Source organism: Salmo trutta, chromosome 24 (genome assembly GCF_901001165.1).
Source record: "Salmo trutta chromosome 24, fSalTru1.1, whole genome shotgun sequence".
Lineage (NCBI taxonomy): Eukaryota > Metazoa > Chordata > Actinopteri > Salmoniformes > Salmonidae > Salmo > Salmo trutta.
Genome location: NC_042980.1, coordinates 14,056,099 through 14,181,553, shown reverse-complemented (window position 1 = coordinate 14,181,553; position 125,455 = coordinate 14,056,099). Strand labels below are relative to the sequence as shown.

Below are 125,455 nucleotides of genomic sequence, written 5' to 3'. Positions count from 1 at the left end.
CGCTCCCCATCAATCTCCGTAGTTGGTTGCATTTCCTAAAGCCTAATTCACTTTTACTTGATATGATATAGCATTTTTTTTTTTTACTTTGGTGTTGTTTTTTTTAAGCATTTGGACGGGAGATGAGTGCAATGGTGTATAGCTGCTGTGTCTGATATCAAATCAAATTTTATTGGTCACATACACATGGTTAGCAGATGTTATTGCGAATGTAGCGAAATGCTTGTGCAAACTTTCCTAAGGACGGACAACTCGCACAGCTTCCCCACATATGGCTCTGGATCAAGGCTGACCTCATCGAAGTGGAGATGTATGTAGCCTGTAATGTTTTTGAAAAGGGAAATATTTTAAATGGGTAGTGAATTTAATTTCCTTTTGTTTACTGTTCTTAGTTATGATGCTATCACATTTGTTGATGTAGTGATCTACTTATTTTACAATGTGTTTTTTATGTACTCAATTCGAAATATGCAATATTTGGTTGTGCACCGTTTTGCACCGAAACTTTCCAATGTTAAATTGGAATTTGTGTGCCTGATATAAATAACTATGACCTACAGTATAATCACCGCCTTCACCCTGATATGTCCATATCACCAGTGACGAAAACCCCCAAAACGAAACTAATGCTGCACGGATCTCACATCCCATTCAATCCTGGCAGATTATCAGTCTTCACACAATCTGCCAATGTGAGATTAAACAACCTGCAACTGGACAGACATTTAAAATACACTTTTTTCCCAATCGAGGACAAAGAAAGTAAGACCCAGGATAGTAGAAATATATACAGCGCATTCAGAAAGTATTTAGGCCCCTTGACTTTTTCCACATTTTGTTACATTAGCCTTATTCTAAAACACACACCCTGTAATGACAAAGCAAAAACAGGTAGACATTTTTGCAAATTTATACAAAATAATAAACAGAAATATCTTATTTACTTCAGTATTCAGATTCTTTGCTATGAGACTTGAAATTTAGCTCAGGTGCACCCTGTTTCCATTGATCATTCTTGAGATGTTTCTACTTGATTGGAATCCACCTGTGGTCAATTCAATTGATTGGACATGATTTGGAGGCATACGCCTGTCAGAGCAAAAACCAAGCCATGAGGTCGAAGGAATTGTCCGTAGACAGGATTGTGACGAGACAGATCTGGGGAAGGGTACCAAAAAATGGCTGCAGCATTGAAGGTTCCCAAGAACAGTCTTAAATGGAAGAAGTTTGGAACCACCAAGGTTCTTCCTAGAGCTGGCCACCCGGCCAAACTGAACAATCGGGGGAGAAGGGCCTTGGTCAGGAAAGTGACCAAGAACCCGATGGTTACCCTGACAGAGCTCCTCTGTGGAAATGGGAGAACCTTCCAGAAGGACAACCATCTAGGCAGCACTTCACCAATCAGGCCTTTATGGTAGTAGAGTGGCCAGACGGAAGCCACTCCTCAGTAAAAGGCAAGATAGCCCGCTTGGAGTTTGCCAAAAAGGCACCTAAAGGACTTTGACCATGAGAAACAAGAGTCTATGGTCTGATGAAACCAAAATGGAACTCTGGCCTGAATGCCAAGCGTCATATCTGGAGGAAACCTGGCACTGTCCCTACTGGGAAGCATGTTAGTGGCAGCATCATGCTGTGGGGTTGTTTTTCAGCGGCAGCGACTGTGAGACTAGTCAGGATTAAGGGAAAGATGAACGGCACAAAGTACAGAGATCTTTGATGAAATCTTGCTCCAAAGCGCTCAGGACCTCAGACTGGGGCACACCTTCCAAGAATAGTTTACCTTTGTTGTACCACAATTATAGAATATTCTATTTGTTTATACAAAATGCATAATAGGCCTGTAAAAAGCACTTATGATAACTTGGTTTTCGTAACTAAACGTAATTTTTTTGTACCAACGACCCTAAGCACACAGCCAAGACAACGCAGGAGTGGCTTCGGGACAAGTCTCTGAATGTCCTTGAGTGGCCTAGCCAGAGCCCGGACTTGAACCTGATCGAACATCTCTGGAGATATCTGAAAATAGCTCTGCAGCGTCACTCCTCATCCAACCTGACAGAGCTTGAGGATCTGCACAGAAGAATGGGAGTAACTCCCCAAATCCAGGTGTGCTAAGCTTGTTGCATCATAACCAAGACTCGAGGCTGGCTGTAATCACTGCCAAAGGTGCTTCAACAAACTACTGAGTAAAGGGTCTGAATACTTATGTAAATGTAATATTTAGGTTTTTCATTTGTAATACATTTGCCTGTTTTTTGTCATTATGGGGTAGTGTGTAGATTGAGGGGGGAAAAAACAATTGAATCCATTTAAATAAGGCGGTAACAAAATGTGGAAAAAGGGGTCTGAATACTTTCCGAATCCACTGTATGGCAGCGTTTTCCCATGAGCCAAGCTGTAACGTCAACTTCAGAGGCATCCATATCGGCATTACGTTTAGATCTGCCAAAACATCCACTACTGGCTCTTCCCAATTCATTGGCATTCCAATTCTTAGATTGGAATTTTGTTGGAATTGAAATTGCTTTGTCTAACTTTAGAGTAATTTACATTTCTCCTATAAGCATGTACACCCGTTCTACCAGTCACAATTCTGTTAAATGTCCCCAAAACACACATCCCTGGGTCACTCATTTCAGTTCGCTGCAGCTAGCGGCTGGAACGAGCTGCAACAAACACTCAAACTGGCAGCTCTCAATCTCTTCATTCAAAGACTCAATCATGGACACTTACTGACAGTTGTGGCTGCTTTGTGTGATGCATTGCTTCCTTCTTCTTGACCTTTGTGCTGTTGACTGCCCAATAATGTTTGTACCATGTTATGTTGTATTGCTACCATGCTGTGTGTCATGTGTTGCTGCCTTGCTATGCTGTCGTCTTAGGTCTCTTTATGTAGTGTTGTCTCTCGTTGTGATGTGTGTTTTGTCCTGTATTTATATATTTTTTCATCCCAGGACCCCGTCCCCGCAGGAGGCCTTTTGCCAGGCCGTCATTGTAAATAAGAATTTCTTCTTAACTGACTTGCCTAGTTAAATAAAATATGCTTTATACAATCCACAACATCAAAGGCAAATTGGTTGCAGATTTGGGATGCTGAGTTCTTAACATTCGTGCAGCAATGCTTGATGCAGGGTAAGAAAATAAAGCTGAAGAAAAGTTATACTGGAGTATTATCTAACTACTTGCCTTGTTCTTACAGTTTGTGTGTTGGGTTTGACATTAACGATTACACTGGAGATATTCTAAAGACCTGATCCAGTGTAACATGCGTTTCCTGAGAGCCCATGGATATGCCAAGGAATATAATGCTGTGATAATGAATCCCCCGTTTGGTACCAAACACAAGGCAAGTTCTCACTTCAAATTAAACAGTTGAGAAACCTTGATTCCTCCCCCCCCCCCCCCCAAAAAAAAGTATGGACATGCAGTTTGAGAACCGCTTTTACTATGGCAATGACAGTGTTTTCCTGTCACAAAACATCAACACGAGATGTACGTTTTCAGAACACTCAATCGTGGTGTATTACTCCAACTTCTGTCATAAGTGCTTGTCCAATTTCTCTTTTTGCCAAATTTCAGCACATACAGAAGCAAGCGACTGAGGAGAAAAACTTGGAAGTAATAGCAGGTAACAAATGCCGAACAAGTACACAAATCAATCCTGTCCGTGTTTCTCTCCTTGACAGAGCTAAGATATGACTTGCCAGCATCCTACAAGTTCCACAAAAATCTAAATTGTTAAGGGGCAATGTTGACAAAAGTCTAAATTAGTCTTGACGCCAAGTGCTTTGAAAATACTCTCCTGAGAATCAAACTTTTAAAAATCTAATTTTATTGGCTATTCACAAAAGTAAATTAGGAAGCAACAAGATCTGGGCTTTAGGATTCAACAGTATACACGATTAAAATAATTGAGGAAATATTTAATGGCACTGATTAACAACTTTCTATTGACATGCACGTCTTCGTATGGAGGCGACTAACAAGCATAATACGCTCCTGTTGAAATGAAATTACATGTTCAGACGCAGTCAACAAATTAAATAAGACAAACCCATCAAAAAAAAAATATGTTCAGGGTAGAAATTTACCGTTTCCAGTCTTGCATTTATAAATTGTTTTCTAGGTTGACATCAAGGTGGACTTTCTACAGTTCTCATGAAGCCTCCACTGGAATGGAATAATGTTGTTCTGTTTTCAGTTAGTTTCTTTTCAAATACAATATTTCATTGAGATGTGCAGTACATCTCATTTCTAAGAACCATTCTGAGTTTTGACAACCTTTGCAGCTGGAGCATCAGCATCTTTGCCCGCACCTTCCAGTGCTCGCTTCTTTGGACTAGGAGGTGCTATTGGAGAAATGGAAGTTAAAAGGAAAATATTACATATTCAATTGTCCCAATGTTTACTTTCTCATTGAAGATTGGTAGAGACATTTGTCTCACCAGAATCCTATGATACTGCATGATTAACATAACTGCTCTTACCGTCATCATTATCACCATCATCAAATTTGGTCTTTCTGCCTTGGTAGTGTGATTTGCCATCACGTCCACCCCTGTCCCTTCGTCCTCCTCTCCCCCCTCTCCCACCTGATTTTCGGCCACCTGTAAAGAGCGAAAGGAAATGTTCCATCAGATAAGACAGGAAATATTACACCCCCCCCCTTGAAATCACAGTTACCTCTGCCTCTTTGTTTGTTGAGAGATTCCTGTTGGTCTTCAATGATCTTTTTCAGAGTTTCCCGCTCAGCATCTCCCTCCACCACCTCCCACGTAACATCTTTGTCTTTAATTTTCAAGTTTCCTCCATTTGCTTCTTTGGCCTTATCAAAAGCTTCCTTAGCACTCACTCTGAAGAGGATGGTACCCTTTAAAATAATAATTGATGATTATTTCCTATGCCGATTTAATTTGTGTAATTGAAGGGTGGTTCAAATAGTTTATTACATTGCAATTCTTGCCTCTTTGGCACCCCTGATGAAATCAATCCATTTGATTTGACCATGACCTGAGAACACCTCGTGAAAGTCCTCTCTTGAAACACTGTCAAGATTGCCTGAGAACTTCAGCAGGCATCCGGTCTGCTCGTCCAGAGATTTCTACAATGTAAAATAAAGCAGAGCACCACTAGTGAGCAACTTTAAACCTCCCTGTTTTGGGAAGGGTCCTGTTCAATAGGAACAAACAGGAGAAAAATCATCTTGAATTGGAGGGGGTACTACACAAACTAGCCCAATAAGAACAGACGCCAGTTTCAAAATGTTTAGTCCTAATGAAGACGACCCCCTTCAAAACATACAATGATTTAGTATAGCACTTCGAGATCTTACCATTTCCTCTTCCTCTGCATGTTTTTGTTTTTCGTCCTTGTCTCTATAAAAACAGTTAATTTTGCACAATTTACTTCACCATAAGACAAAAAGAACATTATTAAGTATCAGTAATGTGCTCACTGTTTAGCTTTAGCCTTTGCCTCCGCTTTGAACTGTTTTCTATCCTCTGCTTTCTTTGCATGGTAGTCCTCTCTGAAAACAAGAGCAGAGTTAATATATATTTTTCACCAGTATCAATAGGTCATCTTAGAGACTTGGCAATGGTAGCTAAGCCTCCACATACCTTGACAGTACAATCATTTCATTTTCTTTGAACGATTTGGTGTCTGTGCGTCCAAGGAACTGCTTTGATACTTCTTCAGTGTCGAAAGTCAGGAACACTGAGCCCTGAAAATGGATGGAGATGCTGTGTGTTTTTATTACAAACAGTTAAATCTTAACAGGAAAAAAATATCTCCTGCCACATTACCTTGAAGTTCTTTTGCAAGTTTCGTCTCATCTGAATGTTTTCTATGTCGCCTTTCCCTTTCAGCCACCCCTCAATTTCATCAAGCGTTGTCTCCAATGGAAAACCTTTCTGGGAGATCATAGAACATGTTTAACAGACACAGGGCTCCAAAACAGCTGTAAGATCTCAATCAGGTGCATCTCAAATATTGGAAAATCCAACTTACAATGTACACAGATTTGTGTTTGAGGGCATCTTTGTACTCATCGTTCAGTTCTGGTAAAGGCTTGCTTGAAATTCTCCTGATTTTTGTCTTATCCTCACTCATTTCCAAAAGGCCAGTCTTGGATTTTTTCAGAGACTCAACAATTACGTTGGGATCGGTTGTCAAGCATTTCAGTCTGAAAATAGCAGGGAGAGTTAGTAATCATGTTATAAGCAAGCAACTCATCTAAAAAAACAATGTAGGCTGAATCAAGTCCCAAATTCCAATTGAGCAAATAAAAGTAAATTGCACAAACCTGTTAAACTTTAGCATGGTCTCCAGGGTCACCCAGCCATCATCGAGCTGCAACTGTTCCTTGAGGAACTTGTCTCTTGGAAGGTTGTGATCACCAAAGTAGTACTTTGAAGATAAAGAAAAACATGTCAATCAGGGCTGACCAGCATTATCCAGGTTAGCTGTCAGTATAATACCACCATCTTTGGTTATACAGCTACAGTAGAATACATTTTGCTATGACAAAATACCTCAATCTGTCGTGCCACCTTCTTCTCAACTTCAGACATTGCTTGATTTTCTGCCATGATGCGTCTGAAAAAAACAAGTCAAAGACAATTATTAGAGCCAAATGTGACAAATCAATAAGCAACACTAACCAAATGGGAAATGCTTTAGATACAAGTACTAGTCGTGTCAGCTAATTACACAACGGACATGCATGCGCAAGACGTATGCATTGACAAAAGCTTTTGCTTAAGCTTCAAACACACCGGCTGTTTATTTGCGAGAAATAGTACGCAGCATCATCTTGATATGCATTTTTATTCAACTAGGCCAGTCAGTTATGTACGCAACAAAAGGTCAACAATTCACCTTCTACTACCATTTCTGTCAAGCCGTCTATGCATACAGTTTGACGCATACGTTCGATAAATCCAACATATGCCCAACGCACTGCAACGCAAACGCAGCGTTTCATTGGAAATTAATGTAATTCTGGTGTACCAAAATGCAACGTCACTGTCGGTGTGATCGAAGCGTTACCCACGTTTTCACTCCTGGCTAAAGACAGTCATGTTACCCAGCGTACCAAGCACTATATAATGCACATACTGTATGAAGTCTTTTCGTTTACTAGTAGTTACAGTAACAGCCTCTAAATTCAAACAAGTACATGACCTAAAAGAGCAGTTTACACGATGATGCAGTTTAGTGAGGCCAACGCTTACTTACATCAAAGATATTATGTTATATTGACAAGATAGTCGCGTGACAATTCAAACAATGGAAATACATGTCCTCAAATATGGAAGGAAGGCAGGCGGCGAGATCAGCTGGGTAGTTTCTAGCCAACGAGGGCAGATAGTTCACACTCCTCCGATATAAAGTCGTTTTTCAAAGTTGCCGAAATGCCACGTGCGACCACTTAGATCATTGGATTATTAACAACCTAACCACTACGAAACTTATATTTGATCAAATATGCCTCGCGTAGTAAATTAGAAATTCAATTTACAACGAATTCCTCAATTCGTTGTCTTATTTTCGTGGACCGATTTTGGGCGGAGTAAATTATCTCGCTTCGCCTCTTCCTCTCTGGCTACATGAACTGTGTGCTAACTCGTTAGCTTACTAGCGATCAACTGCTTATTTTCTCCACGGGCCTCAAAAATACAATAGGACTGTTCTTTCCAAAATAAAACGCATTGTATATGAATATCTACCGCTGTTAAATTGTAACAGATTTACTTACTGTGATAAATTCACCTGCTACCTGCAGAGATGCTGATTCTTCAGAAGACTTTCTACCACACTCAGCTAAATCACGTTGGCAAGCAAGCACGTTCTACGGAGCACATTGAGGGCCAAAACAAATTGCTTTCTGCACTGCACCCGGGACTACAGCGCCACCTGACTGCTGCGGAAGTACCTTACGGTCAAAGGTTTTGGTAAATATTGTATTTCTATTTACACGTGTTAATTGATTTGTTAGAAAATATTTGGGCAGTAGGCAGAATTCACACATCACACTCTACGAAATCAATGAACATACAACCACCACATCTATGAGCATCATCTTGTAGATGGACGTTACATTTATCAAGTAAAATCAGGTGCATGAACCACATCAATCAGCCACAGGACAGTTGTTTTAGTAAAAAAAAAAACATTTACATTCAGAATCCGAGGTCTCCACAAAGGAAAACTGATTAATTGTGCATATCCCAAACCCTAAGATTCAGATGTAAGGTTGATACCCTCCTGGTGACATTTGTGCTTCAAGTGTAGAGATTTGTTTAAAAACTGTGCATTTGTGCATATCAGTGCTTTATCAGGTTAACCAGTATAAAAGTACACAAATGGTAGTGTTAAAGTGCATGAGAACCAGTGTGTTAGAAGCCATTCAATGTAAGTGGATTGAAAATGATGTGCTCTTTTTGTAATATTAAACCAGCAGCAGTCATTTGTCATTGAACATTTGTTTTTGGCCAAATGGTTATAAAGATGCTCTGAATAATGTAACTTTTTGTATAAAGATTCTTAGCACCTGTCACACATGATCAGTATGGCACAAAGGACTTGCATCTATGGGATTTAGTTGAGGTTTGTTGTAAAAGTACATTGAAAGACACAACACACTATGAATCCAAATGCAGCCGTGTGTGCTTGCTGGGCTGCGGAGGTTTCCCACAACTTCCCAGGTGTCCAGCTCAGGGTCATACTTCTCAATGCTCTGCAGATACATCTCCTTTGAATAGGAATATCCCCCGGTCACATAGATGTAGCCATTGATCACTACAGCACCACACTCCATCCTCTCCATCATTGACAACTGCCTCCACTCATCTCTCTCTGGATCTCATCCTAGTCTGTCCTCCCAAGTACAGCTTGTTGTTCAGAGAACAGGCCATACTCTGAAAGCATAAAGACAGAATGATTTCCTGACTAAATATATTCCATACAAATGAAAATATATGTCCACTTCCTTTGAAATGTGTCATACCTGGATGAGGAGTTTTGTGACAATGATCCACTCATTGATGTCCGGCTTGTAGGCCTGAATTTTTTCATAGGTGCTGCCTCCTCTGGATCCATAGTGGCCCCCAGTCACAAATATTGTGCCATTTATGACACAACAAGTGGTATTTCCTACACCTTTGAAAGAAGAAGCCTTTTATCAAGAAGAGTGAACAGCGGAATGACAAAACAATAATGATTTCATTAGTACTCTGTGAAATATTTGACATGTTATTTGAATGTGCAGAATAACTTAAATCATTATTTACAGGTCATTGGCTGAGAATCAGTGGCCCAGACAACCATGTATAACGGACAAATTCAAGACACAATGACAGTGCAATAGAGCGACACAGGCTTACATGTTTGCCTAGGAGTCTTCTCATTGTAACAAACTCCTTTCTGTATAGTTGTTCTATTTATGTTTTCATACTTTGAATCATGTTGGCTGTAGGGAATCATTTATTTTTTATAAGGGGTCATAGAATTCAGTCTCAAGTTGTATAGCTCCCACTCTGTACCCTCCTATAGCGTAGATACAGCCATGTCAAACCACAGAACAGTGGTAGTATCTGGCAGTGATCATGGGGCATCCCACTGTCCACTCATCGAAATCACCATTATAAATCCAAACTGTGTCGAGGACTTCAATAGTCTGTTTTATAAACCCCAGTCACAAATATAGCTCTCATCTGGTCAGTCATATATTTTCCTTGCACCCATATGTTGCTTATTGGATCCCATATGTGGACTTCAGAGTGGATGCCAATAGTTCCCTCCAATAACATACATGCTTGACAGTTTTTTTCCTGCTTGTTGAAGTCTCTTTGCAGTTGGTCTTCAAAGCGTGGACAATAAATGACCTTACTTTTCCCTCATTGCCCAGTAAGCATGGTCTCTGTACATCCAGGGCAGTCTTGAAGTGCATCTCATCCAACTCAAGATGGATACAACAAAGTAGGTTCTGAATGTGATCAACACGGTTAAGAAAGTCATGGGTGAGCCATTTGACCACAGCATCCAGGAGAACTTCGTCGTTCCATACGTTGACTGAACTCAACTTGTCGTAGTTCACCTCTAAGAACTCCTCCTGTTGTTGTATGGGCATTACCCTTCGTGCCTCCAGCTCAGGGCAGAGGTGCAGCACAGCAAAAGAGTGCATTCCAGGGCAGTTGTCCACATCCAGGATGCGTATAAGGAAGTCCTTGCAAGCAGTCTTCACCGAGTTTAACTGTAGGTCTGCTGCCTCCAGCAGGCTCTGTACATTTGTCTCAGTGATGCTCACCCTGGAAGTGTATATGTAGTTCACCAAAGCACTCAGAAGTTCATAATCAATCCCAGTCAGTTTGAAGAGGTTGTTTGACCGTGCCTTCATGTCAGCTGTGAACATGACTTTAAAATAAGAGCGGTGAGCTGACAAAACTGCCTTGTGACAGTGAAAGACTTGTCCTGTGGCACATTGTAGGGTGATATGTGTGAATGTCACCTATGTCGAATTTTTTCACCCCATCCAATAGCTCATTCGGCTGGGGATGCCGCAAGTCATAAATGTAGCTTTATTTTCCTCTGTCAGACATGATGGCTAGAAAATGAAGAGAATGTCTAGCATTTACCTTTGGAGTGTTTATTTCTGGTGTCCCATTAATTCAACAAGCCTGAGGAGAACATTTGAAAATTAAAACTAAAGTCTTACAGCATTAAGGTTAAACCGCATATATATATATATATAGGCGTTCATCTGTACAGTCACACTATTACAAACATAGGCTAAAACATTATGGCTATTTATATCTATCCACGCATGAGTCCGCTACGATGACGGGAAATTAAGTATCTCGTGTCATAATCAGCAGCACACAACTTCCCATTCCTAAATCACTTGATTCCAATCATTACGCTTCAACGCAACAGTCCCTCGTTCACGCTTACCTTTCCACCATATAACGGCACGTTCTGTACTAAACCGGCGCTCGCAGTGCTTTTGTTTGAGCGCTCTGACAAGGCCTCGCAATTACCTTAAATTAGCTCAGGACCGTGGCTGCACACCTGTCCGATTTTTTCCTCTCCTTGTGTAGTTAGTCGCTGTCTGTTATCCTGCTCCATATTACTCCAGTCAGCTTCCCAGATAATAAAGCCAAGCAGACGGCTTTAGTTTATTAGCATTCCAGTTATTTCCTGGACACGCATTCTCCTACCACGGAGAATGAGCCTAGACAGCATCGATGCGCACAAGGAGACTCCAATACCACAAGTGAACCAAAAAACGATATGGTTGGCCGCCTATTTCAATTAAATTGAGCAATTCCCCCACTGCGAAGAACCACTTCGCATCCAGTCTCTTTCGTTGCAAAGGCAGTTTTAGCCGAATATGGATTTAGATTGCATAGTCTAACACGAGATTGTAGTGTGGTGCCATGAACAAGCTCGACGTCAAACCTTGACTAACACCGATTGCGGTTTACAACCTCACTGCAACGTAGAATCATCTAAGTGATGGAAATTTGACTTCCACCGTCACGGTTTAAAATTTATTAAATGTTTTTTAAAATCTAAATTACTAAGAGGCTGGTAGTCTATAACATAGCAGATGTTATTTTTATTGCACCCAAGGGAATACCAAATACTAGTAATAGACTAGTCACCATAGAAACCTAGGATGCACAGCAAACGCATTAGAGTTGATTGACAGGTTGAGAGGAGTTGTTTTTTGTTCACCCATTTCAGCTACCCTCCTCCTGGTGTGTTTACATTGAGAACATTTACCAAACACAAGCAAATAGAGAATACAACAAAAATAAACAAGTGTAATGATGTAACAATTTTATTAAACGCTACATAAGGCCAGCATCACTACAATAGAAATAACAGAGGTGCATTTTTAGTAACTTCTACGTGCTTGTGTTGTAAACCAAGTATTGCAATGTTAAAATGCCAAGAAACCATTGAGATTATTTAAGTAATCAGTGGTTAGATTTTTAGACATTGGAATGCTCTACTGGTCCCTCAGCATTGTAACAATGCTCTCACTGCCATTTACACAGAGAGCTGTGCTGCTTCTTTCACTAAAGGTTTTAAAGCACCAAGGTCCCCCAAGAGAGAGGATAACCCCACACAATACCACTGATCTCCATTACGAGCTGCAGGGGCACTGAATGACTCCATTTCCACTCCTGCCGTGGCCAGCAAACCTGAGGAAAGAGTGGGAGACAGCCAGTTTAAAATAAAGTTATTCTGGTCATCTGACATTTACAGCTAGAGAGAAGCTTGCTGTCAAGTGCTAGTTCAGTGTAAACACATCCTGATGTGAAGAGGCAGAAAAAGTATGGGTTAAGACTGCATACTTAAAAAATGTATTATTCAAGTAGCGAAAAAGGGCTATACCTGGCGCTGCATAGAGGGATTATAGCTCCTACGATCTCGATAAGTCAATCGTGATGTTACAACGTCAAATTCATTTCTCACCGGTTACGGAGGGCAGGAGCTGAGGAGAAGCCGCGGCCTTTAAGAACAGCAGGTTGCCAGTGAGAGACACAGGCTGTCGGAACACGCTACGGTTCAGCTCCAACAAGACTAGTGCGCCTCCCTGGACTGAACCAGTAGCTCTGTAGCTGGAGCCGTTGACAGAGATCTCAACTTCACATGCGCCTTGAGTCAGACCCTCACTGTGGTTTCTGGTTACCTGAGATTTAAAAACAGTCAATCTGATAAATAATCAAGACAACGTTAATAAATTACACAAGTTAACAGAATATGACCTTTAGCCAAGTGTCAATGGGGGCCATTTTACCATGATTCCAGATTCCTTGGCCAGGCTCAGTGAATTGACCAGGTTGGGGCAACTCTTGGAAACATCAGTAAGTAATCCAACCATTACTGCTGAAGTCATATAACCAGAGGAACCTTTCAAGCAGTCTCCTAGTTTGTGATAACAAAAAAGAAACCATGTTCAGTTTGAAATACAAGATTATACCACAAGGGGGAGACAAACCAAAGGGCACAACACCACCTGCCCCTAATACCTGTATGCCAGAACGGCATCCAACGTCTCCTTTCCCTGCCAATCAGTGATCTGAGAAGACTGGTTATGAAATGGTTATGAAATGTTGACAGGCTTTCCTGCAAAATCTTTTAATCCATCAAGCCTGTTCAGCAGTTTCAGAAAAAAATAAAGGAATTGAAGAATATAAGGACAGTCTAAGGCCTTGCAGTGCTTACCTTGAGTTGTGATTTGGACTTGGCTGAAGGGCTGTTTAGAGGTGGTGCATGATCTCAGCACAACTCCTATGGCCTCTCCTAGTTTGATCCACTGGTGAGACCCAGGGGAGAATGTGCTTGCCAAAACCTGGGCATTCACCTGCGCGCACACACACACCACATGTAATGTGACCAATCAAATGTGGTTGTGCTTCATTTTGGAAAGATAAGATCTATTGTATTGAGCTGCATTGTTTTTTCCCATGAAATTTCACAATTAAAGCAACTGGTTTCACAACACTTCATGTGGAAAACTAATTGTGTTTCCAAGTATGATTCAATATTGAATATACATCCTTGCAATGAAACCATCAGAATAGTTTGAACATTTTGAGGGTTACATTGTTTAAGGTCTGAGAGCAGTTTTTTTAACTATTGCAACAGTGAAACCATCAAAGAAAGAACCCATTAGAATCGGTCACCAATAGTCATTTGCTTGACCGCAATAGAAAAGTGTAGAACTATCTGTTTCACCCGTCTGTGATTGTCTGCACCCAACTCTAGGTGTCAACCGTTTTCCCCATTAGTCCCTGGGTATTTATTCGGATGTTCCCTGTTCATCTTGTCAAGCAGTGTGTTTTTCCATGCTCCTTCGATTCGCTCTTTTGCTAGTCCTCCTGGTTTTTACCCTTGCCTGCCTCAACTGTGAACCCGCCTGCCTGACCATACTGCCTGCCCTGACCTCGAGCCTGCCTGCCACTCTGTACCTCCTGGACTCTGACCTTATGATCTTTTACCTGTCCACGACCGTTCTCTTGCCTGCCCCTTAGATTATAATAAATATCAGAGACTCTAACCATCTGCCTCCCGTGTCTGCATCTGGGTCTCGCTCTGTGCCCTTATACTCACTGCTCCAACCAGGCCCTTGCCCATCACCATGTCCACAATCTGCAGAGCGATGTCCTGTCCACAGCGTGCCTGGGCCTCCTTTGTACTGGCACCCAGATGAGGACAGCTAATCACATTGGGATGGTTCACCAGGGCACGGTTCTTTGGGGGTTCCTGGGAAAGAACGGAATACCATGATGTTAGTGAATGTCAATACAGGGGGTAGACAATTAATACCAAAATGGAACTTAATGTTTAGGTGATTTAAGTGATGATATTCTTGCCTCAACAAAAACATCGAGGCCAGCCCCTCCACACTGTCCAGACTCCAAAGCTCTGAGGAGAGCATCCTCATCGATGATGCCCCCGCGTGCACAGTTCACGACCTTCACACCTTTCTTGCACTTAGCAAATGAGGTGTCGTTCAGTAGTCCTAGGAGAAACAACTTTACCTCAAGTGGAAAAGTGCTTTTCACCCTCCAGTACCACAACCATGACATTTATGTAAAACTCACCAGCTGTAGAAGGCATGAGGGGCGTGTGGACGGTGATGTAATCACACTGGGGCCACAGCTGTTCCAGGGACATCTGCTCCACCCCCCAGGTAGCAGTCACCTCAGGAGGAGTGATTGGATCATAGCCGATGGTCTGCCGAAAGCAGATTCAAATAGTATTGTCTAAATACTACAGTAGGCAGCTTTGAAAGATTGTGAAAAGCAGAAACAGGATTTTGAACTGACCTTCATGCCAAAGGACTGCATTCTGGTGGCAACTTCCTTTCCAATTCTTCCAAGTCCAACTATTCCAAGTATTTTGCCGTACATCTCTGCACCCATGAACTGCGAAATCATTAACACAACTTTGATCCAGTTCCCTGAGGAGAGTGAGACTCCACAGATTTAAAGATCAGATTTGATTACTGATGACTGGCTGAACACTGGGGTAGACCACGCGACAGTAATTGCTTTGTGTGTCAAAATGAAACTCCTAATGAGGGAAGCCAAAATACTCTACCTTTTTACGATCCCAGTTCCCTGCCTTCATGGACATGGCTGCTTGTGGCACATGTCTAGGAAGATAATGATTTTGAATCGAGTTAATCAAACTTTTCTGTAAAAGTTTGAGAAGGACAATGCATTCGGAAAGTATTCAGACCTCTTGACTTCTTCCACATTGTTACGTTACAGCTTTATTCTTGCATGGATAGAAACAAATAATCCCTCAATCTACACACAATACTCCATATTGACAAAGCAAAAACTAGTTTTTAGAAATGTTAACAAATTTGTTAAATTTAAACTTAAATATCACATTTAAATAAGTATTCAGACCCTTTACACAGTACTTTGTTGAAGCAACTTTGGCAGCGATTACAGCCTTGAGTCTTGGTTATGATGCAACAAGCTTGGCACATCTGTATTTGGAGAGTTTCTCCCATTCTTCTCTGCAGATCCTCTCAAACTCTGTCAGGTTGGATGAGGAGCGTCGCTGCACAGCCATTTTTCAGGTCTCGCCAGAGATTTTAGATTGGGTTCAGGTCCGGGCTCTGGCTGGGCCACTTGTCCCAAAGCCACTCCTGCGTTGTCTTGGCTGTGTGCTTAGGGTCATTGTCCTGTTGGAAGGTGAATCTTCACCCCAGTCTGAGGTCCTGAGCAGGTTTTCATCAAGGAACTCTGTACTTTGCACCGCTCATCTTTCCCTTGAACCGGACTAGTCTCCTAGTCCCTGCCACTGAAAAACATCCCCACAGCATGATGCTGCCACCACCGTGCTTCACCATAGGGATGGTGCCAGGTTTCCTCCAAACGAGACGCTTGGCATTCAGGCAAAATAGTTCAATCTTGGTTATATCAGACCAGAGAATCTTGTTTCTCGTGGTCAGAGTCTTCAGGTGCCTTTTGGCAAATTCCAAGCAGGCTGTCATTTTCCTTCTGAGGAGTGCCTTCCATCTGGCCACTCTACCGTAAAGGCCTGATTGGTGGAGTGCTGCAGAGATGGTTGTCCTTCTGGAAGGTTCTCCCATCTTCACAGAGGAACTCTAGAGCGCTGTCAGAGTGACCATCAGGTACTTGGTCAGCTCCCTGACCAAGGCCCTTCTCCCCCAATTGTTCAGTTTGGCCAGGCAGTCAGCTCTAGGAAGAGTCTTGGTGGTTCTAAACTTCTTCCATTTAAGAATGGAGGCCACTGTTCTTGGGGACCTTCAATGCTGCATCCATTGTTTGGTACCCTTACCCAGATGTGTGCCACGACACAGGTCTCGGAGCTTTACAGACAATTCCTTTGACCTTATGGCTTGGTTTTTGCTCTGACATGCGCTGTCAACTGTGGGACTTCATATAGACAGTTGTGTGCCTTTCCAAATCATGTCCAATCAATAGAATTTACCACAGGTGGACTCCAATCAAGTTGAAGAAACATCAAGGATTTTCAATGGAAGCAGGATGCACCTGAGCTCAATTAAGTCTCATAGCAAAGGGTCTGAATACTTATGTTTTTTTTTATTAGCAAAAATGTCAACCTGTTTTCACTGTCATTTTGGGGTATTGTGTGTAGATAAAAATGCTCCATTTTAGAATAAGGCTGTAATGTAAATGTGGAAGAAGTCAAGGGGTCAGGATACTTTCTGTATTGTGCAAAGCAATGAAATATGCAGAGGTATTCTGTTTTAGTGTCTTACCTTGAGAGGCTCATCAAAAGGGTGCATGTCAGCTCTGCAGCACTGATAGTGTTGCCACTTGGTGTGCTAGAAAATATAATTTACACGATAGTCTAATGTTTAGGGAAAAGCCAGATCTGTGGAGATTTGATTTAAAACAGAACTGCCTTGAAACTATACACCGATGCATAAACTCATAACTTATTTCGAATTACACTTACTTCATAACAATGATGCCCTTTTTAGTGGCAGCATCTACATCCACGTTGTCAACGCCAGTCCCAGCTCTTCCAATGATTTGGAGGTTACCAGTAGCATTGATGACATCAGCTGTCACCTTTGTTGCAGATCTAACGACAAGGCCATCATAGTCCTGGAGAGGGAATGAACAGACAAAATGACTTGCATAGTGACATTGCATGATAATTATCTGTTATTCATTGGAGTAGTTTGAAGAAGTTAAGAATGATCTTATAGTTGTAATTTGTGCATGCGTCAAACTCATTGAAATGATTGATTTGGACATAACATGGTGTCATTAGATTAGCAGCCTTTGGGCTGGTGTAATTGATGTATAGTCCAAGGTAGAGAAGATAAAAAGCCCCGGTCTAAATGTGATCCTGGTGTTTCCATCGGCCAAACAAGGGAAATCAGTAAATCTCTGGCGCAGTTGCATCAGATTCACAAGAAGGCGGTACTAACAATCGACACCAGATGATAGGAACGCACAAGCAATACCTTGCTTTTATCATCTAAACTGCAACTGATTTTAAATAATATACTGTTTTCTGAAACGCAGAAATCGTTGCGTGTTACTTCAGAGACACGCGGTTATTCAACCAATAACCAAACGCGATATACTTTTTCCGTATTATAAGTTTGATACCAATGGTGAAATGCTTTTGTTGCACATTTTAGATAGACATCGTGCAACAAAAATGTAATGGATGCAAAATTAGGAAAATATGTAAACCCCTACCTTGATCTCTGCAATCAAATCATCCTTACTCATGTTTTGCTTCTCCGTAACTTGGATTCCATTTTCTTGCAGGATCTTCTTACAACAAGGATCAACACTTTCACTGATTAAAATGCGTTTAATAGATACTGGGGCCATTTTGCTGTTCTCAACAGCTGCGGACAGTTTCACAGATGGATGAGTGAGCCTTTACGTAAGCTGCTGGTGGACAGACACTGAAAAGTTCTCAATTCAGTTGGTTTTGAATGAACATTTCGGATAAGGACTGCCCCATTCAAAGTAAACCCGCCTCTTCTCATCTCCAGTTTCTGACGTGGATGCTGAAACAACAAGGAGAGGCCATAGATAGAGAAGCATAGATAGGCTACAACAATGGTGGATAAATTAAGATGTCCCACTCAGGCCGTTTACCTTTGAATTTTTTTTGTCACAGTTCCTGTCTGTTTAAGGGGTGGCACCAATGCATTAGCAGCTGGGTCTGGTCTGCTTAGTTTATTTATATGAACCCGATTTAAACAGCGAGTGAAATGTCTCGCTTCATCTTCGGTCTTTGCTATAACCACAGAAATGACTTTGAATATAACTTGTTGGACCATAAATACGATACAGTCATCACCTGGCAATGTTGTACAGTAGTGATACAATTCTGCTGACTGAGTTTAAAATGAAAATGTTATTCAAAACTGAAGAACAATTTTAATTTCTGTGCGAGCCTCCCCTTCCTAAACGTGATATAATCGTAGCTGATATCTCAAGAATATGAGTTCGAATTTAGTGAGGCAGCTTTCAAAGTCTGTGCTAGTCTAATTGGAGTGTTTGAATGTGTTAAGCCTATCACATGACAGGCCCTTCTCTGTTCATTACCGTGAATAAAGCTCTAGTGTGAAACACAACGCCTACTTTTACCCAGTCTTTCTCTGGCTATGCACTTAGCCGAAATGATTTATCTCGTGGTCTGTGTATTGTATTGAATACATATCTAGGTATTTGAATTGTCTATACATGTAGGCAATCATATGAAATACAATGTAACCATCAACAGAAAAAAAGAATAATACATCTACAGAAATGTGTGAAACGTAAAACAAATGTAATTACATGTAGGAATTTCACAAGCCACATTTCTCCATTAAGAAAAACATTTGCTGCAACAGCCAAGAAATAATAATCAAACGGAATAACATTACACCAAATAACATCTGAGTAGGCTACAATTCAGAATCCAAAGCCATTCATATTACATCTGTATAGCGTCCAGACAATCTTTGCTTTATTTTCCCGCGTAGAAATGCCACTATCTGGTGGGAGACAATGGATTTCTTTTACTTGACCTTGGTTCTTCGATCGCTCGTATTCTGATTGGTCTCTGTGTGTTCCCGGGTCTCCGCAACTGGTCTCGGGCCTCAAAGCGTTGCTAGGATACATTGCAACAAACGTGTCCATCGTTACTGGATACAGTCCTACAGAAAACATTCCGTCAAAGGCACATTTTTACACAACGACGTTGTAAAACTGTCTAGAGACAACAAGAAAAGTGCCATGCAACTTTCTGTGAGCTCTGAATGCTGTTTTTTAGATTCATACGATTGAAACCAAAATACATTCAGACCCAAATGGCAACTGCGTCTGTTGTCCGGTATGGTCGAAGGAGTGGGTCCAGCAAAACAAGTGTGTTTGACTACTTGCATAGCCTATTCGTTTACGTTTGACGCATGTATGGGTTTGTAACGTTACTGTAGTGTAGCTAATATTGCATATTTTGCTCGGTGTAAAAATGTTTAAGCAAGATCTATGCATAGCCTACCACAGCCTAACAACATTGTTATACCATAAACATGTTTTTTTTCTTCATTTCATTTCTCCTATTATCAGCGCTAGCAGTTGAGGAAAAAAAAATTATGCAACCACCAGATCTTCGACAAGTCACTGTTTTGCCCAAAGCCGAATGGCTCCGAATTCAAGGTAGTTTGAATCAAGGGTATAAATTCAACGAGAGTCTAAAGGAAGCAACCAAACAACGAGAAGCTATGCACCTGAGGTCCAAGGAGGTGGTGAAATTCTGGTCAAACACAATAGCTGTAAGTATCTTTGTTAGTTTGTTTTTACCATAATGCGTAATGGTAGCTATTATACATGTCTTACTCTGTGCATGTGCCCACAGGCAGCCTCAGGATCACAGTCTCATACAACACATCAGGCTAAAAAAATTATAAAAGGAAAGGGGATACCTAGACAGTTGTACAACTGAAAGCGTTCAACTGAAATGTGTCTTCTGCATTTAACCCAATTCCTCTGCACAACCTACTTGAGTAAAATGTGCCATTCACTTCATAGGGACAAAGACAAAAGAAACTGGAGGCAAAGAGGATTCGGGAGGAACTTGAAGAAGAGGAGAAGAAGCAGATGGATATTGAGGAGGCTAAATATCAGGCGCAAAAGAGGAAAGAAGCTATTGAAAAGGCCAAAACTCAACAGTACTACGAGACTGATCGTGTGAAAGGATTTCATGTTTGTATTTCTTATAAGTTAAAATGGTCTTCTGCAATTATTCTTTTTCATCTGAAGACGTGCTGTGTTCTTTATAATGTGCATTTCTGAGTTAAATTGAATAAATGCAATATTGTTATTTCTTCCAGAGTGCACTCTTGCTGACAGAGGTCCTGAAGGAAAGGGAGGCCCAGATAGAACTGAAGCAGAGAAAGCAGGATACCTCCAAAGATGTGGACAAGGAAATCATGGCTATCATTAAGCGTAGAGAGGATGAAGCTTTGCAAAAGGAGCAGCAGAAAGCTTTGCAGAGGAAGCTTGACAGCCAGGCCACAGCAGAAGACTTAAAACAGCAGTAAGTCTCACTGAAACCTAACAACCTGGCAGCAGTTAACAAATTGAATATCTATATACTCTACCATGGAGTCAAATGAATTTAAATGTAGTCCAAATAGAATAGACTGAATGCTCTCAATGGTTTAGTATGATGAATGGTCTCTTCCCCCTATTAGGGCAAAGGAACATGAGATGAATAGAGAACTGGAGAAACTGGAAAACAAGAAAGAGGCAGAGGAACTCCAGCGACTAAAAGAGCTTTTTCTGTGGGAGCAATGCATGCAGGAACAAAAGAAAGAGGAGCAGAAGAGAAATACCATGAAAGCTCACATGGTAAGATATTTGGATGTTATCAATGTTCAAATGTCTCACTCATTAGAGCAATATTACACAAGATTCATGGGGGTGTGTTAATTAATCCCGCATTTGTATTTAAAGGAGCATCTCTCTAACAGAGATATCATTAGAGCAATAGAGGCACAAAAGCAAGAGATGGAGGAGCAGCGCAGGAGGCTTTTTGCAAATGCAAAACAGAAAATGGTGAAGTTGAGGAAAGACAAAGAGGAAGAGATGTTCAGGTAAGTAGACATATTAGGAGAAAGTAAACAGTTTGAGAAAACATTTGAAGTCCCACAATAAGAAATGAGTATAGCTGTGGCATCACTAGTCAACAGTAGTCTTACAATTCTGGAAGTCTCATGGACATAGATTTTCTAAGCCTTTTTTCCCTCCTAAGAGAGGTCCAAATGCACAGGGAGGGGATCATGAATAAACTGGCTGCAAAACAGCAGGAGCAGACGGATAATGAGGAACTCATCGCCAAGGCTATTGCTCAACGGGATGCCAGACAGGCACAGCAGCAGAAGGAGAAAGATGACAAGAGGACGGCTATGCTGAACTCAATTGCCTCACACAGAGAAGCCATGGTATGGCATGTGCACCCTGCCACAAGCAAGGGGTCAATCGGGAGCTCAAAATATTCTCACAAAATTAAACTCAGAATTAATATTTATCAATGAATATGCCGGCCTATATGTTACAAAAAACGTCTTATCACAATGACACTGGCTTGGTTTTTTTCCCAGAAAGAAGAACAGGAGCAGAAGGAAAGAGAACACAAAGAGAGAGCCATTGACATGCTTTATGCCAAGAAAGAAGCCGACAGAATATTTATTGAAAAACAACACCTGAAGGCACAGAAAATAAAAGAGGACGGAAGAACTTTACAAGACATCTACATTCATCAAATGGTGAGCTTGGATTTGATTTGCACTTTGCCTTTCCATGATTACAATTCTTGATCATTTTTGGTATGTCAACTATTTTGACACGTAGTGGAATGTGTCAGCAACATTTCTAATGAAGCAACATAAGATTTCATTTAACATTTGAAATTTTGCTGTTTAGGCTGAAAAACGTGCCAAGGAACAGCACATAAGAAAACAACAACAGGACTTTGAGACCAAAAATGCAGAGCTCATTGCTGTGGAGGAGAAGCAGTTCCAGCAGTATGCAAAGAATGTGATCGATACAGCCACCGAGGCCATGAGAAATATTCACCCACTCCGCAAAGCTGCCAGGGAGGGAATTGGAGGTGGTCTTGGCCCCATCTTTGGAGGAGTGAGACCAAGTTACTTGGTTCAAGATGACACTGGTGTCCAGATGCCCAATTATGTCGGCAGTAGATCTCAGGACGTCAAAGAGCTGAATGAGACATGTGATATTCAGCAATCCAAGAAAAGACTTGGATTCACATGGTAAACATCTGTTGAAAAGAGTAACATGGTCAGGTGAAGCATGATTAGAAAAACAATAAACCAATGGAATTTAGCACTTCCTAAGCATTTATGATATACCCCCATTTTGTAATTTATTTCACACTCAAAAAACCCACACTTGATAGGCAAGTTCTTGACTGACCTAGCGGGATGATTGCGGTCTTTTCAGAGCTCAAAGATGATTCATCTCAGAAATATGGAAATGTAGAGATGGTGTATAACTAATGTCTCTGAAATTAGATTTTGTTTAGTTTTGTTATTTTACATAATATACATACACACAATTCAATTAAAACTAGTGCACAAATTGGGAAACAGTGCTGATAATTCCTAGCCTGGTCCTAGATCTGTACCTACATGACAAAGATAGTCAAGAGTTGGCTAAAGCACAGATCTGGGACCAGGATATATAGTTCAACGGTTTCATTTTAATACATATGATTCACCCAGATTAAAATGTGACGTGTCAATGTTATCTTTATATCAATTGTATCAGTTGTCACTCTTCTGTGAAACATTATAATAAACAATCTATAGGCAACATTTTAACCATATCCTTTTATTTTAAAACATGGTTCATTGGGGAATATTGAATTTGGCCCGTTTTTACAAAGCCAGTGGTTTTCATTTATAGTTTAAAGGAAAGTCATGCCCAGGAATAACACCTAGTATGAACTAACATAGAACATTTTGAAAGATGTAATGGGTGAAAATCTGAACATAAAATACTAACAAAAATGGATACAATTATACAAAACTAATTTGAGACTGAGGTCAAGAAAAAAAGTTCTGGTTCCCTGAAACAGGTAAAAAAAATAACTAAATGGTATACGCATCTAACACCCCAATCATTTCAGAAAATGTCTGCACTCTTACCTGCCTTTCAAGTCAAATTGAGCCTTCTCTGACATCTCCACTTAAATATCAGTGAAAATACTAAAAAGGAAAGGTATTTTCTTTTACAAAACCATTTTATATGTTGCACTTACAGTATGTTCTGTCACAATGAGACTGTTGGTAATTTAAACAATCAAAATGTTGAAAATAACCATATGATTAGTCATACATGTAGTATTACTTGAGTCAGGCATATAGCCCAGAAAGACAAACTCATCCCTTCCATTATAATTATCACAACGGAATCACGTCCCCTCGGTACGAGACTGAAAGAGAACATTTTTAATAAAACCTGACAAAAATGTTCCTTCCAGCACTCACTCACCTGTTCAGTCACTTCCTTACTCAACCATTAATAAACATTACATTCCCAACATTTGTCAAATTAGGCGGACAGTGAAAAAAAATAACTAAAACATAAAATGGCTTTTAGCCGCTGTCAAATCTTATGAAATCTTAATTTGTACAAATATTCCAGAATTGGATCTGTTGTGATATCTAACAAGTGTCTAAAATAGGTCTACAGCAGAACCTCACACATTATTAGGCATCAGCTCATTGATTTGTATGTTCAAGGATGGACAGGAATGAACATTTAGTGGACTAATCACTGTCATCAGAACTTGAGCTGGAGCTGTACTTCTTTTTCTTGCTGTGGTTTTTATCCTTCTCTTGGCTCTTTGACTTTTGATTCCGCTCAGGGTTTTTCCCTGCATCTTTGGACTTGTGAGAGGACTCCTTTTCTGGGCTGCCATCCCTTTTCTTCTTGGAGATGGGGCTCTTTCTACTTCTGTCCTTCCCTTTATTCTCTGAGTTGCTACTCTTGGACCGCCTTCGTCTGAGAGTGTCTTCACTGTCTTTGTTCTTCCTCTGATGAGATGAACCGTCTTTGCTATGGTCTCTATTGTTGCTCTTACTCCTGGAGCGCCTGCCTCTACGCGAGTCCCTGCTCTTATTCTTGTCTGGACTCCTTGTCCGTTCTCTGCTCTTGGATCTACCTCTCCTCTTGTCCTCCCTCTCTCTGTGGTGCTGTCTTTCCATGCTCTTACTGCGCTCCCTACCTCGCTCTCTGTCCCGTCCTTGCTCTTTGTCTCGTGATGAGGCACGTCTCCCCCTGTCCCTGCTTCTGCTGTTAGATCGGTTTCGGTTCTTTCCAGAGTTCCTCTCCTTGCTTCTAGACTTTGTCTTCAGCTTCTCACCATTTCTTCCTTTTGTCTCCTTTCTGTTCTTAATGTCAGCCTCAGTGGGTTTAGCACGTTCTTTACTTCTATCACAGTCTTGAGTTCCAGACTCTGTGGCTCTCTCTTTATTTAGGTTTCTGTCCTTGCTTCTTGAGCGGCCCCTCTTATCATCACCTTTGCCATGTTTCTGATCCCTCTCTCTGCTTTTGGACCTACAACTTTTCTCTTTGCTCCTACTGCGGCTTCGAGATTTGGCCTTCTTTGCCTTGTGTTTGTTATGCTTGTCTTCAGTTTTATTAGGGTCCTTTTCTTTGCTCTTGGATCTATGAGAGCGACCTTTCTTCTCCTTCTCTCTGTTTTGACTGGGGTTTTCAGCAGTGTTTTCATGCTTGGTTTCAGAAGTCTTCCTCCCTCTTCCTCTTGGAGCTTTGCCACTCTCATTCCTGCCCTCTGTCATGTCACCCCTACAACAAAAATACAGAGAAAAGTCACCCCCACAGCAAACACAGAATCCAAGTTAACTCTTTGAATAAAACTTAAATAACTGGCCCTTGGCTGATGATCCCTTTTGACAATAGGAGAAATTAGGAAATACTTCAGAAGCTATGTAATTAGATCAGGCTGTTAAAGGTAAAATCAGCTTATCAGTCCAGCAGACAGTTCAAATATTAACAATAAAAAAAGTAAGACTTACTTGTCACCCTTGATCCAGCGGTCTCCACTGGATGCTCTTGGTGCCCTTTGTACACGCTGCATCTCCTGGCGCCAGTGTGGAGGAGTCTCGCTGCGTCGGAAACGATCCCTTGACCTTGACCTGGAGTGTGACGGAGTTCGGTACCGCTGCAAGTAAAAGATTAAATTGACATTCACTTTCTAGATCCTTGTTTTGCAGAAATGGTATGATAGTACCGTACTTGTTTGATAGTGGACTTACTCTTGGACCTCTGCCTTTAATCGTCCTGCCTGATCTTGTCATCAGAAGTCTCCTCTTATATGCTGACTGACAATTAAACATTCTGCAACAAAACAAAAATGTATCTAAATGAATATAGCTCCCAGTTGTAAAGGTTCAGAATGAAATGTTGTTCTGTCTTGTCCTTGAACTCACCTCTCCCTAGGCTTTTCCCTCTCCTTTCCAGCCTCAGCCTCTTCTTTTTGCTGCTGAGGACTTCTCCTCATAAGGAACTTATTTTCTGGGATAGGAGGGATTTCCTCTGGTCGTACCGTAGACGTAACCTCTTCCTCTTTCTCATCACCACTGCCGGGCTCAGACCTACAGACATTACAGACCAGACTTCAAACCTATGCTTTAATGAAGGTGGTTGTGGGAGTTATCATGCTATAAAGCACATTAAAACAGTTTTCAGTACAAACCCTTTCTTATCTTTCTTCTTCTGTTTCTTGTCCTTCTTCTTGGACTCTTTCTTGTGCTTCTTCTTCCGTTTCTTGGATTCTTTATCAGAGTCACTCGCAGATTCAGAAGAGACGTCAGAACTGTCAGAGTCACTTGAGCTGTCACTGCCACTGGAGATGGCCTTTTGTCTTCTCTTCTCTTCTTTTTTTGCTGTAAATAGTAGAGGACACTTAACGAGCGCTAAGGATACCTTTAAAAGCTTTGATCCTGACGATAAGACAGTCCAAGACCTACAATCTAAAGCAATAAAAAGCTTAAAACAACGTGCCAAATTTTTTGAATCCTACAAACCTTTCGATTTTGGAATGAGCTCGCCACAGTTCATAACTTTCACCTCAGAGTATGGTCTACTGCCGGCATCTGTCTTTTGACTCTCCATTGTCTGAACGACCTCTTGTCCAGAGATCACTTGGCCAAAAACCACATGGACACTAGAATAAAATAAGCAAGTTATGACAGGTGATAATAATGAAGAACAGATCACCATTTATATAACATGCTCTTATTATCAAAAGAGAATTCAAGCAGATACAAATGGTCAACTAAGTTGCAATACTTGTCCAAATGTTATACTTACCCATCCAAGTGTGGTGTGGGTTTTGTTGTTCTGTAGACCAATATAAAAAAATGGAGCAGAAGATTAGAATGAGAGTAAAACCTATTTTTGTAAGTTAGGTTCACTGAAGATGCTAGATTCATGAATGAATGACCAACTGATTCTAGCAAGGCCAATTAAAAATTCAAACATTGATAGACTTACATGAAAAACTGTGATCCATTGGTATCTTTGCCCCTGTTTGCCATTGACAGGAGGTACTCCTTGTTATGTTTGACAGAGAAGCTTTCATCTGAGAAACAGACATGACATTAGTTCTTGAGGATGGTTTTGATTAGAATATTTAACAAAATTATCTGTAAAATAGTCCTACCTTCAAAGAATCCTCCATAGATAGATTCCCCTCCCTTTCCATTGCCTGATTTACAGAAGGAATATAGATATTAGAATATCATCAACAACCAAAACATTTCCACTGTTGTCTTTGGTTAAGGCTAAGGCATATTTCATATACCTTCACTGAAGTCTCCTCCTTGAATCATGAAGTCCTTCACAATTCTGTGGAATAGGCATCCTTTGTAATGCAGAGGTTTTTGAGTACCTTTTCCAATTCCTTTCTCGCCTACACAGAAAGCAATGTTTAAGTCAAAACAGAGATGACAATATGTCCAGAATCTAAAGACGGTACACTGTCAGACCAAGGCAAGAAAAAGTCAAATTACCTGTGCAGAGGCATCGAAAGTTCTCACATGTTTTGGGACAGACATCAGAAAACAATTCTACCACAACTCTGCCAACTGCAAAATAAACCATTTTCATGTCAGTGCATATTTTAGTAAAGCGTCTCAAACTACATTTCAGAGATATGATAAACGGGACGGTAAGACCAAATGAAAACCTAAGCTTTCTTACCCAGCACGTTACTGATGCCAATGTCAAAGAAGCAGCGTGGACGCTGAACCTTGATTCCCATGATCAAACTTCTATAGCTGAAACAAGTTTTTTTGCAGTTAGTTAGCTAGTTAGCGTAGGCCACTAGTTGTTTACAAATACAACCATAGTACCCATCTCCACAGGCTAATATAGCGTATTAGCCAATTAATTGGCAGAAAAACCAGGCTGCGCTAAATCTGGGCAAGATAAAGGAAATAAAAACTAGCTAGCTTTATCAACATGAATAAATAACGTTAATATTTAGTTAGAGTAAACACAATGCAAACTGAAACGTCCACGCTAACTAGCAAGCTTGCTAGGTAATGACTTGTGCTCATGCGGATTGTGGCCTGCTAGCTAACGTTATTAACTGTTTGATACATTTCAGTCTTCCCTTTCATTCAACGTTATTTAAAATTTACACAATTTACAATAGCGTAGACATTATAGAGTTGACCTACACAAATTAGCTCAATTGGCCAATATCTCACGGCAGTTATTCTCAACAAGGTGAAATCGAGTTTCATTTAGCTACCGCTTCTTCCACAATGTTTTCTAAAGATGGCGCGACGGGAAACGTCAAAGCATTTTGGGTAAAAAGATGCGCAGAAGACGACATTTCACACCTGCGGACAGTCTACTGGTACATCTGGCTGGTTTTGGGAGTTATGATGATTGCTTATAACACTAAAAACTAATATTTTTCTTCAGTTAATGTTTACCTGCTGCTTGTGTAGAGTACATACAATATAGACTACTTGGGGAGAAAATGATTACATGTTATTTATATGAGGGACTTGATCATGGATTACGGTAAAAGGTAGTCACAGACACAACAATGAGACAGATATTTCACCGGATGCAGTGGCTTCAATTTGATGTTACTTTGTAACTATAACATTGATAAGATTCCTACAAAATGATCTGCTTTTCATAGACAAGTATTCTTAGCGTGGTCGTTAATATATAAACATAATTTTCCCCCACATAGGTATTTCATTTGGAACAATAAGGATATTTTGTATAGAAACAAGTCTTTATTTTTTAAGAACTAACTGGTTCAATAATCATATCCTGCTGGCGAGTTAACTTTTTAATGCAGAATGATTGTTACTCAATTATGAGGAATGTTTATCTCGTTACAATATCCCTGTTACCAGTAGAGTTCGCCATAGTCTTTGATGCTTAGTCCACTCTGTTCTTAACAGATTCTAGTTTTGGGAACAGAAAACTGTACTGAGATCAAAGGTTTCGCCGATGAGAAAATTTGCAGAATTTAGGCCAAAACCATCTCATTCCAGCTTCTCTCACTGGGCTTCCCACTACCCCTCTCACTACCATGTGGTAATGAGTGGAAACACCAAACGAAAGCTTCACATTTATGCATCCGGTGAATTTTTAAAATTTGATTTAATTTATTTTATTGCAGAAAAAACAGTATACGCACAAGAAGTATACAAACAAACAATGATAACATATGCTAGGGGGTACAACAAATTACAGATTATACAAAGACTTAAAAGAAACACACATATTGATTGTTTTAACAGCTTTCTTATTCGAAGAATGTAGAATGGTCTTAATGTACTGCTCGAAATCCTTATAGAAAACACGGAAGAGTGTTTTTTTATTATTGTATTTACATTGATGAATATGACATTTTGCCATAAACACAATTAGATTCATGAGGTATTATTTTTTTTCCTTATTATAGTTAGGAAACCGAGCAGCACATTCTTCCATAAAAAACAAAAATCTATCAAGAATATTAACAATTATAAAACTATGAATATCTTTCCATCATTTCTTTACATGTAGACAATGCTAAAATAAATGCTAAACTGTTTCTGGATGCTCAACACAAAAAGTACAGTTAATGTTAATGTATTTTTTTAGTTTCTTCAGGTAATGATTCTCAGGGTAATACTTATGGATCTTTCTGAAAGAGACCTCTTTGACCCTGTTAACAAGCAGGTATATGTGTGGTAATAACCAGATTTTCCCAACAGATGTTATTGACAAATGTATTCCAGTAAGTTGTGACAAAAGGAATGGATACAATATCCCTTTGAAATAAAGCACCTTATATATCTGTTGTTCTGAGGGAGCAAGGAGAAACACATTTTTCCTATTTGAGAGTCAACTGGATTAAGTGAGGGTAGGTCAAGGTGAGGTCTGGTCACACCTCTAAACAACATGAGAGTTCCAGATGGAATATCATCGCAGTCTTTACTCTTTGCCAAAAATTGCGTTGATTAGGAGTGCAAAGGCGAATTTAGTTATTGCACACATGCATTTCACAGAGTAGGTGTTCCCCAATGAAACTATGCAAATGTGTGCTAATTCACAATTTGATCAAACGGAACCGAAAATAGATTTACACCAGTCAACACTTTGAACACACCGACATTGCTTTTTGGTACACCATAATTACTTTAATTTCCAATGAAACGCTGCGTTTGCCTTGCAGCATTGCGTTGCAGTTCGTTCGGTGTGAAACTGTATGTGTAAACGGCTTGACAGAAATGGTAGCAGAAGGTGAATGTTGAACTTTTGTTGCATACATTTCCAGATGATGCTGCATACTATTTTGCGCAATGACGCTGTCGGTGTGTTCGAAACGTAAGCGAACGGCGAGATGTTTTCGTAACAGGACGGACGTTGACATTGTCCTGTCCTCACGTGAATAGCACGACACGCTTTTTTAATTGTCACTGCTAAGGCTAGCCGACTAAACTCAACTCTATGATTTACGATGAAGTTGGGCAGCGAATAGTGTGGGGGAATTGGAGCTCCGACGTCATATTAAATTACGTGTTTATATATATTTTAAAAATCTAATGTTTTCAGCACCGAAAGAATAGCCCGCAAGTAGATAGAACAATGTCGTGTGTAATTTCGGGCTATTCTTTGGGTGCTGAAATCAGTAGGTTTTGATAAAAACGTAATTTGATGTGACGTCGGAGCTCTAGTTCGCCCACACGAATCGCTTCTCAACTCTATCGTAAATCGTGTCGTTGCGTTTAATCGGCTGTAAGTCAAAACCCTGATTTTCCAATGATGAGGGATAAGAATTTGCCAAGAATATTATTTTGTAATATTATAATTATACTGTATAGGCATGATGGTTAGATATAAATAAGGACACCATCACTGTCAATCAGCTGTGTTTGTGACATTGTTGTTGGTTGCATGAATGAATGGTTTAGGTATGTTCTTAATTTCACATTATTTGTTATTTATGGAGATATGTACACTGCTGAAAAAAATAAAGGGAACACTTAAACAACACATCCTAGATCTGAATGAAAGAAATAATCTTATGAAATACTTTTTTCTTTACATAGTTGAATGTGCTGACAACAAAATCACACAAAAATAATCAATGGAAATCCAATTTATCAACCCATGGAGGTCTGGATTTGGAGTCACACTCAAAATTAAAGTGGAAAACCACACTACAGGCTGATCCAACTTTGATGTAATGTCCTTAAAACAAGTCAAAATGAGGCTCAGTAGTGTGTGTGGCCTCCACGTGCCTGTATGACCTCCCTACAACGCCTGGGCATGCTCCTGATGAGGTGGCGGATGGTCTCCTGAGGGATCTCCTCCCAGACCTGGACTAAAGCATCCGCCAACTCCTGGACAGTCTGTGGTGCAACGTGGCGTTGGTGGATGGAGCGAGACATGATGTCCCAGATGTGCTCAATTGGATTCAGGTCTGGGGAACGGGCGGGCCAGTCCATAGCATCAATGCCTTCCTCTTGCAGGAACTGCTGACCCACTCCAGCCACATGAGGTCTAGTATTGTCTTGCATTAGGAGGAACCCAGGGCCAACCGCACCAGCATATGGTCTCACAAGTGGTCTGAGGATCTCATCTCGGTACCTAATGGCAGCCAGGGCATTGAAAATGGGTCATGGATGGGTATTCCAGTATGACAATGACCCAAAACACACAGCCAAGGCAACAAAGGAGTGGCTCAAGAAGAAGCACATTAAGGTCCTGAGTGGCCTAGCCAGTCTCCAGACCTTAATCCCATAGAAAATCTGTGGAGGGAGCTGAAGGTTCGAGTTGCCAAATGTCAGCCTCGAAACCTTAATGACTTGGAGAAGATCTGCAAAGAGGAGTGGGACAAAATCCCTCCTGAGATGTGTGCAAACCTGGTGGCCAACTACAAGAAACGTCTGACCTCTGTGATTGCCAACAAGGTTTTGGCAGCAAGTACTAAGTCAAGTTTTGCAGAGGGGTCAAATACTTATTTCCCTCATTAAAATGCAAATCATTTTATAACATTTTAGACATGCGTTTTTCAGGATTTTTTTGTTGTTATTCTGTCTCTCACTGTTCAAATAAACCTACCATTAAAATTATAGACTGATCATTTCTTTGTCAGTGGGCCAACGTACAAAATCAGCAGGGGACCAAATACTTTTTTCCCTCACTGTATGAAATCCCCTTCAATGTGTTTACCCATGATAACAGAACATCAGCAACACTTTTTCAACCAAAAGTTCTGAAATCAACCAATCAAGTTTCCTACCGTTGTGCCCCTGGAGGGACCTCACTCCTCTCCTTCCATACAGAGTCAGAACCCCAGCGGACCTTCACATCGTCAGATATCTGCAGCTGGCTTTGCTCATTGTAGGTCACTGCCTGGTGGTGTCTGTCCAGAACACATTCAAAGTCTAGGGAGATAAGAAGAAATACAGCTCACAACTAGAACAGGTGACACATTTGATTACCTTTTGAGTTTAACACCAATCCGCTCTGAACACTCCAGCCACACAGCCCGATTCAGCTCCATGAGACGCAGGTGGATCCGCATGTTTTGGGCGTCAGGCAGGGCTACCACATAACAGAGAGGTTATCTTATCCCATCAGCTTTATCTGAAAATGCCGTTTTCAGATAGTAGGGGATACAGGATGTTGGCTTTGTCTTCATTTGGATATTTCTAATATAATTATATAACAAACTTTCTAACTGGGAATCCAGCTTGGCAAGGAAATCCACATTGACGATTTCTCGAATCAAGTCCTCCGGGGGACAAAATCAGCCACAGGCAGCAGATGGGATCAAGTACCAGCAGATGGGAGTCAAAGAGACCTGGAGGGAGAGGATCAATTAATTTGTCTGGTCCTTCTGATGAGTTCCAAATACAAAAATGTAACATAAGCCACAATCACTTACTGATATGAGGTATGAAGTGCTGAATGCAGATGTCAAACAGCTCATCCACCCTCGGTGGATCATAATTCAGTACAGCAAAGGGCAGCAATGTGGCATAAGTTGCTGAGTAGTGAATAGAAAAAATGTGTTCTGTTATGGACTCACATTCTATCCGTCTCTACATACATACAGGCAAAAGAACAGTATTCCCTGATGTGAAATAAAATGTCATGTCTCAAAGTACCTTGTTGATGTGCTCCATGGTCACGCTAGCTATGCGGTCCATTAATGGCGTACAGAGGTGACTAGTCATGGTCAGAAAAAGGGCCATCTCAGGCACATTGGTCCAGGATATCTGGTTCTCCAGCCTCTGGAGCGTAACCATGGTCTCCTCCAGTGAATCTCCTCAAACCATTCCCCTGACATGTACTTGAGCTCCTCCAACACCAAGTCCAGGCGCTCATGTACGCAGCGGTTCAGTGTCTGCAGCAGACGCACATACTTGCTGGGCGTGTTGTGTCGGTAGGACGGGTCATTGCGCACCCACTAAAGCGACGGCCATTGCAAAGGTTCATTCAGATTACACTGGAGCAGCACTGCCTCCACCCATGAAATTACACCTTTGTCGAGTCCAGGTGAAGGTAGCATGGTCACTTCATATGGGTAGACACTGTCCTGCAAGTAGCTGTGAGAAAAAAGTGTATTAGCATACTTTGTATAGTATGCAATAAGATTGACCTGTCATACAGGATCATAGTGGGCAGAGATACATCTTTAGAATAACCACTCACTGAACTAGGATGTTCCTTAATTTAGTGAAGAGCTCTGGACTCTGGTTATGCAGCAGGATCAGGGTTTGTGTGATCCTGGATATCTCAATGGGCTTGAAAACATGTAGGTTCTTGTGGACTACTGACACAATCCTGTAGAGAGATAACTTGCTTTAGTTGTATTGTCTAAATGCAACTTACAGACAAGGCTGTAACAGAGAATGAACTTACTTTGGATCAGATGCAGGTTTCTACACTGAATCTCCTCCAGTGTCTCTGCCACAGCCAGGGCCTGCTGGCATTAAACTCCTCTGCCTAAAGCAGTGTTGTACTCTCCAGCCTGAAAGAGAATTACTTATCAATGAGTTAGTGTTCTGCCCTGCCAAAGGGCCAAGAGAAACAAACAGCTTGGTGAAGGAGAAAGGGTCTGTGCTTGAGTTCACTAGTTCCATTAGCCTCTGTTTTGCAGCAAGTCTAAGTCACAGTTGTTGAAATGGAGTGACTGGTAGAGGATCCTGCAGAGACATGTCCAGAATTATTTTTATGTAATATCAAGGACTTATAGATTACTGGAAGTGATCTTTTTTGTGTACCTCGCATCATCAATTGTGGAGAGTTTTTGATTCAAAATGTCAGTGATCTGACCCATGCAGAGGACTGTTCTGCAGATGTTGATCACTTAGGCAGACAGCAAACTTGGACAGTGACAGCATCAAAAATCTGCAAAACAGCTCACCCCCCCATGTTAACAGATAATGGTTCTGCTGTATTTAATGGCAAAATATATAGAAAGAAAATATTTACCTGTATAATCTAAGCCAAGCCTCTGAGACCAAATGATGAACAAGAGAATCATATGGTTCCACATTGAGCCTTCAAAGATACAAGGTTGATTTGAAAACGTTTTTAAAAAACATTTCAGGACTGAGATATATACATTTACCCACCTAGCCAACAACTGTACCTGAGAACATTGTAGAGCATGTCCACCAATGTGAAATCATCCATGAGCTCAATTTTGTTCTCAGCCAGCACCTGGAGAGTCAGGAACTCAGGGTGGCTTTTGAAGAACTCAACCGTTCTCAGCATCTGTGGCTTCTCTCTCTGGAACTGCCAGAGCATGCCCATGGCACAGCCAACATGGTTCACAGTCAGCTTGGCCTTGTTCTTGCCCACCACCTCCAACACTTGGTCTTCACCTTAGCAGATGCAAAGTTGCTCTAGAACCTGGTCCCGGTTCACTGCACCCCCCATGCAGAAACCTGCAAAAGTAGAAGCTCCCAGTCACAGCTTGGAGCTGAAACAAGGCCATGGAAGCCTAGTTCAAGTGAGAATGGAATGCCACATCTTCAGAAGGTAACTCCTGCCAAGATCAGGCCCACATAACTTAGAATCCACAAGGAAGGAGAGATGCCTGCATATTCCTTTGGTTCCTTTGGTGAAACATCTGTAGAAAGAGAGCATCATGCAAAATATAGCAAAGATAAATATACTGCTCAAAAAAATAAAGGGAACACTTAAACAACACAATGTAACTCCAAGTCAATCACACTTCTGTGAAATCAAACTGTCCACTTAGGAAGCAACACTGATTGACAATAAATGTCACATGCTGTTTTGCAAATGGAATAGACAACAGGTGGAAATTATAGGCAATAAGCACGACACCCCCAATACAGGAGTGGTTCAGCAGGTGAAGACCACAGACCACTTCTCAGTTCCTATGCTTCCTGGCTGATGTTTTGGTCACTTTTGAATGCTGGCGGTGCTTTCACTCTAGTGGTAGCATGAGACGGAGTCTACAACCCACACAAGTGGCTCAGGTAGTGCAGCTCATCCAGGATGGCACATCAATGCGAGCTGTGGCAAGAAAGTTTGCTGTGTCTGTCAGCGTAGTGTCCAGAGCATGGAGGCGCTACCAGGAGACAAGCCAGTACATCAGGAGACGTGGAGGAGGCCGTAGGAGGGCAACAACCCAGCAGCAGGACCGCTACCTCCGCCTTTGTGCAAGGAGGAGCAGGAGGAGCATTGCCAGAGCCCTGCAAAATGACCTCCAGCAGGCCACAAATGTGCATGTGTCTGCTCAAACGGTCAGAAACAGACTCCATGAGGGTGGTATGAGGGCCCGACGTCCACAGGTGGGGGTTGTGCTTACAGCCCAACACCGTGCAGGACGTTTGGCATTTGCCAGAGAACACCAAGATTGGCAAATTCGCCACTGGCGCCCTGTGCTCTTCACAGATGAAAGCAGGTTCACACTGAGCACGTGTGACAGACGTGACAGAGTCTGGAGACGCCGTGGAGAACGTTCTGCTGCCTGCAACATCCTCCAGCATGACCGGTTTGGCGGTGGGTCAGTCATGGTGTGGGGTGGCATTTCTTTGGGGGGCCGCACAGCCCTCCATGTGCTCGCCAGAGGTAGCCTGACTGAGGGAAGGATGTTCTCACCCAAGATTTGACGGTACATGGCCCCGTCCATCGTCCCTTTGATGCGGTGAAGTTGTCCTGTCCCCTTAGCAGGAAAAACACCCCCAAATCATAATGTTTCCACCTCCATGTTTGACGGTGGGAATGGTGTTCTTGGGGTCATAGGCAGCATTCCTCCTCCTCCAAACACGGCAAGTTGAGTTGATGCCAAAGAGCTCCATTTTGGTCTCATCTGACCACAACACTTTCACCCAGTTGTCCTCTGAATAATTCAGATGTTCATTGGTAAACTTCAGATGGGCATGTATATGTGCTTTCTTGAGCAGGGGGACCTTGCAGGTGCTGCAGGATTTCAGTCCTTCATGGCGTAGTGTGTTACCAATTGTTTTCTTGGTGACTATGGTCCCAGCTGCCTTGAGATCATTGACAAGCTCCTCCCGTGTAGTTCTGGGCTGATTCCTCACTGTTCTCATGATCATTGCAACTCCACGAGTTGAGATCTTGCATGGAGCCCCAGGCTGAGGGAGATTGACAGTTCTTTAGTGTTTCTTCCATTTGCGAATAATCACACCAACTGTTGTCACCTTCTCACCAAGCTGCTGGGCGATGGTCTTGTAGCCCATTCCAGCCTTGTGTAGACCTACACATCTTGTCCCTGACATCCTTTGAGAGCTCTTTGGTCTTGGCCATGGTGGAGAGTTTGGAATCTGATTGATTGATTGCTTCTGTGGACAGGTGTCTTTTATACAGGTAACAAGCTGAGATTAAAAGTGTGCTCTCATCTCAGCTCGTTACCTGTATAAAAGACACCTGGGAGCCAGACATCTTTCTGAGTGAGAGGGGGTCAAATACTTATTTCCCTCATTAAAATGCAAATCAATTTCTAAAATTTTTGACATGCGTTTTTCAGGATTTTTTTGTTCTGTCTCTCACTGTTCAAATAAACCTACCATTAAAATTATAGAATGATCATTTATTAGTCAGTGGGCGTACAAAATCAGCAGGGGATCAAATACTTTTTTCCCCCACTGTAGGTGCTGAACAAGGTCTTTTTTCCTTTTTCACTTACTCAGTGTTGCTGTGGACTTCTTGGATTCCAAATCATTCTACAAACCGTCTCGTCACATGAAAGGGGAAACCATGATGAGAAAGAGACATCTGGAGATTCTGGGATACCATGTTGTCCAGGTATGTGTGTGAAATGTCTGTCCTCAAAAGTGGTATTAATCTATATAACATTCTACATCACTGATTAATGGTAATGTCATTTAAACAGATCCCTCATTTTGAATGGAACTCTATAGAGCTCTCTACACAGGATGCATGGAAGGAATACCTTAGGAAGAAGATAGTTACTGAGCTTTCCTGAAGCACCTAGATGTTGAATCAATGACACGTGTTTTATTGCTTTTGCTACTGATGTGAGAGGAAAAGTCTGCCTTTGGAAATGTATATTTGCAGGCAGATCATTGACAATTGATGTTAAGCATCAGATTTTTATCAAGTGCTCCTTATTGCCTACTCCAAATCCTAGAGTGGACATGGAGTTATGTCACCTCCTGCCAAGAGATTGTATCATATGAAGTATAACATTTGTCAAACAATAGTAAATGTTTGTAATAAGAAATAGCATTGTTTTTGTGGGTTTGATACATCCAAATAATCTGTTTCACATAAATAAAATACAAAAAAGCTGTAGGGTGCAAACATTTTCTTTACAAAGACAGGCAGGTTTAAAAGATTTCACTGAGTTAGTTCATATAAATTCATTAGGTTTTCACATGACTTGGAATACACAAAACTGCACATTATAGTGTGGCCTTTTATTGTCCCCAGCACAAAGTGCACCTGTGTAATGATCATGCTGTTTAATCAGCTTCTTGATATGCCACACCTGTCAGGTGGATGGATTATCTTTGCAAAGGAGAAATGCTCACTAACAGGGATGTAAACAAATTTGTGCACAACATTTGAGAAATAAGCTTTTTGTGCAAATGGAACATTTCTGGGATTTTTTATTTCAGCTCATGAAACATGGGACCAACACTTTACATGTTGCGTTTTATGTTTATGTTCAGTATATTATGGTGCGTTCCAATCATGAAGGATCCGGATGAATGTCAATCTAAATACATTGTTTTTGCAGTCCTCCATGTTACATCTAGACGGTGCAGTACTTATTGTGTTCTTGTTCACAATTTGGGCATTTTGGCTGCATTGAGACGCATAGACACACAGGAGGCCCCTGAGGCATAACGCATCGCTTTGAGCATCCCGGTCCACTCTTTCTTATCCTCTTCATACCTGCCACAGGAGAAAAGAGAAGTTTTACGTTAGGCCTTTGGCACAGAACAATAGTGTCAGTGGCACCATTTCACCATTAGACATTATCAAGGAGCTTTTAATATAGACCAGTCTCTAAAGACGGCAGCAGGGTACATGGGATTGGATTCAATTTGGGTACTAGTTTACTTACTGCCAGATGTCAATGATTTCCGTTGGGGCAACTTTCTCGTCCTCCGTCGCCACAATGGTAAAGCCTCCAACTGCATACAGCAATCCTCCACTGCTGACCAGGTTTACTGAGCTCCTCTCCTGGGGGAAATCTGTGAAGGGCTCCCACCTGGAATGGGGATCATTGTTAATTGAATGGTTTTGTTACATTGTTGCTAATCATACAGACTTCAACGTCAAGGCACATACTTGTTGGTTCCAAAGTCATATGCTTCAGATGCAGCGGTGAGACCATCTTCATTGACCCCTCCAGTCACCACAATTTTCCCATTGTGAACGACTGCCCCAAACATGGATCTTGCCATTTTCATTGCAGCCACCTCTTTCCACTCTGATTTCTTGTGGTTGTACGCAAACATCTTATTGATGGCTTTGCTTTGATAAAAACAAGGATGGAACATCACAATGAGAATTGTAAAATGACACATTTATTTTACATCATGCATCTACTATTGCATGCCTTTCCTGTATAAGTATCAAACAATTAGAAATGACAAGGTGTGTTTTGTCTAAAGAGCAAGCTTACTTGTCATCCGTCTTCCCTCCGATACAGTACACCAACCCATTCTGGGAAACAACACTATGACCATGGATTTTCAGAGGTAGCTTTTTGGTCTCAGCCCATTTCATCTTCCTAGGGAATGGATAGAAAGGATCAAATGTGTTTCGGGCTCCTTAGTCATGTAGTGACAGGAAATAAGCATAGGAATATGAACTCATCCAACTTACTCAACATCATAGCACATTACGGAGTCAAGAGATTCGTTGGACTGTAGATCTTTACCAGCTACAGCAAAGATGAGATTGTCAAATTCTCCCATACTGAACAGACATCTGGGAGAGGGCATAGGGGGCAGAGCTATCCAATCAGCAGCAAGGATGTCCAGCTGAAAAAAATACCCAGATATTAGAAGGTTACAGTAATCAAGCTATTTCTGATGACAGAAAAGTTTGGTGGTTAAAGATCATCCCTTGCTAGGTCATGGTGTTACAAATGGTGTTGATTTAAAGTTTGATCAGCTGCGGCGAATGAAAACACAAAGCTTATTACCTGATAGAAGTAGCATTGTAATGGAGCTTCTTTATCCTCTTCATCGACAAACAATCCTCCCAGGATGAAGAGATCATTTTTCTTTGATGTCAGGCTGACATGGTTGCGTGGAATCTGCTCAGTCATTGCAGCAAGGAAGCATTCGTTCTCAACGCCATCATAGGCCACTGCAGCAGTGTCGTTGATCATCAAGACGAGATCTTTGGCATACATACCAATTCTCTTGATATCATTCAGGTAACCAGGTAACCTGTTATCCTCTCCTTCTTTACTGTTGACTGCATCCTTCCCTGACTCTCCTGTTTTATTCTCAGGGAGTTTCCCAGCAAAAGCATCTTTGATCACTTTGGTTTTTTTGAGGAGCTCAGGGTCAGCCTTGATGATGTCATCCTTTTCCACTTTCTCATTGAAGTACTTCTCTGGGAGTAAACGGAAACGGATGCAGTCAAAGGCCTCTTCTAGCGTCTTGACACGGTTCTCCTTGTCTTTTCGAATCCATTTCATCAGGGATTCAAACACCACCTCCTCCTTTTCTACATTGAGAGAGTCCGCTCCGATGACAGCAAAAAGCTCATGAGAGGCAAGCTCTAAGAAGTCTTCCTCCTTGGCCAGGGTTTCAAAACGATCTGCAATGTAGTCTCGACTTGCCAATGCCAGTCTGGGGCAGTTGAGCACCAGTGCCATTCTGAATATGGCCATACAGTTAACCGGGGACAGCCTCTTCTGTAGGAAATTCGCACACACTGTGAACACTGAGGGGATCTGAAAACGGTTTGCCACAGCAAAGATATCCTGCACATTGTCATCTGTGATGTCAATCTCTGCTGAATACATGTAATTCACAATCATCTCCATGATTGTGGGGTCCAAATTCTCCAGAACAACCTCCTTATCCATTTCTTTAGCATCGCCTGAGAAGTAAAACTCTCGGAAATAAGGACTACAGGCTGCCAAAATAAGTCTATGGCAGGGCAAGCTTCTGTCTCCCACTTTCAGAATGCAGTCAATAAACTTGTTCTCGTTCAGTAGCTCTTTCAGGCCATCCTGGAGCAGGGTGCTCTGAAACAGGCGCAAATCTTCCCTTACAGCTTTCGGATCCATGCTGAAAGAAACGTGACTTGACAAAGAACGTGGAGGATGCAGCTCTCAGCACTCTGTCCCGACTGGACTGAGCAGTATAGAGACCCAGGTCTGAAGACCCTACAATATAACTATGGCCCTCTAAATATAGCCACTCACTCCATTGAGGAAGAATTCAGGTTGGCCGTATCACACAGCTGTCACAGAGTGAAAGAAACAACTGTGGACCCTTGTCAGTGGTAGTTGGCAAACAATTATTGTTATATGACTACTTCACACACACTGCATTTGTAAGTGACTGGTGCAATTCTGTGTCGTGAGGAGCATACAAACTCAATTACAAGTGCAACATCCTGTATGAATCATTAGGATTTTCCCCTTTATCACTTGCAAAATGATTTATGTTTTACCAGTGATTGTCATGATTAGAGTAAAATAGTATATAAGGCTTCAAATAAAGATAGTGAACTTCAGAGTACCCTGAAGCTGTTATTATACCTTTATATCAATTACTATGATCCTTTTTAGTCCTGAAAATCTTTGGTGATTTATTTGTGTGCGACTCATGTTTTATTATTAAATGTGAGTATATTTCCGAAGGACTGACCTTCCTCATAGGCAGGGTCAATGAGCAGCTGCAGATACAACAGTCTGTCCTCATGAACCATTTGTAAAATACTTGAGCTCTTCTGGCACGTTTGTAAATAGCCTTTAGATCATTGTCCAAAGAACAAATGACTCAGTTTTCCCCACATGCCACTGGATTATGAATGTTCAACTCATTCTCAGTCTTCAACTCATTTAAAAAACCCAGTTAAGACATTCTCAAAACTAAGGAAGGTCAGACAATTGCCTACTATACTTAAATAGTTTCATTATTACATCTAAACAACAACACAATTCAACTATTTTCTTTTACAATTTCTATTTAATTGAACAAGTAAACGTTTACAATTTTTTAATTTATGGCACACTATTTTTTCTTACAGGTTGCCCATACATGCATCAGACCTATGAGTAAATATACAAAATATTTTGTACTTTTACAAATGCTTATATACAACCGTCTGGCTAAAACCAGCACTTTTACTGAAACGTTGATTTATGTGCACTGTCCCTGTAAAAAATAAAACTCAAACTTAAACTGTAGTGTGTCAATTGTGTCATTTAAAAGAAAGGGTGGATTTGAGGAACTATGTTCACCTAACTCGCCTATCAACGTTCATGCTTCAGCCCATAACTTCCCACAGTCCTTGAAGTGTGAACCCCTCCTTCAACTTCTCAACTGCAATTCCCAGCTCCTCGGAAAACATAGGTTCCCGGTCTTGTTGCTTATTACCATGAGAAAAGTAAGCCTTAGAGGCAAACAACAGTAATCAGTAATGACAATGCCATTAATAGGAGGTTATGTGTTCAAACCATTTGACAAAGTACACCTCAGTCTGTATAAACACGATAGGTACTAGGCAACATAAAGCCATGTTTGCGGTATGTTGTGTAACATGACTTAGCAACCTGCTATTTTCAGAGTGTGAAAACAAATAGCGGATTCCCAGAGGAGGGATGACAGTCTAAGCACACTCGCGGTGAAAGCATCAGTCTGCTCATCGGGCTCAATTTCCACATCATCAGGGAGCTGGTCCACCGTCAGCTCCAGCAGTGGCTGAGGCTGGAATTATTGTTGGGAGAGAGAAAAAAGTTGAAGGAGAATCACGCCACACAAATTCAGAATTCAATGTCTTGTTAAAACATGGCAAAGCCATAAAGCATTGAACTGTTTTTGTGATAAGAAAAAGTGTGGTACAGTATAATATAGAATGACCTTTTTCTCCATCTCATAGTCCACTCCAAAGATGGAGTGAGTTGATCTCTTTAACTGCATCTTGAAGCGTATACCATTGGGTCGATCTTAAATCAAAGCACATATCCTCCACTCTCCAAACAAAGAAATAAAAGATGTACTCAGGAGTATGCCACAACAGTAAATGGCATGCAAAAGCCAAGTTATTTTCTCTGTGTTTTCTGTCATCTTTTAAAGCTGATACTACATAAATATACTATATATGCTTTTAAACTACTAGTTCTACATGTAATTCTATGGTACACAGTAAGTAAAATGCTACCGGTTACGTTTGAAATGATCCCAATTACCTGCTGAGAGCTTTGTATCACTAAAGCTAGACCAAACTTTGAGTCTCTTATTCTGATGGAAAGCTACAGGGAAGAGAGGTGACAATAAGGAAAATAGTTGATCATTTTCAATACCTCAAAAGGTCATTTGTTAGACTGGACATGTCAGCTGGTTTTTCGATTACTTCATTTGTTTACTACACTTACAATTTGAAGATAGGGAATGCTGATGTTAAAGCTCTCGTTCATATTGGCATGCCAAACAATCTGAACATTAGCGAGGAAGAAGGTCCCCAGATTACCCTACAAGATACAATTCAGGACAGTTAGTTTCCTTGTAAACGCATGACACACTTTTTTAACTTCAAATACTTCCTGAAGGATTAACTAGCTAGTGTAATTGATTTGTACCTGGTCACTGGATAAATTCCACACCCCGTTGATTTTGTCATACACTTCCTCTCGAGGAAAAAACCTCAGTTGTTTATTTTGAATGAGAGCTCCTCCCAGCTTCAGGTCACGGTACATTTTAGAGGTCTCATAAGCCCTACAGCAGAGGGATATGGACAATTAGTTGACGAGACATTCAATTAAACTCAGCAATGACTTGACTGAATCATATATCATGACATAATCTGGAAAAGTGTCACAAGTGTAATTTCTCGTTTTCTAGGTATAAATATCTGTGAGCAGCAATGACCGATGTAAATAGTCTTAGACTCCCTGGATCCACATTGGTGAAAATGGACTCAAATCTAATATTGTTAGACTTTGTCAAGATATACAGTGTTTCAGTCTGGCCTCTCAATTTCTGAAAAATTCAATTGTTAGTAATGGTGGTGACATCTGTCTACCTATATAATAAATTGATAGACAGACCAATATACTTACAGAGTTAGCTGTCCTTGTTGTAATGTCAATGATGGAATAGTATCCAACTGCTATGAAACATAAAGAACATCAATGTAACTCAGTGTTGTTTGATTTTTTAAAAATTGGGGAAACAATACTTGCTATTACTTATGATTATCTTTGTGGTCCACTGTGGTACCATCAAAATCCAAAAGAGGGCAGTATTCATTGAGATGAGAATAATAAGGTTATCCCTTTGCAGAGTGGATTCCTCTCCAGCCATGTCAAGGAAAGAGAAATAGATGTATATAGGTAGCTAGGTCTAGGTGTACTCACACAAATTGACTCTTGGCAGAGCCAAAGAATGACAGATGATCCTCAGATTTGTTACCAGGAGCCTCCCTGCAAGTAAGGGATCCTGAGTGGCGCAGCGGTCTAAGGCACTGCATCATAGTGTTAGAGGTGTCGCTACAGATCCGGGTTCGATCATGGGCTGTATTACAACTGGCTGTGATCGGGAGCCCCATAGGGCGGCGCACAATTGGCCCAGCGTTGTCAGGGTTAGGGGAGGGTTTGGCCAGGGTAGGACATCATTGTAAATAAGAATTTGTTCTTAACTGACTTGCCTAGTTAAATAAAATGTTTAAAAAGGAGTAAGTACTGTATATTAGTGCAGAGGCGGGCCCATAACCACACGTTCGCTGGTTCAAGTCCCACCTAGTCCGGCTGTTTACCTTTGAGGCCTCAATTGCTACATTGATGTCAACCCACATAAAAAAATACTACAGTACTTACTATATAATTCTGTAGTATGCTGTATAATACTATACTACACACTATAGTATCCCTCAATCATGTGTAGTACTTATTATATAATGCTGTAGTATACTATAGTAAATACTATTGTAATGGCCGCAAAAACACTCGTTTTTACTACAGTATTCAATTAGCATATAACCTGCCCATTCCCCTCCCCCATATCCCAATTTGTGCCACCCATAAGTGAGAAACCTACATTACTGTTTCATTGAGATTCAATGGCAAGGTACATAAAGATGTAGGAATTCAGATATAAAGTCATTATTTTTAGCACTATCTACAGTGTTCTTAAACTATGCCGTTTGGTGAGACGCAGACCTGGTGGCGAGCAGGTGGGTAACTACACATCCGCCACGCTGATCCTCAACACAGGGGCCCCTTATGGGGTGTGTGCGCAGTCCCCTCCTGTACTCCCTGTTCACTCATGACTGCACGGCCAGGCACGACTCCAACACCATCGTTAAGTTTCCTGAAGACACAACAGTGGTAGGTCTGATCACCGACAACGACGAGACAGCTTATAGGAAGGAGGTTATAGAGACCTGGTCAAGTGCTGCCAGGACAACAACCTCTCCCTCAACGTGATCAAGACAAAGGAGATGATTGTGGATTACAGGAAAAGGAGGACCAAGCACGCCCCCATTCTCATCAAGTGGGCTGTAGTGGAGCAGGTTGAGAGCTTCAAGTTCCTTGGGGTCCACGTCACCAACAAAGTAACATGGTCCAAGCACACCAAGACAGTTGTGAAGAGGGAACGACAAAACCTATTCTCCCTCAGGAGACTGAAAAGATTTGGCATGGGTCCTCAGATCCTCAAAAGGTTCTACAGCTGCACCATCGAGAGCATCCTGACTGGTTGCATCACTGCCTGGTATGGCAACTGCTCGGCCTCTGACCGCAAGGCACTACAGAGGGTAGTGCGTACAGCCCAGTATATCACTGGGGCCAAGCTTCTTGCCATGCAGGACCTCTATACCAGGCGGTGTCAGAGGAAGGCCCTAAAAATTGTCAAAGACTCCAGCCACCTTAGTCATAGACTGTTCTCTCTGCTACCGCACGGCAAGCGGTACCGGAGCGCCAAGTCTAGGTCCAAGAGGCTTCTTAACAGCTTCTAACCCCAAGCCATAAGACTCCTGAACGTCTAATCAAATGGCTACCCAGACTATTTGCATTGTCCACCCCCCACCCCCTCTTTCACGCCGCTGATACTCTCTGTTATTATCTATGCATAGTCACTTTAGTAACTCTACTTATATGTACATATTACCTCCATTACCTCGACTAACCGGTGCCCCCGCACATTGACTCTGTACCGGTACTGTCACGTCACGCACTCCTTCCATCTCTTACGCACGCCTGCCTTCCCTCATCACGCGCACACCTGTTGAACACCTGTGACTAATACAATTTGATTTGATTTGAGCGCCAGACTACGGAGACCCAGTTTATCCTTTTGATATTGAGTGTTTGCCTGACAAAGTCATGCTAGGATATATGAATTATCCTGTGAGAGCGTCTGTTCCAAACCCACTACGATGTTTCAGGTGCCAAGGTTATGGTCATGTAGCAGCAGTGTGTAAGATGAAGATGCAGAGGTATGAGAAGTGTGCAGGAGGGCATGAGACAAAGAAGTGTGTAGTTTTAGAGGAAAAAGTAGTGCTTCAAATTTGGTGGAGCCTATGTTGCTGGGGATCAGAAATGTCCTGTGTGACTGAGACAAGATGAGGTTGCCAGGGTCGAGCAGTGCAGAAAGTGTCTTAAGCTGAGGCAGTGAGGAAAGTAGAGGATGATGGGCCAAAGGTGAGGGATCATGAGAGGAGACCAGTAAGTAGTAGGCCAGGACTGAGTGACCCGAACAGTTTGTTTTTTAGCAAGGTTGGTTGCTTGGTGTTCATTGCTATGGTAATTACCTGTACAGCAAAGATGGAAAGGAAGTCCCAGGAGCTAAAAGTAGTAGTTCCAGCAGCAGAAAAGTTATTGGGAGTGAAATATTTTACTGCAGAAGAGTTACAGGTGTTGAAGGAAGGAGTGCCATACTCCCAGGCCGGTGGCCAGGTGTAGGTGGGATAAGGGGGGTGGGATAAGGGGGGTGTTTTGGTATTATGGTTGCATGGTTATGGGTGGTGTAATTTTAACATTTTCCTATTCCCTTTTCACTTTAGTTTTGTCACAATGTGGCAGCGCTGCCAACTCTCGCGCAACGGCCATGAGACACGCATTTTACCCCCTTATATCTCACGCATTGAAAAGTACTGCTTTTATTTTTCGAATTAGTCAGTGCGTTAACTATTCAACTGTGCTCCAAGTCGTTTTGAAATCGGAGCATCTGTGCCTGCAATTTAACATCAGGAGCAGAACATCTATCATTGTCCTGTTTTACCACACAGCACTGTGAACCGCGGCACATTGAAGCATATGATTGGTCTAGTTATGTAAAGGACCAAGGGGATTGGATGCATGTTTTAAAGAAACGCCCATCAAGATGAGAGTGGAGCTGAATGGAGAGATGTTCTCCGCTGAGTTTCTAAAACTGTAAAAAAAGAGCAGCACTGTAGACCTGTTTTATGTACAATGTTGTCAACAGAATTAGGTTGCTGTTACTCCTGTCCCTATTGCAGAATGCAGCCTTTTTACAGCATGTACTAATCCACACTTGCCCCTCGTCTGGTGATTGGCATTTAGGCTGTGACATCGAAAAGGCAGAAGACAGACAGACCTGCACTACACAGTTTTAGCAGGGAAGTTTGGTAGGGTGACGTGATTTGTAACTATGAAAAATAATTTGGTCAAACAGATTGTGAACCCAAAAGTGTAAATTCGATTCTAGAGGAGGGACAATACATATAAAATAATTTGGGTAGAGTGTAGGGGCAGATTTATGTCATGAAGTCTTCAGGAGATTTTATTAGCTATTTACTTTATTTGGTCTGATCAGTGGAACAATTCTCATTCTTAACAATGGGCTAAAATATATGGTAATTACTGTGCTTGTCAGCAAGAACAATACTGTTATTCCCCACACTATATTATTCTACTTCTTCCCAATTTGAAATCAGATATTGACCCTGCTGGTCATCTATGAACATTTGAACATCTTGGCCATGTTCTGTTATAATCTCCACCCGGCACAGAGAGAAGAGGACTGGCCACCCCTCATAGCCTGGTTCCTCTCTAGGTTTCTTCCTAGGTTCTGGCCTTTCTAGGGAGTTTTTCCTAGCCACCGTGCTTCTACACCTGCATTGCTTGCTGTTTGGGGTTTTAGGCTGGGTTTCTGTACAGCACTTTGTGACATTAGCTGGTGGAAGAAGGGCTTTATAAATACATTTCATTGATAGGCTATGTATTTTTGCAGCCATTCACAGACAGTTTTGAATAAGTCATACAAATAAGCGTTGGATATTAAATGCTCCAGGAATCAAATATAATTGTTGACATTTTAGGTGAGGGACTCACAACTCATAAACACGTCATATTTTGTCTGTGTAGAGTACGATGATGGCAAGCATATTCAACTAGTAGACACAAACACCCTGAATATTGATATTCTTTAGATTTTTCTTGAAATGTAAGGTGATTTTGAGAAATCAATTGTTATAACAAGAACATTTTCAAACACCCAGAACTTGGGAAACATAGATCAGGGGTGGCCAACCCTCCTGGAGAACTAGCAGGATTTTATTCTAGCTCTATTTTAAAAAGATAGAAAATGCTTGTGTCCTTACCTTGAAAGCAATTTATGGACAAGCAGACTGCAATCTATGATTTGATTTCCGACTGCCATCAACCATTAATATTACAATTTGGTGTAGTGGTAACACTCCCTGGCACGTGTCGCATACAACTTTCCACCTGAGAACAGAGATCAATCCCTGCTTCCAACCTTCCCACTGTTTCCAGCATTTGCCTGTCTCCCTATCTCATTTCATTACTGTCTGAATAAAGTGTCATACTTCCTAAAAAAATATGTTTAAAAAAATATTATCATACTTTACATTTCATCCCCCAAAATCTCATAGTAATAACGTAGTCAAATTTTGAGTGTTCATTTAATATTCAAAGCATCCTGAATGCACCTCCTTTTTTACCCCGGTCATAGGCCTTAAGCCAAGTCAAAATATGAAGAATTGCAGGAAATTAGCTTTAAAACAGTAAAATCTTCCTAGGGGTGGATCCCCAGTCCCCTGTCTAGGGTTTGTGCCAGGGGGCAATGAAATTCACATAGCAAATCTCACGCCAAGCTTTTTTCAAAAGTTGGCAGCCCTGATGTGGAATGCACATTCCGAACTGAGAATGGCATCAACACGCCAAAAGCATAGACGGAAATTCACAGGTAGAATAGGCAACATTGCCAAGCAATTGCTGGCAAAGGAGTGTGGTGAGACACTAGAGCAATGAGCACATGGACATGAATAATAGATTTCATATGCAGCATATATTAACTTAACTCAATTCACCCATTTATTTACTCATCTCCTATAGCTTGTTGTTGCCTGTTGACTGCCACGTCTGTACTGGAATTTATTAGCTAACAAAGACAGTGAATGTTCCTGAGTGGCCGAAGTACAGTTTTGTCTTAATGATGCGCTATGCTGAAATCTCTCCGCCATTTCCGGGTTGTTAAAATTCGAATAGTTGGGCTAATTTTAGTTTATGTGACGAAACAAGCAAGTACAGCCTTGACTCATTAAACTACTCGTCATGTGTAAAGGCAGAGTGCATTTACGATCGCACCGAAGATGGAGCTGCCGATTAAGATTCCCTATATAATAAAAATGTGCTCATTTTCAATGTAAAATGGTTGCAGCAACCATTGCTGACAACATTGCCTCTTAAAATGTCCAGTGTATCAAGGCCTTTACATGTTTTAAAGTATTGACTGCATAAGTTTAGCGACTCGAAGGAGTCGAAAGTTCATTTAAAAAACAAGCTAGACTACTGTACTACGTCTGCGCACAATTCCGTGGATGAAATCATCATCGTGAAGTTGAGGTACTTGGCTACTACTGTATCCCGCTTGTATGCGTGTACTGTCTTGACACATGACGAGTAGTGTATAATGTGTCAAGGCAAGTGAATATAAGTTTAGGTAAGGCATTTTGCGGCAATCGCTAACTACATTAAAGTCGTTACTGTAGTATATGGAGCTATACACATTTAATCATAGTCCATAACTCCCTTGTGTTTAACAGCTAATCAGAATCACTCGAGGTTGAAGATCAATGGGATATGCAAATGAGCTGTCTTGCAGTTTGAAGTGTGCCTGCGTACAGAGTGTTAATCGTTACCATGCTTTCCGATATAAAGCTGAAAGTAATAGTACAATATAGAAAAGGAAACTGCGTCTATTCTGGGTAGATTGCAAGCACGTGTTCCCTTTATAATGCTTTTCTAGGTCATTGTGTGTCATCAGCACTGCAAATACGGTATCATCAGGTGGATTTGTTTGTAGTATGTTAATTTGGCAACTTCACCTGTTCATCTGAGAGTGAAGTAATAAAGTAACACACACACCACATTCAACGTTTTATTAATAAAAACAAATACAAAATCATCAATCATCAAACCAGTCAAAAAAAAGGGTCATTTATTTCAAATGAGCTTTTTCATCAACAGTGATGTGCAATTTCCAATCATCACATTTTCCAAAACGTTTTGTCAGAAAAAAGCTTAGTAAATTGCATACTGTCACTTGTAGTCCTGCCACCTGGCCTATACCGCCAAAATGGAGTAATTCATATCATTTAACAAACAATAAAAAAATAATGACCACACCTACTTAATTTAGTTTGCTTAATTAATTTTTTTAATTCAAAACATATACTACAAAAAATGATGTATTCTATAGTTTTCTATTCCGATATTATAAGATAATATTCAGTGTGGAACAGCATAATGTGCTTGGCTCAGTGGTTTGAGAATTTACATTGTGTGATGTTTTCTCATGTAAACCTGAAATGACAAAAGCTGGTTTTGAACCTATCCTCTCTGTTCAGAACAGCCTAAGCCCTAAGGTAATGTTGAGTAACATTGAGGCATTGAATGGATTAGTTAATTCTGCAAAATAACGAGAGTAAGGTAGGACCACTTTTCTAATGTAGTAAAATACCATAGCACCCTTATATTTTCTTCAAATTCAGACTTCCTCAAATAAAGTCATCATAAAGACTTGTTCATTAACGTGTTGTTCAGATAGTAAAACATCTGGAAATTAAGGCAACTTCATGAAATCTTGAAGTGGTCTGTCCCTCATTCTTTGCACGAGAGAGAGAGATGCAAAGTGGAGTTTTTCACCAATGATAAATACCTGTTTTAAAATATATTTAGATATCAAACAGTAGTAGACTATTACATGTTAAATATTAAAATTGTCTTCTCCACTTTGGTTGGTTTCCATGGAATATTGTACAGATGAGTTGATTGATCATCTGCCTGTTTTAACCAGCTGTGGAAAATAGAGGGAAGAGCATGTCAAAAAGAATGCCAGAAAATAGAGCACAGCGGCTTAAGATCACCACGAGCTGTGGGACATACCTGTTCTAGATAGAACACAGATCTTCTTGCATTCATTCTCGGTCTCAAAGCGGTTAGCATTTCCTTCACAGCCTCCATACCAGAACTGTGCACATGAATTGGCCTGTTGGTCATAATACCACCGGATTTTATATTCTCGACAGGTGCCTTGGTCCAAACTCAGCTTACAGCGGGAATCAAGCTGGACAGACTCTGACAGAACAGCATAGAAGGAGAAGTATGACATTCAGTGCATTACAAAAGTTAAGACATAATTGAATGTTAGACAGAAATGGCCCAGTTTCTTTATCTGATTCATACAGTATTTAGAGATGATGTGACTTTTGATCTAGTTGTGAACATGTTGCAGTGAAAGGTCCTAACCTTGGGGGAAAATTGTATTAGGAATTGATACCGGCCGAAATTGGCCTGAGCTGGTGGATGAAGCTGAACCCGATGTTCCGGAGGATGATGATGCTGATCCTGATGATGATGATGAAACAGTTGTGTTGGAGTGGGAGCTTTCCCTTGCAGGGAGGATGGATACTGTCTTGTTAACTACAGCCACAATACCTCCTCGCACATGGGTCCTTATGTCTAAATCTTCACCCTCCTCATCATCCTCCACCTGGATGAATACACACACACATAGATTAGTTGGACAATAACTCAACGCCTTTACTGCTAAAATGGAATTCATTGACGAACAGAGCAAGGACTATGACTATTACTAAGCAATCATTCAATTGCTCCTCGAAAAAAACCCAAGGAGAGTTACTTTTTATGATATAAATCTGTCCTGTAAAGGATTACATGGACCTGCAATGGGAGTGGTCCAGCGTTGAGGGGCAGAGCAAAGGTATCTCCACGGCCTCTGATGTAACTCTGGGAACTGGTACGTCTACTAGGATTTAGGATAGGATCCTCATGATAGGTGTTTCCATAGCTGCTGTCCACATAGCCGTTATTCCCATGGGCTTCCAGTACATATCTGTGGTTCCCATAGCCATTGTTCCCATTGGTTCCAAAGCCATTAGCGATGCGATTCATCACAAGGGCTCCATTCTCATCCTCACATAACTGGCTAACAAGTTTTGACTCCAGAGCTGAAAGACAGAAGAAGATAAATGACAACCTCCGTTAAAGTCTATGACATCTCTAAGTCAGTTGTGATTGCATAATACAAAGCTGATGTATAGTAATGTGTGATACTACGCACATTTTCCATATCATTGTTTTGGTCATTTAGCAGACACTCTTATCCAGAGCGACTTACAATTAGTGCATTCATCTTAAGATAGCTAGGTGAGACGTATGAGCGTGTTAGTCACCTGGTAGAGTGTTGAAGTCGTCGATGAGGTACATATGTTCATTGTCAGGGTCCGAGGCGATCAGATTGAGCTCACGGAGGAACTCGGCCTGGGTTGTATCTGAGGTGTTGACAATCCCCAGGGCATACATCTCAATGTTGGCAGCATGGGCCTCCCTCACAGCAATGTCTAGCTTCACAGGCTCTCGTTTGTCTGTCTTTCCATCTGTGATGACAATGGCCACCTTCCTGACTCCAGTACGGGCACTGTAGAAGGCTTCTTGGGTAGCCTTCCGGATGGCAGTGCCAGTGTAGGTGCCCTCACCCATGTAGGGCATTTTCCTGATGGCCTCCTTAACATCCTGCTTGGTCATGTAGCGTGCCAGGTTGAACTCTAGTTTGACATCCAGACTGTACAGGACCAGTCCAATTCTGGTGGTGTTACGTCCAACAGTGGTACGGTCTACCAACGCTGTGACGAAGTCCTTGATAATCCCAAAGTTTTCCGGGCCAACACTCTCTGAGCTGTCAATGACGAATACAAGTTCCATTGGCATCTCCTTGCACTTCACTCCACATCCTGAAAGCATTGGAGAGATGCTGAATAGCTACTGACATGATTCCATCTATGCTTCATGTTTTGTCTTGGATTTGTTACTATCACAGTTAAACAGTCTTACCACAGATTTCCTTGATCAATTTAATGATGTCTTCTCTCTGGATGTGATAGGAGTGTGAGTTACGTTAATTTATTATAGATGTTTTCTATATCACAGCATCAATGATGTAGTATGCAACGTTTGTGAACTTACTGTAAGGCCGGCTTCACCTTTTATTCCTGGTCTCCCCTGAGATACAAGAAAACATTTAAATTCATGGATTGATCATATACCATTACTTTGAAATGTTGTAAAATATGACAATTCAAGACTCACAGACTCTCCATGAACCCCATGATCTCCCAGATCTCCCTTTCCGCCCTTATTTCCTCTCTCACCCTGCAAGCCACGGTCACCCTGGAGTGAAGAGACAGGAGGACTGCTGTTAGAGACAAGGTCACTGCATCCGTCAGTAGACGAGTTCCATGAGGTTAAGCACACATCTTACCTTAGCTCCTGGGAATCCTTCCCCCGAGGGTCCCCTTGGCCCTGTCACACCCTGAGACCCCTGCCCACCCTAAAAACAAAAGATGAACCATAAATCAAAACAAGACCCATAGGGTGGTCATTTAAAAAGGTCAGATACCTGGAAAAGTGCTATAACACACTCAAGGTCATAGGTCAGGAATGTACTTTGTTAATTAACATACCTTGGGGCCCTGCAAACCTTCTCCTGGTGGACCTGTTGGACCAAGGGGTCCTGGCCTTCCAATGTTACCCTGGAAACCAATGATGCTAGTGTTATAGGAGGGGACAGACATACCTCAGACTCAAATCAGTGAAGTTGATTAAGTTGGGCATTGCCATCACAGCTGGACTACTGATATGTGATAAGGTACACTACATGACCAAAAGTATGTGGACACCAGCTCTTCAAACATCTCATTCCAAAATCATGGGCATTAATATTGAGTTGGTTCCCGTTTGCTGCTATAACAGCCTCCACTCTTCTGGGAAGGCTTCCCACTAGATGTTGGAACATTGCTGCAGGGACTTGCTTCCATTCAGCCACAAGAGCATTAGTGAGGCACTGATGTTGGGCAATTAGGCCTGCTCCAATGGCGGCGAGCTTTACACAACTCAAGTTGACGCTTGGCGTTGCGCATGGTGATCTTAGGCTTGTGTGCGGCTGCTCGACCACGGAAACTGATTTCATGAAGCTCCTGACAAACAGTTCTTGTGCTGATGTTGCTTCCAGAGGCAGTTTGGAACTCGGTATTGAGTGTTGCAACCGAGGACAGACAATTTTTACGAGCTGCCTGCTTCAGCACCCGGCAGTCCCGTCCTGTGAGCTTGTGTGGTCTACCACTTCGCGGCTGAGACGTTGTTGCTCCTAGATGTTTCCACTTCACATTAACAGCACTTACAGTTGACCGGGGCAGCTCTAGCAGGGCAGACATTTGACCAACTGACTTGCTGGAAAGGTGGCATCCTATGACGGTGCCACGTTGAAAGTCACTGAGCTCTTCAGTAAGGCCATTGTACTGCCAATGTTTGTCTATAGAGATCTCATGGATTTGTGCTCAATTTTATACACCTGTCAGCAACGGGTGTGGCTGAAATAACCGAATCCACAAATTTGAAGGGGTGTCCACATACTTTTGTATATATAGTGTATGTCACTCATTACACTCAGACTGTGACCTCTGTCTATATAAGGAATCTCTATTTGTGTCAGAGGTTAATATCAGTTTCATACCGGTGGTCCTTGCACACCCTCTCCCGTTGGGCCTGGCAAACCTGGCAATCCTCTGAAGCCAATGTCTCCCTGGGACAGACATATTTACAAACACAAACAATACACATTTCATCTTCCCATGCAGTAGGTTGTAGCAGATTGACATGCATAGAGGATTTAGGGCCAGATAAATAACAAGTACCTTAGGTCCTGGGATGCCAACGCCCTCAGGGCCCTGCTCTCCCTGTAGACCCGGAAGACCTGGAGGACCCTAAACGAGGAACAGGGGACAACCCAAACTTCATGAGAGACTGAGTTTGACTAAACGGCACCAATCTGCAATTAGGACATGAAGATTCATGAGTTTGTAGGTTGGTTTGTTGGTACTACTCACCACTGGTCCAGGGAAACCTTCACCTTTGGGCCCAAATTGACCTGGTGGACCAGAATTACCGCGGTCGCCCTGGTAAAACATCATTCGAACAATGAGCATATCATACAGGTGTAGGACGTTCATTTGAGACTTTTCTAACAACAGGAAAATAATCCCGCAGCAACAGGAAATGGGAATTTTTGTAGGGATTGATATATTTTTTTGTTATGGCAAATCAAGTCTGACATTTTAAAGTAGAAACTACAAACTTTAGAAGCCTTTTTAAACCTTGATTACACTACAAGTTTGCATTTGGGCGGCAGGTCGCTTAGCGGTTATAGCCTTGGGCCAGGAACTGAAAGGTCGCCAATTCGAATCCCTGAGCCGACAAGGTGAAAAATCTGTTGATGTGCCCTTAAGCAAGGCACTTAACCCTAATAGCTTCTGGGTCGCCGTCGATAATGGCAGACCGTGACCCCACTCTCAGAGGGTGTCTCAGGGAGAATTGGGATATGCAAAAAACACATTTCTAATTCACACATGCGTATTAATACACACTTGTATGTGTGTGAAAAAGGACAAATATAAGCACACATCATTATTATTATTTCCTGCAACAACAAGGTGATCAAAGATCCTACACCTGTATGTCTCATGGTTACTTTCACCACTGTTTTTTGTGATTTATTTATTGGTAACTGCAACACTTACCTTCGGCCCAGGCAGCCCATAGCCTGTCTCTCCAATAGGCCCAGACGGACCAGGAGGGCCTAGATCACCCTGAGACAGAGAGCGAGATAGGGAAATCACAATGCTGTTTATCAGCCAGGATCTGATGATGCATGGCAATGACCTGTGTAGCAGTGTTTCTTATGTACATTACTTGACAAGAACAGCATAGAGAAACAAGATGGTTAATAGATGTGTGTTTCTTACCTTAGGACCTGCAATGGCCCGTCCCGGTAGTCCTGACATGCCCAGTCGCCCCGGTGTGCCAGGCTCCCCCTGAAAGAACAATGGGCAAGAATTCCCTTGAACTCTAGATACACTACATGACCAAACTCATGTGGACACCTGCTCGTCGAACATCTCGCTTCAAAATCATGGGTATTAATATGGAGTTGGTCCCCCATTTGCGGCTATAACAGCCTCCACTCTTCTGGGAAGTCTTTCCACTAGATGTTGGAACATTGCTGCAGGGACTTGCTGCGGGGACTTGCTTCCATTCAGCCACAAGAGCATTAGTGAGGTCGGGGACTGATGTTGGGCGACTAGGTCTGTTCGATGGAGTTGAGGTCAGGGCTCTGTGCAGGCAAGTCAAGTTCTTCCACACCAATCTCAACATACCAGCAAGCTCAGAATTGTCTAGAATGTCATTGTATGCTGTAGCGTTAAGATTTCCCTTCACTGGAACTAAGGGGCCTAGCCCCAGACCCTTATTCCTCCTCCACCAAACTTTACAGTTGGCACTATGCATTGGGGCAGGTAGCATTCTCCTGGCATCCACCAAACCCAGATTCGTCCGCTGGACTGACAGATGGTGAAGCGTAATTCATCATTCCAGAGAACACGTTTCCACTGCTCCAGAGTCCAATGGTGGCGAGGTTTACACCACTCTAGCCGATGCCTTGCATCGCACATGATGATCTTAGGCTTGTGTGTCTGCTCGGCCATGGAAACCCATTTCATGAAGCTCCCGACAAACAGCTCGTGCTGACGTTGCTTCCAGAGGCAGTTTGGAACGCAGTAGTGAGTGATGCAACCAAGGACAGACGATTTTACTTGCTTCAGCACTCGGCGGTCCCATTCTGTGAGATTGTGTGGCCTACCACTTCACGGCTGAGCCATTGTTGCTCCTAGACGTTTCCACTTAAAAATAACAGCACTTACAGTTGAACGGTGCAGCTCTAGCAGGGCAGAAATTTTACCAACTGACTTGTTGGAAAGGTGGCATCCAATGACGGTGCCACATTGCAAGTCACTGAGCTCTTCAGTAAGGCCATTCTACTGCCAATATTTTGCTATGGAGATTGCATGGCTGTGTGCTCAATTTAATACAATTGTCAGCAACGGGTGTGGCTGAAATATCCGAATCCACTAATTTGAAGGTGTGTCCATATACATTTGTATATACACTACCATTCAAAAGTTTGGGGTCACTTAAAAATGTCCTTGTTTTTGAAAGAAAAGCACATTTTTTGTCCATTAAAATAACATCAAATTGATCAGAAATACAGTGTAGACATTGTACTGTTGTAAATGACTGTTGTAGCTGGAAACGGCTGATTTTTAATGGATTCTCTATATAGGCGTACAGAGGCCCATTATCAGCAACCATCACTCCTGTGTTCCAATGGCACGTTGTGTTAGCTAATTCAAGTTAATCATTTTAAAAGGCTAAATGATCGTTAGAAAACCCTTTTTGCAGTTATGTTAGTAGAGCTGAAAACTGTTGTTCTGATTAAAGAAGCAATAAAACTGGCCTTCTTTAGACTAGTTGAGTATCTGGGGCAGCAGCATTTGTGGGTTCGATTACAGGCTCCAAATGGCCAGAAACAAAGCACTTTCTTCTGAAACTCGTTAGTCTATTCTTGTTCTGAGAAATGAAGGCTATTCCATGTGAGAAATTGCCAAGAAACTGAAGATCTCGTACAACACTGTGTACTACTCCCTTCACAGAACAGCACAAACTGTCTCTAACCAGAATAGAAAGAGGAGTGGGAGGTCCCGGTGCACAACTGAGTAAGAGGACAAGTACATTAGAGTGTCAAGTTTGAGAAACAAATGCCTCACAAGTCCTCAACTGGCAGCTTCATTAAATAGTACTCGCAAAACACCAGTCTCAACGTCAACAGTGAAGAGGCAACTCCAGGATGCTGGCCTTCTAGGCAGAGTTCCTCTGTCCAGTGTCTGTGTTCTTTTGCCCATCTTAATATTTCCTTTTTATTGGCCAGTCTGAGATATGGCTTTTTCTTTGCAACTCTGCCAAGGCCATACAGTTGAAGTCGGAAGTTTACATACACTTAGGTTGGAGTCATTAAAAGTCATTTTTCAACCACTCCACACATTTCTTGTTAACAAACTATAGTTCTGGCAAGTCGGTTAGGACATCTACTTTGTGCATGAAAAGTAATTTTTCCAACTATTTTTTACAGACAGATTATTTCACTTATAATTCACTGTATCACAATTCCAGTGGGTCAGAAGTTTACATACACTAAGTTGACTGTGCCTTTAAACAGCTTGGAAGATTCCAGAAAATGTCATAGCTTTAGAAGCTTCTGATAGGCTAATTGACATCATTTCAGTCAATTGGAGGTGTACCTGTGGATGTATTTCAAGACCTACCTTCAAACTCAGTGCCTCTTTGCTTGACATCATGGGAAAATCAAAAGAAATCAGCCAAGACCTAAAAAAAAATTGCAGACCTCCACAAGTCTGGTTCATCCTTGGGAGCAATTTTCAAATGCATTAAGGTTTCCACGTTCATCTGTACAAAAAATAGTACGCAAGTATAAACACCATGAGTCCACGCAGCCGTCATACCGCTCAGGAAGGAGATGCGTTCTGTCTCCTAGAGATGAACGTACTTTGGTGCGAAAAGTGCAAATCAATCCCAGAACAACAGCAAAGGACCTTGTGAAGATGCTGGAGGAAACCGGTACAAAAGTATCTATATCCACAGTAAAACGAGTCCTATATCGACATAACCTGAAAGGCCGCTCAGCAAGGAAGAAGCCACTGCTCCAAAACTGCCATAAAAAAGCCAGACTACGGTTTGCAACTGCACATAGGGACAAAGATCGTACTTTTTGGAGAAATGTCCTCTGGTCTGATGAAACAAAAATAGAACTGTTTGGCCATATTGACCATTGTTATGTTTGGAGGAAAAAGGGGGATGCTTGCAAGACAAAGAACACCACCCCAACCGTGAAGCACGGGGGTGGCAGCATCATGTTGTGGGGGTGCTTTGCTGCAGGAGGGACTGGTGAACTTCACAAAATAGATGGCATCATGAGGCAGGAAAATTATGTGGATATATTGAAGCAACATCTCAAGACATCAGTCAGGAAGTTAAAGCTTGTTCGCAAATGGGTCTTCCAAATGGACAATGACCCCAAGCATACTTCCAAAGTTGTGGCAAAATGGCTTAAGGACAACAAAGTCAAGGTATTGGAGTGGCCATCACAAAGCTCTGACCTCAATCCCATAGAACATTTTTGGGCAGAACTGAAAAAGCATGTGCGAGCAAGAAGGCCTACAAACCTGACTCCGTTACACCAGCTCTGTCAGGAGGAATGGGCCAAAATTCACCCAATTTATTGTGTGAAGCTTGTGGAAGGCTACCCGAAATGTTTGACCCAAGTTAAACAATTTAAAGGCAATGCTACCAAATACTAATTGAGTGTATGTAAACTTCTGACCCACTGGGAATGTGATGAAAGAAATAAAAGCTGAAATAAATCTCTACTATTATTCTGACATTTCACATTCTTAAAATAAAGTGGTGATCCTAACTGACCTAAGACAGGGAATTTTTACTAGGATTAAATGTCAGGAATTGTGAAAAACAGAGTTTGAATGTATTTGGCTAAGGTGTATGTAAACTTCAGACTTCCGACTTCAACTGCAGATATTCCATTAAAAATCATCCGTTTCCAGCTACAATAGCCATTTACAACATTAACAATGTCTACACTGTATTTCTGATCAATTTGATGTTACTTTAATGGACAAAAATGTGCTTTTCTTTCAAAAACAAGGACAATTCTAAGTGACCCCAAACTTTTGAATGGTAGTGTATATATTGTACACTCCCAATATCCACGCACTCCTTACAGCCTGCAGAGATATTCCTTATACCGCAGGACACTTCAAGGGGTGAAAATATAGAACAAATAAGGACTCTGTGTCTGCATTGATCTGAGCATTTATTGACAGGACATACAAACATTTATCATCAATTAATTCATTGCAGACACAAGGTGCTCCTTTTAACCTTATTTTCTCAGATGATCACCCGTTGAAGTCACCCGTTGAAGTGTCAAGAGTGTTAGGAATGTTTTTTGGACATTTAAGTCTCTCACTAGAGCACTTAATTCCCTTCTTTGTTCAAGCTGGGCTGAAGCACGTTTGGGTACACGCTCTTTCTGTGGAGATGTTCGGGCCATTTCTGTAATCATCTAGAGCCGGGCTCTCCAACCCTGTTCCTGAAGAGATACCGTCCTGTAAGTTTTTCGCTTCAACCCTTATCTAGCGCAGCTGATTCTAATAATTAACTAGTTGATAAGCTGAATCAGCTGCGTTTCAACTGGGATTGGATTGAAAACCTACAGGAGGGTAATTATCCACGAACAGGGTTGGAGAGCCCTGATCTAGAGTATTTTGGTTGAACTCAAACAAAAAAAATGAAGATATGTTTATTAATTATAATCTGTAAATAGATTACTATACTGGTTGAACAATGAAGATTTGTCAAACTCAGAATGAAACCCCAGTTGTCACAATAACAATACACCTGCCCTGTAGTGATCAAACCGTGTTCGGTCTCAGACAGTGTTATTGTGTTATTCTCACCTTTGCCCCCGAGGGTCCGGTCATGCCAGAAGGTCCATGTAATCCACGGATGCCCCTCTGACCCTGGTCTCCCTGGGAGGGGTGGATCACACAGAATTTACATGACCCCCTCTTGGTGCTTACAGGTTAGTATGACAGAAGGGTAAGGATGTGAAACCTACCTTCTCGCCCTGGATGCCGATCCCTGCTGCACCCTCAGAACCTCTGAGGCCAGCGATACCAAACTCACCCTGGCAGAGGGGGCAGAAACAAACCCTTTCACATTGGCACATTCCCTTTTGTTGTGGTATACTGTATCTATAGATGTATATTGTATCTATAGAAGTGGTGTAAAGGTGAAATAACACACCTTCTGTCCTGGAGCCCCGTCCTCTCCTGGAAGACCAGGTAAGCCAGCCAGGCCATATGCACCAGGCTCACCCTGAAAAATAAACAAATTGCTTTTGGTCAGTTTATTAGGTACACCCATCTAGTACGGTATCAGACTCCCTTTGCCTCCAGAACAGCCTGATTTGGTATCAAGGGACCTAATGTGTGCTAGGAAAACATTCCCCACACCATCCTATACTGTTGACACTGGGCAGGATGGGGTCATGGACTCATGCTGCTTACGTCAAATCCTGACTCTGCCAACAGCATGACGCAACAGGAACCGGGATTGGTCAGACCAGGCAATGTTTTTCCACTTCTGCTCACTGGAGCCGCTTCTTCATGTTTTAGCTGATGGGAGTGGAACGTGCTGTGGTTGCAATAGACCATCCGTGACAAGGACCGATGAGTTGTGGGTTCTGAAATGCCTTTCTGCACACCACTGTTCTACTGCACCATTATTTGCCTGTTTGTAGCCCGACTCTTAGTTTGTACGATTCTGGCCATTCTCCTTCGACCTCTCATCAACGAGCTGTTTTCACCCACAGGACTGCCAATGACTGGATGTTTTTTGTTTGTCGCACCATTGACAGTAAACCGTAGACACTGTCACGTGTGAAAAGCCCAGGAGGCTGGCCGTTTCTGAGATACTGGAACCGGTGCGTCTGGCACTGATGAACATACCATGCTCAAAGATTGCATTGAAAAGACGGACACAATCAGGTTACAGAAAGCGGATACAGTGGGCGACGTCATCATCACTCATCCCACAAGTCTCCAGAAAACTTCTGTTTTGGGACCTTTTCATTATAACATTGGAGGAAATACATTCCTAGTGTGTGAGGAACGTGTTTGCTGGACTCATAATGCTAGCCAGTTATGTAATATAGAGTTATGCTAGCCCATTTGCTTGCTTGCTGGCTAGATACAGAGGTTAGCTGGCTAGTTAGCTACAGTAGTTAGCTACTGGCATCAATTTTTATGTTATTTTCATATTTTCCCTATTCCACCGTTTGTAGAATGCATACTGGCATTTGAATATAGTGCAGGAAAAGGGAATCCAGACACACTGTGGACACGGTAGACACATTTAAACATAGGTGTACATGCATGACGCGTTCAGAATTCTATGATCAGAACTTTATGATCAGAATATTAAAGCAGCAAGAACTGTCAAGTCTAGATATTGCCAAAGTTGCTTAGGTCACAAGCTTTTGCCCATTCTAACGTTCAGTCGGTGTACCTAATAAACTGGCTGCTGAGCGATCACCAGGCTTATTTGAGGAGGCATTTCTTTACTATTTGGAAGAGGGTGGATAAAGTATTTGTCTTACCTTTGGCCCTGGCTCACCAACGCCTCTTTCCCCTGTAACTCCAAGCTCTCCTGGTAAACCTTGATCGCCCTGGAAGTAAGATAATGGAAAGTAGCATTTGAAGAAATCCCTACAGTGACTGTACGTTCATAACCCAACCAGAAGCCATGGCTTACAGGCAACATCCTCACTGAGCTAAAGTGTAGAGCTGCTGCTTTCAAGGAGCGGGACTCTAACCCGGAAGCTTATAAGAAATCCCGCTATGCCCCCCGACAAACCATCAAACAGGCAAAGCATCAATACAAGACTAAGATTGAATCATACTACACCGGCTCCTACGCTTTTCAGATGTGGAAGGGCTTGCAAACTATTACAGACTAAAAGGGAAGCACAGCCGTGACCTGCCCAGTGACACAAGCCTCACAGGCAAGCTAAGTTACTTTTATGCTCACTTCGAGGCAAGCAACACTGAAGCATGCATGAAAGCATCTGCTGTTCCGGACGACTGTGTGATCACACTCTCCATAGCCGATGTGAGTAAGACCTTTAAACAGGTCAACATTCACAAGGCCGCAGGGCCAGACGAATTACCAGGATGTGTACTCTGAGCATGCGCTGACCAACTGGCAAGTGTCTTCACTGACATTTTCAACCGGTCCCTGACTGAGTCTGCAATGCCAACATGTTTCAAGCAGACCACCATAGTCCCTGTGCCCAAGAACACTAAGGTAACCTGCCTAAATGACTACCGACCCGTAGTACTCACGTCTGTAGCCATTAAGTGCTTTGAAAGGCTGGTCTGGGCTCACATCAACACCATTATCCCAGAAAACCTAGACCCGCTCCAAATTGCATACCGCCCCAACAGATCCACAGATGATGCAATCTCTATTGCACTCCACACTGCCCTTTTCCACCTGGACAAAAGGAACATCTATGTGAGAATGCTATTCATTGTCTACAGCTCAGCGTTCAACACCATAGTGCCCTCACAGCTCATCACTAAGCTAAGGACTCTGGGACTAAACACCTCCCTCTGCAATTGGATCCTGGAATTTCTGACGGGCCGCCCCCAGGTGGTAAGGGTAGGTAACAACACATCTGCCACGCTGAACCTCAACAGCCTATAGGGAGGAGGTCAGAGACCTGGCCGTGTGGTGCCAGGATAACAAACTCTCCCTCAATGTGATCAAGACAAAATATATGATTGTGGACTACAGGAAAAGGAGGACCGAGCACGCCCCCATTCTCATCGACGGGGCTGTAGCGGAACAGGTTGAGAGCTTCAAGTTCCTTGGTGTCCACATCGCCTACAAAATATCATGGTCCAAACACACCAAGACAGTCGTGAAGAGGGCATGACAAAGCCTATTCTCCCTCAGGAGACTGAAAAGATTTGGCATGGGTCCTCAGATCCTCAAAACGTTCTACAGCTGCTGCACCATCGAGATCATCCTGACAGGTTGCATCACTGCCTGGTATGGAAACTGCTCGGCCTCCGACCGCAGGGCACTACAGAGGGTAGTGCATACGGCCCAGTACATCACTGGGGCCAAGCTTCCTGCCATCCAGGATCTCTATACCAGGCGGTGTCAGAGGAAGACCATAAAAATTGTCAAAGACTCCAGCCACCCTGGTCATAGACTGTTCTCTCTGCTCCCGCATGGCAAGCTGTACTGGAGCGCCAAGAGGCTTCTTAACAGCTTCTACCCCCAAGCCATAAGACTCCTGAACAGCTTATCAAATGGCTACCCAGACTATTTGCATTGCCCCCCCTCTTTTACACTGCTGCTACTCTCTGTTTATTATCTATGCATAGTCACTTTAACTCTACCTACATGTACATATTACCTCAATTACCTCGACTAACCTGTGCCCCCGCACATGGACTCTGTACCGGTACCTCCAGTATATAGCCTTGCTACTGTTATTTTACTGCTGTTCTTTAATTATTTGTTATTTACTTATCTATTTTTTTACTTAACACTTATTTTTCTTAAAACTGCATTGTTGGTTAAGGGCTAGTAAGTAAGCGTTTCACTGTAAGGTTGTTGTATTTGACAAATACAATTTGATTTGATTTCACATTATCTAGGAGTACACCAACCTTAGGTCCAGGTAAGCCCTCTCCTTGTGGCCCTCTGCCGCCAGGTGGACCCCTGGGACCCTCCACTCCCTGAGGAATAACAATCACAATCACGTCAGTGTGTGTATGCGGTGGCGACTTGTCCCACCTGTTTTGGGCCCCACATTTTTACCCTCCCTCTCGTTTTGCATGTTATCTTGGCATTAATACGTGTTACATATCGGTTTGCAAACAATATAAAATAACAAATCATTGACTTAAAACCTCTTAAGGATCCGCCCCTTTTTTGACATTTTTGCCGAAAATTACATACCCAAATCTAACTGCCTGTAGCTCAGGCCCTGAAACAAGGATATGCATATTTTTGGTACAATTTGAAAGGAAACACTTTGAAGTTTGTGGAAATGTGAAAGGAATGTGGGAGAATATAACACAATAGGTCTGGCATAAGATAATACAAAGGAAAAAACAAATTTGTTTGTACCATCATCTTTGAAATGCAATAGAAAGGCCATAATGTATTATTCCAGCCCAGGTTCAATTTAGATTTGTCACTAGATGGCAGCAGTGTATGGGCAAAGTTTTAGACTGATCCAATGAACCATTCTATTTCTGTTCAAAATGTTGTATCATGACTGCCCAAATGTGCCTAATTTGTTTTTTAATAACTTTTCATGTTCAAAATTGTGCACTCTCCTCAAACAATAGCATGGTATTATTTCACTGTAATAGCTACTTTAAATTGGACAGTGCAGTTAGATTAACAAGAATTTAAGCTTTCTGCCAATATCAGATATGTCTATGTCCTGGGAAATGTTCTCGTTACTTACAACCTCATGCTAATCTCATTAGCCCACGTTAGCTCAACCGTCCCGTGGAAGGGACACCGATCGCGAAGTTTTAATAAAGCTGGATACAAACATGGTCTCTTTTTTTGTTTTCTTGAGCTAAGAAAGTGTATGTTGTGTAGTAAGCTGTTAGTAGCCCATGAGCCTCACCCTAATAATTTGGTCTATTTTCCTCTCTTAATTTCGCCTATTGTTCTAACCTGTTTTAGAGAAATGTAATCATCGAATATTGTAAGAGCTTTCATTGTCTGCTTAAATGCCCCCTTTATTTATCCTATGGTTTTGACTTGGTGTACAGGGACAACACTGTGAGAACGGCCCATGTTCTGAATTCAGTCACTGTACATTTCAAAAGTGCTGAACAAATAGTTATATTGACTACGTCCGTACTAGCTCGCTCATTAATGTCTTAATCGAAATTACATCTCAATTGTCAGTAGAAACCAGATTTGTTTAAGCAAGTCAGCCATATCAGCTACGTTTTTTTTAAAGGCAGTAAATGAGTCAGAATGAATTGTGTCGCTGCCAGACAAGGCACATTTGATAGCCAGGTGTAGTAGTGGCAAGTTGTTGGGGCTGCTGTTGGGACTCTGCTGTTGGGACAGCTTTACGTAAGCCTTACCAGTTTGTGGGCACCGTTTGTCACCATTATAGTGCAATTAATGTATTGTTTAGTGTTGTGTTGTGGCATTGCTGGCATGCGTCCCCCAATTGTTTTGGCCCACCAAAATGTACATGCTAAAATCGGCAGTTTGTATGTGAAGTACATGTGATGTACAGTTGAAGTCGGAAGTTTACATACACCTTAGCCAAATACATTTAAACTCTGTTTTTCACAATTCCTGACATTTAATCCTAGTAAAAATTCCCTGTCTTAGGTCAGTTAGGATCACCAATGTGAAATGTCAGAATAATAGTAGAGAGAATGATTTATTTCAGCTTTTATTTATTTAATCACATTCCCGGTGGGTCAGAAGTTTACATACACTCAATTTGTATTTGGTAGCATTGCCTTTAAATTGTTTAACGTGGGTCAAACGTTTCAGGTAGCCTTCCACAAGCTTCCCACAATACGTTGGGTGAATTTTGGCCCATTCCTCCTGACAGAGCTGGTGTAATTGAGTCAGGTTTGCTCGCATACGGTTTTTCAGTTCTGCCCACAAATGTTCTATAGGATTGAGGTCAGGGCTTTGTGATGGCCACTGCAATACCTTGACTTTGTTGTCCTTAAGCCATTTTGCCACAACTTTGGAAGTATGCTTGGGGTCATTGTCCATTTGGAAGACCCATTTACAACCAAGCTTTAACTTTGACGGATGTCTTGAGATATTGCTTCAATATATCCACATCATTTTCTCTCCTCATGATGTCATCTATTTTGTGAAGTGCACCAGTCCCTCCTGCAGCAAAGCACCTCAACAACATGATGCTGCCACCCCCGTGCTTCATGGTTGGGATGGTGTTCTTGCAAGCCTCCCCCTTTTTCCTCCAAACATAACAATGGTCATTATGGCCAAACAGTTCTATTTTTGTTTCATCAGACCAGAGGACATTTCTCCAAAAAGTACAATCTTTGTCCCTATGTGCAGTTGCAAACCGTAGTCTGGCTTTTTTCATGGCGGTTTTGGAGCAGTGGCTTCTTCCTTGCTGAGCGGCCTTTCAGGTTTTGTCGATATAGGACTCGTTTTACTGTGGATATAGATACTTTTATACCTGTTTCCTCCAGCATCTTCACAAGTTCCTTTGCTGTTGTTCTGGGATTGATTTACACTTTTCGCACCACATCACATTCATCTCTAGGAGACAGAACGCATCTCCTTCCTAAGCGGTATGACGGCTGCGTTGTCCCATGGTGTTTATACTTGCGTTCTATTGTTTGTACAGATGAACGTGGTACCTTCAGGCGTTTGGAAATTGCTCCCAAGGATGAACCAGACTTGTGGAGGTCAACAATTTCTTTTCTGAGGTCTTGGCTGATTTCTTTTAATTTTCTCATGATGTCAAGCAAAGAGGCCCTGAGTTTGAAGGTAGGCCTTGAAATACATCCACAGGTACACCTCCAATTGACTGAAATGATGTAAATTAGCCTATCAGAAGCTTCTAAAGCCATGACATCATTTTCTGGAATTTTCCAAGCTGTTTAAAGGCACAGTCAACTTAGTGTATGTAAACTTCTGACCCACTGGAATTGTGATACAGTGAATTATATGTGAAATAATCTGTCTGTTAACAATTGTTGGAAAAATGTCTTGTGTCATGCACAAAGTAGATGTCCTAACCGACTTGCCAACACTATAGTTTGTTAACAAGAAATGTGTGGAGTGGTTTAAAAACAAGTTTTAATGACTCCAACCTAAGTGTATGTAAACTTCAACTCAATGTTACTTTTGCCACTCAACTTACCTTCTCCCCCTGGATGCCCGCTCCTGTAAGTCCAACAAGTCCTGGATGACCTGGAGGCCCGAACTCACCCTGAGATCAAACATAGAAAGGGTTGAGGGACAAGGTTGGTATTTAACCCTTTATGAGCATATTGGCCTGTCCCACTAGGCACAGACTTCAAGTCAATGTCTATTCCACGTTTGTTCAACGGAATTTTGTTGAAATGACATGGAAGCAATGTTAATTCAACCAGTGTGTGCCGAATGGGATACAGTGCCTTGCAAATGTATTCACCCCCCTTGGCGTTTTTCCTATTTTGTTTCATTACAACCTGTAATTTAAATGTATTTTTATTTGGATTTCATGTAATGGACATACACAAAATAGTCCAAATTGGTCAAGTGAAAAAAATAACTTGTTTAAAAAAAATTCTAAAAAAAAATAAATGGAAAAGTGGTGCGTGCATATGTATTCACCCCCTTTGCTATGAAGCCCCTAAATAAGTTCTGGTGTAACCAATTACCTTCAGAAGTCACATAATTAGTTAAATAAAGGCCACCTTTGTGCAATCTAAGTGTCACATGATCTCAGTATATATATATATATACACTCAGTATATATATATATATATACACTCAGTATATATATATATATACTATATATACACACACACACACACACATACATACATATACACACATACATACATATACACATATACACCTGTTCTGAATTGCCCCAGAGTCTGCAACACCACCAAGCAAGCAGCACTATGAAGACCAAGGAGCTCTCTAAACAGGTCAGGGACAAAGTTGTGGAGAAGTACAGATCAGGGTTATAAAAAATATCTGAAACTTTGAACATCCCACGGAGCACCATTAAATCCATTATTAAAAAAATGGAAAGAATAGGGCACCACAACAAACCTGCCAAGAGAGGGCCGCCCACCAAAACTCACAGACCAGGCAAGGAAGGCATTAATCAGAGCGGCAACAAAGAGGCCAAAGATAACCCTGAAGGAGCTGCAAAGCTCCACAGCGGAGATTGGAGTATCTGTCCATAGGACCATTTTAAACCGTACACTCCACAAAGCTGGGCTTTACAGAAGAGTGGCCAGACAAAAAGCCATTGATTAAAGAAAAAAATAAGCAAACACGTTTGGTGTTCTCCAAAAGGCATGTGGGAGACTCCCCAAACATATGGAAAAAGGTACACTGGTCAGATGAGATTAAAAATTGAGCTTTATGGCCATCAAGGAAAACGCAATGTCTGGCGCAAACCCAACACCTCGTATCACCCCGAGAACACCCTATCCCCACATTGAAGCATGGTGATGTCAGCATCATGCTGTGGGGATGTTTTTCATCGGCAGGGACTGGTCAGAATTGAAGGAATGATGGATGGCGCTAAATACAGGGAAATTCTTGAGGGAAACCTTTTTCAGTCTTCCAGAGATTTGAGACTGGGACAGAGGTTCCCCTTCCAGCAGGACAATAACCCTAAGCATACTGCTAAAGCAACACTTGAGTGGTTTAAGGGGAAACATTGACATGTATTGGAATGGCCTAGTCAAAGCCCAGACCTCAATCCAATTGAGAATCTGTGGTATGATGAAAGATTGCTGTACACCAGCGGAACCCATCCAACTTGAAGGAGCTGGAGCAGTTTTGCCTTGAAGAAAGGGCAAAAATCCCAGTGGCTAGATGTGCCAAGCTTATAGAGACATACCCCAAGAGACTTGCAGCTGTAATTGCTGCAAAAGGTGGCTCTATAAAGTATTGACTTTGGGGGGGTGAATAGTTATACACGCTCAAGTTCTGTTTTTTTGTCTTATTTCTTGTTTGTTTCACAATAAAAAATATTTTGCATCTTCAAAGTGGTAGGCTCATTGTATAAATCAAATGATACAAACCCCACAACAATTCCTTTCTTTTTCAATGGAGCATTCCAAGGAGACACATATATATATATATAAAAATGAAGGCAACACTTAAACAACACAATGTAACTCCAAGTCAATCACACTTCTGTGAAATCAAACTGTTCACTTAGGAAGCAACACTGATTGACAATAAATTTCACATGCTGTTGTGCAAATGGAATAGACACCAGGTGGAAATTATAGGCAATTAGCAAGACACCCCCAATAAAGGAGTGGTTCTGCAGGTGGGAACCACAGACCACTTCTCAGTTCCTATGCTTCCTGGCTGATGTTTTGGTCACTTTTGAATGCTGGCGGTGCTTTCATTCTAGTGGTAGCATGAGACGGAGTCTACAACCCACACAAGTGGCTCAGGTAGTGCAGCTCATCCAGGATGGCACATCAATGCGAGCTGTGGCAAGAAGGTTTGCTGTGTCTGTCAGCGTAGTGTCCAGAGCATGGAGGCGCTACCAGGAGACAGGCCAGTACATCAGGAGACGTGGAGGAGGCCGTAGGAGGGCAACAACCCAGCAGCAGGACCGCTACCTCCGCCTTTGTGCAAGGAGGAGCAGGAGGAGCACTGCCAGAGCCCTGCAAAATGACCTCCAGCAGGCCACAAATGTGCATGTGTCTGCTCAAATGGTCAGAAACAGACTCCATGAGGGTGGTATGAGGGCCCGACATCCACAGGTGGGGGTTGTGCTTACAGCCCAACACCGTGCAGGACGTTTGGCATTTGCCAGAGAACACCAAGATTGGCAAATTCGCCACTGGCACCCTGTGCTCTTCACAGATGAAAGCAGGTTCACACTGAGCACGTGACAGACGTGACAGAGTCTGGAGACGCCGTGGAGAACGTTCTGCTGCCTGCAACATCCTCCAGCATGACCGGTTTGGCGGTGGGTCAGTCATGGTGTGGGGTGGCATTTCTTTGGGGGGCCGCACAGCCCTCCATGTGCTCGCCAGAGGTAGCCTGACTGCCATTAGGTACCGAGATGAGATCCTCAGACCCCTTGTGAGACCATATGCTGGTGCGGTTGGCCCTGGGTTCCTCCTAATGCTAGACCTCATGTGGCTGGAGTGTGTCAGCAGTTCCTGCAAGAGGAAGGCATTGATGCTATGGACTGGCCCGCCCGTTCCCCAGACCTGAATCCAATTGAGCACATCTGGGACATCATGTCTCGCTCCATCCACCAACGCCACGTTGCACCACAGACTGTCCAGGAGTTGGCGGATGCTTTAGTCCAGGTCTGGGAGGAGATCCCTCAGGAGACCATCCGCCACCTCATCAGGAGCATGCCCAGGCATTGTAGGGAGGTCATACAGGCACGTGGAGGCCACACACACTACTGAGCCTCATTTTGACTTGTTTTAAGGACATTACATCAAAGTTGGATCAGCCTGTAGGTGGTTTTCCACTTTCATTTTGAGTGTGACTCCAAATCCAGACCTCCATGGGTTGATAAATTGGATTTCCATTGATTATTTTTGTGTGATTTTGTTGTCAGCACATTCAACTATGTAAAGAAAAAAGTATTTAATAAGATTATTTCTTTCATTCAGATCGAGGATGTGTTGTTTAAGTGTTCCCTTTATTTTTTTGAGCAGTATATATATAAATAAATAACTGCTGACTAGGACATTCAGGCTTGTTTATGCACTTCATTAGGTATTTTGTTGGGTAGACATGACATGTTTGTGTGGATGGCATTCATTACTGATGTATTTACAGCCCACCTTTTCTCCTTTGATTCCTGCACCCGTCTGTCCTCTAGGCCCCCTCGGTCCGTCCAGCCCACGGTCTCCCTGCAAAACAAAGACAAGTCATCACCCTTCTCTCCCCGTCACACATCCAGCTCCCACTGGTTCACACATTCACAGAACTATCCTCATTGTTCTCAGTCAATAGTGTAGTAAGGACTGGGCGGGTTAAGTTAGCACCTGTCTCTGTCTCGTGAGTAGTATGACATGTTCCTATATGAGTGTAGTTATGTTATTCCCAAATATTTAACTCATATTGGAATCTGTTTATGTTATCCCTCCGATGAGTGTTGCTTTGCCCTTTTCAAACTAAGCAGAAAATAATGAAATGCAGACACACAGACAATAACATATTAATTGTTGTGGGGGTTGGCCCATCCTATAGAACTGCCCTGACCCTTTTGGGGGTGGGGTACTTTCCCATAAGAGCCAATGGGTCTGGCACAGTTCTGACAGATGTTTGGTTGCCTCGGGACATTTTCTGTGTTACGCTCCTTTTTCAGGATCTGCCTACTACCAAATGTATGTGCATCAACCACTCAAACTCTCAGCAGTGCCATTATGTACTTTGCTTTCAGGTTCTGACTTGAATTAGGAAAAACTTTACTACATACTACAGTGTGTTAATGCTCATGTCTCTACATGTTATGATGACAATATAACTAAAATGAAACCCATGTTGAACTCCAAGTGCTGTCATTTTTTAACATTTTAGTCATTTAGCTGACGCTCTTATCCAGAGCGACTTACAGTAGTGAATGCATACATTTCATTTTTTTTTTTTTTTTTTTCCCATACTGGTCCCCCTGTGGGAAACAAACCCACAACCCTGGTGTTGCAAACACCATGCTCTACCAACTGAGCCACACGGGACGTGTGTCATGTTTTCATGTGTTCCATTTTGTGCATCCTGTTTCCATTGATCATCCATGATGTTTCTACAACTTGATTGGAGTCCACCTGTGGTAAATTAAATTGATTGGACATGATTTGGAAAGGCACACACTTGTCTATATACTGTAAGGTCTCACAGTTGACAGTGCATGTCTGAGCAAAAACCAAGCCATAAGGTCGAAGGAATTGACTGTCATTCTTAAATCTCATGTAAATCCAGGCCCTCTCCATGTGTATGTAATGTTTGAACAGTCTACATATAAAATATTATATACAGTGCATTCGGGGATGTATTCAGACTCCTTGACTTTTTCCTCATTTTGTTACGTTACAGCCTTATTCTAAAATTGATTAAAATGTTTTCCCCCCCATCAATCTACACACAATATCCCATAATAATAAAGCAAAAACCGGTTTTTAGATTTTTTTGCAAATTTCTGAAAAAATAAGAAATATCACATTTTCAAAAGTATTCAGACCCTAGTACTTTGTTGAAGCACTTTTGCCAGTAATTACAGCCTTGCGTCTTCTTGGGTATGAAGCTACAAGCTTGGCACACCTGTATATGTTAATTTCTCCCATTCTTCTCTGCAGATCCTCTCAAGCTCTGTCAGGTTGGATGGGGAGCGTCGCTGCACAGCTATTTTCAGGTCTCTGCAGAGATGTTAGATCAGGTTCAAGTCCGGGCTCTGGCTGGGCCACTCAAGCTCATTCAAAGACTTGTCCCGAAGCCACTCCTGTGTTGTCTTGGCTGTGTGCTTAGGGTCGTTGTCCTATTGGAAGGTGAACCTTCGCCCCAGTCTGAGGTCCTGAGCGCTCTAAAGCAGGTTTTCATCAAGGATCTCTCTGTACTTTGCTCTGTTCATCTTTCCCTTAATCCTGACTAGTCTCCCAGTCCTTGCCGCTGAAAAACATCCCCACAGCATGATGCTGCCACCACCATGCTTCACCTTAGGGATGGTGCCAGGTTTCCTTCAGAGGTGATGCTTTGCATTCAGGCCAAAGAGTTCAATCTTGGTTTCATCAGACCAGAGAATCTTGTTTTTCATGGTCTGAGAGTCCTTTAGGTGCCTTTTGGCAAACTCCAAGCAGGCTGTCATGTGCCTTTTACTGAGGAGTGGCTTCCGTCTGGCCACTCTATCATAAAGGCCTGATTGGTGGAGTGCTGCAGAGATGGTTGTCCTTTCGGAAGGTTCTCCCATCTCCACAGAGGAACTCTGGAGCTCTGTCAGAGTTACCATCGGGTTCTTGGTCACCTCCCTGACCAAGGCCCTTCTCCCCCGATTGCTCAGTTTGTCGGGCGGACAGCTCTAGGAAGAGTCTTGGTGGTTCCAAACTTCTTCCACTTAAGAATGATGGAGGCCACTTTGTTCCTGGGGACCTTCAATGCAGCAGACATTTTTTGGTACCATTCCCCAGATCTGTTCCTCAACACAATCCTGTCTCGGAGCTCTACGGACAATTCCTTCGACCTCATGGCTTGGTTTTTGCTCAGACATGCACTGTCAACTGTGAGACCTTACAGTATATAGACAGGTGTGTGCCTTTCCAAATCATGTCCAATCAATTTAATTTACCACAGGTGTACTCCAATCAAGTTGTAGAAACATCAAGGTTGATCAATGTGAACAGGATGCACCTGAGCTCAGTTTTTTAGCAAAGGGTCTGAATACTTACGTAAATAAGGTATTTCTGTTTCTAAAAACCTGTTTTTGCTTTATCATTATTCGGTATTGTGTAGAATTAAAAATAATTTAATATATTTTAGAATAAGGCTGTAATGTAACAAAATGTGGAAAAGGGAAGGTGTCTGAATACTTTCTGAATGCACTGTATGTCACTCCACAAGTTGTGACATGGAGTAATGACATTGTTTTTATTGGGTGTGCTCATGCACAGCAACATGAATGGTAACACTTGATTGAGCACTTGAGCTTTGAGTAGACTGCTTTGGAGAAGGGCAGAGCCTGACTTTGACAGATGCAGCCAATGTGTTGAAGAATAAATAAGTGAAGAATCTGTCAGATTACACATTTCTTCTCTCTGAAATCCAGTGAGAGTTGTGCTTTCATGTGTATGTAACTCCTTGTCTGTTTCCAATGTCAATTATGGCCCAACAGATGGGCATCTTCAACAGCCCAGGTACTGGTAGAATCAAGAGGTTGAGAAGCCATCTGTTTAATGGCAAGTTTACGTCCGTTTCTGCTATTATTGTATTAAAGCTAAGTTATTTAGGGTGGACAAGTTGCTTCCAGCATTGTTGCTACCGGTAATCCCAGAAAAGATGCTGTGGGCTAACACAAATATCAATAGAAAGAATGGAAGGGTTATCCCCATAGTGACCGTAAGTACATATCCCAACCAGAAGGCATGGATTACAGGCAACATCCGCACCGAGCTAAAGGTTAGAGCTGCCGCTTTCAAGGAGCGGGACACTAATTTGAACGCTAATAAGAAATCCTGCTATTCCATCAGACAAACTATCAAAACAGGCAAAGCGTCAATACAGGACTAAGATTGAATCCTACTACACCGGCTCTGATGCTTGTCAGATGTGGCAGGGCTTGCAAACTGTTACAGACTACAAAGGGAAACCCAGCCGCAAGCTGCCCAGTGACGCGAGCCTTCCAGACGGGCTAAATGCCTTTTATGCTCACTTCGAGGCAAGCAACACTGAAGCATGCATGAGAGCACCAGCTGTTCCGGACGACTGTGTGATCATGCTCTCTGTAGCCGATGTAAGCAAGACCTTTAAACAGGTAAACATTCACAAGGCCGCGGGGCCAGACAGATTACCAGGACGTGTACTTTGAGCATGCGCTGACCAACTGGCAAGTGTCTTCACTGACATTTTCAACCTCTCCCTGCCCGAGTTTGTAATACCTACATGTTTCAAGGGTCATTATTGGGCTGCTGTAATATTTATTTTTTTACTAGATTACTAAATGCATTTTCTGAACACCCCACAACATTAACTACATATTAACCCATTTTTGTCTGATATGGAGACAATTTATCTTGACTATGATTATAAAAGATACTCGTTATAAAATCAACATTTAACTAATGCTCATGTGTCCCCCAAACCAATTAAATTATTATAAATATAAAATGTATGTAAAATCTCAGATTTTTGCTATATTCAATCCTGAAATAGACACATTATGTGTCAGCAGGCTCATCATTTAAATAAAAAAGTGCTTTCAATTCAGAATTTTAACAAATCTAATCTTCTTGGGATTGTCCTTAACATTTCAGACTGAGCTCAGAAAACATAAAATTCATATTTATTAATCTTTGCCATTTTATTTAACAAATATTGTCATGTGACGGGTTTGAGACTACGGTGACAGGGTTGAATAATTTAACGGGGTTGTAGAGACACATCGGTTTTCATATAAACTAGTCTAGTTTACTATAAAACCCCCTCCAAGATTTACCCCAAAACATTGCATTTCATTATTTGCAACCATGCAATAAGGACATTAGATATATTTAGAATAACGTCGGTACCCATGAAGTGCTTTGAAAGGCTGGTCTTGGCTCACATCAATATCATCATCCCAGAAATCCTAGACCCACTCATATTTGCATTCCGCCCCAACAGATCCACAGAAGATGCAATCTCAATCACACTCCACACTGCCCTTTCCCAGCTGGACAAAAGCAACACCTAGGTGAGAATGCTGTTCATTGACTACAGCTCAGCGTTCAACACCATAGTGCCCTCAAAGCTCATCACTAAGCTAAGGACCCTGGGACTAAACACCTCCCTCTGCAACTGGATCCTAGACTTCCTGACGGGCCGCCCCCAGGTGGTAAGGGTATGGGACCACACATTTACCACGCTGATCCTCAACACGGGGGCCACTCAGGCGTGCGTGCTTAGTCCCCTCCTGTACTCCTTGTTCACCATGACTGTGGGGCCAAGCACGACTCCAACACCATCATTAAGTTTGCTGATGACACAACGGTGGTAGGCCTGATCACCGACAACGAGACAGCCTGTAGGGAGGAGGTCAGAGACCTGGCAGTGTGGTGCCAGGAAAACAATCTCTCCCTCAATGTGAGCAAGACAAAGGAGATGATCGTGGACTACAGGAAAAAGAGGGCTGAACACGCCCCCATTCACGTCGACGGGGCTGTAGTGGAGCGGGTCGAGAGTTTCAAGTTCCCTGCATGCCACATCACCAACAAAGTATTATGGTCCAAACACACCAAGAAGGTTGAGAAGAGGACACGACAACGCCTTTTCCCCCTCAGGAGACTGAAAAGATTTGACATGGGTCCCCAGATCCTCAAAAAGTTCTACAGCTGCAGCATCGAGAGCATCTTGTTGCATCACTGCCTACAGAAGGTAGTGCGTAAAGCCCAGTACATCATTGGGGCCAAGCTTCCTGCCATCCAGGATCTACATTATATACTAGGCAGTGTCAGAGGAAGGCCCCAAAAATTGTCAAAGAGTCCAGTCACCCCAGTCATAGACTGTTCTCTCTGCTACCTCAAGTCTAGGACCCATAGTCTCCTTAACAGCTTCTAACCCCAAGCCATAAGACTGCTGAACAAGTCATCAAATGGCCACCCAGAGTATTTGCATTTACCCCCCCTTTGTTTTTACACTGATGCTAGTCGCTGTTTATTATCTATGCATAGTCATTTTGCCCCTACCTACATGTACAAATTACCTCGACTAACCTGTACCCCCGCATATTGACTCGGTACCGGTACCCCTGTATATAGCCTCATTATTGTTATTTTATTGTGTTACTTAAAAAAATGTTTTTACTTATGTTTATTTTATAACATTTTCTTAACTCTATTTTCTTAAAACTACATTGTTGGTTAAGGGTGGTAAAAAAGTATTTCACAGTAAGGTCTACACCGGTTGTACTCGGCGCATGTGACAAATACAATTTGATTTGATTCCAGCTGTACCCAGATAATTTCTCTATTGTATTCATACCTTTGGTCCAGGGAGCCCCTCGCCATGGGGTCCTTTCTCTCCTTGAACACCTTGTGGCCCTTGAGGTCCCTGTAAAATAAACCAGCATAATTATTTTTCCAACATTGGGTCAGATGACACTGCCTTTGTAGTTGTCATCCCAGCTCACGTGTCCTACTGTGATATACAGTATTACTCAAAGTTTTAAAAAAATCTGTCTGGTTGTCAATGAAACCAAACTACGTAATGCAGTATGCTACAGTAAAATGCTAGTAGAGTTTCTGTCCACTCACTGGCTGGCCATGTTCACCCAGCCCTGGCGGACCAGGGGGGCCGAGTCTTCCCTGGTATCCCAGATCACCCTAGAAAGAAGACATGGCGAGATGGAACAGGTAACATAAAACAATTAATTAGTTAGACAAAAGCAATAATAGAAAAAAAACGTACCTTTGGTCCAGGAAGCCCAATACCAGTTTCTCCCTGAATTCCGGGCGGCCCAGTTAGACCCCGGTCACCCTATGATAACCAACACGAGAGACACAGAAAAGTTAGCAACAAACAAAGTTAGCAGCACAACACAGATCCACTGTAAAGAACACAACACAGATCCACTGTAAAGAACAAGGGAGTGGGTTATCGAAGACAATCACAACACCAATAATTGCTTCTAATACACCAGATGTATGTCCTTGAACCGATTATTTGAAAATCGCACACAAAATAAGTTATAAGGATAATTTAGTTGCTAATGGCAGTCTGCAGTACCCAGGTCGGCCTTCAGATTGAGTTACTCAATTAGAGGGGGCAACACTGAGCTAGCCTGCAAAGTGACTTCCTGGTGTAGCTCAAACTGGCATGTATGGCACTGTATGTCGCCATGAGACACCATCTTAACCAACTTAATTTGGCTTCAATGCGCTATTTTATCTTCACATAGACATGAATGGTGTCACCTGATCGATGGCTTTGATCATTCATATATACAGTCATTAGTTACAGCAAAAGGGCAGTCCAAAGCTCTAATTCTGTCTACGCAGATCAGACAACCTTTAACATCCAGTTGTTTTACATTTAGATTAATGTTAATTGACATCACACAGAAACATTGCCCTTTGATCTATCTTACTCAGATACAGTTGAAGTCGGAAGTTTACAACTAATTGACATCATTTGAGTCAATTGGAGGTGTACCTGTGGATGTATTTCAAGGCCTACCTTCCAATTGTGCCTCTTTGCTTGACATCATGGGAAAATCTAAAGAAATCAGCTAAGATCTCAGAAAAAAAAATTGTAGACCTCCACAAGTCTGGTTCATCCTTGGGAGCAATTTCCAAACTCCTTAAGGTACCACGTTCATCTGTACAAACAATAGTACGCAAGTATAAACACCATGGGACCACGCAGCCGTAATACCGCTCAGGAAGGAGACCCGTTCTGTCTCCTAGAGATTAAACGTACTTTGGTGTGAAAAGTGCAAATCAATCCCAGAACAACAGTAAAGGACCTTGTGAAGATGTTGTAGGAACAGGTACATTATCTATATCCACAGTAAAACGAGTCCTATATCGACATAACCTGAAAGGCCGCTCAGCAAGGAAGAAGCCACTGCTCCAAAACCACCATAAAAAAAGACAGACTACGGTTTGCAACTGCACATGGGGACAAAGAAATGTCCTCTGGTCTGATGAAACAAAAATAGAACTGTTTGGCCATAATGACCATTGTTATGTTTGGAGGACAAAGGGGAAGGCTTGCAAGCCGAAGAACACCATCCCAACCGTGAAGGACGGGGGTGGCAGCATCATGTTGTGGGGGTGCTTTGCTGCAGGAGGGACTGGTGCTTCACAAAATAGATGGCATCATGAGGAGAGAAAATTATGTGGATATATTGAAGCAACATCTCAAGACATCAGTCAGGAAGTTAAAGCTTGGTCGCAAATGGGTCTTCCAAATGGACAATGACCCCAAGCATACTTCCAAAGTTGTGGCAAAATGGCTTAAGGACAACAAAGTCAAGGTATTGGAGTGACCATCACAAAGCCCTGACCTCAATCCCATAGAAAATTTGTGGGCAGAACTGAAAAAGCGTGTGTGAGCAAGGAGGCCTACAAACCTGACTCAGTTACACCAGCTCTGTCAGGAGGAATGGGCCAAAATTCACCCAACTTATTGTGGGAAGCTTGTGGAAGGCTTCCCAAAACATTTGATCCAAGTTAAACAATTTAAAGGCAATGCTACCAAATACTAATTGAGTGTATGTAAAGTTCTGACCCACTGGGAATGTGATGAAAGAAATAAATGCTGAAATAAATCATTCTCTCTACTATTATTCTGACATTTCACATTCTTAAAATAAAGTGGTGATCCTAACTGACCTAAAACAGGGAATTTTTACTAGGATTAAATGTCAGGAATTGTGAAAAACTGAGTTTAAATGTATTTGGCTAAGGTGTATGTAAACTTCAGACTTCAACTGTATATATTGATATGATATCAATTATATTCTTCCTAAATTTTACTTAAAAACAAAGCCTAGCATTGCACATAGACTATTTTTGAAGTTGATGAGAAAAAGCTCATAACAGAACTTCTGATCTCAAAGGTAATTACTCAAACGTGTTAAAAATTAAGTTGACCCACTGGGCACACACTGGTTGAATCAACATTGATTTAATGTAATTTGTCAACGTATTGTGACGTGGAATCAACGTGGAAAAAACTAAAAAGTAAATATACTAGTTTTGTTTTCATCTAATTTAATCTAAAATTTGTAGGGGCCAAATAGTTGCCCACTTTTCCATGTACAGTGCAGTTCAGACATTAGCTCATCCACCAGAGTTGTAAACATTGAAATGAAGGTAAAAGTTCTGACTAATAACAGGTTGCTACATCAATCTAATTTCAGCATAATCATCAGAACTATGTATACTTTGAAATTGAGTTGAAAATAAAGAAAATTCATATTTTTCATCCTATATTCAATATATTGGGTGGTGCAAATGATGTTGGATTTCATATTTGATTAGACATATTTTATTTGACCTTGTTTCAATGTTGAAAAAGACGGGGCCCACGCCTGCCACTTTGGTGCCAGGCCCACCCAATCAGATTGAGCAAAAAAAATATGAATAAATAAATAGAAATTAAATAAAAATGAATGGTAAATAATGTATTGTTTTTATTTTGGAGTCACTTTTATTGTAAATTAGAATATAATATGTTTTTTAACACTTCAAATAATGTTTTATTTGATTTAGTCATATTCTTAAATGTTTGGTTGAGATGAAGATGTGAATCCAACATACTGTATTAATAACTTGTGCATTACATTTTAAATCAACCAACCATCCTGCATATACAAGACAATATCCAAAGGTAAAACTGTACAGTCGTGACCAAAAGTTTTGAGAATGACACAAATATTAATTTCCACAAAGTTTGCTGCTTCAGTGTCTTTAGATATTTTTGTCAGATGTTACTATGGAATACTGAAGTATAATTACAAGCATTTCATAAGTGTCAAAGGCTTTTATTGACAATTACATGAAGTTGATGCAAAGAGTCAATATTTGCAGTGTTGACCCTTCTTTTTCAAGACCTCTGCAATCCGCCCTGACATGCTGTCAATTAACTTCTGGACCGCATCCTGACATCCTGACAGATGCACTCACACCTGCCTGCTGCCATTCCTGAGCAAGCTCTGTACTGGTGGTGCCCCGATCCCGCAGCTGAATCAACTTTAGGAGACGGTCCTGGCGCTTGCTGAACTTTCTTGGGCGCCCTGAAGCCTTCTTCACAACAATTGAACTGCTCTCCTTGAAGTTCTTGATGATCCGATAAATGGTTGATTTAGGTGCAATCTTACTGGCAGCAATATTGCCTGTGAAGCCATTTTTGTGCAAAGCAACGATGACGGCACGTGTTTCCTTGCAGGTAAACAGGGTTGACAGAGGAAGAACAATGATTCCAAGCACCACCCTCCTTTTGAAGCTTCCAGTCTGTTATTTGAACTCAATCAGCATGACAGAGTGATCTCCAGACTTGTCCTCGTCAACACTCACACCTGTGTTAACGAGAGAATCACTGACATGATGTCAGCTGGTCCTTTTGTGGCAGGGCTGAAATGCAGTGGAAATGTTTTTGGGGGATTCAGTTCATTTGCATGGCAAAGAGGAACTTTGCAATTAATTGCAATTCATCTGATCACTCTTCATAACATTCTGGAGTATATGCAAATTGCCATTATACAAGCTGAGGCAGCAGACTTTGTGAAAATTTATATTTGTGTCATTCTCAAAACTTTTGGCCATGACTGTATTATTAATATCATGAATTTCGCATCCTATTTATAGGGTTAACGGTAACTACTTCTAAACTTGCAAAGATCCAATCAGCCATGGATGAATGATAGTATATCTAGCTACATGTTGAAATGATGGTGTCCTTTGTTTGGCAAATCATTTGGGCAATGTAGCCTACATAAATGCAACCTCACTCCGAATGACTTTCAACTAGTCAATGTTATTTAGGTAGCATATGCAAATGAGTATGGAATCAATGTCTAAATGTGTTGAAATGATAACTCAGACAAAACGAACACAGCTTGATTGCTAAGCAGGGTACAGAGGTAGGCATCTGGATGGTGGACTTATTCTCATTAAAGTGCATTAGCCCTCACATACCAGTAGGAATCACTGCTCAGGCAGAAATCGTTGGACTATGGCTTCATGTTTTATTTCAATATACCTCTTTATTTAGGTGGATAGCATGATGTTGAAACAACGCCATTGATTTAACATGCCATTTTACTATCAACATTTGAAACGTCAAATAAAATATGTCTAATCAAATCTAAAATTGTACAATTTAAACCATTCAATAATTTTCAACATAAACATAGTTCTGATGACTATGTTGAAATTAGATTGATGTAACAACCTGTTAGTTAGGTTAAGTCAATTTATTTAAGTTGAACTTTTACCTTAATTTCAATGTTTACTCTGGTTGAAATGTGGTGAAAACAGTGCTGGTGGATGAGCTATTGTCTGAACTGCACTGTACATGGAAAAGTGGGCAACTATTTGGCCCCTACAAATTTAAACAAGTCAGGACACGTCCTACAGCCAGGCATTTTCTCAGTTGAGTTTCCGACTCAAAGTAGTCAAAAACACCCAGTCTCAAAACAATGAAGAGCTGTTTTACTGGAGGCAATGGTTCACTGCAGAGTTTGCAGTAATTATGAGCTTCACTCATGACTTAGGAGATATTTCATCCTAGATGAGAAATAGCAACGAAGTGGAGCCTGTCAAGAAGAAAGCTGAGATAACCACTTAAAAAGTTTTCCCAAAGCAAGGCAGATATCTCACAATTTTCATTGCATATCTCCATACCAACGGAACAATCACATTCGACCTCTTAGAGCAGGTTTGCATTTTCCGTCATTAATCTTTCTGGCAGCTCTGCAGAATGGTCACTAGCTGGCACAACACAGCCACAAAGTCATACACTTTTAAACCTAACCCTAACCTTAACCCCAAACACATTGCTAACCCTAATGCCTAACCCTAACCTTAAATGAAGACCAAATAGCACATTTTTGTTTTCATACATTTTACAATATAGCCAATTTTGACTTTGCAGCTGGACAATTTATGGAAAAATCGATCAGTTCTGCCTCCAGGACAAGACTCATGACAATAAACGTCAACCTGCTCTATTAAATGCTCAACACCTTACATACTGAAAACATATTCCTAATAACAGGGTAGACTTTAAACACTGCTATTCCATAATTCATCCACTTTTGAAACATTGTATTTGATGGAGGTGCTGATTCAATTAGTAAGAGATAAGTCACTTCCTGTCAGCACTAGCAAATGATGTGACCTATCCACTCTGCTGCTAAGATTTCATCTGCCAGAAACCTCAATACATACACTCAACACGTACAGTATAACATACTCATATTATGGGAGCAAAATATATCTTTGACATTCTAAGTGTTTACCCTTTTGTTCATATTATCTCTTTCCAACAGACACCTGCATGTTCTCACATGGAGGGAGAACATTTTACCTTTCATAGCTGTTATTAAGTGCCTTGACAATCCCTATAAAGGACTGGTAAGGAAGTTGACAATGCTCTAGGCAGTTCCTAGTGTATATTTAGAAACAGGACCCCTGCCATTAACTAAACCTGTATATGGTTGTGAAAACTAACATTAATCCCCATGCTGCTGAACTAATGAAGGTGAAGGCACAACGGCACTGGGCCAATATCTTCCATAGGTGCCTTTTAGGGTTGACACATGCCCCTCGACTCCCAGGTAGTAGAATGGGTGTCAGGAATCTGTCTTTTAAAGTTCTAGTAAAAGGAAGTGTACAGGTGACAGCAGATGTGTGTGATGAGTTAAGTATGAAGTGTCTTCTTACTAACCTTCTTTCCTTGAGGGCCCTCAGGTCCCATGTCACCCTGTGGTCCGGGTAAACCCTGGGAAGGAACAAAGAACACTCCTTAACAAGGGTACATGTGCTGCTGCTAATGCGCTGGAGGACACCATTCACATCTAGATATAAAGTGAAGGTTACCCAGATACTGATGCTCAATTACTGGGAAGAGCTAAAGAGTTTACAGCAGCCTGGTCTCATAGACTAGACGTAACATAGTAAGGGTAAATCCGGGACACTCAAATTAGTATGATACTGTATGTTAAGGTTTGGTATGGTTACATAAGACAGAAGGTTACTTAAGGCATAAACAAAAGTAGGGTGGTTGGTCAAGTGGACGGGGAGGCTTATAACGCGAACGTCTAGCAACCCAACTTTAGCATTTTAGCAACTTTGCAAATACTTACTATTTTTTAGCTACTTTGCAACTACTTAGCATGCTAGCTAACCCTTCCCCATAACCTGAACCCTTTAAACCTAACCTTAAACCCTAACCCCTAACTCTTAGCCTAGCTAACGTTAGCTACCTTGCTAAAATTATTATTAGACACCTAGCCACTTAGCTAACATTAGTGACAACAAATTGGAATTCGTAACATATTATACATTTTGCAAATTTGCAAATTATTTTCGTAACAAAGCATACGAAATGGACATCCACAAATTAATACATACCATACCAAACATAGAATATCATACTATTTGGAGTGTACCGGATTTATATTCACTGTGTTCTGTCTACTCCTGAATTCCACCCAGGTTGATTACAGCCATTATCAACTACATTGTGTGTGTGTGTGCGTGGGAGGGGAAGGGAGAACGGAGTGAGTACGTATGTGTTTATACAGGAGTTTCACAAAAGGATAACGCTTTGATCTGAATATGTGAATTATCAAGGTACATGTCGCTGTTGTCTACCCACCTGGAGACCTCTGACACCTCTGGAGCCCATTGGACCCTCAGGACCCTGGGAGTGGACATTCAATGAAACAGTAAAGGAAGGTACTGTATAAATCAGCCTATAATACGACCAATAGAACAAAAGCATGACACAGAGAGCAGACAAATTTGATTATTCATGCATACCCTGTCTCCTTTAATTCCTGGAATGCCACACTCGCCCCTCTCACCCTGTGTAATGGAAATCGAAAGCAATACGTCATATGAAATGAATGTACTGTAGCTTCAACATAACAGAAATATTAATGGCAACTTGAAGGACATACCATCTCTCCTTTGTAACCAGGTTTTCCCTGCAAATAAACACAGTATAATAGGTTAGAACGTGAACAAGAGTGGTACAAACACTGAGTATACCAAAGACTAGGAACACCTTCCTAATATTGAGTTGCACCCCACCCTTTTGCCCTCAGAACAGCTTCAATTTGTCGGGGCACGGACTCCACAAGGTGTTGAAAGCGTTCCACAGGGATGCTAGCCCATGTTGACTCCAATGCTTCTCATAGTTGTGTGAAGTTGGGTGGATGTCCTTTGGGTGGTGGACCATCCTTGATACACACGGGAAACTGTTAAGCGTGAAAAATCCAGCAGCGTTGCAGTTCTTGACACACTCAAACTGATGCGCCTGGCACCTACTACCATACCCTGTTCAAAGGCACTTCAATCTTTTGTCTTGCCCATTCACCATCTGAATGGCACACATACACAATCCATGTCTCAATTGTCTCAAGGCTTAAAAATCCTTCTTTAACCTGTCTCCTCCCCTTCATTTGCACTGATTGAAATGGATTTAACAAGTGACATCAATAAGGGTTCATAGCTTTCACCTGGATTCACCTGGTCAGTCTATGTCATGGAAAGAGCAGGAGTTCTTATTGTTTTGTATACTCAGTGTACATTGATAAATGCTTAGTCAACATACTTCAGTATTGTAACGACCCGGTATTGTGTTCTGTGTTCGTGGGTGTGTTATGGTTCTCATGGCTACTAGCAGGGGTTGAATGTGTCAGGACAGAGGGAAAGGGTGGGGGGTATGATGGGTAATCCCGCGGGATTTGGAAATGCATAAATAGGGATTACTGTCTCATCTCTCTCTCTCTTTCTGTTCGGGCCTTGATCTGTTCTTATGGGGGTGACCCTTAACCCGACATGGTGTAATTGTGTACGTTCGGTATTTAGCGGCGTGGGCTGTGGCCACAACAATAGCCCAGTTTAGGAATAAACCTGTGTTCTAACCTGCACACCTGGAGTCCGTCTCTTTTCCTTTTATGACCCAGCCGGGTCATTACATTGGTGTCAGAAGTGCTTTCGAACTACGGGATCGAGACTAGGCGAGTTAGCTGTTCAGTATAGGCCGGGTTGGCTTTAGCGTAACTCGCATCTACGGTCATGATGCTTGGGGCGAGGCAGAAAATTAAGGAGGAGTCGGACAAAGTGTCCGTTGTGGGCTCGGGGGTACCCGGTCGGGAGGGTCGGGCGGCGACAGCCGTAGATGAGCTGGAGAGCCACATGGCGGGAGTTAAATTGTCAGTCAGCAAGATGGCAGAACTGGCGGGTTTTCCTTCACTCCGCTCGAGAGCAGACGTCACGGCGACGGGGATATCGACGTCACCGGGTGCGGAAATGGCGGGGCCTGCGTATGTAAACAGAGATGGCGGCGGCCTATTGCCATTAGCCACGGTAGCGGCTAAACTACCAAAGTTCAATGGACAAGGTAAATGGGAAGTTTTTTTCACTCAATTCGAGTTGTTGGCTGCAGCCGGGAGGTGGTCTGACGAGACGAAAGCGTTACAGCTTGCCCTGAGCCTGGCAGAGGAGGCGTCGGAATGCCTGTTAACGCTAGCCCCGGATGAGAGGGGCGACTACGGTGCGCTAGTGGAGGCATTGGGGGGCCGTTTCGGCAGCGACGCGCAGCCCAACATGCTGCGGATTGAACTGAGTAACAAAAAGAGACTTCAGGGGGAATCATTAAAGGCGTTGGCAAGTGGTATTCTGAGCCTGACCAGGCGGGCTTATGCAACTATGCCGATTGGGGTGCAAGATGAGCTGGCACGGGACAGTTTTATTAGAGCGCTCTCTTCCACCGAACTGGGTAAGCATGTTCAGATGGCGGACCCACCATCTCTGCGGGCTGCAGTGGAGATAGCCAGGAAGAGGGAGCTGATCTGGGGTGAGGGAGTGAGAGTGGAAGTCGCCAGTCAACCAGAGGTGAGAGCAGCGGTGGCTGGGGTGCCAGGGGTCACGAAACCAGAGTGGGCCGACGAGTTGTGCGGGCTAGTCAAGACTGCTTCGCTTGTCATGGAGAGGGGCTCCAGGCAGCGTCGCAGTGTCAGCTCAACTCCTATTGTATGCTGGGGTTGTGGCCAGCCTGGCCACATTCAGCGGGAGTGTGGCAGATTACCCCGTCACCAGGGAAACGACGGCGGGTTCTCGCGCAGGGGGCAGCGTGGACCCACCCCCCCGCCCCCAAACCCACTGTAAGCAAAAGAGGTACCCAGCAGCGCAGACAAGAGGGTGGGGACCTGCTCTCCCAGGGTGTAGCTGCCGCCGTGTTTCCTAGTCCGGTAGTTGTGGTGGGACGTACCACCGTTGGGGACTTCTGTAATGTCATCGTCAAGGTGGAGGGGGTGGAATGTTTGGCCCTGGTCGACATGGGCTCTACAGTAACCCTGGTGAGACCAGACATACTACCTGTTGGGGTGCGGGTGGAGCCGACCCTTGTCCAGCTACGGACTGTCACGGGGGAGCTAGCCCCCATGTTAGGGAAGTGTCAGCTATCTGTGACTGTGGGGGGGAGAACTGTGGGGTGTCCGGCATGGGTAGCAGCGGTGCAGGACCCCTGTATACTGGGAATGGACTTTTTGAAAAACTGTGGGGCTCAGTTGGACTTAGCGTCGGGCGCTTTGAGGATCTGTCGGGGGGGCCCACAGTGGGAATGTCGACTTCGGGAGGGCCAGCAGGGGGCAGGGCTGTCCCTCCGTCTTCCTCCAAGCTTGCAGAAACTCCACCGGTCATCCCGGCTGCTCCCTTGGTCGTTGTGCCATTCCAGCAGCTGTCTCCGGCGGCGACGGCCTTCACTCCCCATCATGGTGCAAGCACAGGCAGCTCAGTAGCCCAAAACACACTGGCTCCTTCACCCCATCAGCCCGACGGGGGGAAGGAGGAAGCTATCGACGCCGTCGAGGCTGTGTGGCTGAAGAACTGTCAGGGTCTGGATGAGGGACAACAGAGACAGTTAAAGCAGCTGCTGTTGGACTTTAAAGATAGCTTCGCTTGGGGGGAAGATGAGGTAGGACAAATGCACCTAGTTCAGCACGAAATAGACACTGGGGGCGCCCGACCCATTAAAATTCGGCCCCGTCGTATTCCCCTTGCCAGGAGGGAAGCAGCAGACACAGCTATTGTTGACATGTTGCGGGCTGATTTCATTGAGCCATCAGATAGCCCATGGTCCGCGCCGGTCGTCATGGTGCCTAAGAAAGGGGGTAAACTTAGGTTTTGTGTTGACTACAGGGGCCTAAATTCTGCCACCACTAAAGACTCTTATCCCCTACCGAGGATTGATGAGTCGCTAGACCACGTGAGAGGGTCCTCGTGGTTCTCCTCCCTTGATCTGCGCAGTGGCTACTGGCAGGTGCCCCTCTCGCCAGGGGCACGTGAAAAAACGGCCTTCTCCACAGATAGGGGCCATTGGCAGTTCAAGGTGCTGTGCTTCGGGCTCTGTAATGCTCCTGCCACCTTTGAGAGGCTCATGGACAGAGTGCTGGCGGGGGTTCCGAGAGACGAGTGTTTTGTGTACCTAGACGACATATTGGTGCACGGCACATCGTTTGAGGGGGCACTGGGGGCAATTAGGCGAGTGTTGGAGAGGATCTCGGGGGCAGGGCTAAAATTACATCCGGGAAAGTGCCATTTCATGCAAAGGGAGGTGGCGTTCCTGGGGCATCAGCTGGGTGGTGAGGGCATCAGCACGATGCCAGACAAAGTAGAGGCTGTGAGGGGGTGGCCAGTCCCAGGGGGAAAAAAAGAGGTTAAGAGCTTCCTGGGGCTGGCATCCTACTATCGTAGGTTTGTGAAGGGGTTTGCGGGGGTAGCGGCTCCTTTGAACCACCTTCTCAAGGAGGACACTGTTTTTCAGTGGACCGAAGAGCACCAGCGGGCGTTTGAGTCCCTCAAACGTGCCCTGATGGAGGCTCCTGTCCTGGCCTCACCAGACCCAAACCGTCCATTCATCCTGGACACCGACGCAAGCAATGAGGGTTTGGGGGCTGTGCTGGCTCAGCGTGGTCCTGATGGGGAACACGTAGTAGCTTATTACAGCAGAACTTTTGATAAGGCTGAGAAACGCTACTGCGTGACAAGGAGAGAGCTTTTGGCTGTCGTGGCAGCAGTACGCCATTTCAAGTACTACCTGGGGGGCCTGCCGTTTGTGGTCCGGACGGATCACTCCGCCCTGCAGTGGCTTCTCTCCTTCAAGGAGCCAGAGGGTCAGATTGCCCGCTGGCTGGAGGAGCTGCAACCCTACGACTTCCAGGTGGAGCACAGAGCCGGCCTTCGCCACAGCAATGCAGACGCCTTGTCCCGCCGCCCGTGTGCTGAGGATGGCTGTGGGTACTGCGCCAAACGGGTGGAGCGAGAGAGAGAACTGTGCAGGGAGGAGGGAGTCACCGCCACGGTGAGTCAGCTGAGGGTGACAGAGTGCTGGGAGCTTGAGGCTGTGGACGTTGGGGAGTGGAGGCATCGCCAGGAGGAGGACGCAGAGCTGAGTCCTGTGCTGCGGTGGGTGGAAGAGAGAAGACGACCGCCGTGGGGGGAAGTAGCCCCTCTATCACCAGTCACCAAGGGGCTGTGGGCTAAATTCACAGTCCTTAGAGTGGCTGAGGGAGTGCTCCAGAGGGGGTGGAAAAAGCCAGCGACTGGAGAAATTACGTGGCAGGTAGTGGTGCCCAAAAGGCTGCAGGGGAGCGTGTTACAGCAGCTTCATGGGGGAGTTGGCGCAGGGCATTTTGGGGTCTCCAAAACGTTAAAGCGCGTGCGTAAAGGCTTCTATTGGGCCAGGCACAGGAGGGATGTTGAGGACTTTTGTAGGCAGTGCGACGAGTGTGCTGCTAAAAAAGGACCTCCAGGTCAGTCACACGCCCTCCTACAACAATTCCCAGTAGGGGAGCCCATGGAGAGACTGGGGGTAGACATAGTGGGGCCGTTTCCAACCACAGACAGCGGTAACAGGTGGATTCTAACCGCTATGGACTACTTCACCAAGTGGCCGGAGGCTTACGCTCTCCCAGACCAGGAGGCAGCGACAGTAGCTGATGCGTTGGTGGGGGGAATAATCAGTCGGTTTGGGGTGCCACAGTCTATTCACAGCGACCAGGGGAGAAACTTCGAGTCACGGGTGTTCTCAGAGTTGTGTAGACGGTTAGGCGCGGAGAAGACGCGCACTACGCCACTTCACCCCCAGAGTGATGGGCTGGTGGAAAGATTAAACAGAACGTTAGCACAGCAGCTGGCCATCGTTACCTCAAAACACCAGAGAGATTGGGACACCCACTTACCGTTTATTCTTATGGCATGTAGGTCGGCTGTTCAAGAATCGACTGCGTGCTCCCCAGCGCTACTAATGTTAGGTCGTGAGTTGCGCACCCCAGCCGAACTGATGTTTGGTCACCCTCCTGATAATGACGACGGGGTTTTGCCTGGCCCGAACTATGTGTGTCGTCTGCAGAACCGGTTAGAAGCGGCTCACACCTTCGCAAGAGAGCAACTCGAGAACGCAGGGGTCCGCCAAAAGCGCCACTACGACTCGCGCGCTAGGGGGAGACACTTTGGAGCGGGAGAATGTGTGTGGCTTCACAACCCCACGCGCAAGAAGGGGCGGTGCCCAAAGCTGGACAGTGCATGGGTGGGGCCGTGTCTGGTGATAGAGAGAGTGGGGGAGGTGACGTACCGGGTGGAGGTCCCCCCACGGAGCAGGAAGGTGGTGGTCCACCGGGACCGATTGGCACCCTACAGAGGGAGGAAAACGGTAGGAAATGGGAGTGAGGTCTCTGATGTGAGCCCACGGGAACAGTCTAACGAGGAGACTCTAGCGCAACCTGAGCCTGGGATGGGGGCTGCTTCTTCAGAGGGCGCTGGAAATGACATTGGGGCAGATGAGTGTTCTGGGGGTTCACCGGTGAGAGCCACGGGGAGGCCCAAGAGACTGATGCGACCTCCGGGTCGTTTTAAGGATTTTGTTGTGTAACCCTAGGGGCTAGGGTTTAGAAAGGGGGGGGCTATGTAACGACCCGGTATTGTGTTCTGTGTTCGTGGGTGTGTTATGGTTCTCATGGCTACTAGCAGGGGTTGAATGTGTCAGGACAGAGGGAAAGGGTGGGGGGTATGATGGGTAATCCCGCGGGATTTGGAAATGCATAAATAGGGATTACTGTCTCATCTCTCTCTCTCTTTCTGTTCGGGCCTTGATCTGTTCTTATGGGGGTGACCCTTAACCCGACATGGTGTAATTGTGTACGTTCGGTATTTAGCGGCGTGGGCTGTGGCCACAACAATAGCCCAGTTTAGGAATAAACCTGTGTTCTAACCTGCACACCTGGAGTCCGTCTCTTTTCCTTTTATGACCCAGCCGGGTCATTACAGTATGTTAATTTGAGCCAGGTTACTGCAGCAACAGGAAATGTGAATTATTATGCTGATTATAATTTTTTTACATTTTTGTAGCGGTTGATACATTTTTCGTAAGGGAATATTACAAACTTCAGAAGCCTTTTTAAACCTCATATACACTACACGTTTTAAATTTCCTGCATTGCAGGACATTTCTCCTCCAACAGGGTGATCAAATAGAGAATCCTACATTTGTATATATAGATGTCTGGATATCTGCATATGAAAATGTCATAAAAAAAAGACTATGTGTTTAAGTGTATCACTCACCTCTCCGCCATCCCGACCTGGAAGTCCACTTAGTCCTCCCTCTCCCTAAAAGGAAAGGAGAACAGGGCATCTGTATTATTTGCACAGTACACACCGGAGCTATTTCATTTAGATTTCTCATATTAAAATATATATCTATACAAGCAAAGTAAGTGGAAATTCAACAGAATCATAACAAATCAAACACCTTCGATCCTTTAAGACCAGGGGCGCCATCATCTCCTGGGCGACCCTTCTTTCCCTGTGGATTGAAGGAACATGAGATTCATTTAACTCACTTTAAAACAAAACATGTTTGACGGAAGGCCACTATCCATTGCAAATGATCTGCAGTGAGTCAGTCAATGCCCAAGAAGCCGGTGTTTGGAGGATATATTGGCACGGTGTCACTTTATCACAACGGGTTACCAACATATTCAAATAATGGATGACATATTTTAATTAAAAATGTTATTTTGATTAATTTCTTCATACTATTTCATCCTTCCACACAAGATATAGTCCTGACACAAATCTAGGGTTGTTAGAGACGCGACCCAGTCGTTCAGTCATTTTGTTCTGTATCTAGAGACGTGACCCAGTCGTTCAGTCATTTTGTTCTGTATCTAGAGACATGACCCAGTCGTTCAGTCTTTTTGTTCTGTATCTATGGACGCGACCCAGTCGTTCAGTCATTTTGTTCTGTATCTAGAGACGTGACCCAGTCGTTCAGTCATTTTGTTCTGTATCTAGAGACGTGACCCAGTCGTTCAGTCATTTTGTTCTGTATCTAGAGACGTGACCCAGTCGTTCAGTCATTTTGTTCTGTATCTAGAGACGCGACCCAGTCGTTCAGTCATTTTGTTCTGTATCTAGAGACGTGACCCAGTCGTTCAGTCATTTTGTTCTGTATCTAGAGACGTGACCCAGTCGTTCAGTCATTTTGTTCTGTATCTATGGACGCGACCCAGTCGTTCAGTCATTTTGTTCTGTATCTATGGACGCGACCCAGTCGTTCAGTCATTTTGTTCTGTATCTAGAGACGTGACCCAGTCGTTCAGTCATTTTGTTCTGTATCTAGAGACGCGACCCAGTCGTTCAGTCATTTTGTTCTGTATCTAGAGACGCGACGTTCATTCTAAATGTTCCGTTGCCATATTGGCTGGCAACGTTTTTATCCCTTGGTTGCTAGCTAGCCAACTACGGTTGACTTACAGCCACATCAAAAAGTGCAGCCAGAATAACAGCAAAGTAGCTGCATTTGCTTAAACTGTTTTCTAGTGACATTTATTTGGATAAATCCATAACAATAAGCTGATGAGATGCGATTTTGCCTGGCATAGAAAATGTGCTCACTCGTCAGGACACTTATTCAGACGAGCTAGCCAACAACACAGCTAACGTTACAGTAACACAATCACTTCAACTGAAGCTGGAAAGACTGCAAATTAGCTGCGTTTCTCGTTGTACCTTTTTCAACAACACGTTTTTTTATATATCCATAAAAATGATTCTAGCTGAATCAGGATTTAGACTGGCTGAGAAACGCTGCCTGCCTGTCTGTCTCGTCCCGACACGTTCATTACTATGGGACAGAAGGAGATCGAATTTGCATATTGAAACAATGCTGCAAATGTCGGAGAGACAGACAGCAAGGTTTATACAAATCTCCGCTGTTGAAAACTAAATGTTAGTCCAAAAGAAATGTGAGATCATGTCTAGATGCTTTTTATAGTGGAGATCAAGTTTAGAAGTTGCTTTGCTGATGAGACAGTGAATTGCGCAGTCAGATGGAACAGAGTAAATAGGCATTTTAAATTCATAGATTTAGCCGGTGGCAACTTGTGGAATAGACACCGGCTGGAATGCGATTTTAACCAATCAGCATTCAGGATTAGACCCACCCGTTGTATAACGAAAGATAAACCATATCTGGCTACAGAAGTAGGGAAAAATGAAAGTGAAGCATAGTTTCCCTGAGCATGTCAGCATTGTTTGGTCATTGCAGGTGGTAAAAGGACCTGAGGTCACAAGGGCGGTGGCTTTGTGTTTGTGTTTGTGTTTGTGTGTGTGTGTGTGTGTGTGTGTGTGTGTGTGTGTGTGTGTCAAGGATGGACATGTTGCTGCTTGACCAAAAAGGTGAGAGGTCAGGCACCTGGACAGCGTGTGGTGATTTCCGTTCGCAGCTTATCGTCGGTTTGTGGCCGTTAAACTAAAGAGAGTAATTATGAGAGCCTTTAAGTCTCAGTGTAAGAATGTAAGGAATCTCTCTGTTGAGAAAGCCCCTGGTTAATGATCATGCAACTGTCTGTCAGCACAAGACTGTCAGACGCTGAGGACCCTGACATTAACGTGGCTGCCATCCATCCAGAGAGGGGCCTCTAGTCTGGTCCGATGATGTGGAAGACCACGCACCTAGTGTCACAGTTTAAGCCCCCTCCAACATTCTCCATCTCTGACTAGCTGACAACGGAGCTAGTAAGTGTTATTGACGATGGCAAAGGTCCTGTTTTTATTGGGAGTAAAGGCCTTCATAGGCTGCCCCTGGTTTCCATGGGGGACATCTTATGTGGGATGGGAAATGTCCAATAACTTGCCGGGACAGGCAACGCAAATTAGCAACTGAGGTTTATAGGAAGTATTTATTGAGAAAAACAATCTATTTTGTCCTGCAGCATTTGGAGTATTTTCAGAAGTAAGAAAGACAGCCTGCTTTGTCCACAGGGGGTACTTCGACAAAACCAAGCAATTACCTCTGATATCAGAACTATGTTAGCTTCCTCTTTATAGCATTCAGCACTTCAGGAACAAATTACTTTTATTTCAAAAGAGAAGTGTTTTGTGATTGGGGAGTGTTTGGAAAGGACAGTGAAAGTACTTACAGTTGAACCACTGAGCCCTCTCTCGCCCTTCTCACAGGCACATCGTTGGGCCAGGGGACACTTCAAAAAGGCAGCATAAGGTTTCAGAATCAACATGTAACTGTACAGTATATGACCATGCAGTGTCCCTGAACTTAATTATGTATTGGTTGAATGAGGAAAGCATTTAAATTGCATCAAAATGTAATATTACCTACCCCCTTGTCAGCCAGGTCAGTCTGGGTAGAGAGAAATAAAACAGTGACAACCATTAGAGACAATCATACACCATCCAAAACATACATACAGAAATCATGTACATTTACAACTATACTGAACAAAAATATAAACACAACATGCAATCATTTCAACAATTTTACTGAGTTACAGTTCATATAAGGAAATCAGACAATTGAAATAAGTTCATTAGGCCCTAATTTATGGATTTCATATGACTGGGCAGGGGCGCAGCCATGAATGAGTTTTTCCCCACAAAAGGGCTTTATTACAGACAGAAATACTCCTCAGTTTCATCAGCTGTCCGGTTGGCTGGTCTCAGACGATCCCGCAGGTGAAGAAGCCGGATGTGGAGGTCCTAGGCTGGCGTGATTACACGTGGTCTGCGATTGTGAGGCCGGTTGGACATACTGCCAAATTTTCTAAAACGACGTTGGAGGTGGCTTAAATTCTCTGGCAACAGCTCTGGTCGACATTCCTGAAGTCAGCATGCCAATTGCACGCTCCCTCAAAAGTTGAGACATCTGTGGCATTAAGTTGCGTGAAAAATATGCACATTTTAGAGTGGCCTTTTATTGTCTCCGGCACAAGGTGCACCTGTGTAATGATCATGCTCTTTAATCAGCTTCTTGATATGCAAACCTGTCTGGTGGATAGATTATCTTGGCAATGGAGAAATGCTCACAAACAGGGATGTAAACAAAATTTAAGAGAAATAAGCTTATTGTGCATATGGAATATTTCTGGGATCTTTTATTTCAGTTCACGAAACATAGGACCAACACTTTACATGTTGCGTTTATGTTTTTGTTCAGTATAGATTAAAAAGACAGGACTTGTAAACTCTAGCATATTGTATCATATTTCTGCCTCCCCTCGTCACACACCATTTAAACCTCTAATCCTCTCATCTAGACTCTGAAAAGCCTGCTGTGTGAGTACAAGTGACTGTGGGGGGTTATTTGAATGATGGTTTCGTGCCAAGCTCTGTTTTGCTATGTTGCCACTTGAAAGAAATCAGTGAGTAGACATTCCATTGTAATACCCACGAGCCAAATGTAAACCACGTTATGATAAAAAGAAAGCTAAGAATATCACTGAAAGTATCACTGAAAGAACCTGTCTGCTTCCACTCATAGGTATGTAAGGTGCGACCACAAGAGGCTCTGTTTACCCTTATTGGGACAAAAAACCTCGTGGCATAGCAGATTCAAAGTAAAGCCCATGGGATATGCACTCATAACATGCAGATGGTAAGGAGCCAAGTCTATTGAAAAAATGTAAGACAGCTGTCTGCTCATTGAACAAAAAATACAAAATCCATGGCTGTCATCGATAGCCATTTATTATCTTGCTACAGTGTCTTGCATTTGTATAGCTACAAATTGTGGAATGTCAGTCATTCAGATCTCCAGCCTTTATCCTACTTAAAAAAACCTTCCTGGGAGGATTTTGGTTACAATATCCAAGATATCCCTAATTCAACTTTGATTACATCTAAATCACAACTGTATCGTTGCATCATCATTACACCCAATATTGTGTTTCTGAGGCCTCCCTCCCCCTTCTCCACCTCTTCAGTCTAATTAACATGCTGCTCTGCCAGAGGCTGTCCCCCAAACGGCACCCTATCGTTCACTACTTATGATCAGGGCCCATGGGGCTCTAGTCAAAGGTAGCACACTATGTGGCTAATAGGGTGCCATTTGGGACGCACACAGAGAGAAGCACTGACCTCAACTTAAGCAGTGACTCAAAATAGAATCCAAGTTGTGCCTTTGCTGCTGTTCGATGGCCGCCCCCGATCAGGCGCTGCATCCCACCTTCTCTCTTTCTCTCCCTATATTGCTTTCTCTTGTCATCTCCACTTCCTCCCTCTCTCTCTATTGCTCATGCTCTCGCATGCTCTCTCTGTCTCTCTCGGGAGTTGTTGGTGTGCGGGTTGTGAGAGGGTTTGCTGTTCTTTTTTTGTGTGCTTATTTCTATGTATGCAAGGCAGATCATACTCACAATTTCCGTGAGGACTTTCTCCACAATATCAGTATCCTGTAGATTGTGGAGGTATCGGGAAGCAGGAGAGCTGGCCAACAGACGGAGCTGGGCCACGTTGGCTGGCTCATTGGCTGCACGGGTGATGCCCACCATGAAGAACTTCACCCCCTGGTTCTTGGCGTCGGCGGCAGCTGAGAAGATGTCTGGGTTCCTGGGGTGGGAGATGCCGTCAGTGAGTAGGACGGACACCTTGATGCTGCCTGGGATGGACTCCTCCAGGTACATCTTAGTTATGTTGGTGATGGCGTAGGTGGTGTAGGTGCCGTGACCGATGTATAAAATGGGGGTGATGTGGGACTTGAAGTTGTCAGTGCCTCTCCACTGCTTAAAGGTCTGCTCGATGATGACGTGACTGCTGTACTGCAGCAGGGCCACCTTCCAGCTCAGACTGCGACCGGTCTGCAGACGGACAGCCTGGAGCTTGTCCACCACATCCATGGCAAATTGCTTCTCCTGCTCATGGTTCTCCTTGGCACTCTCAGAGCTGTCAAGCAGAAAGGAAAGCTCCAGACCGCAGTCCTCATCTAAAATGGCTGTGTTCATGTGCAGAGCTGTCAGACACACAATTGCGACAAGAGGCCATTCTATTGAAAAATGTCATTGTGGGTTATGAATGTGTTATGGATGTGTTATGAAGTACTTACGTACAGGTAACTGACAAAATAAAGGAAACACTTGAGTAAATGAGGGATACAAAATATATTGAATGCAGGTGCTTCCACACAGGTGTGGTTCCTGAGTTAATTAAGCAATTAACATCCCATCATGCTTAGGGTAATGTATAAAAATGCCCAGTTGCCAATTACTTTGACTACCATGACTAGAAGAAGACTTTCAGTGACTTTGAAAGAGTGGTCTCAAAGGAGCATAGGGGGTTTATAGTGTATATATATATATATATATATATATATATATATATATATATATATAAATATAAATGTAAAAAAAAATATAATAAATAAATACGTCATCAGATCTCAACCCAATTGAACAGTTTTGGCAGATTTTGGAGTGTTGTCTGAGACAGCGTTTTCCACCACCATCAGCAAAACATCATATTATGGAATTTATCATGGACAAATAGTGACGCATCCTTCCAATAAAGTTCAAGACACTTATAGAATTTATGCGAAGGCGCATTGAAGCTATTCTGGCAGCTCGTGGTGGCCCAAAGCCCTACTAAGACACGTTATGTTGGTGTTTCCTTTATTTTTGCAGTTACCTGTAGGTGCACTTCAACTAAAGAGTGTTTTCCATCTTGCCTCATTTTTAAATGACTTGGAAATGCAATCATTCAAAGTTATGACAGTCAAGTGAAAAATGTCTATGAAGCCAAAAACCCTATCTGAAATCAACCCTTTATCTTTATATTAAATCTCTCACAAGGGCAGAAAGACCAAGCTAAATCATGTTCATATGTTCAAAAAATGCCGTAGGATATCAACACCTTGGCAATATAGCAGGTACAGTATACCACAGGACATCCACTGATAAGATAGATATCTATCTACTGTCTGTACCTGTGTTAACCAAATGTAAAAACTTTAACATTTGATTTTATGATGTATGCTCAACCTCTTGTTTAGCTGGAATCTGATTTCTATTGGATTGATGAATTATGGTCACACAAATGAGGCATAAAAAGACATCTGTGATCTCACTGTTTAAGCACCGTCTGACATGAGCAACTTTTGCAATGAGCAACTGTACTATTAAAAAGAGGATGTCTTTTCTCATACCTTGTCTATTATGTTTTTGCCCGTTAGGTGCAGTGGCTGCAGCTCGCAGCTGGGCCCCCCTGCCTCTGGGTCTCTTGTTCATTGTTCTCTCCTCATAGTAGTCCTGAGACCAGACACCCAACAGGCCTGCTACAAACAGGAGCCATGTCACTGTAGGGAACATCATTGTCCCTCCTGCAATAATAATGTTTGGAATTTTTATTTATTTAAAGAACAATCTACATGATGACTTGATGTTCGATGACGACGTCATGATTGGTCAACAACGTGGAGGAGTTGAAAATTGATATTTGTGCACAACATTAGCGCACAACAAGTCCTCAGATTAATCTATTGCACTCGTTTTTCATCTGAAACCATAAGATTTGTTAATTTCTCCATCCCCCATTTTTATAATTTTGGAAATCACACACCCTTCCTCTATTATTTATTTTTAACATGCATATAGGCAGATTGTCCTTTTACTGAGCAAAACTTGTAGACTCACAATCCAAAGCCTTTTTTTGCGTGCTGCAGATCCAGGTATCCTTGTGCCCCACTAAGTGCAATGTTCCAAAATGCTGGGGTTGTGCAGGTAGCGAGAGAAGAACAGCAGTGATGGAAGGTTCCAGTTAGTTCCCTGAGTGTGTAGCAGCAATAGCAACAATGATAGCCATCCTGAGGCACAGTGTGTCTGTGAGCCTCTGAGCCTCTCCCTCCTTCATAAAAGAGGAGGGAACACCAGATCCCGCAAGACCCCGCCAAGGCTCTGGTTCCTGCTCGGCCCTCAGGGCAAGGGCAGAATGGGGTTGGGTTTCAGCACTTAAAAGGTTGTGTAGAGATTATAAAGATGCCTCCAAGCATCTAATGCATTTTGATATGGTTGTGTAAAGTCATTATTTTTACGAGTGGTGTATATGGGTTATTAACCTGAATAAATCTATTATTTTCATCCCTGAAATGTAACTCCATCCGTCCCATCTGTATTTGACTAAATAAGAGGCAAATGGATAAGGGAGGAAGTGTTGTCGTCTTAAAGACCAATACACTTTCCCTCTTACATACCACAGGATCCTACCGTGGTTGTCATGTGATCAGAGTTTAGTGCATTGGGCTCATCTGGTCTTCCTCATTGTGCGTGGAGAATGCTTTTGTCCTGTGGTAATCGATGGGTTAATGACTCTGCCTCAAATCAGTCTTACATTTGTCCGCAAGAGGTTTACAAGTAGTTTCCATACATGGAACAGCTTATCATAGTTACTTCAAATCAAATCCAAATGTATTTGTCACACACACACACACACACACACACACACACACACACACACACACACACACACACACACACACACACACACACACACACACACACACACACACACACACACACACACACACACACACGTGTTTAGCTGATGTTATTGCGGGTGTAGCGAAGTGCTTGTGTTCCTAGCTCTAACAGCGTTGTAATATCTAACAAGTTATAGCTAACAATTTCACAACAATACATACAAATCTAAAGGAATGGAATTAAGAATATATTAAATATTTGGGCAAGCAATGTCAGAGCGGCATAGACTAAGACACCGTAAAATAGGATAGAAAAGAATACAGTATATACATATGAGTAATGCAAACTATGTAAGCATTAAAGTCCTTGCTTACACATTAGTGAGGAGTGCCAGACATACCTGTGTATTTAAAAGAAACTTTGGGGTTGTATCAGTTCTTGCTGATTTTGCTGTTGGTCAGAATCCTCAAGCTTCCACACTGAGATGCCTTCTTTCTTCATTTCATTTCAGTGCAGCTAAGCTTTGTGTAATGAGCCGTAGGGAACTAGGGATATGTGAACAATGGTTAATAGCAGGCAGGCTGTAGTGAACATATTGAGGTTGGGAGGCATGGATATACACTGAGTATTCCAAAGATTAGGAACACCCTACTAATATTGAGTGGTAGCCCCCACCCCCGCTTTTTCCCTCAGAACAGCCTCACCTTGTCAGGGCACGGACTCTACAAGGTGTGGGAAGCGTTCCACAAGGGTGCTGGTCCATGTTGACTCCAATGCTTTCCACCGTCGTGTCAAGTTGGCTGGATGTCATTTGGGTGGTGGACCATTCTTTCAAAAATCCTTCTTTAACCTGTCCCCTCCCCTTCATCTACACTGATTGAAGTGAATTTAACAAGTGACATCAATAAGGGATCATAGACTGAGCAGCTGAATCCAGGTGAAAGCTGTGTCACGGAAAGAGCAGGTGTCCTTAATGTTTTGTCCAGTCAAAACAAGGTTCCTATTCTGCTGTAAAAGTGTATACCTTGGAGCAAAGATATCCCTCAATGACAGACACACAAGACATTTATATCTGATGCATCTGACATGAATTGAACTATTTCTAGTGTGTTTGTGTGTGCTTTAAGTTCTGTGTGACAATGTGAGCAAGAGCGGTAGTAACACGAAGGCCCGAACAGATCAATTTCGATAAAACATTTTTTAACTCGGGTATCACCACAGTAGAAAAGCAGTTGTTAACCTGATGAAGTGCTGCTTAATCTTCCGGAATCCTTTTAAGAGATTACCATCTACTGCACTCTGCTGCTGGCTGGCCCCTGACCTTTGTACCGGTATGGTGCGAGTGGTGGCTGGTCCTGTGCAGACTGGTTGGGAATCATACAGCTCTACGCCAGCTGTGCTCTGGGTGACGAGACGTTTTATTCCGGACCTGCAGGCGGCAAGTAATCAGAGGAGAACTGACACTCAAGAATGTTGCGCTGAATAATGGCTTGGTTAACTCTACTCCCAAACCTTCTTTGCACTGATAAGAGAGAAAGATTGAGATGACAACCCTTTCAATGCATCTTACCAGTATATAATATTAAATATACGCTTGTGAAACCTTGTTGATTCTATCCGATGCATTGTTTATCTTGAACACGAGGAGACCTTTGGCTCTTTTAGTTCAAATGCCTAAGGAACAAACCTGTGCCAACTCTGGCAAGATGTTAAAGCAGCTGACTGAGCAGTGAGTCACTTCTCTTGTTAGTAAGCATATATAAATTTGAGAGCAGAGTAATGACGTCATTATGAAGGGACCAATCAGTGAGCAAGGTTATGACGATATTAGGAAGGGACCAATCAGAGGTCATTGGTGTTGTCATTATCGATCAGTCACACATTTTGGTGGGGGGGGATTTTTCGCCATACCAAAAGGTTCCATGCATAAGTGATATTACTTGAGTAGCCGATGTCAGGAGAGCCTGGGCTACACATTCCCATTATTGTCCAATAATGGCAGAAGTTTGGTAGCCTGTACTCACTCATTTTGGGGAAGTTGCCTATATTCACTCACTATTCCAGACCAGAGGTGGCCTGTTCTCTCTACTCTGAACTAATATTACGAGAGCATACAGTTGGGCAACACATTGTCGTTGTCCAATAATGGCAGGCGTTTGGTTGTCTCAGCCTGCCTATAGCATGTGGTGCCCAGGCTTGCTGCAACGTTTACCTGGATGATGACGCCTACAGTTTGTAGTTGACCTTCAAGACCAATCAGTCCCAATTACCTACAGGTGTGAATGAGTGACTGAATGGGCAGTGTGGAGTAAAGACATTTGTGTTTGGGCTAGAGAGAAATATGCTGCAGTTCAAGGGCATGCCAGAGAAATGTCTGACAATGCCGGACTCAGCTGGGCCTTAACCCTGCTTACTATATACCTGAATTCGATAGGAGAAAAACAGTGAATAGCGACAGTCTAGGGGGGGATTTTGTGCACTCATATTGCTGGCTTGAGTGGTTAGTTTAAGAATTTGCATGCTTCTTCCTTTTTTGGTATTCCACACTTTTCCTATCTCCCCAGCAGGTGCCCGTGGTGGGGGCAGGGATGGCGTGTTGGGGGCTGACTCCAACTCTCCGGGGATACAGGGCAGATACCTTGTCTGGTGATCGGCTAGACAGGAGCATTTTAAATATCTGAAACAATTTATTCCAACTTGTGAAAATTTTAAAGCTGTAATAAAATTGACTTTGCATATTTTTCTAAAACTGCCTCATTTGGTGATTTGTACAAGGGAAACAAATAGGCTATTCTAAGGTTGAGGTCCTTCTCATTAAACAAAAAGGTGGTGTAGTCTACTTAGTGGCCCTATAAAGTGAGGTGACCACCATAGGACTCGTGCCCAAAAGCCAGTTTTCCTATAGGCAGCGCCATTGAGGACTTTCACCATTTCAAAGTAGTTAACCGGGTGGGACTTCCTATGGCAGTGTTTCCTACCTGTTTGGTCATCTGGTACAAACAGAAACATAACAGTATGCCAGTGGAAGGCAGAACCGTAGTGGGTGGCCAAACTGGTTTGACTACTATGATGTAGGCCTGCCTTGATGTGACTTCTGTTAACTTACATCATGAAGGATTAGAAAATATCCCAAATGTGGGATTTTAGTAATAGAATGACAAGGCACTAGGCCAGGGTTACCCCAACTTAGTCCTCTGGACCCCAAGGGGTGCACATATTGGTTTGTCCTAGCACTACACAGCTTATTCAAATAATCAACTAATCACCAAGCTGTGATAATGTCAATCAGCTGTGTAGTCAGGGCAAAAACCAAAACATGCACCCCTTGAGGTCCAGAGGACTGAGTTTGGGAAACGCAGAGTTAATGTCACCAAGATAAAGTTTTGGTAGCTTTGAAATTGGCCACTAGTAGGAGCTTGCACATATCGTCTTATAATTAAAAAACGTATATAACCAGATGACTTGGTTGAACAGTAAACAGAATATTTATTTGAAAAAGGTTCTTAGGGAGCACACAGAGGGAAAGACTGTCTCTACCAGCTGAATCATTCCAGCCTTTTTCATCTGAGGAAACAGAACAGAAATTAATTCAAAAATTAATTCAAATCAATGCAGATGTATACAAAACAGAATAGAGTGCGTTTGGCTGTGTCTGAAATTTGTCAAATGTACTATGAAAAGGTTAATTTGATGAATAGATCAGTGAATGTGTCACGTTTGTCGTACGATGAAGGAGACCAAAGCGCAGCGTGTGTATCGTTCCACATTTTATTTAATACTGTGAAACTATGCAAGACATAGAAAATAAACTCAAAAACAAAACGTGACGAAGAGGTGCAACATACACTTACTCAAAATAATCTCCCACAAACCCATGTGGGAACAACAACTACTTAAGTATGATCTCCAATTAGAGACAACGATGACCAGCTGCCTCTAATTGGAGCTCCCAAAAAACATAGAAATACAAAAACTAGAACATAACATAGAAAATCTAAACTAGAAAAAAAACCTGTCACGCCCTGACCTACTCTACCATAGAAAATAACAGCTTTCTATGGTCAGGACGTGACAGAATGACAGTGGGCTTACGGTACCTGCACAGTTCATCAAAATGCATGACTAGGGTGGGTGACTAATGTCGGCTCTGGTGCAGGACGAAGAACCTTCTCATCCCACGGATCCGGTGCAGAGCCCCCGCGCCGCCCGCTTTTGCGTCTCAGGAGGCTCCGGACCGCGGGCCGTCTCAGGAGGCTCCGGACCGCGGGCCGTCTCAGGAGGCTCCGGACCGCGGGCCGTCTCATGAGGCTCCGGACCGCGGGCCGTCTCATGAGGCTCCGGACCGGGAACTGTCGCCGGAAGCGCCGGACTGGGAATGCGCACTGGAGGTCTGGAGCGTAGGGCTGGCACAATCCGTCCTGGCTGGATGCTCACTTTAGCCCGGCAAGTGCGGGGCGCTGACACAGGACGCACTGGGCTGTGAATGCGCACTGGAGACACCGTGCGTATCACTGCAAAACATGGTGCCTGACAGGTCACAAGCTGCCTCAAGCGAGTGAGGGGAGGAGACACAGGACATACCAGACTGGGGAGGCGCAATGAAGGCCAGATGTGTGAAACTGGTGCATATGACACCGGACTGGTGTCACGCTCCTCAGCACGCCCACTCTGCAGCGCTCTCAGTGCTAACACCTCTCTCCGGAATCTTGCGTCGAGTTCCTCACTCGTCTCCCTGACTGGCTCTGGTTCACCCCTCAGCTCTCCACGGTAAGCACGAGGAGTTGGCTCAGGTCCCAAACCTGACTCCATCTAACTCCCCGTGTGCCCCCCCCAATTTTTTGGGGGAGCTGCCTGTCGGGCTTCCGTTGTTGCCGTGCTAGTTCCTCGTATTGTCGCCGTTCCTCTCTCGCTGTCTCCGCCTGCTTGCCTTGATGGTATAACGCCTCGTAATATCGCCGTTCTGCTCTCGCTGCTTCAATCTCCTCCTTTGGACGGCGATACTCCCCGGGCCTTGTCCAGGGTCCTGCCCCATCGAGGATTTCCTCCCAGGTCCAGTCCTCCTGACCACGCTGCTTGGTCCTTTGGTGGTGGGAGATTGTCACGTTTGTCGTACGATGGAGACCAAAGCGCAGCGTGTGTATCGTTCCACATTTTATTTAATACTGTGAAACTATGCAAGACAAAGAGGTGCAACATACACTTACTCAAAATAATCTCCCACAAACCCAGGTGGGAAAAACTACTTAAGTATGATCTCCAATTTGAGACAACGATGACCAGCTTCCTCTAATTGGAGATCACCCCCCCCCCAAAAAAAAACATAGAAATACAAAAACTAGAACATAACATAGAAAGTCTAAACTAGAAAAACCCCATCACGCCCTGACCTACTCTACCATAGAAAATAACAGCTTTCTATGGTCAGGACGTGACAGAATGACAGTGGGCTTATGGTACCTGCACAGTTCATCAAAATGCATGACTCAATGACACCTTGATAGTTATTGGGCTCTCCTTTATTCCACTTGTGGTAATCAAATTTGGAGCCATCAGTCCAGAACCATTGCCTGTCCTGTGGGGGAGAATTGTAGTCTCAGCAGCAAAGAAATCCCACATTCACACTGTTATTTGGTATGCTTGCAGGAAGCAAGAACTAAACCATAAAAGCTACCAACTTCTTAAGTGCAGACTGGCACTGTTGCTTGAAAAAAAACATTGATACTACCTATGCTTTTCACATTATAACCATATCTGTATAAATCCCAAAGCATTTCAATGGCCATAGTCTTGAATGTTAAGTCTTACACCACTTGACCTAGAACAACCATTCAAACTTTAAAAGCTTGCAGACTGGTCTGGAATGAATTTCACTGAACGCTAACATGCTGGGGCGGCAGGTAGCCTAGTGGTTAGATTGTTGGGCCAGTAACCGAAAGGTTGCTGTATCGAATCCCCGAGCTGACAAAGTAAAAATCTGTCCTTCTGCCCCTGAAGGCAGTTAACCTACTGTTCCCTGGTAGACCATCATTGTAAATAAGAATTGGTTCTTAACTGACTTGCCTAGTTAAATTGGTTGCTTGTATACAGCTTTGATACCATTTAAACTGTAACTATTTGAAAAGCTTGAGGCACATTTGGATTCACCACTGCTCTTTATCCGTTGAAAGGGATAATGTTAGATTTAGGCAATTAAGTCTTACTAAGAGTCAGATGAACTCATTGATACCATTTAGGTCTTTAGCATGCTAGCTGTTCCTGTAGACGTCGTCATTGACCAAATGCTAGTTAGCAATGGCTCCAGAAACTACCTTCTTTCAAACTGTACGCAGAGAGAAATGGTATACGAGTTAAAACCTTTTTAAAAAGTGACCAAGACCCCAGCCTCTGGAATAGCCTGCCAGAGAAGCACATCTCATTCATGTCTGAAATATAAAAGCTTGATTTGATTCTCAAATATGACATTTGGTACCTTTGTACCATCTAGCTTCATATCCTCCAATCCAGGTAGCAGGTAAATCACTATTCGTGTTCGCTACCACAGCCTGTAGATATTGGTAATCTGCATAGCTGTGCACAGATGCCAGGTTTGCTCCCAGGGACACACAATGTAGCTAGAGAAAGAGGTAGACAGGGACAAAGTAGTGTCATAATGGAAGTATTAGTCAGCAGTCTGAGAATGTCTTCTGGTCTCAATCAAATATTAGTCATCGCAACTAATGCTCTTTTAAACATGCTCCTACAGATATTGCGTCCATCTTATCCCATGTCCTGTGGGTTCCAATATACAAGAAGTCTGATTCCACACAAAAGTATTCCAAGCTTCTAGAAATGTCAAGTTCTGTGTTTTACATGAAGCACCGGTAAAAAATAAAGGCAAAAAGCACATTTAAGGTAAAGTCACACTAAATAAGCAAGTGGATTTCAATCGAACTTTCCCTTTAGTTTAAGTCAGTAGATGGTAAGCAGGATACCTCTGCATCAGGCCAGTTCCTTTCAGTCTCGACAAACAGGAAGCAGCGTGATCCAAATCGTAACCAGAATTCTGGGCATGGTCTCCTTACTGCCCTTCTCACCATGAGCTTCTCTGCCCCTGGAAGAACAGACAGGAATTCAAATGGACCAGTCATAGAAATGTTCACAAACTGCCCCCGCATACTTATTTTGATAAGTAGAAGCATCTACATAGTAATAGTGCAGATTAATCTACTGACGTGTTTCATCATGTTACACAGCTCTAGATTCTCACATTGCCTTTTCCAGCAACTATAGTGGAATTGTAACCAGGCCAGTTCAGCTCAGCTCAGCAGTGTGAAAAAGGTACTTTGCGCTGGCCAAATTCAAAACCAACTATGCACTTACCAAGAGGGGTTTGTTCAGTGTTTTCCTCCAGCAAATTCACTGAAACAAGAACTAGCAGAAATAAAGTGAAGGGTAGGCCTCATCACCTGAATTACAAAAAATATTTGATATACTGAAGTATTCAGTGTATGTTCTTGGTTTTCAGTTTGTCTTACCTGCTGCACCAGAGCAAAGGCAGCACAGGTCAGCAGAGAAATGGTTGACGTCACCATGGTGGAGTCTTAAAAATAAAATACAATCAGATTTATGTCATGTTAAACAGCGAAATGCTTTCTTAGCATTAGACAGTAATAGGAAAATGCTATAAACCATCAGAATTCACTGAAAGGAAATAACAGCAAAGTCAATAGTGAATGTACGGATTGTGGGAGGGGGAATTACTAGTAAGTTCTGAAGAGCCTGTTTAGCTCGAGAATGAGGATGTCACAGCTTTCGGAAGGATCGGACCAATACGCAGCGTGATCGTAGTTCCACGTCTTTTATTCAGTCGTGAATCTAATGCAATAAACCATAAACTTGAAATACAAAAACAAGAAAGCTGTGACGCAGAGCAGGCATACACTACTTACAAAAGAATCACCCACAAAACACCAGTGGGACAAACAAACTTAAACATGGCCTCCAATTAGAGACAACGACAACCAGCTGCCTCTAATTGGAGGTCATGCCAAACAAAACTAACCTAGAAATACAAAACTAGAAACTAAACATAGAAACACAAAAACGGACAAACACCCCCTGTCACGCCCTGACCTACTCTACCATAGAAAATAACAACTTACTATGGTCAGGACGTGACAGAGGAGAAGTTTTATACTTTTTTTCAGATTTTCCTTGCAATATCTGCAGACTGCAGTAGCTATAAGGACTAGCTACACGACCGCACGATTGTAGTTACACGAAAATCCAGTACACGACACACCCCAACCCTTCTCCATGTATCACACGAAGCAACTTGGACCCAATGTGTGTTGTCAATTGCAACTTGCATATGCAACTTAAACGAAATCGCATGCCACAACCAATCGTGTCATACATCACATCATGGTTTCACAAATTATTTGTTTAGCCAACTGTTTGCTCTTACAATCGATAGACAATACTGTCTGTACAACTGAACTTAATTCCCCCCCCACAACTGAACTTAATTCCCCCCTGTTAGCTAGCTACCTACAAATGCATTTGGAGTTTGTTTTTTACAGTGACAAATACATCAAGATAGCTAACTAATATGAAGTTAGGTAGCTGGTGATATTTAATTCACTTAGCTAGCTATCTGTACAGTATGTAAAGTTGGCTAGATAGCCAGCTAGCTACTGTACGTTAGCAGCTCATTTGAGTTAGCCTGCACTGTAGCTAGTTAGCTAATAATACATTTTTTTTTTTTACATTTTCGAAATGTATTTACTTACTTGAATAGGTTCTCCGAGCCATGTGGACGATTGGAAACAGGGCAGCAAAGTGTGTTTGTCACCAGTGCATTTTAGAGCATATTACCATTTACCTATGAATCAATTCATGAAATGGAGAGTGGATTAAACTATTTATCCATTTAATAACCAGACCTTCATACAAACTTGCTATGCTGAATTCTTGACGCACAATCGAACGTGCTGCTATATGCTGCCAGCACAACCACAAGTGAGCCACTCTTGGCGGCCTAAGCGGCACGCGGCAATTTACTGCCGGCTAGTATGCTTTTATTTATTTTTTATTTTATTATATATATATATATACACTGCTCAAAAAAATAAAGGGAACACTTAAACAACACATCCTAGATCTGAATGAAAGAAATAATCTTATTAAATACTTTTTTCTTTACATAGTTGAATGTGCTGACAACAAAATCACACAAAAATAATCAATGGAAATCCAATTTATCAACCCATGGAGGTCTGGATTTGGAGTCACACTCAAAATTAAAGTGGAAAACCACACTACAGGCTGATCCAACTTTGATGTAATGTCCTTAAAACAAGTCAAAATGAGGCCCAGTAGTGTGTGTGGCCTCCACGTGCCTGTATGACCTCCCTACAACGCCTGGGCATGCTCCTGATGAGGTGGCGGATGGTCTCCTGAGGGATCTCCTCCCAAACCTGGACTAAAGCATCCGCCAACTCCTGGACAGTCTGTGGTGCAATGTGGCGCTGGTGGATGGAGCGAGACATGATGTCCCAGATGTGCTCAATTGGATTCAGGTCTGGGGAACGGGCGGGTCAGTCCATGGCATCAATGCCTTCCTCTTGCAGGAACTGCTGAGACACTCCAGCCACATGAGGTCTAGCATTGTCTTGCATTAGGAGGAACCCAGGGCCAACCGCACCAGCATATGGTCTCACAAGGGGTCTGAGGATCTCATCTCGGTACCTAATGGCAGTCAGGCTACCTCTGGCGAGCACATGGAGGGCTGTGTGGCCCCCCAAAGAAATGTCACCCCTCACCATGACTGACCCACCGCCAAACCGGACATGCTGGAGGATGTTGCAGGCAGCAGAACGTTCTCCACGGTGTCTCCAGACTCTGTCACGTCTATCACGTGCTCAGTGTGAACCTGCTTTCATCTGTGAAGAGCACAGGGCGCCAGTGGCGAATTTGCCAATCTTGGTGTTCTCTGGCAAATGCCAAACGTCCTGCACGGTGTTGGGCTGTAAGCACACCCCCCCACCTGTGGATGTCGGGCCCTCATACCACCCTCATGGAGTCTGTTTCTGACCATTTGAGCAGACTGTCATGACGTTGGCCTGTGGGTAAGGTTTATGACCTCCCCATAAATACCCTTCTCCCTTCCCCTCTCTCTCTCTGACCCTACTGAAGGACTTGAATAGCCTGTGTTAAATATAGAGAGTCTGGGAACATCAAACAAATGGGGAAAAGGAACCATCTCTTGATAATAAAACCAGTTGGAAATATGCTTGATAACGTAATGAGTATGTATGTCAGTTCATTGTTATCTGAGACATTATGATTGATGACAGGACGACATAAACTGTACCTGAGAAAGTATACACCCTCTAGTTATCAGAGTCACATGGAATTGTTATGCAATTGAAATGTTTGATATTGAAATTGTTTGTTAGGAGATTAAATGTAATTTTAGCTTCCAAATGAGAGAATTGGGTTTTCATAAGGAAAGGGCCCTGCCCGATCAGTGGCCAACCCTGTGAAGAGACATGGGGTTATAAACGATGAAACACCTCTTTCCCTCCTCGCCACTATATAAGTCTTTGACGAAAAGACATTCACGTGTTCCAGTACGTGAGGACTGCAGCCTCTACGTTAGAAGGACAGACACATATCAAGAACAGAACTAAGCCAACCTCGGCGTGAGCTATGGTATGAACTGGTATGAACTTTGAGCTTATTCACTACAGAAGTGATACTTCCTAGCCGTTGAGTTAGCCGCTGCTAACGTGGGCTAGGAAAGGACGGACGACGGATCCAGTCTAACAACCAGACGAATATACCACCACGTATCCATTACCACTACAGGAAGATCTGGTGGCCAGCATCTACGACCAATCTACCGAAGCGCAGCTCAGAGTAAATATTTATTGCATTTTCCTTTTCCAAATGGGCGGTAATTTAGAATGCATAAGATAATGTATTTACGATAGCATAGCTGCTGTTTCTTTGTTCCTAAATCTTCCCGCCCTTTCATTCAAGCCCAACCCCCTTTCCTTTGTGTAACCAGCCATGATACAGGCTCCGTTCACCAGGGCGAATTCTGTATGACATCATTGTATTCTGTGTATATGTAATTCTGTGCGATTAGTTAGGTATTTAGTAAATAAATAATTAAACCCAATTTTGTATTGCTGATTCAACTTGTTAGCCAGGGTTCGTGAAGATAACCAAGAATTTACAACTTTCATGATGAGACTGAAAATAAGATAAGGGTTAATATTGACTGCTATCGATGTAAAATATTACTAAGTATTTTAAGAGTTTATTCGGAAGATAACAGCTCTATAAACGTTCTTCTGTGGTGCCCCGACTTTCTAGTTAACTACATTTACATGATTAGCTTAATCAGGTAATATTAATTACAGAGAAATAATTTTATAAGTTAGCATGTCATAGCAATTAATCCGACATAGCCAAAGACACAACATAATGGAGCCCCCGTGCGAGGAATCTAAAATAGGATGAAGCTTTCATTTTGATTCAGCCTATATAAAATTGAAAAGCAGATTACATAATATACCAAGTTGATTATATACATATATGGAATTGTAGATCGGAATTATTGGTGCGTGTGTGCTCTGGAGAATCGCCTCAGTGTTGTGCTCTGAGGTAGTCAGTGGGTAGCATACCCTATACAGTTCTGTATGAGGGCTGATAAAGCTATCTGATAAATAGCGCGTTTGGCCAAACGCAGGGCTATTTCTGCCTCGCGCGTTTCAGACGCGTGTTGGCTAGGTCATTATTAATTTCTCGAGCGAGGACAAAGACCCAGCCGATTGAAATTTAGGAGAGATTAGCTTGACCAGTTTATAAGTATCTCTCTATCTGTCTCTCGCGTTTCGATGCGAGGAGACCACGGTGCATTTTGTTGTTAACCGCGAGTTCCGGTTAAAACATCGTCAAATATCGCCGAAAAGGGTTTGAACATAATACGTTATAAGTAAAACCTTTCCCTTGCCAAGGGAATCCTATGTGAGCATTTTTCAGGCATCAAGTAGCATTAGCTTGCTCGAGATGCTAAGCTAACAAAAGGGAAAACAGCCATTTTGTTTGTGCCACATTGTAATTCATCCGACTTGCGGAACGAAAGTCCTGCCCTGGGTACTTCCGTTGATTTCAACGTGTGCCAGCAGACTCCCCTATGAGAGTCACCAGTACTTTTCTTCAAATAATTAGTCAGGTGACACTCAAGTCGTTACTCATGATATCCAGACGGATATCGATGTCTTATTCAATTGAACTAATAAGTGAAATTGCCAGATTTACATTCTCAAGTGGATTTAAAAAAAAAAAATAATCCAAATTGATGAGTTTTCTAAATGAGACATTGTAATCTTTTTCCACATTAACCTAGATGAATAAACCTCTCAGGTTAATTAAAGTTTAAATCCCAAATAGCCTATACAGGTTTGATTTATCATTAAAATTGATCAATCAGTAAAATTTGGTTTTTGCAAAACCCATTCAGTAATCCAGTACTGACAGAAGTCCCGCCCCAGCGGGAATCCCATGTGGCTTCGGCCCAAGGAAGAAGTGTACCATAGTGGGAAGTGTGCCAACATTTGATCTACTGTTTACACTTATGATATCCAATCAATGGAGATGGTATGGATTATCATCTCATTCAATTTAATAAGTTAAATTGTTGAACATACCTTAATGTTCTTCCAATCAAATGAGACACTTTAAACTTCCCATATTAACCTGGATGAAGCAACCTCAGGTTAATTCAAGTTTAATACCCAGGTAGGATTAATCATTGGCATTGATTAATTCATTCAATTTGCTTTTGCAAATTCATTCACATCCAACTTCCACATTACTGGTACAGTACTGATGGTTTGTCAACATCTATAAATAGATTAAACTTGTCTTTGCAGCTTCCAATGAATTCCAAACCCAAACATTGAAAAAAATAGGAAAATTTTTCCTCAAAATTTTTCTAATAATGTGCAAGCTACCAAAGGAGGTGGTCACCACTCCTCCGCTAATTAGTGAACCTCCACCCATAAAAGGATTGATCTCTGACCTCAGCAGCGATACCAACCCTAATTATGCCATTAGTGAAAAATCTGCCGAAATTGCGAACGCTGTCCAAAATCAACCATCAAACACAGGCTTTGTGACGGTTCTCTCCACTTTAGCACTTATGTATCGCCATCAAAGGTTGGCATCGATCCAATACCACAGTGCACAGCTGAAGCACGTGCAAGACATGGCTAACATGAGGGCAAAGGTGGAGAGAACTGAGCAACTATTGACAAAAGCAGGAAATGAAAACATTCTGCTAGTCGAGGAACTGCGTTTGAAATCGGAACAATTAAAAGTAATTGCAAATACTTATGACGATGAACGAGCACAAACTCTTGAACAAAATCGTCATCTGCAGGAACAACTCGATTTAGCCAAAACTAAATACGATGATGTCCACGCCAAACTAGATAAATCTGAAGAGTTATCTACAAACAGGAGCGCTCAACTGGACAACATGCATGCTGTTTTGTTGAATGTTACTCAAAATAACACGGTGCTCCTCAAAGCGCTGCAGACCAAAGACGATCAGTTAATGATCACAGTGACAAAGTTGGATGATAAATCAGCAGAACTTATTGAAGTTGCTGACCAAATGAATGATGAGAGAACTCAGGTGATGAGGATGGAAATATTGATTTCTAAGCAAGCAGAGGAAATCTCATCACTGAATCTCTCGCTCCGTACTCGAGACCTCTATCTGCAAACCATGACAGATAAGTTTGAGACCGAAAGGAGCAGGTGTGACACTCACGTGTCCAAAATTGGTACTCTAAGCGCTCAAGTGGACTCTGCAATGCAGCAGAAGACCACCCTTAGGTACCATCTGGAGGAAATCCAGAATGGTCACGCTCTACAGCATGACTACCCATCCAAGCAACCGGAGTCCGGTACTCAAAGGAGTGAAGACGATAGGTTTCAGACATTGCCTCCATCATGTGTCCCTCAGTCTTCTCCTCTTGGCCATTCGGCACTGAGTAACATGGAGCCTCTTGGCCAACAAAGCCAAAGCTTGGCTTCTCCTCTTGGCCTGTAGGCCCCAATTTCTCCACAGGATGAAGCCAACCCTCTCCGCCCGCTTGGCGCGGAATACCTTGACAAACTCGTCAAGAATTTCCCCACCTTTGACCCCGTTCCAGGTCAGCCAAACGATACTGAGACGTTCCTAGCTGACATAGAGGACGCGTTGGATGGCTACCCGAACGCTACGGGTTCTGACAGGGTTTACCTGTTGAAGCGAACGTCGAATAGACACGTGACGAGGTTCATTCGCCTACAACAGCAACACGTGCTAAATGACTACGCTAAACTTGCCACAGCTTTGAAATTAGAATTCAGTGGTTCTGCGACTCGCAAACACGAATGCTCACTGGCTAACACGGTCAAACAAGCTCGAAACGAACACCCACAAGCTTTCTATCATAGGCTTCGTTCAGCTTACTTTGGCCTACTCACAGAAACAGGAATGGAAGAGCTGTTACCATTCAAACAAATGTTTCTGGCGAACATGTATCCCACCTTCATTACCTACTTGGGCCCTGCAGCCCACGTTGGCTTGCCTATCTTACAACTCAGAGAGCTTGCAAGCACAGCTTTTGAGGCATCAAAAGCTCGCAACGCTAAGAGCCCTGACCACTCGGTTTTGAAGTTTGACCAGGAGCACTCACTCCAGTTAGAGGGTGCATTATCAGGTATTGGAGCGTCGAGAGCTGACGCACAACAACAGTTTCTACCACGAAACCATGATTCCAATAACCGCCGCGGTCGAAATAACTGTAAAGTACGTCGCCTTCAAAACGACTACCGCTACAATCGACCCGTTCGCTACGTTCCTGCACCCAACCCACACAAAGTGTCAGAACACAAGGGTAACAAAGGGTTGAAGGACGATCAAAACGTAGACCAATGTTCTCCAGAAGTTCCACTACGTGAAGAACTAAAGCTAGAACAATTTGAGAAAAGGGTAAAAGATAAGTCACAAGGACTAGACGGGGAATTACCAGACACCAGGTCCGCAGGAATTAACACCCATAGCATGGACGTTAAAGTTCAAATTTCTCCCGCTCTCATTCAAGACCCTATCCAGGGCCCGCTTGATCAAGAAACAAGCCCCCGGGCTTTGTCTGTAGACTCTGATACAAAAGTTGCGAAGATAAAGGTCAAACGCTTCGTCAAAGCCAAGCCCACTCAAAATCGGAAAAGTCAATCTGCTTCCACCTTGAACAGAAATGGCATATCACGTCGTTGCGAACGACCACTCCACTTTGTGGGGAATATGTCCACTAACCACGAATCTAAACGGCCATACCTGGAAACAGTCTTGGAGGACTGCTTAACTTGTCATGCGCTAATTGATTTGGGTGCGACAATATCACTCATCTCTCAAACATTGTTTGATGATCTCAAAAGGGCTTTGAAGCCAACTAAACGTTGGTTAAAAGTGGAACGATGCGACACTAAACTTCGAGGGGTCACTCAGACTACCTCGCCTCTCACATTGAGAGTCATGCTGAAACTACACTTCCAGGACGTTCACCCTGTGTATGTTACCAGCCTCGAAACTGTAACCCTGCTACTTGGAGCAGACTTGATGGATCGATTACTCCCATTGATGGATTGGAAAACCAACCAGGTATGGTCACAGGCCACAGTGCCTTCTCCACTGACCACACTGTCTTCCCCTAACGCTAGCTGCAACGCAGTCCTTCACGAGGGGTATCTGTCAAAAGCACCCCTTGGGAAAAAGACGTGTAGAAACCTCTTGGTGCAGAATCCGATCCAAGGAGATATTACGATATCTCGACACATTCCATCAGCCAATCTGATTGACCATTCTTTTCATGATTTCGAGCCAGCTGTCTCTGTGAATGAGCAACTTCCCTCCTTCTTGTAGTCGTGCAATACGGTAGTTGAGATGAACTTCTCTGGCCCTTCGGATACTTCCGCAAGCACTGCGGCCGTCTCAGCAAGAAAAACATTGATGCGCAGAGTACACTCTGCTTCCGATGATACACCTTCTGCTTTGTTGGGGACTGTCACCCCTTACAATGACACTAATGGCGTCAGTCCAGCAACTGACCCGATGACTCCCGCTGGTGAAACACTTTGCGATATCACAGACCGATATCCTCGTCTCAGTTTGCAGGTACTGAAGAGGTTGCCACACGCGGACGCGGTGGTGACTGACAGACCTCGACAGCCACTGAGGGTGTTGAAGCACAAACACCAGGAGATTTGGTTGAAAGGTTACAGCCATTCTCATAATAACGCGGCCACTGACAACTCGTACATAGGGTCCGACCTTCTCGTTTGCGCCTCGGACACCAACACCACCCGCTGGTGGGGGGGTCCCGAGACACAAAGGGGGGGAATAGTAGCCCAGACCCATGATGAGCCTCATCGAGGCCGGTGGGGGGGTCGAGACTACGGACAACACCGTACGAGGCCGCCAGAGCATAAATCAAATCTAGTTGTAAACTCCCCTATGAGAACAGTGAGGAGCAGACAGGCCCCTAGACGGGGATTATCTTAGAACACATCTAAGATAGTTCTGAGGTGTACCACACTGGTCGTAAAGGAAGTCCAGTGGACTTGTCCACCTCCAAAACAAATGGCAACAATAGCCATTCCTTGCCATGTGTAGGTTCAACTACAATACAACTAGTAATATGCTCCAATCATGTGTTCCGGTAGATAATATTTCAGAATAAATCGGTAGGACAACTGGACCCCTTGAATACCAGTACCAATACCACAGTCAGTCCAGCAACACTCAGTAAGAGGATTAGTAACCTCACAAGTTAAATTGCTATTGATAATAGCGACATAGGAGTCACTCAGAGTGCAACACGGGGAAGGGAATCTCCAGTGCACTCTTCCAATGGTTAACACATGCCACTAATAAATAGAACCCTCCGTTCAGGAGAAAAGTTATTAGAAAGTCATGAACCATGATCACACCACGTACGACTGGTCTAATACTTAGAGTACTTCCGTCGTGAGGTTAGCTCCTCCGTGGATAACATAGCTATGAAATAGACTTCATACCTACCGCCACTACAATAGTGGAAGACACAGTGACTTGTAGAAAAACTACTACAGACTCCCTTGACACCAATTCTGACTGACCTCCAGGCATTGACCTGAAAATTACCTGACTAAGTCAGACTCATTCTGAACAAGTTGTAATCTGCCAGGATACTTGGTTATCTTCCCTTGACATGCGCGATTGTGTAAGCATAAACGCACATGCACAACGGAACATCCAATTAGGATTTATGCTAGGATCAGTTAAGGGTCCAAGCAAAATATCAGCCTTAGTAAAGTTGAACATTTACTTCTAGGCCTTTGACTCTACAGCACTCACCAGTTTTCTAACCAGAAGTCCGTAGGTCATCCTGTAGACTGCCCAAAACTAGTGCCTTACAGCTGTAGACTTATCATATAGTTGTCAACTTAGGATAGTACCCTAAGCACCACCCCGCAAATTAGGAAAGCCCTAGATATGACATTAGACAATGCCATGATAGGGTCATTTTGCGAAGACCATGGACGTAGATAGAATACAGTCCAATTAGATGATTAAGGCGGCATAACTATTTTGTTTTGTTTATGCTTTCATTAATTTTGTTTCATTTTCTTTGGCACATAGAAAGTGATAGAGCCATAAACAACTCCCCCATACAACCATCAGTTAGTGCCACAACGCCGCTCATTTGGGAGGAAATGTAATGATATATTTCATGAGTGTGTGTGCGTTGTTAACCTCTGCCTAAGTTACTGCCCAGATATTCCAGTCTGGACGACCAGACGACGGGTCCGGAACGGCGATCCCAATCCGGACATCCGCTGCCGAGTCATGGAACGGACATCTTCATTTGCAGAGACCCTACCCGGGTCGACCACCAGAGGGGGGACTGCAATAGCAACCACCAACTGGACATCTGCTGCCCAGCCTTGGAGCAGGCTTCTTCATTTGCAGACACCCTACACGGGTCGACCGCCAGATGGGGACCACAACGATGATCCACAACCAGGACAACCCACGTTCATTTTTATGTTGGTTTACAACATGCAGGTTAATCGCAAGATTGAACCCAACATGGGGGGGACTGTCATGACGTTGGCCTGTGGGTAAGGTTTATGACCCCCCCATAAATACCCTTCTCCCTTCCCCTCTCTCTCTCTGACCCTACTGAAGGACTTGAATAGCCTGTGTTAAATATAGAGAGTCTGGGAACATCAAACAAATGGGGAAAAGGAACCATCTTTTGATAATAAAACCAGTTGGAAATATGCTTGATAACGTAATGAGTATGTATGTCAGTTCATTGTTATCTGAGACATTATGATTGATGACAGGACGACATAAACTGTACCTGAGAAAGTATACACCCTCTAGTTATCAGAGTCACATGGAATTGTTATGCAATTGAAATGTTTGATATTGAAATTGTTTGTTAGGAGATTAAATGTAATTTTAGCTTCCAAATGAGAGAATTGGGTTTTCATAAGGAAAGGGCCCTGCCCGATCAGTGGCCAACCCTGTGAAGAGACATGGGGTTATAAACAATGAAACACCTCCTTCCCTCCTCTCCACTATATAAGTCTTTGACGAAAAGACATTCACGTGTTCCAGTACGTGAGGACTGCAGCCTCTACGTTAGAAGCACAGACACATATCAAGAACAGAACTAAGCCAACCTCGGCGTGAGCTATGGTATGAACTGGTATGAACTTTGAGCTTATTCACTACAGAAGTGATACTTCCTAGCCGTTGAGTTAGCCGCTGCTAACGTGGGCTAGGAAAGGACGGACGACGGATCCAGTCTAACAACCAGACGAAGATACCACCACGTATCCATTACCACTACAGGAAGATCTGGTGGCCAGCATCTACGACCAATCTACCGGAGCGCAGCTCAGTGTAAATATTTATTGCATTTTCCTTTTCCAAATGGGCGGTAATTTAGAATGCATAAGATAATGTATTTACGATAGCATAGCTGCTGTTTCTTTGTTCCTAAATCTTCCCGCCCTTTCATTCAAGCCCAACCCCCTTTCCTTTGTGTAACCAGCCATGATACAGGCTCCGTTCACCAGGGCGAATTCTGTATGACATCATTGTATTCTGTGTATATGTAATTCTGTGCGATTAGTTAGGTATTTAGTAAATAAATAATTAAACCCAATTTTGTATTGCTGATTCAACTTGTTAGCCAGGGTTCGTGAAGATAACCAAGAATTTACAACTTTCATGATGAGACTGAAAATAAGATAAGGGTTAATATTGACTGCTATCGATGTAAAATATTACTAAGTATTTTAAGAGTTTATTCGGAAGATAACAGCTCTATAAACGTTCTTCTGTGGTGCCCCGACTTTCTAGTTAATTAGATTTACATGATTAGCTTAATCAGGTAATATTAATTACAGATAAATAATTTTATAAGTTAGCATGTCATATCAATTAATCCGGCATAGCCAAAGACACGACAAGACACATGCACATTTGTGGCCTGCTGGAGGTCATTTTGCAGGGCTCTGGCAGTGCTCCTCCTGCTCCTCCTTGCACAAAGGCGGAGGTAGCGGTCCTGCTGCTGGGTTGTTGCCCTCCTACGGCCTCCTCCACGTCTCCTGATGTACTGGCCTGTCTCCTGGTAGCGCCTCCATGCTCTGGACACTACGCTGACAGACACAGCAAAGCTTCTTGCCACAGCTCGCATTGATGTGCCATCCTGGATGAGCTGCACTACCTGAGCCACTTGTGTGGGTTGTAGACTCTGTCTCATGCTACCACTAGAGTGAAAGCACCGCCAGCATTCAAAAGTGACCAAAACATCAGCCAGGAAGCATAGGAACTGAGAAGTGGTCTGTGGTTCCCACCTGCAGAACCACTCCTTTATTGGGGGTGTCTTGCTAATTGCCTATAATTTCCACCTGTTGTCTATTCCATTTGCACAACAGCATGTGAAATTTATTGTCAATCAGTGTTGCTTCCTAAGTGGACAGTTTGATTTCACAGAAGTGTGATTGACTTGGAGTTACATTGTGTTGTTTAAGTGTTCCCTTTATTTTTTTGAGCAGTGTATATACCTGAAGAACTGTAGGCTAAATCAAAGACCATCATTGGACGCATGAAAGGAGCTGCACCAGTTGTGGTCGTTCCAAGAACAGCTCATTTGACACCTGCAAGACTGCTAGACTGTCAGAACATGTTCCATGTTACTCTGAAACGAGGTACAATTCTTAACCCTTTAACTCTTCTCTACAGCAGACGCCGGTGAAGACCATGACTGTGACTTAGCTATTGAAGTTGACTGTAGTCCTAGGTTGGACTTGAGAGACACCCGTTAGACAATCCGGACGTTGAGTTTTTTGTGGATAGGTCCACCCCCTGAGTGCTAGACTCCCCTCAAACTTATCTGCACAGGCTGCAGAACTATTTGGCTTGACTAGAGCTTGTATTTTGGCAATGGACAGATCTGTTAACATTTACACTGATTGTAGATATACGTTTGGTGTAGTGCATGATTTTGGAACATTGTGGAAGAATAAATGGTTATTGATATCCCCTGGAAAACAAACTGCACACAGTAATCTTGTTTCGTCTCTTTTACAGGCTGTCCAACTCCTCTCCTCTATTTCTATAATCAAGTGTCAGGAACATTCTTCCCCTGCAGATAACATAATTTTTGTAATTGTAAAAAAATGCATTTACCCCTTTTTCTCCACAATTTCATCATATCCAATTGGTAGTTACAGTCTTGTCCCATCGCTGCAACTCCTACACGGACTTGGGAGAGGCGAAGGTCGAGAGCCATGCATCCTCCGAAACACAACCCCGCCAAGCTGCATTGCTTCTTGACACAATGCATGCTTAACCCGGAAGCCAGGCGCACCAATGTGTCGGAGGAAACGCCGTACACCTGGCGACCGTGTCAGCGTGCATGCGCCCGGCCTGCCACAGGAGTCGCTAGAGCACGATGGGACAAGGACATCCCTGCTGGGCAAACCCTCCCCTAACTCGGACAACACTGGGCCAATTGTGCATCGCCTCATGGGTCTCCCAGTCGCGGTATTGAACTAGGATCTGTAGTAACGCAGCTAGCACTGCGAGGCAGTGCCTTAGACCGCAGCTCCACTCGGGAGACCCCTGCAGATAACATTTATCTGGGGAACGCTAAGGCTGACTGTGCAGCTAAATTAGTTGATTCATCTTCTGTTTTCCCCCTCCTACAGATGGCAGCAGTTCCTGCTTCCACTAAGCCTTTCTCTGCTAATGACATCGTTGCTCTGCAGGCAACGGCTGATGCTTCAGAGAAGGACGCCTCGGCTGTATGGCTGGATGAGTGGAGCAGACAAGCCATGCCCCGTTGTACTTACCAATTCATTGCCAAATTGTTACATGGTCAAAACCATGTGTCAAAAGGAGGGATGGTAGGTCTTGTAAAAAATATTGGTGTACAGTAGGTTTTACTGTGTTTGCAGAACATTTCTGCAAGAAATGTTTGATTTGCATGACTAACAATGTTGGATGTGGCATTTCAGTATCCCCTGCATCCCATGAGCTGACTGGCCGTCCCATGAGGATAACTAATACACCTTTTCCCCAGAACAGGTTGTCCCTGCAAGGAATGGAGGAAGACATGGTTGAGTATTGTGTCACCCTTAACAGTGTTCTTAAGACTCTTTCCCCTGGGTGAAGGCGTCTTTGCCTAACCTGGCAGGTGGAGCTGAGCACTATTTGAACCCGGATGATTGTGTGGTGGTCAAAGACTTCAGGAGAAAGAGTTGGAAGGACCCCCGTTGGAGAGGGCTGTACCAAGTTCTTCTGACCACCACCACTGCGGAAACCTGACAAACGGTGAGATGAGTCCTAAGCCAAAGGGACCAATGCAGGCCCGGAATAGTGGCCCAGAAGTAGATGGTCATTGGAGAAGGAGAGCCCAACTGGGCCCTCATAACAGAGGACTGATGGAATGGCCACTATCAAGTTTTCTGATGAGTATGACTGTCTAAAGGGTCTGGGAAATAAAGCCTCAGACAAAGATTGGTACATTTTCTATGCTTTTAAATCAGCTACCAAAGCAAAATATCATCGCCATGTTAAATCAGTGGCTTCGTCAAGAATTAAATGAAATTAATCAGCCACAATAGGGACGCCCCTCAGGGGAAACAACATATTTGATACAGCAATGCCCACAGGTAAAAGGAGACCAATCTGGTCCAAACATTCTAGTAAACATAAAGGGGAAGGAAATTCCTATGTTGGTAGATACAGGTGCTTAAACCCTTATGGGATTTCTTCCACCCTGGTAATACATTTTGAAACAAAACCCATGCCCTATTCCATTGGACCAATGAATGTTGAAAATGATTTTCTGTATTCACCCACCCAACCGTGTAACTTGTTGGGTAGAGACTTGTTAACTAAACTTAATGCTACAATTTATTGTACCCCAGATATCCCAAACGATGAGATATTAAACCACTGAGTAAGCAGGCAAATTGAACCACTCCCCCAGGAGGAGTGGAGGTCTGACACTGTTTTCCAGTCTATCCTGTCTCAGGTGCCAGACTCATTACCTTAAAAAGGAAGCTCCCTCCAAAGTTTCTCTCCCCTTCTGAATTAGCCAATGTATTTTTTTTAATTTCGGCACATTACATATTCATCTCAAAATAATAGACATTTAATGAGTGTGAAGCAGAAAGTGAATATCCAACAGAAATTGGTAATAAATATTAAGAGTAACATTGTTAGGGTAGACCAATTTTTTTTTTAAATGCCTTTGTTTTGCTTGTTTTTAAACCTTACAATAGGGGTACAAGCGGAACATTGCTTGAGCGTGATCCATGTGTATTAGCAGTAATGATTGAGAGGGGTTTTCCTACTGGAAAGAGTAGAAGGGTCCTTGATGAAGGAAACCGATATGGAGACTAGTGAAAGTAACAAAGACAGTGATAAAGAAAGTAAAGTGGAAAGATTCATGGTACTCATGATCTATCAGTTGATGTCAAATTGAATGTGTGTTGACAGTATGTGAATGGTAATATTAGTGGCTTTTAGTTAGCACTCTAATAATGCAATATCTTAGTAATTTGAAGAAGCTAAGGTTATAATACAAGGTCACATGACGAACACAGGGATTGAACCTTGGGACTGATATTATATTTGAGGCTGCCATCTGGTGTTTGGGTTAAAGATAAGCATGCTGTGGACTAATAGATAAGCCACCAGTGAAAGTGAGTGGTACTCACTGAACTCAGGCTGTAAGGGACACAGGTATGAATAATTGAATAAGATACGTTTTTGATCATTTCCAATTATGATTTCTCAATTTGATAGTTTGAATATACCAGTGATTTAAATAAGAAGGTAATGTCATCTAAAACAAGAATCTGTTTCCATTATGTGGAACACTGCCCAGAATTGGAGTAGATCCAAGTAAATGTTTTAGTACCGAAAATTGAGCTGGTAAGTCAGCACCAAATTTTTGTAGGCCCTAGCAGATTTGTTAAACAACAGGTTTTATATTTTGACTAGTTGATGTCCCAGGGACAGTTAGTACAGAACATATGTCAATGCAACCCAATTGTGGTAAGAGCCATGAAAACAATGGTTAAACATTGATTTCTTTACCTCTGAGTCTACAAATCCCTTGGGTATGTGTGTATTTTAGATTGTACAACCCAGAGTGAAGGGTTTGAAAGGATAAAGTGTATCACCGGGCTAGTTGTCTCTACACAAACGCTGATGAGTTGTCTCACCGCCTTGTGAAGAGGAAGACTGAAAAAAGGAGGGCTCCTGCCTACAGTGGCGGCAAGTCAGGCGGCAGACAGGAGCTCAGCACCCTTGGAGAGCTGGAATGAACAAGACCTGAAGAGGGAGCAGGAAGGTGACCCGGTGTTGTCATCTGTTCAGGGCTGGTTGGAGACCGGCCAGTGGCCTGTCTGGAACAGAGTCTCACCGCTGTGCCCAGAAGCCAAGGCCTACTACTCCCAGTGGGACAACCTTGCCATTCACAATGGGGTACTGTTTCGAAGATGGAGGGAACCAACACACAACTCGTGGTGTGGCAGCAGCTTGTGCCTCATTCTATGCATGCCCATGCATTCAGAGCTGTCCATGGGTCAGTGGGGGCAAGTCACTTCGGGTACACAAAGACCCTCCAACGCCTCCAGAGGAAACTCTACTGGGCTGGCACCCACCAAGACACAGAACAGTATGTGCATGCCTGCGATACCTGTACTGCCCTAAAGGACCAACTGGACACTCCCATGCCCATTACAGCAATATCAGGTGGGGGCCCCCATGGACGCAGGATGTGTGAACATCCTGGGTCCTTTCCCCATGACAAAGGCAGGCAATCGATATGCACTTGTGGCCATGGACTATTTTACCAAGTGGCCAGAAGCGTACGTGGTCCTCAAAGTCTGTGAGAAGCTCAATAAAGTCTGTGAGAAGCTGGGGCTGCGCAAGACAAGGAACACCCCCTGCATCCCCCAAACAAAGGGCTCTTTGAACAGTTTAATTGAACTGCGGTGATACAGCTGGCACTCTCACCTCCAACCCCCAGAAGGACTGGAACTGACATCTGTCATTGGACATGTGGGCTTATTGGTCAGCGGTGCAGTAGTCCACTGTCGGCACCCGAGCAACGCTGACGTTTGGCAGAATTAAACGCAGATTTGTCCTTTGGAAGACCTCTGGAGCCGCAGGCTTGGAGAACCTCCACCACCTTCAGCAGCACCTGGACACTGCCCTCGACTTTTCACGGCATCGCTTGACGGAAGCAGGGTTAAAGCAGAAGAGGGCATACGACATCTCTTGTCGAAGTCAGCCTTTCCAGCCTGGCCAAGAAATGTGAATGTACAGCCCCTGGCACAAGCGGGGTCTGAGCCTGAAACTAATGAGTCACTGAGAAGGCCCATGCATGGTTCTGGAACGACTTTCTGATGTGATTTACTGCATCCAGCTTCGGACTCGTGGACAAGTTGTTGTCCTCCATCAAGATCGCCCTTGTGCCTTACCAATCTCATACACCTCCTGAAGTGAAAAGGAAGGACAAGGAGGTGGTTACTCCTCCATACAGCCCTGGACCATCGGACAATGCAGTGGTTTCCTCACCTGAGGGGCAAGGTCAGAATGGGACTCCCCACGGCCACCAGGGTGCGCCGCCGCAGGCTCCATCTCGAGATCAGGATAGCACCTCCCCATGGCAATCACGCCACCGCCGCCGAAGACCCCCGTCCAGGTTTAAGGACTTTGTGTTGGATTTCGGGGTTGTCAGGGACGACTGACCCCTTAGGTGGGCGCAATGTAGCAGCAGCATCCTATTAGAGGATCTTGAGGTGTGGCTTGTTGGAGGTGTGGCCTTGGGTTAGCTGTTTGGCACCTGTGGGTGAAAGTGTCATGCCAGTTCATGTATTATGTTGTACTCTGTTGATAAATGTTAAGCTTGTGCACTGATAGTTCTGTTGTCTTAAAGGGGAATTATACTCTTGGGGAATCTGGTCTTGTTTTCATTATGTCTGAGGCATTTCTAGGACAATGAGATGTGTTCCACACATAACTGCCCAGGAGTAAGACAGGTCAGGGCTTCGCACGCTGACTAGTTATGTAACATAATTGATGAGGGTTGATATTGGTTATGATTATGACTGTGGATGCGTTTCAATCTCACAAAATTATAGGCATGATGCAAGAAAGGATTCCAAACAGAAGTATTGCATATCCAACAAGCTAGTTAGCTAAGTTTACTAGCAATCAGTGAGGAGAAAAAATAATACAACAATTTACTGATGTAAATCTCTAAAACTGACACTGGTTTTACTATAAAAATATTGGCCTAAGCATGCCTGATAGACATGGCTGTAGGTAGATACTGTCTGGGCTTCTTCCTGGAGTGAATTATAGATACAGAAACGTAATACCTTGCCCGTGTGTGTCATTGTAGTAGAACTGTATCTCGTGAACTGTATCCTTCTCGAGGGATTAGACATTATGCTGGATTTCAAGCAGATGACTCATGAGGAGCTGAATGGCAGTTTGATCATGACAACACTCCTCCCACAGCTTTACAAGTATTCCCTGAACTTACTGTATGTTTCTTTGGAATGGCAATTTCCTCATGACCA

The 125,455-nt window shown here is 43.0% G+C and overlaps 6 protein-coding genes, 1 long non-coding RNA gene and 3 pseudogenes across 10 annotated transcripts; 2 read left to right on the top strand and 8 right to left on the bottom strand.

Moving 5' to 3' along the window:
- Nucleotides 1-3,812: 3,812 nt before the first annotated feature.
- On the bottom strand, nucleotides 3,813-7,872 carry LOC115160745 (lupus La protein homolog B). Its single transcript, XM_029711101.1, has 12 exons — nucleotides 7,760-7,872; nucleotides 6,534-6,597; nucleotides 6,305-6,408; nucleotides 6,010-6,184; nucleotides 5,805-5,912; nucleotides 5,619-5,722; nucleotides 5,456-5,527; nucleotides 5,333-5,375; nucleotides 4,964-5,101; nucleotides 4,684-4,870; nucleotides 4,488-4,607; nucleotides 3,813-4,349 (listed from the first exon to the last, which is right to left on the bottom strand). Exons 2-12 carry the CDS (start codon nucleotides 6,588-6,590, stop codon nucleotides 4,255-4,257), a joined length of 1,203 nt encoding a protein of 400 aa, XP_029566961.1. The 5' UTR covers nucleotides 6,591-6,597; nucleotides 7,760-7,872; the 3' UTR covers nucleotides 3,813-4,254.
- A 199-nt stretch (nucleotides 7,873-8,071) lies between these two features.
- Nucleotides 8,072-12,057, bottom strand: LOC115161483 (kelch-like protein 23; annotated as a pseudogene).
- On the bottom strand, nucleotides 11,830-17,987 carry LOC115160744 (D-3-phosphoglycerate dehydrogenase). The gene is made up of 12 exons (XM_029711100.1): nucleotides 17,742-17,987; nucleotides 16,984-17,135; nucleotides 16,784-16,849; nucleotides 15,121-15,175; nucleotides 14,847-14,945; nucleotides 14,622-14,754; nucleotides 14,391-14,539; nucleotides 14,128-14,280; nucleotides 13,240-13,378; nucleotides 12,812-12,939; nucleotides 12,487-12,703; nucleotides 11,830-12,212 (listed from the first exon to the last, which is right to left on the bottom strand). Exons 1-12 carry the CDS (start codon nucleotides 17,877-17,879, stop codon nucleotides 12,058-12,060), a joined length of 1,584 nt encoding a protein of 527 aa, XP_029566960.1. The 5' UTR covers nucleotides 17,880-17,987; the 3' UTR covers nucleotides 11,830-12,057.
- Nucleotides 17,988-18,086: 99 nt separating this feature from the next.
- On the top strand, nucleotides 18,087-22,883 carry cfap210 (cilia and flagella associated protein 210). 2 transcript variants are annotated; one of them, XM_029711098.1, is made up of 9 exons: nucleotides 18,087-19,409; nucleotides 19,614-19,819; nucleotides 20,076-20,249; nucleotides 20,378-20,583; nucleotides 20,741-20,897; nucleotides 21,003-21,142; nucleotides 21,301-21,490; nucleotides 21,650-21,814; nucleotides 21,972-22,883. In XM_029711098.1, the coding sequence occupies exons 1-9, from the start codon at nucleotides 19,304-19,306 to the stop codon at nucleotides 22,323-22,325; spliced, it is 1,698 nt and encodes a 565-aa protein (XP_029566958.1). In that variant the 5' UTR covers nucleotides 18,087-19,303; the 3' UTR covers nucleotides 22,326-22,883. The 2 variants fall into 2 exon arrangements, with proteins under 2 accessions (XP_029566958.1, XP_029566959.1); XM_029711099.1 differs by having other exon boundaries at nucleotides 18,087-19,455.
- A 2-nt stretch (nucleotides 22,884-22,885) lies between these two features.
- On the bottom strand, nucleotides 22,886-27,900 carry LOC115160741 (peptidyl-prolyl cis-trans isomerase G-like). The gene is made up of 13 exons (XM_029711097.1): nucleotides 27,785-27,900; nucleotides 27,303-27,379; nucleotides 27,113-27,187; nucleotides 26,905-27,012; nucleotides 26,764-26,808; nucleotides 26,595-26,682; nucleotides 26,412-26,441; nucleotides 26,126-26,265; nucleotides 25,795-25,984; nucleotides 25,529-25,693; nucleotides 25,355-25,436; nucleotides 25,115-25,260; nucleotides 22,886-24,884 (listed from the first exon to the last, which is right to left on the bottom strand). Exons 2-13 carry the CDS (start codon nucleotides 27,361-27,363, stop codon nucleotides 23,843-23,845), a joined length of 2,172 nt encoding a protein of 723 aa, XP_029566957.1. The 5' UTR covers nucleotides 27,364-27,379; nucleotides 27,785-27,900; the 3' UTR covers nucleotides 22,886-23,842.
- Nucleotides 27,901-31,862: 3,962 nt separating this feature from the next.
- Nucleotides 31,863-34,517, bottom strand: LOC115161482 (FAST kinase domain-containing protein 1, mitochondrial-like; annotated as a pseudogene).
- A 2,299-nt stretch (nucleotides 34,518-36,816) lies between these two features.
- LOC115160740 (uncharacterized) lies at nucleotides 36,817-37,383 on the top strand. The gene is made up of 2 exons (XR_003869111.1): nucleotides 36,817-36,878; nucleotides 36,967-37,383. It is a non-coding gene; the product is annotated as an uncharacterized LOC115160740 (long non-coding RNA).
- Nucleotides 37,384-37,687: 304 nt separating this feature from the next.
- LOC115160739 (kelch-like protein 41b) lies at nucleotides 37,688-40,452 on the bottom strand. Its single transcript, XM_029711096.1, has 6 exons — nucleotides 39,256-40,452; nucleotides 38,934-39,091; nucleotides 38,731-38,838; nucleotides 38,394-38,579; nucleotides 38,167-38,313; nucleotides 37,688-37,994 (listed from the first exon to the last, which is right to left on the bottom strand). Exons 1-6 carry the CDS (start codon nucleotides 40,354-40,356, stop codon nucleotides 37,883-37,885), a joined length of 1,812 nt encoding a protein of 603 aa, XP_029566956.1. The 5' UTR covers nucleotides 40,357-40,452; the 3' UTR covers nucleotides 37,688-37,882.
- A 721-nt stretch (nucleotides 40,453-41,173) lies between these two features.
- On the bottom strand, nucleotides 41,174-45,506 carry LOC115161481 (Bardet-Biedl syndrome 5 protein homolog; annotated as a pseudogene).
- A 4,140-nt stretch (nucleotides 45,507-49,646) lies between these two features.
- Nucleotides 49,647-98,628, bottom strand: LOC115160738 (collagen alpha-1(XXVIII) chain). Of its 3 annotated transcripts, none has more exons than XM_029711093.1 (36): nucleotides 98,456-98,628; nucleotides 97,969-98,142; nucleotides 96,188-96,780; nucleotides 94,159-94,179; nucleotides 93,962-94,021; nucleotides 91,288-91,341; nucleotides 91,101-91,145; nucleotides 84,431-84,457; nucleotides 84,291-84,335; nucleotides 84,127-84,171; nucleotides 83,194-83,247; nucleotides 77,206-77,274; nucleotides 77,052-77,120; nucleotides 76,780-76,848; nucleotides 70,899-70,967; nucleotides 67,262-67,330; nucleotides 64,032-64,100; nucleotides 61,946-62,014; nucleotides 60,592-60,663; nucleotides 60,404-60,472; nucleotides 60,243-60,314; nucleotides 55,602-55,670; nucleotides 55,377-55,445; nucleotides 54,687-54,755; nucleotides 54,495-54,563; nucleotides 54,314-54,382; nucleotides 53,265-53,333; nucleotides 53,063-53,131; nucleotides 52,891-52,971; nucleotides 52,768-52,803; nucleotides 52,636-52,672; nucleotides 51,978-52,535; nucleotides 51,466-51,752; nucleotides 51,031-51,274; nucleotides 50,668-50,859; nucleotides 49,647-50,578 (listed from the first exon to the last, which is right to left on the bottom strand). In XM_029711093.1, exons 2-36 carry the CDS (start codon nucleotides 98,132-98,134, stop codon nucleotides 50,571-50,573), a joined length of 3,732 nt encoding a protein of 1,243 aa, XP_029566953.1. In that variant the 5' UTR covers nucleotides 98,135-98,142; nucleotides 98,456-98,628; the 3' UTR covers nucleotides 49,647-50,570. The 3 variants fall into 3 exon arrangements, with proteins under 3 accessions (XP_029566953.1, XP_029566954.1, XP_029566955.1); XM_029711094.1 differs by having other exon boundaries at nucleotides 96,188-96,762; XM_029711095.1 differs by having other exon boundaries at nucleotides 97,969-98,094.
- Nucleotides 98,629-125,455: the final 26,827 nt, after the last annotated feature.

What these genes read in the sequence shown, in the direction of transcription:
- LOC115160741 (XM_029711097.1), bottom strand. Translation starts at nt 27,363, where the DNA reads ATGGGAATCAAGGTTCAGCGTCCACGCTGCTTCTTTGACATTGGCATC. An exon ending in CCCACACCACACTTGGATGG is followed by an intron (nt 26,266 to 26,411) that starts GTAAGTATAACA and finishes ATTTTATTCTAG; the next exon opens with TGTCCATGTGGTTTTTGGCC. An exon ending in GCTCATTCCAAAATCGAAAG is followed by an intron (nt 25,985 to 26,125) that starts GTTTGTAGGATT and finishes TACTATTTACAG; the next exon opens with CAAAAAAAGAAGAGAAGAGA.
- LOC115160739 (XM_029711096.1), bottom strand. Translation starts at nt 40,356, where the DNA reads ATGGATCCGAAAGCTGTAAGGGAAGATTTGCGCCTGTTTCAGAGCACC. An exon ending in TATGACTTTGGAACCAACAA is followed by an intron (nt 38,314 to 38,393) that starts GTATGTGCCTTG and finishes TCCCCATTCCAG; the next exon opens with GTGGGAGCCCTTCACAGATT. An exon ending in GAAATCATTGACATCTGGCA is followed by an intron (nt 37,995 to 38,166) that starts GTAAGTAAACTA and finishes CTCCTGTGGCAG; the next exon opens with GTATGAAGAGGATAAGAAAG.
- LOC115160738 (XM_029711093.1), bottom strand. Translation starts at nt 98,134, where the DNA reads ATGATGTTCCCTACAGTGACATGGCTCCTGTTTGTAGCAGGCCTGTTG. An exon ending in AAGGATTCCCAGGAGCTAAG is followed by an intron (nt 52,972 to 53,062) that starts GTAAGATGTGTG and finishes TCTTCACTCCAG; the next exon opens with GGTGACCGTGGCTTGCAGGG. An exon ending in AAGGTGAAGCCGGCCTTACA is followed by an intron (nt 52,673 to 52,767) that starts GTAAGTTCACAA and finishes TATCACATCCAG; the next exon opens with AGAGAAGACATCATTAAATT.
- LOC115160745 (XM_029711101.1), bottom strand. Translation starts at nt 6,590, where the DNA reads ATGGCAGAAAATCAAGCAATGTCTGAAGTTGAGAAGAAGGTGGCACGA. An exon ending in GAAATGATTGTACTGTCAAG is followed by an intron (nt 5,528 to 5,618) that starts GTATGTGGAGGC and finishes TCTTGTTTTCAG; the next exon opens with AGAGGACTACCATGCAAAGA. An exon ending in TGATGGTGATAATGATGACG is followed by an intron (nt 4,350 to 4,487) that starts GTAAGAGCAGTT and finishes TTTCTCCAATAG; the next exon opens with CACCTCCTAGTCCAAAGAAG.
- cfap210 (XM_029711098.1), top strand. Translation starts at nt 19,304, where the DNA reads ATGCTGTTTTTTAGATTCATACGATTGAAACCAAAATACATTCAGACC. An exon ending in GAGTGGGTCCAGCAAAACAA is followed by an intron (nt 19,410 to 19,613) that starts GTGTGTTTGACT and finishes TCCTATTATCAG; the next exon opens with CGCTAGCAGTTGAGGAAAAA. An exon ending in ATACCATGAAAGCTCACATG is followed by an intron (nt 20,898 to 21,002) that starts GTAAGATATTTG and finishes TTGTATTTAAAG; the next exon opens with GAGCATCTCTCTAACAGAGA.
- LOC115160744 (XM_029711100.1), bottom strand. Translation starts at nt 17,879, where the DNA reads ATGGCCCCAGTATCTATTAAACGCATTTTAATCAGTGAAAGTGTTGAT. An exon ending in ATTTGATTGCAGAGATCAAG is followed by an intron (nt 17,136 to 17,741) that starts GTAGGGGTTTAC and finishes TTCCCTCTCCAG; the next exon opens with GACTATGATGGCCTTGTCGT. An exon ending in GGAACTGGGATCGTAAAAAG is followed by an intron (nt 14,946 to 15,120) that starts GTAGAGTATTTT and finishes ATGATTTCGCAG; the next exon opens with TTCATGGGTGCAGAGATGTA.